General features: G+C 46.9%; 1 protein-coding gene across 36 annotated transcripts; it reads left to right on the forward strand.

The window, feature by feature from the left end:
- The first annotated feature begins 14717 nt into the window (after positions 1-14717).
- On the forward strand, positions 14718-117762 carry FGFR2 (fibroblast growth factor receptor 2). Of its 36 annotated transcripts, NM_001163863.2 has the most exon segments (19): positions 14963-15213; positions 19098-19112; positions 19144-19387; positions 40960-41226; positions 42092-42169; positions 52688-52857; positions 63558-63681; positions 78797-78987; positions 80119-80266; positions 83622-83824; positions 92631-92782; positions 95676-95797; positions 98102-98212; positions 99601-99791; positions 108609-108731; positions 109303-109373; positions 111071-111208; positions 112770-112875; positions 116105-117552. In NM_001163863.2, coding segments are annotated over 17 exon segments (2457 nt in total). In that variant the 5' UTR covers positions 14963-15213; positions 19098-19112; positions 19144-19278; the 3' UTR covers positions 116258-117552.
- The last annotated feature ends 25496 nt before the right edge of the window (positions 117763-143258 follow it).

Below are 143258 nucleotides of genomic sequence, written 5' to 3' on the forward strand. Positions count from 1 at the left end.
TGGGTAAGTTAAATGAAGAGCTATAGCATGCCCAGACATCTTCCTGGGACTTGGGGGCCTGATGGCCCCTTCCATCTGGGTGTGGATGGAGGGGTGGGGGTTAGGGTCTAGGTTAGCGCTGAAGGCAAAAAGCTCTTTTAGTCAAGATTACCCTTGGAAATCCCTGGAGAAGGGTTCCTCAGTCAGTCCTCCACCACTGGCTTTTCCTCTGGGGCTGGAGCTGATCCCTAGTTCTTTGGGCACCAGAGGCAGTGGTCAGTTTGCATTTTGGGGTGATATTGTCAAAAAAATCCCTGAGACTCACCTCAGGGCCGTGAGGAGCCGACACTATGACAGACCCTCAGGAGCCTGACGGAGGGAACAGTGTTTCTCGTTTCCCACCTCAGGCCCATTGCCTAGAATGGGGGGGAACAGGGCCTGCGCCGTTTAAGCTATCTCCCCCTCCTATTGTTCCTCCCATCTCTTCCCATCTCCTCTCTTCTTTTTTTCTCTCTTCTTTCTTCTCTCCCCTCCCCTTTCCTCACACAAACCCGTGATCTCTAAGTTAATGGGTACATGGGCTGCAACTGCACTGCATGGTAGGAAGACCTCCAACCAGGAATCAGACCCCGGCTCTGAGGCTCTTTCTGCCCCCCTCCAAGACTTCTCTGGGTTTCTGTTTTCTAAACCTGGCTTCCGTGTCCCCTGGACTGTAAGCCCCTTGGAAGCAGCCACTGTCTTGCTCACCATTGTGTGATGGGCACCAAGAGAAGAGCCAGGTCCCGAGGGTGTCCTCAAGAACCTGATGCACCAATGAATGAATGAATGAATGAATGAATGAGTGGCCACCTTATAGTGCTCCCAGGGGCCTGCTGTGGGAATGTGCTTTGTGAACTGGCACCGGCAGGAATAAATGCATGGTCTTCGTGATGGCTCAGATCAAGGGAGGGGGTACCTTCTTCTGGCCCGAGATTGAGAAGGGGTGAAGCCCAGAACCAAATCTTCTCCCTTCCCCTCCTCTTGTCTGCATGTCCCTGAGGGGACAGAGGCAGGGGCGGTAGGCAGATGCCTGTCTAAGGTGCCTCAGAGTTACAACAAAGAGGCGGACGCAGCTTAAAAATCTCGGGTCGCCTCTCGCCTGGTTTACTTGACCGCACCTGCTTTTGGCTGAGCTGAGGTCAGCCGCAGCGAATGCCTGTGGTCACCTGGATCATTTGAAGAGTCACCTGACTTGCGCGCGGGCCTGCCTGATGGAATTGGAAGATGTACTGGAAGGATCTGCCACTTGGCCTCTCCCTCCCCCACATTCTAACAGGGAGCATTTCCTCTGAGCGGAAGTTTTACACACAGGCCCCTAGAAGGGGCTCCATAAACTAGGTTTATTAACCAGCTGAAAGGCGAGCAGCTCGAGACTCGGGGCTTTGACGCTAGGAAGATTCAAACATCACCACATTTGTTTATTTTTTTTAAGTTTCTGAGTGAATGTATATTGCTGCATGTTTGGAGATTGGCAGCCCTGGAAAATGAAGTTTATTTATTCACCAGATACACATCATATAAACAGCTGCAGACAGCTCTCCCCACCCCATGGGGCCGTGGCTCTCAGCTCTGACCTGCGGGACTGCACCCTCTGAAGCTGAAAGGTGTTTGCATTTTCTTTCATGCCCTGCCCTTGGCCAGGCCTTGGGGTGCTGTCTGTAGGAGGTGGAGAGTCTGTATTCTGGGACCCAGGTGGGGCTGAGACCAGGTCTCGACTGCAAGGAGGGTGGCTTCCAGAATCTTCTCTGGTGGCCTCGAATCACTTCTAGGTCTTCATTTATTTGTTCATTCAACAAACCAATATTGATCTTTCCCAGGCTGTGTGCTAGACCCTGGCGATGCAAAGATGATCAGCCCAGCCCTGGGAGACCCTCGCCCCGAAGGTGAGAGTCTCAAGGGGCAGTGTCTTGAGGGGGAATGGTGACTTCCCTCTGGGGCATCTTTCAACCCCAAATGAGCCTGCCTGTCTCTTCCATTCCCCCAGCAGCGACAGCTGTCCCTCGTCCTCCCAGCTCTATTCCCATCCGTGCTGGGGGAAGTGAGCTTAAGGACGTTTCCGGAAATGAGGAGAGGTCAGGATGCTAAAGTGTTGGAAGTCATCCTAGAGAATGGCTGCTGAGGCCTTCACTCCCCACCAGACTCTGCCTGTGGCTAGGGACTGCTCTGGATTTGCACGTGTTCTAATTTATTAAATGTGGAGGTACTAAAAAAATGGAGTGAGATTCCTGGACTGCCGATGAAATCTATCAAGCCTTTCCTCCTTTGCATTTTAAGGCAGGCCAGCATAACAATAATAAATGTGCAAGGGGGGTAATCAGCCAATACCCAGAGTCTTGTGTGTAATGCAGACCCCAAAAGAATTATGGCCCCTGGAAGGCTAACTTGGCAAGAAGGTTTGGATGTTATTGTTTTTCTTTCTAGGAAGAGCAGTTCACATTTACAAGATGGATTATTATCAGACCAGGATGGACAGAGGGTGCAATTTCTTGCCTGATAATTACTCTTCTTCTGAACCTTTCAGCCACTGAGTCAGCATTGCTTTATCTTCCTTTCTCCCTGGCAGGGCTGAATTTTCTACCTGCGTTTCCTAATAGGAACTCCTTTTCCCGCCAGCTGAGCGGCAGGATTTCCAGGGTGGCACAGCCTCTCCATTCTCCATCGTTAATCGGCCCAATCTGCCAATGGGGGCAGCACCTGAGAGGCGGCCTTCCAGAACAGGTGGGGCTTGAAGGGTGGCCAAGATGTGGATTTGGACAGCCCAGAAGAAGGGAGAGGGAGTCATGGGCAAGGGGGCAGCCTGAGGAAAGGGCTGGAAGTGATGCTGAGCACGAGATGGGAGCGGGACAGTCAGAAGGCAGGATGAAGGAGGTATGACTTCTTGAACTCTCACCACACGTGCACCAGCCAGCCCTGTCCGTGCCCATGCTGACCCTGAGCATACGAGGCAAGACTTGCACAATGCCAACTGCGGCTGTTGGTTAAGCACCAGCCAGAGGTCAGGCCGTGCTAAGGGTTTTTCCAGCGTAACTTTGTGTTTTGGGTTGAATTGTGTCCCCTTGAAAATATGTTGAGGTCCTAACCCTTGTTATCTATGAGAGTGACCTTATTTGGTTTTTTTTTTTTTTTTTTGAGGAAGATTAGCCCTCAGCTAACTACTGCCAGTCCTCCTCTTTTTGCTGAGGAAGCCAGGCTCTGAGCTAACATGCGTGCCCATCTTCCTCTAGTTTATACGTGGGATGCCTACCACAGCATGGCTGCCAAGCAGTGCCATGTCCGCACCCGGGATCCGAACCAGCGAACCCCGGGCTGCCGAGAAGCGGAACGTGCGAACTTAACCGCTGCGCCACGGGGCCGGCCCCAAGAGAGAGTGACCTTATTTGGAAATGGGATCATTGCAGATGGAATCAAGTTAAGATGAGGTCGTTAGGGTAGAGCCTCATGCAATGTGACTCATGTCCTTATAAGAAGAGGGAAACTTGGACATAGACACACAGAGAGATGGCCGTGTGATGACAGAGGCAGAGACTGGAGGGATGCAGCTGCAAGCCAAGGAATGCTGGGGATGGCCAGCTACCACTAGAAGCTAGGAGAAAAGAGACAGGATTCTCCTCTAAGGTTTCAGAGGGAGCACGGTCCTGCTGACACATTGATTTGGGACTTCTAGACAACAGAACTGTGCGACAAGAAATTCCAATAAATAGCCATGTAGTTTGTGGCACATTTTTACAGCAGCTCTAGGATACTCATACACCTTGTTTACCCTACAGCATCATTACCCCATCTGTGGTAGGCAGACTAATGCCACCCTCCAAGACATCCATCCTCTAACGCCCAGAATCTGGTAAAGGACTTTGCAGATGGAACTAAAATTATGGACATTAAAATAGAGAGATTACCTGAGTGGACCCAAGCTAATCCAATAAGCCCTTAAAAGCAAAGAACTTTCTCTGGCTGGAGCAGAAGAGATGCAGCAGGGGGAGAAGTCAGAGAGATTGAGAGGGGCAGAGGGGCTTGATGTGTTGTTGTTGGCTTTGAAATGGAGGAAGGGGGTTGAGAGAGGCTCTTGGCTGAGGGCCAGGCAGGCAACAGGACCTGAGCTCTGGAGCCACAAGGAACCGAATTCTGCCAACAACCTGCGTGAGCCTGGAAGCAGATTCTTCCCGCGGAGTCTCCAGGAAGGAACGCAGCTCTGCCAAAACCTTGGTTTCAACTGTGCCCATGCAGACTTCTGAACGACAGAACTCTGACGTAATACATTTGTGTCATTTCAAGCCATTAAGCTTGTGGTGATTTGTTACAGCAGCCATAAGAAACCAATATACCACAAGACAATGTAGCAACAGAAGCACAGAGAGGTTGGGTAAACTTGCCCGAGTTCAGAGAGCTGCTCGCTCAGTGGAGAAGCTGGCGGGGGAATCCAGGTTTAACTGAAAATAATGTTCATAAATTACCTGCCAGCTGAGGGAGTCTGTGACAAAGGGGTGCAATAGGTAAAGTGACCCAGATATAGAGAATGTCACTTAACGTGATGTGACATGGGCTGGCAGAGGGGACAGGAAGGGTAGGCAGTGGGATCTGTGATCTTGCAGGCTGTTATAGGGGTGGGACTGACAGCAGGTGGCTGACACTGGTGGGGTCATGAGAAATGGCTGGGAACCCAGCAGGCTCGAGCAGAAAGCCAGCTCTGAGAACCGGAGCCAGGTAAAGTAGCAGGGGCTGGCACTGGAAAGCAGCCAGAAAAATAGGCCACGTGTGTGAGGGCACATTTATAGCAGGAGGTTTGTCTGCCTCCATCTTGGGCCAAAGTTCTGTTCTGCCCATCAACTGACTCCCCATAGGATGGCAGACATTGTGTGAGGAACCACAATGGCTGAGAGGGCCATTGTCACAGACTTTGTGGCCAATTCCTCCCAGATCCATGCTAACCCTGGGCAGGAAGACAGGACCCAGGAAGGCCAGTGAGAGACCATTCCTTGGTGACAGAGTCATTGGACTCTGAGGAATGGATGGCAGCCAGGATTCCTTTGGAGGACAGGCACCAGAGGGCAGCTGCCAAGGACCTACTTGTAATGACCGCTCTGTCTGGCACGTGTTGAAGCTGTCTGATGCCTTACATGGTTGGGGTCTCGTGGAGATTGTCTACTGTGGCAAGATTCTGCCCAGGGAACTGACCGCAGCCGCACACATTTCATACACACACTTGTTGACCAAACATCATATCATCCCCAGCAGCGTAGAGTCAACACTGTGGTTACTACTTCCTCATGGCTTTATAGTAGATTATTATCATTATCACCAAATCTTCAAATAGTCTGTAGACACATAAATTAATCACTTCAAAACAGCCCCAAGCCTGCCATACAGTGGCACTGGAAACCAAGCCCAGGAAAAGCATTACAGAACTTGTGGTCAGGCCCGCCCCCCTCACATTTAATGGGAACTTTCCCGGTGTAGGTCCAGGATGGAAGGAGAAGGCAGTTCGTTCCCAGAGATCTGTGGGAAGACTGTCCACCTCGCTTGGACTTACCCAACCAGTCAACGTGCAGGAGTGTTCACCAGTGTAGATTTACCATATAAAATGTAGGACAATCAGTTCAATCTGAATTTCAGATAAATAAGGAATAATTTTTTAATATAAACATGTCTCATGCAATATTTGTTCTCCAATATGGGGAATACTTATAATAAAAAGAATTATTTGTTGGGGCCGGCCCCGTGGCTGAGTGATTAAGTTCGTGTGCTCCATTTCGGCGGTCCAGGGTTTCACTGTTTCGGATCCTGGGTGCGGATGTGGCACTGCTCATCAGGCCATGCTGAGGCAGCGTCCCACATGCCACAACTAGAAGGACCCACAACTAAAATATATATACAACTCTGTACTGGGGGGCTTTGGGAAGAAAAAGGAAAAATAAAAAAATCTTAAAAAAAATTATTTGTTGTTTATCTGACATCCTCATTTAACTGGGTGTCCTGTATTTTTATTAGTTACATTTGGTGACCCTAACGCAGTGGTGTTTTGAAGTGGTGTCTTGTCTTATTTGGAGGAGACTAGACTAACAAATATCTTGATTCCTGTTTTGAAGCACACAGAGGATTTTTACAAAGAAAATGAATGGGTCCTTTTCTTGTGCCCAGAGGATGGGACAAAATGATGTCTCAGTTGGATAAAATGAAGACTCTGCTGATTGGCAAGATGAACCAACACTGGAATGAATTTCTATGTGATATTGAGAGGACCTTTAGGAGAAAGTGAGAAAATACTCTGCCCGAGACAGCTAAAGCTTCTACTGGAATCAACACTATCGGACATGAACCTTGAACATTATTAGATCCACTATTCACAGCCTGTAAATAAGGACATAGAGGCTCAGAAAGGTCAAGTAACTTGCCCACAGCCACAGAGCAAATAGAAGTAGGAGGAAAATAAGGCCAGGGTTAGGATAGGGCTACAAACAGAAGGCTTGAATGTCTCTAGTCTGGAAACGATAATACTGGTTAACATGTATCGATCATTTGCAATGAACCAAGCACTTACCTGATGCCTCTCATTCAATCTGCTCAAAAACTTTGAGCAGCTATTAGTATTACTCCTTTTAACAGATGAGGATATGGTAAGAAAGGGAAGGTGTGAGGCCCATTGCAGGCAGAGCTGGACTCCAGCTCCTGCGTTCTTAGCCACTACAGGACACACAGGATGCAATCTGCAGACCCACATGCCAACTAAAAAGCAGCCAGTGTCTAAAACTTGAGACAATTGTCACGATCTGGATGGGACGGCCAGCTTCTCTGGAAGGATCAGAAGAGCAGGCTCCATGGGCCTACATTTCTATGAATCAACTAAAGCTTCTGCCCCACCCTGGACCTTACCCTGCCCCTCACCTGCTCAGGGAACACCGACAGCAAGGGAAAAGCCCAGGCTCCAAATTTAGGCTCCCTCCCTCATGACCTATGACCTTGAGCAAGCTCTCAATGTTTCCTCTGCTGGATTTGCAGAATGGGGGTCATACTGGTACCTACCTCAGAGGGTCCGGATAATCGATATGTGATAATCTACTAGAGACCACGATCACAGTTGCTTAGAACATGGCAAACACCTAATAAACGTCAGCCACCAAGCACCCACTCTGTGCTGAGAGCAGTTGCCATGGTTCCCGCAAAGGGGGAGAAATCAGGGCTCTGAGTGACCTGATGAAAGAGCAGGGTAGCAGTCCCCTCTCTGGCCAGGGGCCCTGGCAGAGAAGAGAGACTAGAGGCAGAAGCTGCCCCAGAATCCTAAAGTTCCCTAGCAGTCCTGGGCAGCTGCAGACATCTACTAGGAAAAAACAAACCAAAAAGAAAGCATGTGCACATCTTTCAAGAGACTACTGGACGTGGACTGGCCTTGGTGAGAGGGGCGCAGGAATCTTCCAGCCTGGAGGCAGTCGGCTCAGGTGGACACTGGGGCCAGAAGCCCCAGGAGGCGGCCGGAAGTGGAAGCTGGTGTCAGGGTGAGGCTGCAGCGTGGTTCCCAGGCCTATTCTTAAACTAGGTGGAGAGAGGCCGCCACAAGCTGGAAATGTGGGGCCGCAATCCCAGGGCAGGCCACGGTGCGGACAGAGAGGAAGGCTGAGGTAGCTGCTGCCACGCCAAGGCCCTGCAGTATCCCGAGCCCCAGCCGTCGGAGCAAGACATTCCGTCCCAGTCGCCCTTCAGCAAGCACCGGGGGTCCTGCTGCGGACACGCCTAGATATTGATCACTCATCACCTGCACAGCCCGAAGGGCTTTGGCGGCCTGAGGCTGGATGCAGGCGGGATCTCCTCTCCTCCAGGCCCGGCCGCCCCCTCATTCACCCGGCAGGCCACGAGGCGCCCTGAACGCCGCCCGCCCTGTGCGCGCCTGGGACGCCCGAGGCCACACGAGGGCGCTGGCGCCCGCCGCGCGCCTCCCTGCGCAGAGCCCGGGGAACAAAGGGAGCCCAGGGGACCCGGCCCCTCACCTGGAGCCACCTGCTCCCCGTGCGGCGGGCCCGAGCGCCACGCCGGCATCCGGCCCCCGCGAAGGAGTTAATTTTTGCTCAGCGCTGCTCTTAGAAATCTGTTAAAGAAATCGCTTCCCCCTTGATGGCCTTTCTCTCCAGCCTGGGGACAAAATACAAGAGCTCTGGGACTCTAAAAGGGTTACTGGGTTTGTGGTTTTACGATGCGTCCTGCTCTGTATTCTCCGTCTCCTTCCCCAAGTTTACCAGGATCCTGGCAGCATCATTTTTCTCCCCCTTGGTTTATTAAAGTGAACTTCTTTTCACGTTGGTCCAAGTAACCACACACCCTCGGGAATAGCGTAACAAACCAAATACAGAAATCAAGAGAAAAGGGAGGCATGCACCGTGGAAATCGGGTCATTGCAAAAGAAAAAAAACGTAATTCTCACTGCACTGCTAGGTCCACTTTGCCCTAAAATGGCTTTTACTGCCTAATATTAAATATACTTCATCATTAGGTGCAAAACCCTATGTAAATGTACCCAGGCGCCTTAATTAGGAAACCCCCAAAGAGGCTAGGTTCCAATCACCATCCATCAACAAGTATCTATTGAGGGCCAGTTAGGCACAGAGGCTACTCAGTAAACTGCCCACGGCTAGCCAGGCAGAGTGCCAGGCCCTGGAGTCCAGAGATGGGAGACACAGGCCACGCTTTTCTGGGTGTTATAATTTAGTGGTTCCCAATCAACCCCTCTCTCTCAAACTTGATGTCCGAGGTCAATTTCCACTGGGCTTTCTGCAAGGGCATTGCCATCTTGGTTCAGCCCTCTGGGTTCAGGGCTCTTAGCACACAGCTGTGAATTCTTGAGGATTGGAGGGAGCTACAATCCTTGCACAGAGGAACTCAGGGCCTACAGAAACTCCCGCTGAGACCAGGGGCTGCTTCAAGCAGGCCCCAGAATCTGGAGTTGATGCTGCAGGCACAAACTCACTTTCATTCAGTCAATGGTAATGTTACATTTGTCCAACAAAGACCTATCCTGGGTTTCTCTGGCACTCTTCTCATTCCGAGGAGTACGGTGGGGCCAGTCCCGAAACCCTGCTGGTAGCACAAGACACATGAGAGTGTGTGGGAGCTGGGGGACAGGGCCAGGAACAGTTCCTAGGGACTCCCCTGGCTAAGGAGATCTTCTTGCAGGAGGAACCGGAACGCAGGGGACACACTCCAGTGAAGTCCGACACCATGTTCTGCCAAGGCGACAATTTCCTATAATAGCTGTGCTGTCCAATTTGGTGGCCCTGGCCACATGTGGCTACTGAGCCACTTGAAGAGTGGTTGGTGTACTGAAGAGCTGAACTTTAAGTTTTACTTAATTTTAATTAATTTAACTTGGAATAATCACATTGGCTGTCCTATTGGACAGCTCAGCTCTAGATGGCAATGGGGGGAATGGGTGTGGAGGGAGCAGAAGTGGCAACAGGACATCATGGTTAGTCTCTTCCTGATTTGCCCCACGTCAGCTAAAACCACCTGCGTGTTTTTTCTCCACTAGGCTAGGAGGCGTTGTGGTGGTGGAAGCGGTGGTTGAGTGGAGGGTGGGGATGGAGGGAGGGCGCGGAGTCTTGCAGCCAAGCAATGACACGCCATAAATTGCCCTTAAGCAGCACTGGGCCAGGGATTAGAGGACTTTTCTGGCGGGTACCGTTACCAGTAGACAGGGGTCAACGGCGGTGTTCCTTGACTGTGGTTTCAAAATACTTTAAAGTGGCCGTTGACTTGCCGTAAACTGGTCCCTCTTCGGTGATGGGTAAATGACAACTTCTCAGTTTCTCTGGAGGCAGGGAATGTTCAGAGATGGGAGGGGCTGGAGATCATAGACAAATCTACCTTTTAATCTAAAAGGGGGAGGCCTCACTTATGCAAAAGAGGGTGAGGCCAGGGGAGGGACGTGTTCAATGACTGTCCCAGAATCACATCGTTCTTGACAAGGTTGGGATGAAACCCAGGCCTTGGGCCCCCTGGCCTGGTGCTGTTTCCACTGCAAAACGTTGCTTGTCAAACACCTTGCGACTCTGGGCATTGTAGACATTACACCTGGCTGATTTCGCCAACCAGTAATTGACCAGTTTTCCTTCACATGTTCAGACTGCCAGATGCCAGGTAGGAACTTGCAGCCTGGGTGTGGGGATGGCACTAGGGGACAGTGTTGGGGCCAGAGTAAAACTTCCCCAATTATTCCCCTCCCACTATCTTTTATAGCAATTTTTGCTTTTCTTGAACCAGCATGCAGTCAAAGTTCCCAAACTGCCCTTCCATTGCGTTTTCAGTAACAGACCCGATTGCCCAGTTGTAAATAGCAAATGTGTGGCAGATTTTTAAGCCTTAATTTATCAAATGCAAGCCTTAACAATTACTCAAAATCTTCCATTTCCATTTGTTTTTATAATGTCACTGATAAGAATCATTTTATGAACCACAAATGTCGACCCTTAATTATTCTGTTTTGAATATGCAAATTCAGCTGATGAAACTGTAGGTGTGCAAAAGAGATGTCTAACCATCTCATGCACCTGAACTTCAAGGTTCTTTGAAACATTAAGAGCAACAATAACCCAAACACAAATTCTTCTTGGAGCTACTTGAAGAAACAGAAGTGGGCTGACCCCATGGTGAGTGGGTAATTGTTCTCTGGAAATACTAACATTTTGGGAGGCAATGAATCTACTCAAAATATCTCAGTTCTGTACTGAGCTGAATCACCCAGAAAGAGCCGAATCACCTGGCACGGACAGTGAAAGTGGTTCACTTGCTCTGGTGGCCACTGGAATGAACTCCAGCCTGACTAGGAGACCATTTGGGTGGCCTTGAGCCCATCACTTGCCCTCTCTGCATCTCTGCTTTCCTCTCCCGTAAAATGCGGGGTCAACATGATGGTTTAACATACACTTCCTCACCTTTGGGCCCAGTCCCCTTAGTAAGAGCCACCTTTGTCACTCAAGCCCCTTGGAAATCCAATAAACTGTTAGCGCAGGGCTAGTGGCAATTTTTTTCCAGATGCCCCTCATGATTTTAAAGAAGGTCTTTGGGGCTCAGTTGTTCACCAGTGTTAAAAATGTCTTCTACCTGGCACTACCCGCAGGGACTGCTTCTGGGGAGCAGTGGGTACCAACGAGCATTGCAACGCCTTCCATGCGGATGCCATTTGCGTGACTCAGGCTGCCTTCTCCCGCCTCCTTCCATCTCAGAAAGGTCTCAGGTAGGCACGGCCAGGCCTTTCAGCTGGCGCAGAGGCAGGATGGGGAATGCAGCAGTGACGGCTCCAGACTGTTCAAACCAGGTCCATAATAATATCCAGGTGGTGCCAGTGGGTTCTAGGCTCTTCTCTGAATCACTTTAATCCTTTCAATAGTCCCAGGAGGTGGGAATAATAACAAAGGCTAATAATAATCACAGGAAATCATTGCATTTCCCACGAGTCCAAAGACTTTCTCTAGAACCATGGGGAGCATCTGAATAAGAAGGTCTAAATGCTTGTCACATGTTAACTCACTTAATCCTCTTAGTGACCCTATTAAATAGCTACAAGATAGGTACCATTATTATCCTCCTTTTACACCTGAGAAAGACTTAGAGAACTTCGGTAGCTTGCCCAAGGTCACATAGCCACCCAGTGAAGAGAGCCGCACCTTGCCTTTTGGAACCAAAGCCGCTTTGCCTCAAAGTGAGGCAGGACTTCTAGAAGGACTTTGTCTCCAGGGAAGTCTGCTTTGAGATTCAGGCCCAGTTCTAAGTTTAGAATCATTGATGATGTTCCATGTGGGCATCCGTGATTTTGCTTGAGTGAAATGCCATGAACTCCCTGAGGATGGATTCAGCTGCGGGGCTCAGGCCCCTCCCCTCATCCCAGGAGTGACTGCTCTCACCACAGTCCTTGGAGTCGTCTGTATTTCTCCCTTGGGATGATTCTTTTATGCCACAGACATTATTGAGATGCAGCTTAAAGGATGAGATTCATAGTTTTGCAGGGGGTTCAGAACCACATTAGGAGGGCTCCTTAGCACTTATATGTCAGTAGCCTTTACTCGTCTAACTTTTCTGTAGGCTGAAGGAACAGCCACCCATTAAAAAACAAATTATTAAAAGAGAAACTCCAAATTTTTAAAGGAGAGAGGCCCGTGGCAGCGAGGGTTCCCATTTCTCTTCCCGGAACCATGGGGCCAGCAGCTCCATTTGTTTCTTGAAACTTGCAGGGCATCAGAGTTCTGGTGTCCTCATTTTTCTTCCTTCCATTGATGTATCATTACCAGTGCCAAAAAAAAGGAGGGCGTCTCGAGGGCTTTTGGAAAAAAAAAAAAAGGGTGACTACTCAAGACATTTTGTAAAGGGGGGAAAATTGTGAAGAAAAGGGACCCCAGTAGGGGGTGGAGGGGTTGTGAATGTGGCCTTGTCTGGCCGTTCTTTCAGCTGAAACCTGGTGCTGGCGCTCGTCGTTCAGTTCAAACTGTCACCTTTAGTTCTTGCTGGCTTTTCTGCCCTCGGCCCTGAACCTCAACAGATTGGGGCTTATTTACCTATTCACACTCGGCCGTGGAAGCTCATTAATAGGCTTATTAGCAACACCATTCACAGGAGGCCATTGACAAAAGGGGTTCCAGCCACTTGAAGAGGGAAGAGAAAAAAACTGCAAAGAGATTATTTTCCCATTCAGAAGGCTCGCTGGTGTGAAAGCTTCCCTAGACTCTCTGAGGTCACTTGAAGCCTAAATATGATGACAGAATTGGTTTAAAAAAAAAATTCCAAACATGCTTTTGCTTCACTCAAAACTGAAGAGTTTGCTGTTGTGGGCTTCGCTCACTTAAAAATGAACACTCTTCAGGGAATAAGGGGCTTTTGATGGATTGGTGTCTTTTCATCCCTATGAGGAATAAATTCTGCAAACTGCATCTGGACATTAAAGTAGGTGTTCTTATTTGTCATTTTCAGTGGAAGGCGTCCTTTTTATTCAGCGTCCATAAAGCTATTGATGAATGGGGATGGGGACGACGGCTTCCTCGGCAGTAATTTATGTGAGAATGTGTTAAAGCGTTTTCAATGGCTGATGGATACACTGCAGGATGGGAAAGAAATCTGTCCTGAGACGAAGTTCCCATTGGTGGGGAATATAAAGATGTAAGTGCCAGCCTCCCAGCAGGCAGACATCCAGACACATCTTTCTGTGACCCCAGGTCTGAGAACTTGAAAAGGTACTGCTGTGTCCAGATCAACCCAGGTGGGAGTGAGTGGCTGAGGTCACTGGCTGGTGTCAGTTACTTTAAAGGTTCTGGGACTGATCCAGGTAAGACTTGACCAAGAACATACGCCTGCCCCCAGCACATGGACTGATAATTTGGCTTGAGAATCAGACTGTTACTTTTACTGTCTGATTTCCAAAATATAATTTCATAGCTATTGGCCTGAAGCATGCCAATGGATTTGTTACTCCTGGCTTTTAAGTAATTTACATAGAAGTTTTCTATGATGTATTGTGAAGAAAAATGATTTTCTAAGGATGTGGCACCTTGCAAAAATATTTTCGTAAATGTTATGAAGTGTGCGATGTCAGTGACCCATGAGCAACTGCATTTCTAAATGCAGGAAAAGTCGATTTTCCAGGTCAGTTTTGTCCTCACTGCTCCATCTATCTTCAGGCTTCTAAAGCATTCTAAAGCACTTCTGAGTTTACTGACCTTTTCCAAGGAAAAATAATTAAGGTTTTTATCTATATTGTCTTGGACTTCAACATAACTGCTTAGGAGCTGGATGAGTGAGGAGCGCGAGAGAGTATTATCAAAAAATAAACTATCCCGGAGACACAGCCTAGTGAAACAGGTAAATGGAAAACATGAACTTTAACTAGTTACAGCTTGGCATTCGGGTGAATCTGATTTTGCAGTCCAAGAATCTAAGACTCAGAGAGAGGAATTGATTTGCTCAAGGTCATACAGCTATTTATAGCTGAGCTGAGTCTTCCAGAATCTTCCGAATTTCTTTTTAAGAGCCCAAATATATATTACCAAACCACACACTTTTTTGTTGCAGTTTTTGATGTTTTCTAAGAGAGACAGACTCAAAGTCAGCCATTGCCAGTAACCAGCTGTGTGGCCCTGGACAAATTACTTAACCTTTCTCATCCTCATTTTCCTTATCAGAAACTGGGCATAGGACTCTGCAGGGTGGTTGTGCCGATTAAAAAGAATAACCTAGTCAGTGTGCCCTACCCGTAGTAGGGCCGCCATAAATGCTCGTCTCTTCTCTCATTGCTATTGTCTTGAAAGACAGAAAAGCGCCAAGTCCTGCAAACATTTCCAAGTTGCCGCCTCTCCTCCAGAAGTTTCGGTTGCGTTACAGTCCTCCCCAATCGCATGCAGACGCATCTGAAAGTCTTTGAGGGGCAGGGCAGGCATTCTGTCATTTGTTTTCTGACTTGAAATAAAACAACGTAACGCAATCACCCGCCGAACCGGCGGTCTAACTCCCAGGGGCGGGCAGGGGGAGGGGGCGCGGGACCACGCCTCATTCACAGAGGATGTGTGCATCCCTGCATCCCGAGGGTGGCCGGGCCCCTCGCCTGCCCGGCCGGTGTCTCGGGGCCGCTCGCAGGCGTCGGGAGCCGCGCGGGGCGCGGGCCGGCCCGGGCGCGCGGCGCTGATTGGCAGAGCGGGCGCCGCCGTCCAGGAAACGGCTCGGGTTTCAGCGGGGGCGTGACCCGCCGGGAGGGGGCGGCGGCGGCGGCGGCTGCGAGCGCCGCGGAGAGCCGAGCGGGCGGGCGGCGGGTGCGGAGCGGGCAGCGCGGCCGCCACAAAGCTCGGGCGCCGCGGGGTCTGCGCGCGGCGTAGCTGGCCCGGCGCGGCGACTGCTTTCCAGGCTGGCGGGGCCGGGCCGCGAGCCCCGCGCGCCCCGAGGCCGCCGCTTTCCTGCGCTTTCTGAGCCTTCGCAAGTTGCGAGCAAAGTTTGGTGGAGGAAACGCCAAGCCTGAGTCTTTTCTTCCTCTCGCTCCCCAAATCCGAGGGCAGCCCGCGGGCGTCATGCCCGCGCTCTTCCGCAGCCTGGGGTGCGCGTGAAGCCTCGGAGCCTCCGCGCCGGCGAGGACCCCGGGACCATTTTTTGTTGGTTTCCTGCGATCTCGTCGCTTGCTCCATCCCGACCCACGCCGGGCACGGGGACAGAACCGGTCGCCGAGGAGCGTTGCCATTCAAGGTAATCGTCGTGTCGGGCGCCTCGGGGAGCCTCGCCAGCCGGGAAAGTGGGCGCCGTGGGAGCCCTGGACGCCGGGTGCGCCGTCCCCAGAGAGGAGGGCTCGGGGCACTTGGCACTGTGGCGGCTGCTCCCTGTCCTCCCTCTTTGGCTGTGTAGGTGATGGGGGAGGTGGGTGCGAGCTGAAGGCTGGCGTTTGGGAAGTTCTGCTTCAGCCACCCCCATCCAGATGCTGACCTCTGCCTCTAGCGCTGACATTCCCCCTCCCTGTCAAACTCCGGTCGGCTCAGTCCCGCCGGCCAGGCGCGATCCTGCGACCCCAGAGCTGGCGGGCGAGCGGCGAGGCTGCCCCGCTGGTGGCACAGCCCTGCAGGTCCGGGGCTCGGAGGGGCATCTTTGGGGTGCCTCATTCCGGGGTTCAGGGAAGAGCCCGCCCTCACTCATCCAGGCCCTAGCGGGGGACCCTTCCGAGGAGGGAGCCGCTGAGGTGGGGCCGGCGACATCTCCGTAGGGTTGGCGATGCTCGGAGATGGCACCTGTGGGGAGGTGGCGGCTCAGGTGCCCCGGTTTCAGTGCTGGGCACCCCTCGACCGCAGCCGCCGTCGGCGCTGGAGGGAGCGCAGCGCGCCTGGGGCTAGGGGGCGGACTGGACCGACTTTTCCTAGTTCGCCGCCTGCTCTGCCGGCAGCAGCTCCGAGATGTCGAAAGCGCAGGCGAGTTCTAACTTGCGCGCTCATTCCTTCAGCGACGGGACCGCGCCGGGGAATCTGCCGAGGCCCCCGCGAGGCGCTGGCTCCGACCCTCGCGGCCGGAGAGCCAGGCACAGGGTCCGGCCCGGGGCGCTGAGCCTCCGCCGCTCCCCTTGCAACCCGCTCCTTTGCACACTCTTCTCCCGGCCTGCCTTCCTCTCCCCCAGTTCAATAAAACCCACCCTTAAAGGCAAACCTGCTTTCACACTCGGGGCACCCATTATGTGTTTGGTGTGAAACGCTATCAACATTTAAAACCCCATTGTCCCCCTGGTCCCAAATCCCTCTAAATCTTCCACGGGCCTCGACTCATTTTCATCTGAAAAGCCTGTTTAGCTTGAATAGAAAAGCAATCAGCCGCCCCTCTCCCACTCCCTGGAATGTCAATTAAAATGCAGATTTCTCTGAGCTCTTTAGCGCCCCGAGAAGGGGAGAAAAACAGGATATTCCTGGCAAACCAATGTTAGAAATGCTACAGTGAACCGGGGTTGGTGGTGGTGAGGAGCTCCCCTCAAGCTACAGCAAGTTCTCTTTGGCTTGGAAGCGTTAGCCGGAGGGGGATTGTGGTCCTGGGTCAGCCTGTGTTTTGTGTTTTTTGAGGTTTCAGTCTGTTGAGGAATTCTCTGCCTAGGTTTGACCCTTTGATAGCTCCCTCCTCTGCTCAGCTCTGCGGAGAAGGAAAGGAAGTAGGGAGGCTGTGAATGGGGAGATAGGTGTGCCCCTTGGGGGTACCTGGGCATCCCCGACCTTGCCTGGCGCTGTTGACTTTCCTGATGTGAAATCTACCCAGGAACAAAGCTGGAAGCGCTCAGCATGGTGAGCCAACAGAGGACAGATAACCTCTTAGAGGTGGAAGCCCATTAAGGCTGGCGCTGATGGGCTTGCCTTCCTCCAGCGTGGGGGTTTGGGAATGTTCTGGTGAGTTGAGGAGCCCAGGTTGGCCTGGCCTGGGGACCACTCCCCAGCCAGGCTCTTTCCCTCATCACTTTGGCTATCTTTGGGGGCAGGCCAGTGCCGAGGTGAAAATGGACCAGAGGAGCGGGTGGCCATGAAGAGCCATCCATCATAGGGAGGGTGACGACTCCTCCCGCGCCCAGGCTGAGAAGAGAGTTCCCTTTCAAGGGGAAAAATAAACACGCTGGGGCTTTCACTGAGGCTCAGACTCCAGGAAGGATTATGGTATTGAAAGCAGGAAGCTGGGATTGTGGCCGCCAGCGGCATGCTGGGCCTGTGTTCCCAACACCGCGCCTCGGGGCCTAATTATCCTGCCTAGGAGGTCCCTTCATATTTTTGTCCACTCTGGTGAGGAGTCGTGCAGACCTGCCACCTTAGGCCTCCGCCTTCCAGAGATTTGGGGAGGGGACTGCCGTGGGCCCTGGACCTGGAGATGGTATAATTCAAGTTTCTGGCGCAAGCTGATGGGATCAATGAATGGCTTGAGATGGAGTAGAAGTCACTGTCCACCTTTCTCTGCCTGGAGCAAAGGAGGCTGCTAGGGACGCAGCCTGGGGAGAAATCTCCTGGTAGGACTTAAGATTGTTCCTGAAGTTGTGTTAGAGGCAGAAGGTTCCCATACATGCTGGAAGTGCTTAGTAAGTCAAGGAGAGTGTATCCTTCCCTCCCATGCGCAGTAGAAATAGATACAGAATTATCTTTTGAGGCTATTAACTTTAAGAGGAAAGAAAAGTTGGGGAAAAAAATCCTTCATGCAGTCTGAAAACACAAGGTGCTGTGTGCAGACACACACACACTTTTGCTGTGAATCACACCCGTTCACCTGTGCTTTCTTTGAAGCAGAGATTTTCTTTATTCCTCCTGTAGAAATGGTGCACCTTCCCTCACCTATTTTAACCCTTAGTCAAGGCTAAAAGGAGCAGTTTTTCTGATGTGGTTTTGGGATGGCTTAGGCGGTGTTGAAATCCTGTGTCATAATTTGAAACAAGTAGCCTGCGAAAAGCACAGGGTTTAGAGATTTTTATATTAAAGGTCCCACTCTCACCCCCAATCTTATAAAACGTGATTCACTCATATAGTTCATGGAATCTGTGATTGTTTTAATCAAATTCTCTGAAGCTTATGCATTTAGGCTCTACACTTTGAGGATACTGAACACGTTTAAAGTTATTTAAATATTTTAAGCTTGGAAAATTCTCTTTGCCTTTGGATCAAATGGGTGAACAGAATAGTAAGTTTGAGCGCCCCCTTGTAAAATTTCTACTCTGAAATTTTAGCCAATAAGTTAGCTTATTGAGAGTTGCTGGCCCAATCATGTACCAGGACGGTAATTTACATATCATCACCGTTAATAAACTCCCGCGTTACTCATCAGAGTTTGCATCTGCTCGGTTTCTTAACCCGCTCTGTATAGGTTGAAGATATTTAGTAGGCCCGCACTGCCATTTAGTCACAGTAGGAGGGAATTCAGGCTTCGGACTCTCTTTTTGGATCAGCTGTTTTGAATGGATCACACATCCGTGCGTTCTTCGTAAGTGGCTGATGGGTGAAAGACTGAAATTCGTTTCTGCACTAAAAGTGAATCTTGACAGGTGTAAATGGGTGGGGATTTTTGGTAGCCTTCCTGGGATTCTTTTTCTTTTGCTAGTCTCTTTTCTTCCTGAGAACTACAGTGAGGGTGGAGCCCAGCCACTCAGCTCCAGCCCCGCAGAAGTCAGTCTGTAAGCAGCCGGCTCCACCGTTCAGCTTTCTAAAGCCCGGTTGGCCTCACAGAAGTTAACGAGGCTGGTTATGCCAACCCGAACATTGTTAACTGGCTTTTGTAGTTGCCCTTGAAACTAAGGGCGTGTTGCTTCTGCCTTTTGAGGTGGTAGAGGTGACAGTGGATAGGAGAGTACACTTTGCCTTACTGAAGTGGCTGCGTGTGTCTGTGTCCTGTAGCTTCTCTTTTTATCTCTATTTTGTAAAAGTATGCTCTCTAAAAGATCAGCCTAACACGTTTTGTGGACCGGTCTGGTGGAAACACCTGGGACTCTGAGGCGCGGACGGAAAGCATTTGCAGATAATGAAAAAGAACTGCTTGCGTATATTTGAGAGGCTGAAAAGCTGTTCTTAGCCCACTTGGGTTTCAGTGAATTGACATTGGGGAAGATTTCACCGACTTGCCGAATCTCTTTCCTCCAGAGGCTGCAGCAGCAGCAGAAGCAGCAGCAGGACCAGCAGCGGCTGCCGCAGCACCTTGCGTCCTGAGCCCACCGCAGGCTTGAAGGCATTGCTGGCAGTCCATGCTCGTAGAGGAAGTGTGCAGATGGGAGTAACGTCCACATGGAGATATGGAAGAGGACGGGGCGTTGGCACCGTAACCATGGTCAGCTGGGGTCGCTTCATCTGCCTGGTTGTGGTCACCATGGCAACCTTGTCCCTGGCCCGGCCCTCCTTCAATTTAGTTGAGGATACCACATTAGAGCCGGAAGGTAAGTTATTCGTTCTCACTTTCAGGGTACCAAGTTTGTTTTGGGATTTGTCTGGGGAAGTGTCACTGAGGTCAAGGCCTGTTTTAGAATCAGCTGCCCTTGCTATCAGCATTGTAAATGAGTCTTCTAAGAGCAAGGGAGGGCGGTCTCTCTGCTCCCCCCAGGTCAGGGATCACGAGAGTGTCCGCTGTAACATGCAGGCAGAGTGGTATGTAGTGCTGTGGTTTCTTGGTGTGTGCGTTTCTCTGTGCTGGGTGAGGGTGGCGGCTGGCAGTTTGCCTCTATCCAGTGCCCAGGAGGGCTGGAGGTGCGTGCCACCTAGAGCTTCCCGAAGCAGTATTCTTACTGGAGGGAGAGTCTTGCTTACAACGCAAAGAATTGCTGTTTTCTGACAAAGGGAAATTGCCAACATCCGAAATGCTGACGTTTTATTTTCATTGTCTAAGGAGAAAAAGAAGCTTCTGAAGTTCAGCATGGAGATGCGTTGGCCATTGTAATTGATGATACTTAAGCAGTATGTCACCCAGCAGCAGATTCTATTTTAGGTAAATTTGAAAATGAACGTACCTGGGTGTCTCCCACATCTTTGAGAACTTCCAGATCTAACAGAGCATGCATCGGTGTTCAGCTTTGGAAATGTAATTTTCGAGACTTCAGGCCAGTTGTGAGCACTACACGGGGCTGAATTACTCAGCTGGGTAGATTTGGAACCTCCTTCCCAGGTCCTTCTGAGACCACGGTAGCCAAGCCACCAGTCGGTGCAGCACTGAAATCTGTCATCAGGAGGGAATATTGGTAGCTGAGTTATTTTTCGAGTGGTAATCCGAGAATAAAACGGCAGATCCCAGCACTCATCGCCACTTAATGAACCTGTTTGCTGAGAGCCCACCTGGTGCCTGCTTAGCTTTGGGGGCCTGCGTGGTCCTGAGTGGCCTGGGGTCAGCTCAGCTGTTCTGGAAAAGCATGCTGCACCCTGAGCTGGAGGAGGACAGAAGGCCCGTCCAGGACAAGATGGGATGGAGGACTGTGTTCCCGGCTGGGATGAGAATGCTGGGAGAGGGGCTCCCACGGAGACCCAGTGGAGGAGTCAGGAAGGCACAGGCCAGAGCTTTTTCTGGACAGTGGCAGTTATTACCTGAAGCAGTCAGGTAATCGTGTGAGGGAGTCTGGTGCTTATTCATACACAGAGGTATGGAGCCTTTATCATGAACAGGTGTGGTGACATGCGGCGTGGGGTCTGGGTGGGGGGCCCCTTCCACGCCTCTGGGAAGGGAATCTGGTAGGACTTTGTGTCTGAGGCTTTCCCGGGCTCTCGCTGCGATGATTATGGGACTCCCTCCTTGTGACATGTGCTATGACATCAGTGGGAATGTATTTGCAGTGGTGATGCATTTTTAAAGGGCTTAATGTGAGGGAAAAGGTTCCCAGTTTCTGAAAGTCATGCCTGTACTTCTTTAATTTTGCTAATAATTAAAATGGATGTTTCCCTAATAGCTGGTTTTTCCCTTGAGTGTGGGGCTCAGCACAAACCGAGGCGGCTGAGCTGGATTTCCTACAGTGTGAGCTCGGGAGCGGCCCAGGTTAGGAGAAAACTGTCATTTTTCGTTTAGACTTTTGGGGCAGCATTCTTGGCAGGTTATTTCAACATAAAGTGTAAAATGGTCCTGGAGGATTTCTTTTATCGTATTTAATTATTGAAGAAAGTTTAGAATACGTGTGTACGTGCAGGAAGAAAGGGGGGAGACAGAAGGAGGGAAAAAGTGGACAGGAATGAAGTCCCCCCAGTTCTTTGTGTGAAAATTCGTGTCTAACAATATAAGTATTGTTGAGACTGGGTCTTCCCTGCCTGGATCTGGGGATGCACTTGGGGGCTGGGATCAAGGAATTCCGTGCAATTGCAGGTAATATTTTGTGAATGTCCTTTTATGCATTTTTCTGGATCCATAGCTTCTATGATCCAGGGTTATGAGATGCTAAAAAAAAAAGGTTTAGAGGAGGTGCAAAACCCTGCAAAAAGGAGGTTTGCAAAAGAATACAAATCCCTCGACCTCAGTTTCCCTTTCTGTTATCTGAGGGTTTTTTTTTTTTTTTTTTAAAGATTTTATTTTTCCGGTTTCTCCCCAAAGCCCCCTAGTACATAGTTGCACATTTTTAGTTGTGGGTCCTTCTAGTTGTGGCATGTGGGATGCCACCTCAGCATGGCTTGATGAGCGGTGCTATATTTACACCCAGGATTCGAACCGTTGAACCCTGGGCCGCCGAAGCAGAGTGCACAAACTTAACCACTTGGCCACGGGGCCGACCCTAATCTGAGGGTTTGATAAGATGATCTTTAAGGTCTCTTTATTAATGTGAAGTGACTATTAATATGTTCAGAAGCCTTCGGATTATCTGAACGTTGTTAGGAGGCTTAATTTGATCTGGGCGTAAAGAGCAAATAGCACAGGGCCTGGCATCTAATAAGCACCCACTTCATGTTGTTGTCATTGTTCCTAATGAGCTGGCCACGTGGGTCTCCCTGGACCTGTGGGCTGGCCACGGCACTGGCCACAATGTTAGGAAACATCTAGGTTTTTGGAGACAGTTGCTCTCTGGTGGAGGAGGAGTGGCCGCTTCGTGTTTTCAGGCAGCTGTGTTTGCTTTCTGTAGGGTCTGCACTTACCTTGTCCAATATTGGCAACCGGTTTGAACCCTAAGAAGAGTTCTTCCATTGCAGGAGTTTTGCATCGGTGTCAGAGTTTATTAGAAAGGTAATCTAATTATAGATAAGAAAGGAGTTTTTAACAACTGGAAGCACGCTAACTAGGGCAGCTCCAGTTTAGGCCGTGGTCCTCTTGAATTGGAGAGGTGAGTGTGTGTCTGTCCATTCCTTCTGTCCTCGTGGGTGGTATTACTATACCTTTGGTGAACAGTAAGTTCAACCTTGACTTTCTGTTGCACAGGGTCTTATTATGGACGACTTTTTGGCTTGCTAATTTGGTAGCTCAGTTTAATGTCTACTGGGCTGGACCAGAGGAATATATGTCTAGAGAAAAATGTGACTACGTTCCCGAAAGGAGCCTGAGCCTTAATACTAGAGGATCCTTTTCCAATTGTCTTGGCTTTGTATACTATTATGTCATATATCATATCACATCGTCCATCGTATATTACTTGTCTTCTAGACACTTTCTCAAGTGGTAACAGCGGGGTTGGGGCTACTCAACTGACCTAAAAGGAAAACAATTTCCAGGAGATTTGAGTTGTTAAATATTCCGGTTTAAAAATGAGTATTTTTAAATGGTCATTCATTGTTGTGGGGTCCAGCTGAGGAGTGTAAACTCAGTTATTGACTCCAAGGGGGGCAGGCCTCAATGCCAAGTTCTGTTGATTAATATTCTAATTATTTACAGTATAGTCAAGCTTGATTACCCTGGGGAGGAGCTGACTCTTACTTTCAAGTTCCTCCTGACTTGTCACCTACTCTGTTTAATTAAGTCATTGTTGACATTAACTGACATCTTTGTTTACACTAGCCCAGTAGGAGCTAAAATAAAAGGGCTTTTCCAACCCCAAACCCTTAATTACTTTCCCACCCTCTGCAAAGTGTGATTCTGAAAAGTAACAACCTGGGGAAAAAAGTAGTTGCATGTTTTTTTTTTTAAAACTAGTTTTTTGGCAACCTTCTGAGGGGCGATGCTGTCTTGGACCAGTTTGGGTTGGTCCAAAGTTCAACAGCAGAGGGGTTGAGTGAGGGATCCACGCGGAGACCTCCCTAAGTCAGATTTTTTTCAGGATGGTCTAAGTCCTTTGTTAGAAGTCTTGTAAATGCCATAATATCAGCCATACGTATTTAATTGCAAGTTAAAAGAAAAGAAAAAAGGAAGAATATATCCGCATACCAAGAGTGAATGATTTAAAATAATCTTCTGTTTTGTATTATCTGCATCTTTTTTCCTCAATATGAGTGTTAATATTTAAGAGTTGATTGTAACTCGATAGTTAGCTTAGGAACAAGGACTTATTCTTGGTCAATTAAACCAAATGCAGGCTTGTGCAGTTAAATACACAATGAAGTACACATTCTTTATTAGTATATAAAGCATTTCACAATTCATAGACAAAGAGCTGTGTTTAATATTACTTCTAGAGCAAAAATCTGGCAAGCCCGGAGAATTGGTATTTGTATACTTTCTATACTGGCTCCCTGTGATCCAAATTGTGTGCGTGTGTGTGTGTGTTTTGCCTGTTTATTTTAACCAGTTAAAACACTGAGCACCTTCTATGTGACAAGCCCCCCCAGTAGGCCACATAGCTGAAGACTTGTTCCTTTCAAGTCTTCCCTACCCCGTTTCAGAGAACCAGAGCAATCCAATGTGAGATGTTTCCAATATCAGTCTTAATGAATAATTACATGGTTATGAACTAACTGGGATTGTGTTTAAACAGGAAGAGTTTTGTTTAATGGTTACATTCTCAATAAAATGTGTGCAGTGACCCTCCCTCCTGCCGTCTGTAGTTTGGGTGTTTCCTTATCCAGGGTAATTGTTAAAAGGCTACCAACCCCCTTTCATCAGAGTCCGGCTTAATTTTACACTTCCATTGAAGCTGTCAAATTTTAGTCCTTAAAGGGAAACGTGGGAAATTGATTTTGGGTGCCAGCGGGTTCAGCTAGCTAGGAAATGGAGCAGGTGCGCTACTTTCCACTGAACCGGCTGATTCTGAGCAGGGTGACTTGTCTTCGTAGGCCATTTGGAAATTATTTTCGAAAGGTTTTCAGGCTGTCCCACAAATGATTCTGACCCAGGAGTTTTTACGCAGCTGTGCAGAAATGTCCATGGTCTTTATGATTTTGTTTTCCTTGAAGGAAGACGTTAGTCTTAGGTTTTGCGTACTTTTTATCCTTTTGCTATATCCAAGTGAGATTTATATATGCCTCTGCTTTTCCGGCTTTCCTGGCATTGGAGTGCTTGATGTTGCTAACCATACCACACCCATACCCCACATCCATCTCTCCGGCTTGCCTTCTTAACTGATGGTAATGATGTTGAAGGCTCTATATGGCTGAACAATGAGCCTGATTTGTAAGGGCAGAGAGTTTGGGTTTAGCTGAAGAGGTGGGTTTCTGAGCAGTTACGCTTCAGCGTCGTTATATCCAAGATGAGTAAACCCCTACCAACTGGTTAGAGGCTCTTGAACTTAGAGCTATGTGCAACTTGTGTTCCATTTTAGGAAAAACGTTTATCTTCACGGGAAGCCTTAAGGCTTTCTGGCAGCCTGAGAGTGTCCACAAACCGGCCACCTCTTCTTACTTACCCAGGTAGACCTGGAGCACACAGCCAGATGCAGCTCTGGCCTTCTTAGGCTGGGAATGTGAGGAAGTAGGGAAGGGAGGCTGAGACCAAGTTCTTTAAAGATGTCTGGCTGAACAAGCTGCTGGCCACTTCACATGGTCCAGCAGGTCTTGGAAATGTCTCCTGAAATTCACAAAGGTCACACTTTTACCAAGTTTTTTTCCTCCTTGCTCTGATCCCTTACCTACCCCTTTATAGGGCATGATCGAAAATACAAAATGGTAGCCACATCGGTGGTATGTGGTGGTTGTAGGCTTTCACTGGCCTCCATTGATGTGACTTTAAGCTTTTGCCATTTATATATTCACATAAAAGGATATTTACTTACCGGGATGGGCCACAGTCGTCCTTTGAAGAGGACGGATGAAATGGAATAGGCATACGTTAGGTTTTTAGTGATTTTGGCTTTGGGAAACTCGCACCATGATGAAGTTTTAAGATGTTGGGTGTGAGCTGTTGTCATTTATTCCACTTTGGAATACCGTTGGTAACTCCACCCTCTTCTGGACTTTTGCCACTTGGTGTGAATATTACAAATTTCAGGTTCTTTTCACTGTGGCGAGTCCGGGAGCTAAGCTGTGGCGTACTGTTCCTTTAACCCCTTGTCCAACTAAAGAATAGTAAATTCCAAGTCATTTCTGGATGGAAGGCACATATATAGAATTTCAGGTTCAGTGAACATGTTTTATGAGGAGGTCAAAGAATAGCTTATAAGGAAAGTGTAGATTCAGGAATGAGGACAAGGGATGTATTTATTTGTATGATTTATATAGGACCTTTCCATGAAAGAAATAACTCAATTCTGAGCTCTTACGTTAATAAAGTAAACTCTTAAGTTGTCATGATTATTTTCCAACACTAGAACTCCTTCTGTGTTACTATATGTGACCTCTTTTTACGAGGCAGTTTACTGTTAAGGTTTTCCATACATGACCAATGGCAATATTTTAAAAATATTAAGACATTGAAAAGGGCAGCTTTGTGTGTGTGTGTGGAGGGGGTGGGATGGGGAGGCGTTATGAAAAGAATATAGAGATCTTTGCAGTGGATGAGTTTACAGTTTAAACCCTGTGAAAACCCTAAACTTAAGATTGTTAGTTGCCCCAGCAGAGTGTGGCTGCCTTCAAGGCACCACCTTCCGGTCCCTCTTGCGTCCTGGATTTCCACCAAAACTGCGTTCTTTGCCCACTGAGGTAGCCACACAATCGAATATATGTCCTAAATATTATGTTCCAAATTTAAAATCACCAAATCTTTAAAAGATCAAGAATTCCGTCTACAATTAACCTAAATTTGGCATCTGCCATCTTTTTTTCATATAAATGAATAAAATCATTTTAAATGGCACGTGATGTACTTTCTGGGGACGCACACTCACAGAAGGAACTTGGCCTCGCGGGAGCTTGGCAAGTTGGCTTGGAATCTCTCCACTCTGTGCTGGTGCTGGGACCTTGACAAGTTAGATAACCTCTCTGGGCCTTGCTTTCTTTATCTGAAACGGGGCTGATAATATCGATTTCAAAGGGAGGATATGAAGATTAAATGCAAATGGGATGTGAAGCCCCTGCTGCAGTCCTGGCCTGTGACGGGGCTTGGGGTGTGGGGTGGGGTCTTCCGTAAATGCTGTTTCCTCCCTGCCCCGCCCACTTCCTTGTCAAAGTGAAAACCTGATATGGGATTCGAAATCAACGTTTCGGGGATGTTTACCCAACAGCATACAATGATGTTTTCTGATGAGCGGTATCTACATTAATTAAAATAGAAAGGAGCTCTGGGCCCTGAGTTGCTCCGATCTTTTTTGTTGCTGGACTTTAGATAATGTGATCATCTTGCTGCTTGCAGTCCAAATGGTTTAGGCTTGACGTTTTTTTTTCCCTGTTGATAAAAGTCATTTGCAGCTACGCAATAACCCGCAGGACGTGGACTTCACGAGGAACAACGTATTTTGGCAAGGAAAGAGTTTTCTGCGTGAGGCTTCCAAAAGATTGTCAGTAGGCCCTGTGAAGGATAGTGGAGAGAAAGTTACGGGATTGGCTGGGGGGAGAGGGATGTAGCACACTTTGCTTTTTGCTGTTTTGAGGGAACTCCCCAGCATGTGATGGTCATTCTTGCCAGGTTTGCCTGTAGGGACTGCGCCTGGTCAGCCTGTTAGGCTTTCCTAGTGCACAGGCCGCCGGGCTGCAAGTCTGCGTGGAAGGGCGCTCAAGGAAATTGATATGGGACCTATGGTCCTGAAGAGGGTGGGGCTGAGCAGTCATTTTCATGTTATACCCAGTGGGGGTTACTTGATAGGAGGGGAGGGGAGGTGTTAGTGGATGGGGTCCTGTTCCTTTAGCCCCTTCCCTGAGAAAGAGGATGATGAGGATGAGGAAAGTGGTGGTAATGGTAACCCTCACTACCGTTTAAGTGTCTGCCACGTGCAGACACAGTGCTAGTACTTTGACATATGTGATCTCTAATCTTAATCCAGCTGACCCCAGGTATTCCTCTTCCTGTTTTATGGATGAAGTAACTAAGACTTTTGGAGATGAAATGATTCCTCCAAGACCCCCACAGTTAGTGAGCGTGGGCCCAGGGTTTTGGGTGAATGTATTGGTGCGACAAAGATTTCCCAGTTGACTCCTCTTTCCTGAGCAGAAGGATCTTTTGTGGAATGCTATGGTGGCCCTCTCATGCTTTCCTAAATCTGTCATTCTTTCCCGCATATTTACAACTGTTCCCTTAAAACTATTTGAAGAAAAATCACATGCAATAAAAATGGCCCAATAATTACCACTTTGTGGTTCTAGAATGACCTCCAGTGGAACGTAGCTTATTGGTAAGAAGCTAACCGTCTCTGCCGCCCAGGAGACGGAGGGAGACTGCCCTGAGTCCCAGTTGGTGACCCAGGCTGTCCCATGGCAGGAGTTCAGGACAGGAAGGGCTGGCCCTGTATTTGCCCGTTGGCTCGTAAGAGCAGGAGTGAGCCATCCCCGGTTTTTCATTGTCCCATATGGCTCCTGGTGGTTTGCCTTCAGTCCTACTAAATGTTAGCCATTCCGGTTGTCACTTTGATAGTGTGTCAACTTTTCTTCCCAGCATTTCTGATTGGTGATTGTGTCAAGGCCCACCAGCGCAAACCCATGGACCTGAGGCTCCTGCAACCGGAGATCATGGAGGTGACAAATGACAGGGCTCACTTGGCTCTTCTCATGTTAGAGAGTAGGAAAGCAAAAAAAAAAAATCCAAGAGCAAAGGGCAGAAGCAGCAACATCTACGCTTCCTCAAGCCTTGGCCAGGAAGGGTGTCCCCAGGGGAAAAATAGGGAGGGAGTGGAGCCCCCCCCTTTTTTTTTTTTAGAGATTGGCACCTGAGCTAACAACGGTTGATGATCTTCTTTTTTTTTTTTTCTTTTTCTCTCCAAATGCCCCCAGTACATAGTTGTATATTTTAGTTGTGGGTCCTTCTAGTTGTGGCATGTGGGACGCCGCCTCAACATGGCCTGATGAGTGGTGCCATGTCTGCACCCAGGATCTGAACCGGCAAAACCCTGGGCTGCCGAAGAAGCCGTGTGTGAACTTAACCACTCTGCCACGGGCTGACCCCTGGAGCCCATTTATAAAGCCAACAAAGTTCAGTTTGGTGGTTAAAAAAATAAAGTGAACTCTGAGGGATTCTAGTTAGATGTGGCAGTGAACCGAGGCTGGTTTGTTGAGCTCAACTTTGTGCTGGTCACCTGCACAGCGAGTCCAGGACACCTGGGGTCGCTGACGTTCAGAAGGGGCTTTGGTGTGGGAGAGAAGTTGTGACCTGCTCACCTGGATGGAGACGCTGCAGCTGCCCTCTCAACCTTGCAGCCCAGGGTGATGGCACCTTCCAGAGCTGGGCAGAGACCCCGAGGTCATTCGTATAGCACGCTTTTCAGATTGCAGGATGATTGCTATGGCTTCTTTGATTTGTTCCCCTGAATAAGTTTTTTGAGACCTTACTGTGTCTGTGCCAGGTTCTGTGGGGATAGAAGGGCGAGGAAAAACCAGCCTCAGGGACTGTCCAGTTGGGAGATAGGCATTTTTCAAATAACCGCAGAAATGAAGGGCCAGTTCCAATCCCAGGTGCTCTGCAGGAAAACCAGAGTGTGTCGCAGCTGGATTCGGGAGCCCTAACAGAGGGGTGGGCACTGAGACTGGAGGTGGAGGCCGGGCCAGGCTAGTGGGCCCTGCGCCCCCGATGCTGGTCTTCAAGGAGGTGGGCACCCATTGTGATTCTTCAGCACACCCGCTGCATCGGCCCTGGTCAGTACCAGCCGAATGTGTCGGCGAGGTTGCTCCCTGCCCCGTTGGAGAATCGTCCAGGGCCTGGTCTCTCTGCTGTCCGCTGTCAGGTTTCACCTGTTACTGAGAGGTGCCTACCCTTAAAGGTATGGCAGGTGAGGAGGTAGTCCAGGCAGCCCCCTGCCTGATCTGGAGTCAGTCATTTCAGCCCGCTCCTTGACGGTCTCTGTTTTGGAGCGGCAGTTTCCTGGCAGGCCACTGTGGAGGTGGGGAGCTGGCCCGAGGGCTGGGTGGCCGGGGCAGCCAGGAGGACCTGGGCTGGGTAAGCGAACACCAGCTCTGCTCCCCTCTTGGGGGCCTTGCCCTGGGACTTGGAGATTCAAATAAGGCTCCTTCCTCTCCTTGGAGAGGGTTGCACAGTCTTGGTTTAAGAAAGGACCGGTACGCCCTGTCAACAGGAAGCCAAGATGCTTGGGAGCGGAGCACAGCCCTTCCAAGATGAAATGCTTTGGCGAGTTTTGAAAGGGGCTCTGCTGAGAGGTGGGAACGCTTCACAGCTTGTTTGTTTTCTAGAAGCTTTTACCTCTATGCAAATATGCGGCTTCGGGCAGGGGAGAAAGGTTAACCCTGGTGGCGCCTATCTTAATTTGGAATTTCCTGAATTAATGTGGCTTCAGTCCTTTGGCGCAGGATCCCCCAAGGGAGAATTTTTCTTTTCTCTGCAAATTGAGGGGAGAAAAGTGATCCCTGTAGCTTCGATCTGCCTCTCTGGGTCCTTTGGGACAAAACCAGCTGGGAATGTGCCCCGCCCCCCTCGGTCTCCCTGCCCCCACTCCCGAAGCTCCACTTTAGGGAGACCTCTCCAAGAGGTCATTCCGATCCAGCTGCTTGCTAAAGACCCCTCAGGCTACGAATGTGTGCCTTTAGCCTGGACACATTTCAGTGCTGGCCAGGCCCTAACTTGCTGAGGCCCTAGCTGCCAGATCAAACCCATTCAAATGAGGAGGGCCATCTGTTTCTTAGTATCCAGCTGCTGTCCCTTCATTTGCAAATGGCTGGGGTGCTGCTGGCAGGACCAGTCCGGGGACACATCTGCAGGCTCCCAACGAGTGTTGGAACTGCAGTCCTGCTGAGAGGAGAAAGGCCGAGCCCTTTAAGTAAACTTGCTGGACAATACTCCCAAAAGGTCCTCAGTTGAAAAAGCAGGAGGCACCCTTGCCCTCGTGGAATACCACTTAACACCCGCTCCTGCCTTTTCACCTTTTCTTTCATCTGGGACCACTTGAAAAACATTCATGTAGTCAGAAAGTTCTTACTGAGGGAGGGGATTGGGGGAAAATGTCAAATAGGATTTGAACATCCATGTGACCTTTAAGGGACTTATAAGGTAATAGTCATAGCCACTTGACTATGCACCATTTATTGACTGTGTTAGGGAGGTGAGCTGGTCCCAGCTTCTGGGAGCTACAGGTAACATCAAGTGTGGAAAGGTCACCGTCCCTGAAAACTCAGTTCTGGGAAGTAGTCAGACTGCTGGCTTTGGGGCATGCCCTCTGGAAAGCAGGCTAATTAACCCGCTTGCTATAACCCAGGTCCCTAAGCTTGTGAGCTGTGCGAGGCACAGTCAGGCCCCTTGCCTGGGAGTTTAGTGTTCAGGGTTATTCCCAGCATGCTGTGGGCTGTGGTCAGTCATCCCTGAGCCCTGCTGGGATCCTCTTAAGGGAATTTTGAGGGGGGATTACCGTGTCCCACATGTAAATATCAGGTATCTCAAATTTGTCAGATGGATGAATAGTAGGTGGTATTCCACTAAGCCACGCGCCTCGTCCCTTACAAACTGATCCAACAGGTATTGTACATGGGTGTTGATAATGATGACTCTCACAAGATCCTTGGATGTTTAGTTCCATTTGGGAACATTCCAGAAATCTCCAATTAGGTAACTTATGATGTGACAGATTCGTTCATTTGAAAGAGAACCTTGTTTTAAAGTCAGAAGAATGCAAATTGAGGTTCCCACCTGATGGAAAAAAACAACCTGCCCGTCAGTTATATCAAGCCACAATCCACAAACAAGGACCCAGGCTCACCCTGGCCCATGTGGGGTTGCAGGCAGGCCAGGACCCCCACCGAGGTGGGGGGTGCTTTCTCTCAGATATGCCTCCCACTTTAGTTTACAGAGGGCTTCCCACGCAGCGTCTGGTTTTGTCCTTGTGGTGACCTTGGTTGTCGGCAGGCTAGCCTGGAGGTATTCTCCCGTTCTCTAAATCGAGACCTGGGGGCTCAGTGACGGGAAGGGGCCACCCGAATTGATATGATTCCTCACTGCAGAAGGAGGTCTCAAACCCTTGTCCTTGGACACTGGAGCTGAACTTCTCAAACCTGACCCTTGGCCCAGCAGCATTAGCATGACCTGGGAACTTGCAGAAAATCCAGAGTCTCGGATCCCATCGCACTCCTACTGACCCAGGAACTTGGGAAGAGGAGCCAGGAGGCTGCCCAGGTGGTCTTCATGATAAAGTCTGGGATACCCTCCTCAAGAAGCTCTCAGTTGGAATGGGTGGAGGAGCAGACTGTCTTTGGTTGTGTGTGTTTACTAGGTGGATAACCAAAGGCTGTGGGGTCTTGGAGATGGGAGCAATGTGGTCTGTCTTCATGAGAATCAAAGGAATGTTCACAGAGGAGGTGATATGGGAGCGGGCTTTGAAGCCTGAATAGGAGCTTGCCACGCAGAGTAGCAGGACAGGGGGTGCAGGCAGAGGGAACAGTACCCATGTGGACAGACAAGCCTGGGGAGTGAGGGAGAGGGTGGAGAGAGATCTGGGACCAGGAGCAACCAAGGCCTTAGTGCAGGCAATGTTCTTTGGTTTTATGCTGTCAGAGTGTGCAGTGGTCTGTGCCGCCTTTTTGTTTTAGTGGAGGTCAGATTTGCTTTTCAGAAGATGTCTGGTGGGCCATGGTGGATACATGGGGTGGGCCAGGGGTGATGGGGTAGGGGGCATGCAGAGGTCTTTTGGGGAGGTGCTAGAGGCCTGGAGTGGACCCTCGGGAGTGAAATCTTGCCCTTACTTTCTCTTCCGCTGCCTCAGAGGCAGAATGAATAGGGGTGGGGATGTGGGGACTGATGGATGAGGTGGGAGGAGAGCCAATGGGAGCTTGGGTTGACGTTGCAGGGCCCCATTCAGCAAGAGGCGAGTGGTGGGAGGAGGAGTTTGAAGGCTGGTGGTTGTGGGTGGGACCTCTGTAGACATCCAGGTAATGTGTTCCCTCGGGCGGGCAGAAATAGGAACCTGCAAGTAGGGACTTGAGTGGCATTGGCTTGGAGTGGGTGGGAAAAGCTGCAGAGATGGAGGAGATCAGAGTGTGGGGAAGGGACGGGAAGAGCCAGGGCTGGGACTCTGAGCATATCCACAGATAGAGGAGTGTGGGGAAGGAGGAGGCTCCCAGGAGGGGAAGAAGACCTCCATGACACGCTCCTGTTCTGCACACGTTCCTGTTCACACGTGTGCATGCACACAAGCAGAAAACAGAATGATGCCGTAGATAATTAACCTCTAAACTGTGTGTTAGGGGCTCTGGACATCTCATAGAATGTTCCCTCTCTTCTCTAACATCCGCATCCTTCCATGTTGAGAAGACCTGGTGAGTGGCTTTTCCAAACTCGTTCGTGCTTAACTTGCTGCAGGTGAGGAATGATGGCTTCAGCCGGCAGGGCTTTGTGATGGCTGGTGCGTTTGAGTTCTTACTTGGGTCTGGCTGTTGTGCAGGTGGCTCCTGTGCACTGTCTCATTCATTGTTGTTTCTGGTTGGCAGGTGGAGAAACGTGAAGTGACTTGAAAGCCAGGGTCAGTGTGTAAGTGGCAGAGTTGGGCCTCAGGTCTGTTCCAAGTCTGTTCTTTTAACCTCCCCAGCTTGTCCTTGCCTTCTCTGAAGAGTCACCGGGAAGGGGAGAGAAATGAGACTGGAGCCTTGATGCTGAGGTCCCATGAAGGGCTCAGGCAGCTCTGGGAATTGAAGGAGCATCTGATTTGAAAGGTGGCCTCTCCCTTCATACAGTCAAGAGGCTGCCTCTGGCCGAGAGCTGCCATCAGGACTTGGGGCACGAACACATTTTTGGGGCAGGGGGTTAGGTTTTCAGAACTGGAGATGATGTATATTCATTTTACAGATGACAACTCTGCAGGGCCACTGTTGACCTTAAAAGGCTGTGTCTATAAGAGTCAGGCAAGTCCTGTTCGTTCCTCATTCCTTCATTCCTTTACCTCCTCGTGAGGCTGCTGACACCACCCCCCCACCCCCCGCCCCCAATTCTCTTTCTTCTGGTGGTGATACAGGGAGTACAAACCCTTCCTTCAGAGAAGGAGAGATCTCCCAGTGGTCTCACTGGGTCAGCAGGGCCAGTTTTTTGATGACACGGTTTTCCTTAGAAGATCTTGAGAAGCACCAGCTTCCTTCGCCTTGTCTGGCAAGTGTGTTTCCAGAAGGCAGGGGCCTGGATGACCAGATGGCCAAGTGCATAGGCTCCTCGTGGTACATCCGACCAAGGGATGGGGGCCACTTTGACATAACTTGTAGTGCCAGTTTCTCCTTCCTGGACACTAGAACCTAAGGGCCTGTCTCTTTGGCAAATGCATTTTGAACAAAGCTCAATTTTGAAATTCTTGCTCCAGCAAAGCTGCCAGTATCTATGGCTTTTATGCAGGCGGCTCTGGTTCAACCTCTGGGTCCTGGTGGTCCGGTGGGGATTTTGCTCTCGTGAATGCAAGAGTTTGATGTAAGTATTGTGACCATGGAGGAAACCATGACTTTTGTGCCCCTCTCTCTCTCTTTGAGAGAACACTATACTTAACAGCCTAAAACATCCAGATCCAAAGGAGAAGGGATGCTGACAAAATAGGGAGTGAATATTTCCACTTTGGGTCCAAATATCGGACGATAACGGTGACTCACTCTTAGATGGGTCCATTCTTAAGGATTTTACTATTTCTACATTTTTATTTTGTCATGGGCAACAGCATAATTTTTTTTCAGACTTGGAGAGCTGTTCACCATGTTTCTCAAAGACAGACCTAAATGATATGAGAGACGTGCCTAAATAGATAATTTTTAATGGTTACCATATTGGAAACATTAGCCATCATCTCATCTGATCATGAGGAATGTGAGCCAGACTAGAGTTTCTGGAACAGTCAAGCTACTGGGGCCGAGGTAGCTATTAGTGGTTGCTGCGGCCCCCTTGATACCAACAAGGAGAGTTTTAAGTCCTGACGTGTGTCTACAAGACACCTGACAATTGGTCGGAAAGAGAGAACTGCAGCCTTCCAGCCTGTTTATTTGTCTGTGTTTCATCGCCTTGGCTTCTCCTGGTCCCCCGTTTTTGTGTTGGCAGTGTTTCTGGAGGTGGAGGACTCCTGCCTTTATACTGTGCAGAGTATTTGTCTCTGCCTCTCCCCCTTAAAGAACAAGTAGTCCCTCGGCCTTATAAGGCCTCTGTTTGATGTCAGGATTTTTGTCTTCTGCAAGTCTGTTCTTGTACAGGGGGAGCTTTGAGGCTGTCTGAGCTGAAGCGGCCAGCTCTGCCACTGCCGTCTTCTTCGTGTGTGTGTGTGCGTGTCTGCAGAGCCCTCAGGGAGGGCATGCGAGGGCCGTCATGTCTGACTTCCTTGTGGGGACCGCAGTGCCTTTGTATTTTACTGTTGGTAAGTTTTGATGCCAAGTAGACTAAAACTGTGCCGTAGAAAAGTGGGCACTTGGCTCTTTAAAGCCCCTGGGCTGAACATCATGGGTCGCTAAAAAGCTGTGTTGAATGCCAGGTGTCTGTCTGTCCAGACTCACTCCCTCCATTTAAGCTTATAAGAAATACTTGAGGAGCGCTCTGTATTCCCTTCCTGTGGACAGAAAGTTGGGCATCGGCCCGTTGAAACTTCTTAGCAGGTCCATGAGGTGGCCGCTACGGGCCAGCTTCAAGACCAGGCCGGCGAGCCGAGGCTAACCAGAGCAGACAGGATCGGCCGCTGCTTGCTCGCCATGTGTGTCATGTACTGTGACATTGCAGTGACATTTGCACCTTTGTTCTGTGTGTTTTTTCTGTCAAAACATTGGCAGCCCAGACCAGTGATATTTATTCCTCTTCTTCAGGTGGCGGGATATCTGGGGGTGCACCTGGAGACCAAGGCTGTTTTACCAGTTTGGCCCCGAATGCTGGTATTCTGGTTCCCGCAGGAGCCCTGAGCTGGGCCAGGAGGGCCAGGTTTCTGCCTGCAGCGCAGAGCACCCAATGGATGGAGGTGCCTCCCCTGCACTGACACGCGGCGCACCTGGGCGCGCTGCCTCTCCTCTTTTCCTCCTCCCTCTCTTTCTTCCCTCCTTCTCTTCCAGATGAATCTGTTTAGGGATTTCTTTCTCCTTTCTTCCTTTTTTCTGAGGAATATGTTTAGGGCTTGGACACCCCTGACTTTCTGAGAGGCGACAGCCTCGGGGATGTGTTCCATGGGTGACCCCTGCATCCTTGAAGCTGGGGTTCCTGTGTTAACTGTGATAGTCTTGGCTTTTGAAAAGACGGCGTCCTGAGGAAACCCAGAAGAGGCTTCATTTGTGTTATGTGACGTGGATAGGTGTCCCATTGGCATAAACTGCTTTTTTTCTTCCTTAACAGTTTAAATCTGTCGTCCGTTCTCCGTGAAACAATTGGACAGGGCAAGACGCGGGTTTCCCATCTGTTCTCTGTTTGCATTTGGGCGCCATTTCAAAAACCACATGGGAAAAGTTTATAGGCAAACATTATAAAAAGTGACAGTCTGAAGTGCTGCTATCGCTGGTTTGGCAGCATAAAGTGTTACCTGAAATAGCTTACTGTTCCGAACTCTCCCGAGCTGCTTCAATTGTCTCAAGACATCTTCCTGATGACACTGGCGAAGAATTCAGCTGGATGTGTCCAATGGAGGCACGTGAACCACAGCTTTTCTCACTTTTACAAGACTTTCCCCTCCCAGGGCTCTCTTCACTACGAAGATATGTTTCCCTGTGTTTATTTACCCAGGGGTAAACACATGCAGCTTGTAGCTAGTGACATCAGCATGATGTCACACTGAGAGGTCATGACCTCTACTCTGATCTGCTGAGGGACTTGAGGAGTCAGGTAGCCCCTGCCTCAGTTTCTTTTCCCGTTGGCTCTTGAGGAGTTTCTCCGGGGAGGGAAAGAGACCCAGCTTGGGGCAGGATTGACACACAGACTCTGGATGGCTGCTGTTACTTTCACCTTTCACTTTCTGACTAGCTGTAGAGGTGCCCATCTCTTCCATGTTTTTAATATCAGAGTAGTTGATTGAAGAGAAGCTGCCTGATAACATGCTGCTGGCACTTCTCAAGTGTTTGAAACTTCTGGGAGAAAGTTCAGGCTGACGCAACTAAGCAGCCACTCGGCCGAGCTTTCCCGCCAGTCCTGTGCTTGCAGCAAGTCGAAACAAGCGTGCCCAGCCCTCCCAGAAAGTAAACTTGTCACCTTGTTTGTGTAGCAATTTTAGGTAACAGTGACAAAAAAGGTCCAACACGAGTGTGTTTCTTCCAGCTTTCTCTTTTCTGTTTGAATTTTATTTATATTCTGGAAGATAAGTGGAAATGTCTTCTGTCTGTGGAAGCTTCTGAAAGAGCATTTGGTGTGTAGCAAAGTGACTTCTGGAACCTTCCTCCCAATGTGTTTTGGCAGAAACAGATGAGGGACATGCGCTCTGCATGGATTTCCACCCCCCACTCACATAGGGAAGGTTAAAAAGTATGCTATAGAAGCAGAAAAAATAAATCCAGGAAATGTTAATATTGCTATAAAAGGTATTGTTTAAATCTCCTTGGGAATACCTTGCCCTGTGTCAACCGTCATATTTTACAGAGCAGGCCGTGCAGCATGGTGGAGTCAAGGGGAGGCACTGCCTGTGTCAGGGGAAGCTGATCAAAGTGAGGCAGGCAGTGAGGGTATCCGCATGCAGCCTGGCTGATGTCAGAGGGAACTGGTGGGTTGTCTTGGCTCCCGCAGGACAGTGTTAGGTGGATGCCCCCAGGGAGATGTATACAGAGCAGTGGAGAAGCATGTTTGCAGAGAATGGGCAGGGAAGTCAGCTGAAGGGTTCACACACAGGAGAGAAACCAAAGCCCCAGATGGCCTCACGGGAGGGGAAGGGACAGACCTGCCTCTGCTGAGCCAGCTTTTTGGGTTCCAGGCCAAGTGCCTGTATTCTTGACACCTTGGCCTGAGATGTCTTTGATGCAGGAACCTGGGCGGTGCGAGCCTTTGGCGGGCCTGGGAGGGGATCATGTGGCATTCCGCCCCTCGTCGCTGTGTGCCCCACTCGCCCTCCCCCTGACTCACCCTCTTCCTTCTCTCCTTGGTATTGTTTCTCCCTGAACTGTTCCTCCTGTTTTTCCCCTTTCTATTGCTTTCATTTACCCACTCCCCCTTCTTCCTAAGATGGCGCTTGAGGTCCTCCTGGCATACGCAGGGGGACTGCTGGGTTCTGCTGGAGTTCACCACCACGGACGCCCCCCACCCCGAGATGAGCCTTTTGTGGAGTGACCACTCAGAGGAGGGAGGAACACACGCTTTCTGAATTTACCATGGCAGTAGTTACTGACTTTAGACTTGGAGGTCAGATGGCTTAATTTTATGGATGAACATCGTTATCTTATTGATGTATTTTGGGGAGTTATTTTACTGTCCTTGAAGCTTATCATCTAATTGGAAAACTGGGTGACGGTTTTGACCTGGTTTTACTGGCAATAAACACCGCTCTTAGTACACTGTCCTCTCACCAGCCCGTTGAGATCGGAGCCCATCATCAGTAAAATTGTTTTGTATCTATGGAGATACAAATCCACATATTGTCCGATTATCTTCTGAAAATGGGGGGGCTTGAGATCATGGTGAGTGTCTTGAGCCTTGAAGAATGACAACAGTAGTGACTGTCATGGGCTCAACAAGATATGTTTGGAAAGCCAGGTTCATATTGCTTGGCTCGTTGGGTCCTCACAAATAATACCCCGTTGTGGGGGCGTCCTTGCTCTTCTAGTAGCGGAGGACCCTGAGACGGAGAGGATAAGCAGGAACAGAGTGGCGTTGGAACTCGAGGCTTCGTCCTCTTCCCATGCAGGGCAGTGCCCGGTTATCGAGCATCTTCTGTGTGTCCAACCTGAACTAATCACGGTCCTCACTGTGCTGTGTTCCTCCTCCTGCCACTGGCAGGTGGTAGTGTCTTTTTGGTGACATTGGTCCAGCATCCCAGACACCCCTGGTTTCAGCAAGACTTTGTGATTTACCTATTTCAGGTGAAGGAAAGGATTCTCCATGAAAGTGTTTTTCTTTAAAAACGGAGAAATCATAACTCCACCTTTGTCAGGAGAGAGATTTTTCTGTATCATCATTGCAAGTGTCTTGCTTATCATTTTTAACAGTCATAGAGCATCCACGGCCTCTATGGCTTCTCCTTATCTGAGGGCCAAGACAGAAGCAGGTTGGCTGCACAGCCCGAGTCTCTCCTTTAATGGAGGGAAGCGTTGCTTGTGTCCAGCTGCTCCCCTGCTCAGCAGTCTCTTGGTAACCAGTTCTGGCTCAGAGGAAAGCAAATTCCGTAACATTCTTGATGACTTGCTCATCACATGATGTGGTCCTAATAAATATTATTTCATGTAAATTCATTCTAACATCGTGGGTGCTATTTCGGTAATTATTGTTGGTTACAAGGGACCCGAAAGACTTCTGATTCCTGCTGTAAGGGGTTGGACCAGGTGGCCTTTGGGGCCCTCATCCATTCTTATGTTGTGGCGGTAGGTTGCTGGAAGTGGAATATGGTCTGAGATTTGGGGCCAAACTGAGTTCTTTTTTCTCCTTCTCGCTCTTACCCTCTTTCCCACATTTCTCTTTCTCTCCCTTGTCTGCTCAGGATCCAGAGTTAAAAATATTTTTATTGGTCACTCAATTCAGCTGCGTTGGGTAGAGCTTAGCTTTGGGAGGCATGGCCTGAAGACCTTCCAGCTAAGTTCTTAACAATATCTTTCAACTATCGCTTTGCCCTTCACTTCTCTTTAGGGAAGTCTTCTCCGAACATCCTGTACTACAGGAGTTGGCAGCCTTTCTGTAAAGGATAAGACTAAATATTTTAGGCTTTGCAGGCCCTTGGGTCTCTGCTGTAAGCGACTGCTCAGCTCTGCCATTGTAACACAACAGCAGCCCTAGACAATACGCAAACGAATGAGCATGGCTGTGTGCCAGTAAAACCTTGTTTACAAAGACGAGCGATGGCTGGGTTTGGCCTGGGGGCCGGAGTTTGCCAACTCCTGCTCTAGAACGGGTCCCAACTCGCCATCTCTGGGTATGCTGCTATCTTGCTGTATTCCTCTTCCTGACGCTTAAGACCACTTTGCATATATCATGCCCTCGCCCTCCTGTGTGGGCCGGTGGTGGTGGTGGTGGTGGTGGTGGTGGTGGTGAGGAGGATTTCTGGAACCACATGCCTGCGGCCCTCGCTACTCTTTCAACAGCGGGACTGAAACACGAAGCGGTTTTATTTCAGTCTTATGTGGGAGATTTGTCCAGAACACGCTCAAAAGGATAAAACAATTGCCTTGTGATGCTGCCCAGATTTGCAGTCGTCCCAGAGCCAGGAAGCTTTGTGTTTTCCGGGCCTGGGACTCCGGGTACCATTCACAGCTCTCACTGTGAGGGATGAAAGCCGATTCATGGACCCTTGTGAGTCCCAGCCAGCGGCTCTGGCTGTTCTCCTTAAAGGCTCAAGGTTCTTTCTTGCCTGCATTTGCAGAGGTTGCATGGATTGGGTCCTCTTGGGTCCCATCCTGCCCTGCCTGTTTGGGGACTGGGATCATGTTCAACATGGGCCACCTTCTTTGTGTATGCCTCGGGGATGGGGGGAGGCACAAGGAGCCCTGAAATCTCAGTCCTTGGGAGACAGGACATGTTCATCAGAAATGTGGTGCATCCCCAGGAGCTGACGTATGAGGAGAGAGAGACCCACTTCACTTGGGGCCAGGGGGACTGATGGCTCTTGTTCAGGAGGAGACTGCGTGATTTGGGCCTTGAAGGAAGAATTGGGTTTAGCAAGGAGGAGAGGGAGGGAGGAGCCCTAAAGGAGACGCAGGCAGAGGCCTGAGGAGGCTGGAACCCGGGGTATGTGGTGGGGGCTGGCGGCCAGGGAGGGATCCAGCTTCACACGGAGCGTCCGGCACGCAGTGCCCAGCGGCTTCGTTTCAGGATCTGTTTAAATGGACCTCCTCTCGGCTGTCTGGAGCATTTTACTCCTTGTTTTTGGTGCTCAGGCCTCGAGGCTTTTGTCGTTTTAAGGAAAACAACATGTCCCAGCTCAGAATTAAGTCTCTAGATGAGCAAAATTCTAATCTGAGCCTGAGAGCTCATGAAAACTCAGATGGCAAACAATTTTGTGGAAGGACCCACTAGCTTCCCTTGAGTTGGAGGCATTTCATTTTAAGGAGCTTGGATTTGTATCAACAAAGTCTAGCACAAATAAATATGGGGGGGTGTGTGTGTGTATGTATGTGTTAGACATACAACCATGCAGTTATATTGAATAAAAAATTGGAAATCATCCTTAAAAATAGTCACAAAAATAGAATTTCTTGGATGTTACAGCGCAAGCAGGCGTTGGACTGGCAATTGATTTAAGAGTTCTCTTGTACACTGTCCTTCTATGCTGGGTTTTGGGTTTATGTTTAAAGCCCTTCGGTTTGTGGAAACTCTGGGGGCAGCTTTGGCTGGGTGCTTCCTCTGGTTGTTGTTTCAGATCCTGGGTCTGCTCTGTGCCGAGGGCCCCTTCCTGGGGTGCAGGGAGAGGTGGATGCCTGCTGGGGCCATTTGCAAAACGAGAACTGCCTCTCCTGGGAATGAACGGGCCTCCACTGACCTCTGTTGGACGTTCTCTCCTTCTCCTCTTCCCATCTGTCTCCATCTTCTCTCTCCCACTTTCTGCAGAGCCACCAACCAAATACCAAATCTCCCAACCAGAAGTGTACGTGGCTGCGCCCGGGGAATCGCTAGAGTTGCGCTGCCTGTTGAGAGATGCCGCCATGATCAGTTGGACTAAGGATGGGGTACACTTGGGGCCCAGCAATAGGACAGTGCTTATTGGGGAGTACTTGCAGATAAAAGGTGCCACGCCTAGAGACTCCGGCCTCTATGCTTGTACTGCTGCTAGGACCGTAGACAGTGAGACTGTCTACTTCATGGTCAATGTCACAGGTGAGTCGGCCTGCGAGCCCTCTGCTCTCTTTTCTCTGTAGCTGTTTTCTGGGTAAAATTTTATCGGACAGGTGAAATCATAGTGGGATCTGCTAAATGGACGCCTGGCACAGAGCTTCACAGTTTCTTCTTGATCTGTTTTTGAAGTTCTTGCACAGGACCTGGTGTACTACAGAGGCTGGTCATTAAAAATGAGAGGATTTTTGGGTGTAAAGTAACATTTTTCATTTGAGACAGCACACTTTTATTTAAGTAAAAATGTCTTTTTCCCATACCACTGGCATCCTTGGCATTTAGAATATAGGATTGCAGTTTGGATGCTGAAGATTTCTGATTACTTTTATTAAAATTAGAGTTTCTTGCCTTGATTTTTTCTTCCATGCAGTGAGGGGAACTGCTCAGGCCCCATTTGTGGCCGAGTTAAAAATTTTGTTTTCAGAACGTTAGTAAATGGTCAGAAGGCCACACAGGGGCTAAGTTTTGCTAGGGACTAATTCCTTTCTTGAAGGGAACCCTGAGCGCTGAAAGGTTGTGTTGGAAAGAATTTTGGATATTACACAATCAGTAAATTAGTTGGGGACTTGAGTACTGTTTGAAACTTAAAGTCCAGTTCCAGTATATCCAATTTTATAGCATGTTTAAATAATGTGAAAGCAGAAAACATTGAGAATCGTAATATAGACCAACTGTCATCATGGAGAGAAAATTTAAGCCATTAAAACCATCTTAACTAAACACAGTTCTCGGACTTGTTGCATTGGGTTCCTGGGTTGTTGAGTTTCCTGTCCAGAAGGACTGAGTTGTAGATGATTGCGACCTTTTGCTTTGCGAAAACACAACCGTGGATATGTTCTTTTGAATACAGATGCCATCTCATCCGGAGATGACGAGGACGACACAGATGGCTCCGAGGATTTTGTCAGTGAGAGCAGTAACAACAAGAGTAAGTAATGGCCGTCTCTGAAGGTCCCCGAGAGAGCAGAGCCTGGTGGGAGTGGCGACTCTAACCTGTCTTCTCCGTCGGCTCTTTGGGATGCTGCGTCCTGTGGCCCTCGCCTTTCTCTGCTGTATCTCTTCTCCTGACTCTCAAATCAGAGAATAAACCAGCGTTACTGTACACCCTTCTCTACTGTTTGTCCTTCTTGTGTCAGTAGTCACTCACTTTTGAAAGCAGTTCTGACTCGTCTTTCTTTAGTTTTCTCTTTCCCTTTTGGTTTCTTACTATTTGGAGGTTGAAGCTAGTGGAACCGCATGACATCCTGGTTTTCTTCATAACTGTTGACGGTGCTTGGCTTAGCCCAGGGGTTCTCAACTGGGGGTGTTTCTCCTCCTTCCCCCTCCCCTGGGGGGACATTCGGCAATGACTGATTGTCTCAACATGGGGAGAGGGGATGCTGGTAGCATCTAGTACGTAGAGGTCAGAGGTGCTGCTAATAAACATCCTACACTGAGGTCAGCCCCATAACAAAGCGTGATCTGGCCCAAAATGTCAGTCGCTGAGGTTGAGAAACCCGGGCCTTTAAAAATAGTATTGCATGCTAAGCAGAAATAAGGGAAATGTGCCCGACTTTGCAGATATAAAAGGGGGCCAGTGAGTACTGTTTTCTTCTTTAAAGGCAGTTAACAACCGAGTGCTGACACCCGGGAGGCCTCTGTTCGGTGGCCTCTCGGAGCTGGGCAGCCTGGGTTCAAATCCTCCACCATTTCTGACTTGGGTGAAATTGGGCAAGTAATTTAACTTCTGTGCCTCAGTTTCTTCCACTGTAAAATGGGAATAATAACAGTATCTGATGGGGTTGTTAGGATTAGGTGAGCTCATATTTGTACAGTGTTCAAAAAAGTGCTTGTGTTTGTTCAATAAATAGAGAAAATATAACATTGGTTTTATTTCTCCATAACATGGCTGGAATGTTCCCAAAGTGATTTTATGTTGGTCACTGGCGTTCTTAGATGTTATATTCTAACATTTTCTTGAGAGGATTTTAGTTTAATAAATTTAAATAAGGCCTAAATAATAAGACAATTATTTACTAAAATAGGCTCAGGGCTTTTTAGAGGAAGAAGAGAAAATCGATGTTGTCAGGCACCTGTGATACTGTGGATAATGTGTTGCTTAAGTGGGGAAATGGATTTGTCCCTCAGTCTCCTAGCAGCTTGGGCAAAAAGGGAAATATTTTGGTTTATGTAGTTTTCTCTTTTTGGCAAGGGAAAGCTTGGGGCCTGGGCCGCTACCCTCAGCATCACCTGAGAACTTGTTAGAAATGAAAATTCTCAGGCCCCACCCCAGACCCACTGAATTAGAAGCTGGGGGTGATTCTGAATCACACTAAAGTGTGAGAACCGCTGGCCTAGGAATTCACACGTGCAGCTCTGCCTTGAACAGGAGTTTACTGTTAGAGATCTAGTTCATAAAACAGTGGAAAATAAGGTGAATGAATGTGTTTTCTGCTGTCATTTGTACCAACCCTCTAATGAAGTTATTATTATTTAGTAATAAAACACTGGTACATCAGAAGACATCACTCACTTCTTAGTTCTTTGGCCCCGGCAGGGGAGGCAATGACCCTGGCCATGATGTTGAGAGCCTGCTCTGGGCGGCTTCTGTGCTGGCTGCTGTCTCAGTCAGTGTCCCTAACGACCCAATAAGGTCGAGAGAGGAGTTGTTTCTGTTTTATTGATTGGAAATTCGTGATTCAGGGAGCAAACCGCAGAGTTGGAGTTCACCCGAAAGCCTGTTGCGTGTTGAATCGCAGCGCCCCTCTGCCAGCACCCGGGGTGATGGTTGGGGCGGAGGGAGGATGCTTGTACAATTGTTTACAGCTCTAAAGTGATACCTGCACGTGGGTGCCGTTGGTATTGATTGAGGCATCAGGTTCCATGAGCTGCGTTGTGTTGGCACGCCTGGGAGTACACTGTCCTGGGGCTCAGTGCCCTGCCTCATAGCATGTTAACACGAATACACAGGAAGTAATAAAATGTCACAGCAAGGTATAGGTTACATAACAAACAGGCCGAGGGAACCGAATCTCCCTGTTGATTGACTGCCGCGGACCTCCGCGTTTCCACCCTGAGCAATTGGCCTGGCCACCTGTGCAGGAGGGCCAAGTTGTAGAGCGCTCCATTTGATGAATGCTGGCCCACGCCGAACGGGTTGCCATGCGTTCACCTTGCAACCGGGGTTCTTTGTAATTAGCTCTCGGATGACACCCGCTCTGCCCCGAGATGGGCGCTCTGCGGTGATTAAGGGCTGGTGTTAGCTGTGCCAGGGAGACGCTGTGTCGGACACTGCCTCTCTTTGGAACCTGGGAAATATTAGACGCGATTTAGAGTGAGAGCGGTTCTTAGCTGGCTACTTGGCCTCTGCCATCTGTTAGTGTGATTAGGCTGGTCTGATTCACAGCTGCAGCCTGGGGCGGCTGAGATTAAGCAGCTGTGGCCTGTGTGGACAGAGGAATGCCATGGCCAGGGTAACTGGCAAGGTGGGGAAGGGGATGCTGCCATTAAAACAATTTTTCGCCACCTCAAGTGTCAAATGCCTGACCCGATTAATAGGGAAAATTGTAGAAGCATCGAATTCTTTGCATTTTCAGCCACCTGGCAAACACTCATGTGTCCAGATTGATTCCTTGGCTGCCTTCTGATTGTCTGGACATGCCACTGGGGTGTGTTTGAAAGTTCCGCTTCAGTGAGGTTAACACATGATGCTCCGGTGACCCTGTGCTGACAGTGATGTTTCTGAGCTTTTCTGAGAAGCATTTTTCTCTTTTTGGGTGGGTAGATCTATATCTTCCGACTTAAAAAGTATATTACAAGTTGTTCCCTCTGCTGCTCTGCTAGATTATTGTTTATCTAATTTTAGTGGTTAACTGTAAGAGGTCAAGTTTATCTGCCTAGTGGAGTTCTTCTTAGATTCCGTGCAGGATGCAAAAAGCATGGTAGCCAAAGACAGCGGCAAAAATAATAGTCAAAAGTTAACGCAGGATTGTTGAATTTTGGCCATGAAACTAGCATCCGTTAACATCAAGGCCTGATTTGATTTTTATGGAAATGTTCTACAATATTATTATATATGTATATTATATATATATAATATAAGGTTGCCTTAACTCTTATGTCGTCATACGAGACCCAGCTCAAAAGTGGGCTCCTTTCTAGAGCATTTCCTCGTTTACACAGGCAGATCGAACGGCTCGATTTGGAGCATTCATGTGTTCTGTTGCATCACAGGTAGTACCACATAGTATGTCAGACCTTCCTTTCCCAGTAGACTGCTTCTGGAGGGCAAGACTCACCTGGATGTTGAGTGACTATTTTGTGGAATTATAGTCCTCATACATATCTTTTATGGATCTCATTAAAAACAGAGCAATGTTCAGGTTTGGTCCGTACATTAAGAGAATAAACTGGTGTTTCTCAAAGAGTATCCCTCGGAACCCTAGTCCAGAATAATTGCCTGCCAAAAATGAGTTATATTTTGAAATGAATTTGGAAAATACCTCATACTGTGACCCTTTCTTGGAGACTTACAGCATAATGCAAGCTCTGAGAAGTTCTGTAGTGAAACATCTGTTCAATTTTGTCTTTTCCCAGGATTTTCCAAAGTTACTGACCATAAGACCGTTTTTAAAATATAGCATCTATTAACATCCTGTCGCACATGCTTTGAAAATCCCTGCAATGGGGCCGATTTGATTGATCTGACCCCCCCCACCCCACCCCCGGCTTTTAAGTCAAGTTCTTCCATCACAGATGTGAAGGGCGTTCTCCGGTCATATTTTAGCAGCTGACTACTTGATGACCTCACACCTTACCAGCGCTAGATGTTTCCCTGAGCAGAACAGTGCCGTGATGTCATTACAAGCCTGGCTGCCAGGAAATAATGCTGCTACATATGCCCTTTCATGAAACAGACTTTCTCCGGACGGAAAGTTGCAATTTCAAATGCTAATTTTTGAAATGCATCCAGGTTGAGGGTTTTCTAAGGTGCAGAATTTATATGTTAGCATAGGAAATCATAACTGGTCCTTGCCTTCCCCACTTAGTAGGTATCTTAATGGGTTATCAGGCAGCAAATAAGGAGCCATGTATGTCCATTTTCTCAAGGTATACTTTTTATTACCTCCTTCTTGTGTTTAAGTCATTAATGTTTCTGAAGCGCTCGAGACTTGGTTCTTGGGAAGATCATTGATTGACAAAAGAATTGATTGAATTGTTAGTGAGACAGCTGTATTGAGATTCTTGCTGCTGGAGTGGTTCTTTCTGTTGAGTGAGGAGAGAGACAAGGTAGTTTTCTATTTTGGTTTTGTTCTTGTTGAGACCTGCAGGTGCCCATGATCCATGTCAGGGAGAAGGCGACTTCTTTTGAAAGGACCTAGGCAAAATGAAGGTACTTGGCCCGAGACTGCAAACTCCTTTTGTTGATTAACCTGCTGATAATAAGTTTGCAGTCACCCTTGCTCTCCTGGGACTTTTACATGGTAGAGATGGTATCTGAGTTGGTAAATGTTGGTTTCTTAGTTGTGTTGAAGTTTCTAGAAATTGGGAAAGAAGAAAAAACAAATGAAAAAAAGGATACAAGCTTCCTAAATTTTTTTTTTCTGCTTTTTCTCCCCAAGTCCCCCCAGTACATAGTTGTGAATCTTAGTTGCAGGTCCTTCTAGTTGTGACAGTTGTGATATGTGGGGTGCCGCCTCAGCGTGGCCTGATGAGTGGTGCCATGTCCGCACCCGAGATTCCGAACCGGTGAAACCCTGGGCTGCCGAAGCAGAGCGCACGAACTTAACCACTCGGCCACGGGGCCGACCTGCTTCCTAAATTTTTTGAAATGGCTTTGTCACGAACACCTCATCATAAATTAGTTTGGCAGTTTTCTCACAAGGGCAGGGATGGTGTGCCATCCAGTAGACCGGTTGAATCTCTTCTTTCTTGGCCTCCTGTCTGGTCAAAGCATAACCAAGGACTGGACTTTTGAAGGCAGATCCTGGGAACTCCCAGGGGCCTCAGGCATTTCACATGTGGGTAACTTGCCTGGTTTGTTTTAATGTATTTCTTATTGAATGCCTCGCTGGTCAGCAAGTTGTTGTTTTCATGAGATTTCTCAAATAAAGCCCCCCGCCCCCTAGAATCTCAGCTTCACTTGCATCTTCATATTTTGTTAGATTCATTTTCTCTCAGTTTATGCGAAACCGAAAACATGAACTGTAGTCTGCTGGTAAGGGTGGGGGTAGTGCTCTTAGAGATACCCCCCCATCAGGGGTCAAAGCATTCAAATGTCCTGATTAGTGATATTTTTAAAGGTCCTAATTATAGACTTAAGACAGAGGCCTTAGTGGGGCTTTAGGGAGTTTGTGAGACTTAATCTAGGATCTGAAATAGGCTGTGTTTTTAAAAAATTTTTGCATCAATAAAAATACAGTTGGCAGTCATCAGTGTCCACAACTCACATAAATCTTGAACTTTTGACTTAATTACCATGGGAGAGTTCAAAGGGCAGCCTGGAGCGGTTGAGAGAGCACTGCTCAGGGAGCTGGAGACTTGAGTCTAGCCTCAGCCCGGCCTCTGGCCGTGTGACCTTGATCAAATCACTTAACCTTTCTGGATGACATTGATCACATCAGCCGTTGGGCCAGATGGTCACTGAGGTCCCTTTTGGTACAGTGGTAATATGATGCCATGTTTTTCCTTTAAACCACCAGGCTGTATTCTCTTTTTGGTTTCAGAGAGAGAGGAGACCATAAACCTTAGATGTCAGTATTGGGATATGCAAGTGTTTCTGCTGGGGCAGGCTCAACAGCCTATGTTTTCTCATTAAGTTTAAATTGCAGGGTCAAAATAAATCCTCTAATCCTACCATTTATTGACGGAATCAATATCTGCCTAGCATATAGGTACCTGGAAAGAATGTTAGGACTGGGAGGGACTTTATCAGAACATTCAGGTTAACGCCCTCATTTTATAGCTCAAGCTTTTATCGATTGTTCCTCTGGCCTGTCCATCCATCCATCCAATTGAGTACCTACTCTGTAGTCGGAAGCCAGCTCAAGCTGTACCCTCCGGGTCTTGAACTCTTGTTGGTCATCAGACATCGAAAGGAATATATTTCAGGACAGAAACACTGTGGTGATGGAAACACACATAAATAACAGAGAGGTGACCCAGAGAATGAGTGGTGAATCTTCGCTGTGGGATGGAGTTGGTAAAGAAAGGCTATGTTGAGGGAACTTTGAGGGAGGTCTCTGTGGGGTTATAAATCTGTTTAACTAGCCACATCTTAAGAGACTTCTGCTGTATTAAATTAAAATCCTACTTAGCATTACTACTAGTGTGCAATAACTGTTTCAGTGTAGAAAATGATAATGAGTGGGTATACTTAACCTTGATGATGGGATTTTATGTATTTATTTTGGCTAGGTCTTAGTGTTCCTTTAACTTGCTCATTAGTTAATGGCGGAGCATTGTTCTTTTGCTACATACACCATCAGAAGATCTCCGAATGCCGGAGCAGAAGGGGCCATCCACACCTGCCATCTCGGTCAACTTGTTTATTCCTGATTTGGTATAATTCATTTTTTATACCATGGGAGGTTTATACCACAACTTCTCCTCTATTAATTGACTTTAAACCCACTCCTCACATGTCTCTAAGATTATGCCAGGGAAGATTTACAGAGTGGATGCCATACACTTCTTTCAAGCGACATGATGTGATCTTGGCTTGCAGATTCATTTTAAAGTTGTTGAGTGAACATCTGCACTGAGCACCTACTGTGTGCAATGGTCATCTCCGCTTTTGTAGATCATTAATGTAAGTGAGTTTCTTCTCCAAATGAAAGTTGTTAATGCTCTTTGGAGCCTTGGAATGAAAGGCTTTCCTAGGTAGAGGAGCTTGTCAGGAGCCTGGTCCTTGTTTCTTGCCAGCTGTGTTGTAGTTCTTGAGGGGCGCTGGCATTTCCATATGTCCAGAATGCAAAAATGGCAGGAAGTATTGAAAACATGAAGAGTTTGCAGAGGACATGAGGCCACTGATGGAGGGAACACAGTACGGCTCTTTCTACAGTGTACAATCTGGTTGGTTGACTCCGTGGATGTGGAACCCACGGATACAGAGGGCTGGCCAAGGGACTTTGAGCAACTGTGGATTTTGGTATCTGTGGGGGTCCTGGAACCAATTCCCTTCGGATACCAAGGGAAGACTGTATAATTATTTTTCTAGACTTTCCAGGGTTTTCATGCTTCACATAAAACTAATTTATTTCAGGAAGAGCCATTGTAAAATAGTAAAATAATTCCTCCCCTCCAGCAGCATCCTCATTAAAAAAATTCGTGAGCTTGACATCTTAAAGGAAGGCCTAAGTCACCGAAGTATGGTGGTGTCTTGTGTGATGTTAGCACTCACCCAGGGTGGGGTCGAGCAGGGGGTTGAGGGTCGTCCATCACTGTCACACAGGGAACCGCAAAAACTTGGCTCCACGACCCTTTCTGGTGAGTCATGATTTACAGTTATTCAGGAAGAGAATGTTGTGAATTCAGGTTTCAAGAGCTAGCCAGGTAAGTGCTCAGTTTCTACTGTGTTGATTAGACTGGACGAAGCCCCACCCACCTCGGATCTCTGAGACTTTAGATGAGAAGCGTGGTGCCCATACCCTGCCGCATGGCTGTGCATCTGTTTTGCATGAGCAGATTTTATGGGTGCAGTTTTGATGATTGAAATTTCACCCCAGGGAAGTGGCTACCTGCCAGAAATTCCAGCAGAATTCTTTCAACCTTGTTCTTAAATCATTCCTTAGGTGCCAAGACTAAGGTGCTGGATGCCAGTGTGCTCTTGCCACAGACTAGGACCGTGCGGGCCCACGTGGTCTGGGGTGATCCCTGCCTGGGTTGCAGCCTCACTGATGGCTCAGCCCAGTGAGAGAGGAACAGAGCAACATTCCTCCTTCCTTAAGCTAAATCCTACTTTTTGACATTTTAGGGAACATAAAAATCATGACTCATGGTATATAAGCACATATCTGTTGATTTCTTTTATGTAAAAAAGACAAGACATTCCAAAGGATCAGCTAGCCATAATTGATGCTGAGAGAGTTACTGCATTAATATTTAGCTAATTCACATGAATAGGCTATTGTGTTTACTTAAACAAATGACATGAGTACGGACACCTGACAGCACGAGGTATGCTTTTCATTTAGGTCAGATTTATAAAACTCTTTCTGTAGCAACGAAGCTCATTATTTATTTTGTGCTCTTAATAGTTTCTTTTTTAGTGGCTGTGGCCGTGGATGGATTTTTCTAAGTAGAAGCTTTTAAAATGAAAGATTATTGAAATTGTTTCAGTATATGCCAGGCCCTGGGAGTCTTGGGATAAATAGGCACCAAGTACTCCCTGGTGAGCCCTCAAAAGAAGAGGTGTGTCTCTGGGCATTTGACATTCAAAGCCTGATGGCTACCAGTTGTCTACTCATTGCCGATGCAACTAGATTGAGAGGGAAGAATGCAGCCACATTCCTTCTCCCTCTGGCCTTTCTCTCTGTGGTGTACCCAACTGACCCGTTTTGCCTCACTTTGCTCTGTCCTGGCATCATGTAGACACCACCTATATCCCACCACCTTGATGCTTACCTAAGCAGAAGGATAAAGAAGCTACAGCGTATCCTGTTAAGAAATCCCAGCTGCACCTTTTACAGCAGGTTTCAAGAGCAAGAGTGAGGCAAATAGGGGTAGGTGTCTTGGACGTAGTTATTCCAGTTCCTAATTCTGCCGTGGACATCTGGCTGTTAAGTGAAGGGGATCATTACCCCCCAGGAACGAGCTGTGCTAGCTATAGTATAGAGGAGCAGACTTCTAAATCCGTGTCGGAGACAAACCCCTGCCTAGGCCTGTTTTGCTTCTGGTTTGCCGAGTGTGAGTGCTGTTGCTCAGTCTGACTTTCATCAGAAATAGGGAGATAGGAATTGGTCTTCTGGAATTTCAATATTGTAGAATGTTCTAGAATGTTCTAGTCCCCATGGATGGATGCTTTTAAGGGAACACAGGGATTTTGGTTACTTGTTTGCTAAGGCAGAAACATACCAGTGAAAAGTTAATTGCTGTGCTAGATTTCAGAGAAAGTTCTGGGTAGTAATAAAGGAGGGTGGGTACCTTTGGTCCAGGCTGTCTGTCCTGGACCTTTTATAGCTATGCTGTAAATGACGGAGCTGGGATTTCTTATCAGGACACGCTGCATCTTCTTGATCCTTCCGCTCGTGTGAGTGTCAAGGTGGTGGGACATAGGCGATGTCTACATGAGGCCACACACGCATCAGTCTTATAAATCAGAGTGGTTGAGGGTGTGGATTCCCACCCCTTGGAGAAGCTGGTTCTCACTTGCAGTGGGCTGGAGCAGAGTGAACACAGTGGGCTCTGGAACCAAACTGCCTTGGCTCACATTCTGGCTGTGCCTCTTCCTGGCTTCTCATAGTGGTGGGCAGGTTACTTAACTTCTCTGTGCCTCAATTTCTCCATTTATAAGCAGGGAATATAATGGTGCTTTTCTCATCGGATTGCTGTCAGGGTTAATGTGTTAAGTGTATAAGAGTTTTTAAAGCTGTGTTTGGCAAATAAGCAGCACTCAGTCAATAGTGGTCATTAGCCATTATGATCAGGCATGAAGAATTTGCTGCCATGTTCCGGATTGATGCTATGGCTCTTATTTAGATAAAATGTCCTTCACTTGGCAATTTAAAAACTTATCTCTTTTGAGGTTAAAAATCACTAGTATCTATGACTTTGAGAGCCATATAGAGGGCACAACTTTCCATAAAATTTAATTGGTAGCCTCTTAAGTGATCCGCTTAGGCATGTGGTAGAAATATGGCAATGACAATGGAGAGAGAAAAGTTTTTTCCATTTTAAAATTTAAGATATGTTTAGTGATGTGGTTTGCTGGCTTGTCATATAATGTGCTAGGAAATTAGTAATGCCTCCCTGAAATATTTTATCCTATTAGGGTAATAAGTTATACCGTTGATTCCTCTTTAAAGTAAAGCTCCAGTGGATAAGTTCATATGGCCTTTGAGCACTTGTTTGTATGTGTGGTCACTTGATAGGTGTGGCGATCTAAAATGGTATGTTTTGGGAGGACTCAGCTGTTGTTATTGTCTGTGTAGTCACTGTGTATATAAAGTAGCATTTTAAAACATGATTCAACGTGAACTTATATCCTGGCGCTAAGAACAGGGGGAGAAGGTGCCTGAAACACTTTTTGCCTGTTAATGGACGTAATCTAGCAAGCAGTCCATCTCCAGGGACCTTCTGCTAGGCCAGCTGGATTAGACTGCAGAAATTTTTTCCCGATACAAATATTACCAGAGATTTTGAAACTGATGTTTCACATATAAAATAAAATGATCTTACCTGTTAGGAGTTTAATAATAGAGATGAAGCGATCCATCTGTATACATTATACTGTTGTTTTCCAAAACAGGAGCACCATACTGGACCAACACAGAAAAGATGGAAAAACGGCTGCATGCCGTCCCCGCAGCCAATACTGTCAAGTTTCGCTGTCCAGCTGGGGGGAATCCAACACCAACTATGAGGTGGCTGAAAAACGGGAAAGAATTTAAGCAGGAGCATCGCATCGGAGGATATAAGGTAGAATTAAGCTTTTGAAATAATCCGTTTCTTAAATTTTTATTCGTTTTTTTAAGTAGTCAAAAGTTAGCAGAAACTAGAAGGAATATTTCTTTTAAAATGGGTAATTACCATAATGGATCATTCCATGTTTGATGTTTTAAAAAAGTTATCCTGGACTTGCATGTAATTTTCAAGTACAATCCCCATTTGCATTGTTCTTTATATGAGGAGAGTTTAATACCAGAAGGGTCGAAAGTTGAAAATCTGTTTTCTATATGCTTTATAGTCTGTAAAACTGGAATTGGAGCAGCATTTGAGAAGCGTAAGTACAGTTGCCCTGGTTCAGCAGGATTGTATGAAGAGTGGATGGACGTGGATTAGAGACTCGGGTATGAAATATTACTTATTAAGGGAGAACACTTATGAGATGACAAAGGCAGTCTCCCTGTCCTGCCTCTTTAAGGATTCTGAAGAGCCCGTTACAGACCGTGGTGACATGTAGACTCTTCACTCACGGGGAAGGTTGGAATTGACAGCCGTCTCCCTGAAGATGCCTGTAAATGCCTGTCCCGGCCTTTGTTCAGCCATTTGGCAGACGTTGATTGAGCACCCTCTGTGGCAGGCACCGTCCTAGCCTCTGGAAAACGCATCCCTAGAGGCCCCTCTTCCAGCAGAGAAGGCAGACAGAAGAGCTGGCTATCAGGATGCTGATGTGTGAGGTCAGAGAAGCGTGTTGTCCTGTGGGTGTGCTGGGAGAGGTGTTGTTGGCTCTTTGGGAGACTAAGGGTAAGGGACATCAGGAGAGGATTCTGGGCTGAGTTTGAAGGAAGGTGTCTCAGAAAGAGAGAGATGGACTCTCCAAATTATTTAGTGCAGAAAGGGAGAACTTTAAGAATTTAGTATATGAGGAAGACTTCAGGGACCTTGCTGTGAAATTCTTCGGTGCATTTGGAACATGAATGGATGTATTTGTTACCTACTGCTGCATAACAAGTTACCCCAAGATGCAGTGGCTTTAAACAACATTTATAATGTCATAGTTTCTGTGGGTTAGGAATCCAGGTGTGGCCTAGCTGGGCCTTGTGTCTCAAGGTCTCTCACAGTGCTGTAATTAAGGTTGCAGTTACAGCTGGGGTCTCATCTGAAGGGTCAACTGAGGAAGGATCTGCTTCCAGACTCACTCATGTGGTTGTTGTCAGGATCCACTTCCTTGCAGGTTGTTGGACTGAGGGCCTCAGGTCCTCACTGGCTGTTGGCCACCCTCCGTTCCTTGCCATGTGGGCCTCTTCATATGGCAGCTCACAACATGGCGGCTGGCTTTCTGAGGGTGAGGGGACAAGAAGAGGCAGAGAGAGAGTGTGAGGAAGACAGAAGTCACAGCCTATTGTAACCTAATCATGGAAGTGCCAATCCCACCGCTTTTACTATTTTCTGTTATTAAGCAAGTCACTAGGAGGAGATTACCCCAGGGCATGAATGTCAGGAGACCTGGGGATTGCTGGGAGCCATCTGAGAAACATGCCCGTGCGTAAAAGAGAGGATGCTTTGGCTCAGATGCCAGGTCCTTAAGAACCAAATGGGAGAGGATTTCTGGGGGCAGCAGTGAGATCCTGGGAAGGACATTCCTGGGTGCACCTCTCCTGTGTTTAACACGCCAGCATCACTTGAGATGGCACTTGAGCCCCTCCCCTGTCACTGCCATGCTTCAATGGGCCTTCTCTCCACGTGAGGTACCCTGGAGCCCTTTCCTGAAATACTGCACACAATTACTCATCTTTAAAAGATTATTTTCTTCTTCAAAAATTTTTGACTTCTTTTCACATTGAAAAATTAATATCTAAAACCCAGAGGATGAAAGGGGAACGCCTATGAGTACATTTCTGAAAGCATGTGTTGGGTAGTTGATGTGTGAAACAGATGTGAGGCACATCTGCTGGAAGGTGGGTGCCTTGGAAGCTGTGGAGGTAGAAGGACTCAGTTGTCTTCCACGACTCCTGCCTGGTGCTGGAAGCAGTAGGCGGAGGGGGTTGGGCTCTTTGTTCTTAGTTCGTTCCTTAGACAGACCAGGTCCAATGAGATTGGAAGGTTGGCTTTTTTTTTTTTTTTTTTAAGAGTGAATAGACAAAGATTTTGTTAGGTGATGCTGCTTGAGAAGGAAGAGTTAAACCACTAAAATGTGTGGCCCCTGGGATTCTTCTAACCACCAAACGCTCTCTGAAAACATAATTGATGGAGTTTCAATGATTTGTTTAAATACAACTTAAGTATAAGGAGGGTGGTTAAAATCCTGGTGGTGAACTAATTTCCTTCCTTAAGACAGCCCTGGAAATGAGCACAGAGGTTGCTGAGCCTCCAGGAACTCCTGGTCTCAAAATCAGTGGGACCAGCATCATGATTACTGCTAAGGAGGTTTTTGCAAATCTGAATTAGTGATTACAGATATGATGGAAGACTAAGGGAGCCTAATGAGAAAATGCTGCTTGATTTTTAACAGGTGCAGTTCAGTTTGAATTACTGATGACAAGATTCCGCTAAATGAAGGCACCTATGTTCTGAAAGCAAAATGAGGAACCTTTGGCCTACCCCCGGGGAGGCACAGATGACCAAAGTGTTTTTGTTGTTTCATGTTTGAGCCATTTCTGGAGTGAAAGAAAAGTGGAATTTGAGTGCGTGGGAACAAAAAATCTAAAATATATTTTGCTTTTTAAAAAAAAGGGCAAAAGGGAGAGTACCACACCTTTGGAATGTGGTACGCAGGTTGGCAGTGACGACGGTGCGTTTCTGGCCCTGCTGGGCTTTCTCTGTGGAGAAGAGGCTGTGGAAGTGGGGCTGAGTGGCGTGGGGGTTGGGGGGGTGATGGGCCACCCCGTCAAATGCAAAGGTAGTCAACCTGGATTCAGTAAGAGGTTTTCACGACAGTTATGGCATTGGACACTCATTGTGGGGATACCGAAAGCTCTTAGAAATTCCATTGAGCACTAGAGGCTGCTGGGACTTAAAAGGGAAGGACAGATATCTCTTATCTCCTGGGAAAATGTAGTTCCCTAAAGCATAAGCCTCACTAATGATGTGTTAGACCCACCCCAGGTCCCCAGGTGGTGAAGTCACTGGAGGTCGAAGAGGCCATACCAAGCTGTGGGCTTCCCTCCCTGGTCCAAGCTGCCTGGCTGGTATGGGCCTGGTCCGACGCACAGGGCCCTCCTCAGGGCCTGGACAGGGCAGAGTCAAAAGCATGGTCATCCACGCTGGGTTTTCTCTCTGAAGTTTTCTTTGTTGCCTACATAAACTTTTAAAGACCTGCACCTCTGAATGGACGTTTGACCTGAGGGAACCGTATTGTACAATCTGTAGTTTCCCTTCCTCGGCCTTTCCCCCAAAAGCCAAGAGAGACCCAAGTGACGTGTGGAGGGCCTGGCATCTAAATGTCCCTCTCTTCTGACTCCCGTCCCTTTGCCACTTTAACAAGAAACAGTGTCAAGTTTTCCAAGATGTATTTTTCCAGAAAGCAAGACCTGAAAGTTTCCACAAACAAATGCGTTATTTCTGTGATTTATTTTTTTTCTGCATAAATCTCCTTCCATAAACCATGGCTGTGCCCTGGCCGCCCAGCTGTCTCCCTCTTGATGGGTCGGGCACCTTGGCCCCGGCCCACTGCGACACAGCTCGTTCTGAAATGGTATGCATATGGGGCCAGTGAAGGGAGAAGGGGACACACAAAACCAAAACAAAGTCAAAGAGAATTATGAAACAGGACAGAAAGCTCGTTTTAATTAAAATGACCAATAGAGGTATTTAATATTCTACGGTCCAGTCTTATTTATCAAAGAAGTCATGCTGAGCCATCCTTAGGTGATTAAGAGTCAAATTATTGTTTTTCTTAGTATGTGGGAAAGGCCGGCTGGATGTTACTAATTTATTTATGAAGATAAAGCTTGACTTGAAGCATAACCACGTCTCTAATTGTACTTACGCCTGGGCTTTCAACATCAGTCTTCACTGTGGGCGAGTTGTTTAAGTGCTCTCTGCTTCAGTCAGGTCACCTGTCCTTAAAATGATGCGATTGGATAGATAATCGCGAATGTCATGCTCCCTTCCAGCTCTAAAAACTATGACTTAGTAGCCCAACCATAATGCAGCATCAAGCAGTTTTCATCTTAAACAACAGCATGGATTTTTTTTCTTGTAAAGAGGTTCCCTTTAAGGCGAGATAGTTCATGGGGCTCTGAACAGTTATTACAGTTTAATGCAGAAAAATAAGATGACTGAGATAATTAATAGACCACAATTCCCACCTCATTCCTAGGTAATGACTTAGGCATAGAGGGGAGAGTCTTCTTAGAACCATCTTTCATGCCACTTTCTAACTGCATAAGAACCGAGAGAGATCACAGGATAAAGAGCTCCCTCGCTGTGGCCGTGGAGTTGGCGCGAGAGCCCACGGCTCCAGGCGTCCTGGAGGTTCGAATTCCCACGGAGTCTCTTGGCAGAGTGAAGCATTGTAGAGTACGGACTGTTAGTTTCCAAGTACATTTCAGGTCCAAGAAAAGACAACTTCAAAAACGGTTTTCTTATAATCACGACTGAACTGGTTGTTTTGATGGGTAAGTTAATTAGGTTTACATTTTCTAGGTTACTTAGATGTCATTTTAAAGACGTTTGATTAAATATTATGTTTAACCCCAAAATATGTTTATTTGAAAAAATCAGTACTAATGTACTTAGTCATATATTTATAGTTTGTTGACCTTTTTCTCAGCCAAGACACTTCAGCTTTAATCTCAGAACGAGAGTCTGTGCTGAGGGAGCAGGTATATGTTGGTATCAGCCAACGTGTATTGACTGCTCAGTCCCCTGCTCAGCCCGAAGGGGTGGGTGCTGTTATCTTGTCCCTTTCATAGATAAGGCTTGTCACGTGGCTCCTAGGTGGTGTAGCTGCCATTTGGACCCAGGTGGTTTTGCTCCAAAGTTCATCCTATTATTAAACTGCTTTCTTCACCCGTGGTTCCATGTTTTATAAAAACATCGTTATGATGAAGGAGAAACACAGAGAAAGTAATGGCTTGCCAAGAGCCTGTAAATATCAGCTGGCCCCAGGTGTGCTGTCGAGAGCAAGGTTGGGAGCACGATGCTGTTCTCCCAACTTCCATGACCTGTGTGAGACTTTTTCTTGTGTGTGGTAAAATGGGTATAACATAAAACTTGTCATTTATTTCCGAAACTTTTTCATCACTCAAAACAGAAACTCTCAATCATTTCCCTTTCCTCCTCCCCACAGGTCCTCGTAACCTCTAATCTACTTTCTGTGTCTATGAATTTGCTTGACGTAGGTATTGCATGTAAGTGGTATCATAGGATATTGGTCCTTTTGTATCTGGCTTATATCACTTAATATATCTAAGATTCATCTGTGTTGTAGCATGAATCAGAACTTCATTCCTTTTATGGCTGGATAATATTCCATTATATGGATATACCACATTTTTGTCTATCCAGTCATCTGTTGACGGACCCTTGGGCTCTTTCCACCTTTGGGCTCTTGGGAATAATGCTTCTGTGAACATTGGTGTACAAGCATCTGTTTGAGTGCTTGTCTTCAATTCCTTTGGGTACGTACCTAGGAGTGGAATTGCTGGGCCGTATGGTGATACTATGTTTAGCCTTTTGAGGAAGGTCATGAGACTTTTAAAGAGTTAAATTAAAAGGTGGTGGATGCCCTGCTGGCAATCTGCCCCCAGAGCACCTCTTTGAGCACCTTCAGGAACAGGCACCAAGCGAATGGCTTTGCATTTTGTGATTCGCTTCCTACTTCGTCTAGAGAGCTCCATTGATTGTTAACTGAGCAAGGGGGAGAGTTTCTGCCACTGGTCCTAGAAGATCAGAGCTCGCCCAGCCCTGTTCTCTGGACACCTCCTGAAAAGCAGACTTCTTGGAGTTTAAGCCTTAGACCGGTGTTGGCCTCCACATCTGTGTGGTGATAAGCAGCAGCAGGGGCTGTGGCACAGGTAAGCTCAGTTCCTGCATACACGTCCAGAAGGGATGGTTTGGCGATCCCAGGAATCTGCTGAAGATGGGGATCTGGCATGGGACAGTAAGATTTTATGCATCCTGATGACAACTGGTCAATGTTGAATTGTAGTTTATGGGATGCCTTTATGAATGAAGGCCAGGGATAAAAGGGATTGCTGTCTTTCTCCATGAATTGCGCCCTGATACTGGTGGAAGGAAGTCTTGGGAGTATTTACTATCACATGGACATAGCATCCATTGTCTTGGCACAGAGTAAAACTTTCCATCCAGCTTTTAGATATTTATTCCGCTTGTTATATAACCCCTGGGTATTTGGAAATGTTCAGATTTTTTTGCAAAATGGAGACCAAACATCCAGGTGACAGCCTGGGTCTTTGACCTTTCACCTAGGTGGTTGGGTGTCATCCAAACTAAATCTGCATTCCCACTTGTCACCTGAAGGTAGCTGAGGGTTTAACGTGCACCTCAGAAGATTTAGGTAGCAGAGGAATTCTGAAAAAACCTGTCTGGGCCACCTTTTGTCTTTGCAATGACAGGGTGTGGAATGTTTGTGGAATCTACTTACTGTATTACAAGTAAGAGAATTTAGGCCATTAGCTTCAATCTGCTTTGTTTCAGTATTGAAATGTTATTTTTAAAAGTCTTTAGTGAACATAGTTTTGAAGCCTCATGCTCTCTCATTCTGTGCCTTGGCAGATGAAAAATAATAATGAATTCCACAAAGATTTGGCCGTGGGCAGGAATGAAAAGAAGGAATTGTGCATGTGTCGGCTGGTGCAGGATTTCTCTTCTCCCTGGCTTTTGTGTCTGGTCTGCCAGCGTTACAGAGGCCAGGGTTCTGCCACAGGGCAGCTGCTCCAAAAGGGAGTCACAGGGAGCTGTTTGGTTTTACTTTTGTGGTGTGTGTGTGTGTGTGTGTGTGTGTGATTTCTGTTTAAATTTCAAAAGTGAAAATGAGAAAAGAGTAAACAACATTCATAACCCCACCCCTTAATTATATGAAGTATATTGCTAACCGTGTGGTCCGTTTTCTTTCTGATTTGAGCTGATCCAGTCATGCTTATAGATTCAGGCCTACGTGCACCTATAGGGTTGTGCATGTGTGTGTGTATTTTTTACAAAATGGAATCACGAGTATGCCTATTTGTATTCAACCTGCTTTTTTCATTTATCAATAACTATTAATGGTATCTTAGGCCTGAATGTCAGAACACCTCATTCTCTTTAATGACTGGATGCTATTCTGTTGAAATACTCTATTCATATAGGATGAACTACACGTTATTCATGACTCTCTTTTTCATGGATTCCAGTTTTTTGCTGTTACCAACAGTGCTTGAAGCAATGATCTTGTTATGTGCCTTGAAGTAGTCCTTCTGTTTTCTTTGTAGGCTAGATATCTAGAAGTGGAATTAATTGATTAAAAGGAAAAAAAACGTGTTGCTAATTTTAATAGGTACTACCAAATTATTTTCCTAAAAGGTTTTTCTCAATTTATGCTCCTCTTCTCAGTTTGTCTCTATTTCCCTACACCCTCACCAAATACTCAGTGACATTGATCTTTCTAATTTTTGTTAATCAGCTGGTGAATAACAGTGTCTCATTATTTTAATTTGCATTTCCCTGATCCTTAATGAGGTTAAGCCTCTTTTCATCTGTTTATTGGGTATTTACGTTCCTTCTTCTGGGAAAGCAAAGATGGTTTATGTGCATTTGACCCAACTGGCAGAAAACTTACAGCACGAAAAAGCTGAGGAATTTAGAAAAACATGTTGAAGAGGACATCATACATTTTTGTTGGAAGGATAATTTCTTTAGGTTTACACCGAATCTTGGTGTGGAAACGGAATGTTAAAAAAAAAAAAAAAACACGAAAATCTCTGTTCCTGTGTTCCCCATCTTCATGGAGCTACTGTTTGTAGTTTCTTAGCTTGTCGTTAAGCAACCACTAATTAATGGTGGGATGTCCCCTACCAAAGTGTCAAAAAGTCCCACTGTTGGTGGCTTCTAAGGGCATCCATTTGGAAAATGCCACAGCTCATAAAGTTTGGGATTGGTGGTATGTCCAGGAACCAAATACTGGAGCAGTGGTGTGAAAAAATAAATATTAACAGCACTGCATGGGGCAGTATTGATTGAGTACCAAGGTCTGTAGAAGGGTGGAAACACCTTGTTTGGTAAATGTGTTTCTCGTTGTGAAAGCGTTTTATAAATATTAACTTATTGATATTTGTGGTGCATCTCCAGGAAATAAATATTCAGGGAGCACATGCCCTTGAAAGGGGGATCTTCGTGGAATGCCATAGCCCCAACAGGAGCCTGGAGCTGACCATATGCCCTAGGGTTAAAAACAGCAGTGGTATGCCGAGCTGCATATGCCAAGATTTAATGTCTTGGGCAGAGGCAGACGATGCCCTCCCTGTGCGGTTAGGTTTAGCTCCATTTGGAATATGCCGTGTGCCAAATCTGGATCCAGGCACAAGAAAGACATTGACAGTTTGGATGGGGTCCAGAGACAGGCACTAGCTGTGATTAAGGGCTTATGGGCATGACATTTGAGCGGGGGCTCAAAGAACTGAATATTTACAGCAGGGCTAAATGCTGGATTACGTGGCTTGGTGACGTTAGGGCCTGTGGCTTCATCCCTGAGTTACCCTCCGCGTGACTGGTTCCTCAGAGGTCAGGAGAGTCCCATTCCTGACACCGCTGAGACCTTGGGGAGAAGGTGGGTCTCATTGTGGGCCCATCTGCCTCGAGTTAAATCAAGGAGCTGGGACCTGCGTCTCCCATGCTCCGAGCATACAGCTCCAGGGTAGCGCCCAGGGGGTCAGGATTTAGAGAATTCTCATTGCCCTGGAAAATTTAGCATCCACATCTTCTTGTTCACAACACACCTTTTATATACATTCTTCATAGCAGGTGCTTATCCCTCCTAAGAGGAGACCTATGCTCTGGTTTGAGTTCTCCTACAAGCCTATGCCTCATCCAAGAGCAGAAAGCAAGTCTCTCCAACATAGAGTACAGACTCTCCATTGTAGATCTGAAGCCTTCAGATTTATTTTACTGCCAGACATTTCACCTGTGACCGTGAGAATGAATTTCCTATCATCTGCTCCGTGATGTTAGACTCTGAGACAACCTCCAAGGTTGTGGGGGGGAGTCGGTGACAGGCAGGAGTTGAAGCAAAGTGACTGTCTGCCCAAACTCAGTCTTAACTCAGTGCTTGAATTCTGAGTCCTGCCTTCACCCCCGTGCTCCTTCATAAGACTGTCACTGATGAGCAGTGCTCTTGCTTTTGAACTCGGCATCAATAACTCCACTCTACAGTAATGGCTTGAGTAGAACTGATTGCCTGACATGAAAACGCCCATAAGAACGCCTATAGCTACGTTGTGCTATAGCATGGTCTTATAATCTCTTACCTCTGCTGGCTCTGCTCTTCAAAGTGGACAGCTGCTCTGCCCTCCTGTTTTATAATGGAACATTTACGAGCTCATGTTCTTTATTCTCTAGTTCAGTTCCTTGAATCACTCAAGTGCTTGTGAAGGCTCTACTGGTATTATCAGTTTTTATGTGATTAAGGCAGAAAACACTTGGAGCACTCAGGGCATCATTCAGAGGGTCAGTTAAAATTCCTGAAATGATAGTTAAGATTAGCAGGCCCTGGCTTTTTATTTTTTCTTTCCATTTCTCTGGAGTGCCTTGTCCAAAATACCTTTAAAGAATGATTTGGATTCAGAGAGAAATATTAAAGCCTTGAACCCAAAAGATGAAATCTGCGTTTGGGTTGTAGTAAGGAAAAATCATGCTTGCTTGAAAATTTGAGCCTGTTAAAATATTTTCACAGCAACGTGTGTCCATTAGAATCTAGTCTGTCTGTATGGGGACAGAAATGTGAGGAGGAATCACAATAACTTATTTCCACGTGTGTTGCTTATCTTTGGCAAGTCTCAAGGAGTTTTTAAATAGATGGATATACAACTTAAGTTTCCTAAGGATTCATTGCTCCCATATTTGGAATTCTGAGTATATCTCTCAGCAACATGTAGCATCTATTCAGCCACCACCTGAGTGGGAGGGGCAGACCTACAGTCCCCGCTGAAACTTGTTGAGACTTCCAGACAGCATCTGAGGGCCGTGGGGAAAGAAATGAGAGGGTTTCAAACCAGAGGCTCCAGGAGCAAGAACAGCACCTACGTTGTGGGCTCCTCGGGAGAATTAAATTAGCTCAGGCAGGAAGCGGGGTGCTCAGAGCAGTGCCTGGCATTCACTTGGCTGTTGGCTCTAGATGGTTCCTCGGTGCTCTAGGGGCTGAGGGTTCCCAGTGGATGAGCGACCTGGCCGCTCACCTACCCTGGGTCACTGATACTGTGCAGGCTCATGTCAGGGATTCCCCAGCCACTTGGCTGCTCCTGGAGGAAGCCTCAAACCCGTGACAATGACAGACTCACGCCACATACTCTTGTGTATCTGAACATGTCACTAGCCTCTTGCTAGATGGTCACCGTGATGATAATTATTGATTTCATTTGTCACCATTCTGAGTGCTAATTCTGAGGAAAATTTAGAGTTCAGATGTCTCTTCTTTACCTTCCTTGCCTCCCCAACTTCTTTTTAAATCAAGGAAGCACAGTACCCGGTATTCGGTGCTAAGTTTGTTAAATAACTGCCTTTAACTCTGATCTTTTCAGGTACGAAACCAGCACTGGAGCCTTATTATGGAAAGCGTGGTCCCATCCGACAAAGGCAATTACACCTGTGTGGTGGAGAATGAGTACGGGTCCATCAATCACACGTACCACCTCGATGTTGTTGGTGAGTTTGTGTCTCCCTGGGCGGCAGCCGTGCGCCGGCCTGCTGTAGTTTGACTCATTTGAAATCAGGAAAGTGAGACTTGTTTCTCCCCACGGTTTGAGGAGAGTTGGTTCGTTTTCATTTTTTCTAAATACAAGCTGTCATTCAAGAAGAAGAATTCTGTCATTTGACAATGTTCTGCTTCCTGATTAGCCGTGTTTTATGTGTTTTGCGTGATCCTTTTCGTTCCCAAGCGTCATCTTGTGTAAAATGGTATGAAATGTGCAGACAGTCTGGAAGCTGAGATTACTCTGAAGAATGTTAGTGTGTGCAGGGAAAGGACACACATATGCTGTTGGAGAACTTGGTTGTTAAAAGAGAGGCAGTATTATCTAAGGAAGGGCAACTGCATAAGGCTGGCTGAAAAGGACATGATGACGACTGAGCTTAGAGCGGGCTGGGGAAGGGTAACGTCAAGGAGCCCTTTACTTCCGTTAGAAGAAAGTCATTAGACGCTACAAGCTCACTGTCTGTTGCTGGAAGCTATTTCTTCTGTAGAAAGGGAACTGTGTTAATGGGCTTATGGATACCTTTTAATCAAGTACTCAGATAAAGGCTATTTTAATTAAATATCTTAAGACCACAAAGCCTCTTGTCCTGGAAACTCAGATTTCTTCCCAGGTTGGTCTGTTAGATGGGCTTTGTCGGAAGTGATGAAGAAAGAGTGTTTCTCTGTCTTGCTGGAGGATTGATAACATGTGGAGCTACACTTAGGACATGTCTGTTGTAGGGATGATGGGCTAAGATCTTTCCTTTGTAGAAGCCATCTTTTCTCTATCTTGTCATCTACCCTGACTCTCAGTATGGTCACCTGTCCTTGAGTCCATGCTGGGGTTACCTAATCAGTTTGCCCATCTCCACCTGCAGATTGCTGACTTCTGCTAAAATCTCAACTCAAAGCTCACCTCAATTCATTTTGCCTTGATGTGACCCTTTGGAACTCCACAAACTCATGCCCACTCACTGTGCATCTATCAACAAAGGCTTTCCTCCTTCATTTCTTATGCATGTGTCCCGAGTATTATTTCACATGTGGACATTTCTTCTTCTTCAATAAAATATAAACTCTTTGAAGAGGGAGACCCCGTAGACATTTGAATTGCCCAAAGAGCCATTAAAAAACTTTCCAAAAGCTTGATTAACCAAATTACATAGATTTGGTTAATTGAAGTCTTGGGTTAACTGAAAATTAAACATAAAACCATTTTGAGTTTGTATCAAGTTAAATTAAATTGAATCCATAAGAAACTCTGCCTTAGAAAGCATGATATAGTTGTTATTTCCATTTGTATGTAAGTATTCAGTGAAAGAAGTATTTGTAACATTTTATTTTTGTTGTTCAGAAGCCTTACTGTGAAATTTGATAGGTTTTTGCATAAGGTGGATTCTATGGATATTTATAAAAGACTGAGTTTTAGAGCCCACTTTTCTCACAGAGATATTTATGGAATGTTTCTTAGTGGGAATTACTATGTACAGATATTTTACAAAACAAGCACAAAGAGAAGTAACACTCAAATATGAGAAGAAAATGGTTAACATTTATTTTGGCATTGATGTACCATAAATCCGTGGATCAAAGAACACGTGACTTGAATTCACTTTGGGCCTCACATATCCTGAATTTGACATGAAAGTGTTTCTATTTAAGGAAAGAGATTTCGGGCTACACGTTCTAAATACCTAATTTCGAAAATAAATAATTTATTGTGGGAATAAAATGATTGTGCTCCAGCAGTCTTTGGGGGTTTTGGCTTTGCACAGGTCCACAAATCGTTCGTTAAGGTTGGTTGGGGCCATTCCAGGAATCAGGAGTCATATCGCGGCCACTTCAGCTGTGGGCTCTTGCTTATGGCTGGGTTTAGGTTGAGTTGTTATGTAAAACATTCGAAAGCCCCTCACCCCACCGCCCCTTTGAGCTTTCTGGCAGCTCATCTCTGTGAAGCCCTGAAATCTCTCTTAGAGTTTAGAGTTGGATTTGAATTGGGCTGCTGAATAATGGAATTGTGCTGTCTAATGTTAATCCCCTGGCAATCAGTCTTGTTGAAAAGAGCGTATGATTCAGTGGTGTAATGTAGAGGGAGCGTGGAGTGTATGGAGTAATGCAGAGAAAGGCCTGATTATGTCACAAATTTGGGAGATCGCCCAGCTAAACGTGGGCCAATAATGACACAATGCTGGTTGGGAATATCCATTAAAGCTCAACCCCAATAATTTTCCAAGCCTTGAACCTACTTTATAAATAGAAGCCAAAAGTCAGTGGAGTATAAGACATTTTCAGGAAAGATGGAGGTGTGAAATACTCTCATCTTTGCTCAAAACCCTCGTAATTGCTTTGAGAAGCACCAATAAAATAAGAATTGAGTCAGCTAAAGAGTCTCATGCAGACTTACAGTGTTGGCAGGCAGTCATTCTGAACATCTCAGCAAGCGGAGACAAAAGGGATTCAGGCTTGAACAACGAATTTCTGGTGGCCCTCAGGTCCAGGTTTCATAGATTGCTGCATGATAACAGCTTCTCCGCGACATCTCTGTTTCACAGAAAATCGGAGACTCTTTCCCAGCTAAAGTGAAGTGCTGTTCCTGTTCACATTCTCTGAGGTCTTATTTTTGTTGCTATGATACAAAGGTTTGTAGTGCAGATATTATGAAGCATCAAACTGGGTGAGATCTTTTTATTGAAATTCTTCCTCGGAAAGGCATTCCCATAAGCACTTTAGTGTAAAAGCCATGTAATTTAAGTGACATTCTCGTGTTCTGGAATTAAACAGCAAGCCATTGTTGTGTGCGAGGGAAATGCTTTCATTTATGCGAGCCCTTTGAGGAGCTTGCTTGATCCTCATTAAAATTGACACCATTACTTTTCAGCCATTTACTTGCGAGGGAAAATTAGTGTGAAGCTCCACATTTGGGTAATTGTGGCGACAATAAAACGGGTTCCCCTAAAATAGTTGGCTCTGGGAGGTGGTAAGTCTTTCTGTGGTTGATCAGTGAATGAGGCAGAAGCGCCGCTGCCTTCTGACAGAGACCCTGCCACCAAGAAGCCGCAACCTGGGATAAGTCATTTAACTTGGTTTCACTCTCCTTGTCTCAGGAAATGAGGGAGCTGTGACTCATTAATGTTAAAGGCCGCCTGGTATGGTGGACAGAGTGGCAGGTCTGTCACCCTCACCCTGGGCACTGAGAGAATTGGGACAAATAATTTAGCTTTTCTGAGCCTCTCTTTCCTCATCAGTAAAATTGAATGATGATACTTACCTTGTTCCTGTGATGGTTCTGTCAGTTTCCTAGGGACTGCTGTACCAAATCACCACAAACTGGATGGCTTCAAACAACAGAAGTTTATTCTCTGTCAGTTCTAGAAGCCACAAGTGAGACGTCAGGATGTTGGCATGGTTGGTTCCTTCTGGAGACTCAGAATCCGTTTCATGCCTCTCTCCCAGCTTCTGGTGGCCGTCTGCAGTCCTTGGCTGGTAGATGCATCACTCCAGTCTCTGGCTCTGTCTTTCCATGGCCTTCCTCTCTGTGTATGTCTCCAATCTCCCTCTGCCTCTCTCTGAGAAGGACACCTGTCATGGATTTAGGGCCCACCCTAAATCCAGGCTGATCTCATCTTGAGATCTTTAACTTAATTACAAAGACCTTGTTTCCAAATAGAGTCACATTCCAAGGTTCCAGGGGTTGGGATGTGGACTTACTCGTTTGGGGGAGCCACAACTGAACCCTCCGTAGCAGTTATGAGGAATTAGTTGGGTTAACAGATGGAAACACTGATGGCACCTAGGTGGCCGGCAACAAATGCTGGTTTCCTCCCTTCCAAACCTGATTCTTTTGAGAATTAGAAGGTATCTTTCATAGCTTTGATTAGACTCAATCAGAAGTTTCATTAAACAAACTGAATGCCCTGTTGGGACCAACAGAACTGGCCAATGTCTGACATTCACATGTCCTGCTGAGGTTTCCACCTTTGGTTGATGCTGTCATCAAGTCTGTCCCAGACTGATCTGGTTGCTTGACTTACAGAAGAGGAGCGTGGAGTTTGAGGGCTCCAAGTCCATCCGGTTGGCCTCCCCCGCCCCTCTCGTCCAATCTTACTGTTGAGGAAATTCAGATTCCGTGGGCTTAGTGATTTTCTAAGGACTTGGAGGAACTTCGGAGCTGGGACCTCCATCTGGATCCGCTCGAATCCTAGAGTAATGCTTTGTGCACCACAGACTGACATCCCTGCTTTACTGTGGTGTGGACCAGCAGCGACTGCTGCAGCAAGACTCTAGAAAGGGCTGCTGTTACCCCCACTCCATGTCTAGCTCTTTGTTGTAAGAAACAAAAAAGGGAGGGGGAGAGACAGAAGTATTCAAAAGATCAGTTGCTCCTTTTTACTCATCTAGATCCTTTCTTTTTCTCCTTGTGGATGTCCAGTTCTGCATTCCCAGGGACCATCAGATAACTTTTGAGCTTTTCACCTGGCATTGGATAGTTTGAGGGGCAGAGGGCAGTGGAGGTGGAAACAATGCCTCTGGATTTGCTGAGGCTGGCCATGCCTTCGCATCTATCAATCTAACTTTACAGAAATTTCTCCTCCCTGGGGACAAGAGCTGTACGTGGCAGACAGTGTCAGTGCATGGTTGGGAGCCGCTCAGGGCCAAGAATCTCTTCTGGCTGGGTGGAGATCACTCAGGCTTCCTCACCAGCCCCGACTTGCTCGGCGTAGACCAGAATGGTCCTGTGGTCTAGCCCTTGACATAAATCTGCTGTAACTCGGCTCTGGACATGATAGGACGCAGCCTGAAAGCACGAAGGAATCCGTCACAGTGTGAACTCCCCCTCAGGTGTGTATTGAGGTGGAATGAAGTCTTTTATTCCAAGCACTGACTGATAGCCTGACTGTGGGGTTGACACCTGGCAATGAGCTTTTGGCAGCTCGTCCCCAGTGGGAGAAGGAGAAATTGCGTAAATTGTTTACTGCTTGGGGCAGCCTCTGTCCTGAGAAGAAGACAAAGGCTCCAGTGTGATCCCTGAGCAGAAGGAAGGGACTGAGGCAAGTTAGAGTCCCTCACACCACACTTCTCCAGTGTGAATTTTGGACTCTTTGGGTTTGCAACAAAGTAGCATTTAAGTAAATGAAGAAAGGGGTGGCCTCGTTAATTAATTAACCGGTTGGTTTATTACTGAAGCTGTCAAAATTAGGATCATTCCTGCTCACTTGCACCTTATGGAAGACCTTTCTCTGTCTTCGTTTCCATTATGTCATGGCTTCTAGACAAAGCTTTTGATTCTCTGCGGGATGAGGGGTGGCTGTGTGGTCAGTAGCATTTAAACTACGCAACAGCACGTATCCGGAGATTTTCACACATTGAACACCTGACTCTCGGGTTCTGAGTTGCAGCGCTTGTGCACTTCCCTGGTCCTCACCAGGCCTCAGCTCCACAGAGCCCCTTTGCATCCCGAATTTGAACGATCTTGACCTAGAGACTTCCTGGCCAGTCTCATTTGATTTTCCATGGTCATGATCTTGCTGCCAACGAAATCTTTTCCATTTCTTGCTCTAAGTTTAAGACTTGGTGTTATCTTGATACTGGTTCTTCATGCTAGCTCTAGAGTTGTGAAATCTAGCCAGAGGGGAGGCAGAAAGCCCCACAACTGAAAATGGATCAAGGTGCCAGGCCAGGTAATCAGTCACAGCGAGTGCCTTTGTAAGTGGGCTTGTCTAGCTCACATAGAATCATGGAACTGGAACAGAATTGAGTAGGAAGCAAAGTCCTTTTGCTGATTTTGTGGTTCTAGCCCTGGTACCCCATCAACCCTCTAGGGTCTCCACTCCTTGCCGGGTGGCACCCATGGAGGTTCTGGTGGGAATTACATGGGAGGGCAGTTCAAATTATGTTTCTATCCTTTGCTAGCTCTGTGACCTTGGAAGTCATGGGACCTCTGAGCCTCACTTCACTCGTCTCTAAAATAGGGGTGATGACACATTTTCCTTGTAGCGCCTTTGGGAGGATGAGGCAGGAGGGCATTGCTTTTAAATAATAGTACCATGAGATTGTTCGTTGCTCTTATTTGGTGGTCTCACGCCTCCTCTCGTATCTTTAGTCTGAGACAGGCACATTCAGCTCAGCCCTGGTTAACAGAGTGGTCAATCTTTTCCTTTCCTCGGGACAGAGATTTCAAAACTTCCTTTGGTAGCTACTGTTTAATGAGATTTTGGTTGCTACAGAATGGCTTTTCATACCTGTTTCACAAGAGGGATCCCAGGGGGCAAAAGCTGGTCAGCGAGTGACTGCATCACCCCATGTGTACTGACCAGCGAATAAGTGCTCTCCTGCAGGACTGATACCAGCAAGAAGTTACTCCTTCCAGGCATTGGTGTCTGTGGGTGCCAACTCGGGGGTTGGAGCAGGCACACGCCAGCATGGATGGGGCACGTTAGATCTTTGCAATATCAGCATTTTTGCCGTGTTCTCTACAAGCTATCAATTGCCCTCTGCCCCATAGTTGAGGAAGGAAGCCTTATTGATTGCTTTAGATTCTGGCAGGGGGCCTGGCTGAGGTGGCTGGGGAGAGGGCTAATATTTGATCTCTTATCTAATCTTTGGCATCAAGTCTATGGTGTGGGCAAAGAGGATGTAGAAGTGTTACAGACTGGTTAATGTCTTACAGCGTTTTGTAAGAAGGAGGTCTCTTCACCATACCTGGAGATAATTCGGGTCGGGGCACAGGGCAGAGAGAAAGCTGCTGTTCTCTAAGCATGGGCAAGTAAGCTTGGCATGAAGATACGGATTCGCTCATGGCAGTTACAGCGCCCAGTAATGGGCTAGAACTTAGTGAGATTTCTATCAGCATGTGCTGACTTGAAATAGTAGAAAAACAGTTTAATGATTTACTTATATTTGGAGTTTTGTGGTTCTTAACCTATTGCAAATTCTGAAGCAGGCAGTCTTCAGAGTTTCTCTCTAAACTCACTTATTCATAGAACATCAATTAATGAACACCTTTATAAATCGAAAGACCCAGATTGGGAAGTGTTATGCCAACTCTCGTTAAGATGTGAGCATAGAAATGGGATCATATTTTTGCCTTTTTATGATGCATCCACCAGCTGGCTTTTATGGATTCCCCCTCCCTTAGCACACCCCACTGCTGTATTCATCGTCTTTGTGTTTGGTTATTTTCACAGTTGAGGAGAAGGTAGGGCAGAAATGATCTAGTGTTGTAGCAGGGATGTGCTCCCAACTTAGAGGACAGATTTGAGTTAGAAAAGTGGCTTTTGGAGTTACTGTCACGTCTTTCACCATAGTGGGTCGAATGCTGGTTGGTGGGTAGGGAGGAGATGGCTGAGGGTGGGGTATTGGTGTTGCTGTGGGAAATTTTCTGTTTCTTTCTGAGAAGAGAGAGGTGAGGAGGTAAAAGCGTCATTGCCTTGGTCTGGAGGGAGGATACAGAGCAGAGCCCTCCGGCAGGGATGACCTCTATTTATTGTATGGTAGTGATGAATCCTCCGTCTGTGGAGCAGCCTGTTCTTGGCCTGGAGGAGACATGACAATCGGTTGAATGACACACGGGCTTTGCCCTCTTGGGGTTCTCATGTCACAGCACAAAAGACCCCAGACTGTCACAGTGAGATGATAGTAAATAGGGATGGAGATTCCTGGATCTTGATAGAACTTCTACTTTTCCTTTCTCTCACTCAGAGCCTCCCCTTATGGGATTCTCTCAAACAAGGCCTGTAGCAATTCTGTCCATCCCGAATAAGTGTACAAATCAGCAGGTCAGATCGTGCCCCAGACGTACTCCCCACCATGTCACGATGAAAGTGATCTTTTGCGAGACAGGCATTAGATAGGCTTCCAGAAGGATCTTTCAGAAGTTGTGCTCTATTTGAAAAAGGAAGTCTTCGTTTTGTTTGGTTCAGTATACACTCTGGATTGGGACTGAAAAGTGACAGATGTAGTCCTTTAAATTTTACATTTTGTCCAAAAGAAAACCATTCTGTGTGTGAAACCACCGCTGAATGTTCAATAGGGAATGGGCTGGGCCACACACTCAAGTCATCCCATCCAGCTTGGACAGGGAGAAGAGAAGTGGAAGTCGAATTGGTGCCTTTTGTGAGCCGGGTGACTATTCTGAAGCTTCTCTTTAGATGATGTGAATAGCAAGGAGAATCTGAATCACTTTTATTTTCAGTGTCTGAGTTTGCCTCTAAGAAAACAAATGAGGATTTATAGTTCGACTTCTCATGTGGTTCGTTACCAAAGGGAGGCATTTCTTGTTTGCTCAGATGGGCTGAAAGCTTTGGCTTCTGCTCCAGCCACCCCAGGAGCAAAATAAGGCATCTGAGAGATTAGTGTGATAGATTTTTCTAGACTTCCTCTAGAAGTAAGGCTTTTTAATGGTGAAAGTTGATGAAACCTGTCAACATTATTACTGTGGACATCTTTCCGTGTCTATACATATTGCTCTCATTCATTCTTATTAGTGGCCCATGTGCTATTCTGTCACGGCCATGGTATAATTTATTTAATCGTTCCCCCGTCGGTGGATATTTAGGTTGTGTAGGTCTTTTGTTTTCCAGTTACAGAAAAGGCTACAGTGACAAGCTTTGTAGACTCCTATTTGTTGGGCACCTGGGTGAATTACTTTTCTAGGACAAATTTCTAGAGGTGGCCTAAGTGGATCCTTTTTGGTAGATTCCAGCAAAACATTTTCAACCAAGAGAGCCTCATTTGGAGTGCCGCTGTCTTTGGGGACTCCCGAAGAAGCTCCCTTTTAGCCTCTTTGCAAGTCATTTGGAAGAAGGTATTCTAATTCAGAGTTCAGCCTTTGTAATAAGAGGCTATGTTTAATTCCTGGACTATTTCTTTCTTTCTTTTTTTGTTTTTTTGCGTTTCTAGCATACTCTTCTCATGAAGGGAACCCAGCTATGCAGACAGCAGCTGATAATCTGGCATTCCTGAAAGATGTTGCACCCCCTGTGGCAAGTGGCAGGGTGCTGGGGCTCTGTGGCGTAGCTCCCCAGCGTGACTGCTCAGCTGTGTTTACCCCAGCTCCTCAGGAGGGAGCCTGAGCAGACTGACGTCTGAGTTTTACATCAGTGTGAAAACCATGCACAATACAGGGAGGGACCTTGTGCAGAGTCTGTGTGTCAGGAGAGAGAAAAGCTCTCCTTTTGTAAACTGGACAAGATGAATATACTTAACTAACGGAAAAGGCGGGTTTTCTGTGACCCTATATCTTGTTCACTCTGTGAAATATCCTTTTTTTAATTGTTTTAATATACATATAACATAAAATGCACCATTGTAACCATTTTTGAGCGTACAATTCAGTGGCATTAAGTATAACCACATTGTTGTGCAACCATCACCACTATCCATTCGCAGAACTTTGCATCATCCCAAAGCTGTGTCTTCTTTTCACGAAAGGAAAGGCGTTTTTGAACCTAAATTTGACCTAACTTTGTGATCCCCAAGGGGTCATAGTTCTGGTTTAACTTTTTGAAGGCACAGAGAGAGCTCAGGGTATTGTAAACATTTGGGGTGTAAATAACACACAGGCCTGCTGCTGTAATTTGCCCAAGAAGACCTAAATTGACACCCAGCTGGTAGAAGCCACTCATCCCCCAGCCAAATAATACCGTCTCTGACATTAATTAGGGAAGGCACTTTGCCTCCACCTGCTCTGGTCTTCCCAGGCCGCTGGCCTCAGCTAGCACTTACTCGGCTTCTCCAGCTCATCGAGCAGGCACAAAGGAATTAGTGGTGTTTTGCTTCTAGCATTTCACATGGTGCAGCCTCCGTAAGTCACTGAGGGACCCCAGAGCTGGAGGGATGACACTTAGGCCTGCCCCAAAGAAGCTTGCTCTGCAGACTTTGCGCTCTCTGTTGAGAAACATGTATGTTTTGGAGGAAGCTGGATCCCCAGCCCCATTCTGTAAGACTTTCCAGAGTCGGATGTCCAGGCAGGAGGAAAATGAGGCTCAGCTAAGCCTAGGACAGAGAAAGAGCAGCAAACCAGTCACTTCCTACAAAAACGCATTTTTCCTTTTCTTTTTTTTTAAAGAAAAATAATTCCAGGTGCCCAGCATCCCAGGCCCCACTAGTCTGTTCTAGAAGATGTCAGGCCAAAATAGTGGCCATGGGTACCTTGATTCTTTCTGAAAGGATACTGCTTCTTCTCAACCTATATCCTAACCTTACCTTTTCCCACTGGTCATTTTTAGTTCTGACTTCCTTTTGTGCCAGTCTCCAGAGGCTGGAGCAAGCTTCGGGAAAACTCAACTCAGAAGCCAACTGGATTGAGCCTGTCTGGTTTGAGTGCATTAGGCGGAGTCCTGACAAGGCAATGAACTCATTCCACTAATGGTAATTAGCGTGAGGTCTTTAGCAGGTTGTTGGGCTCCTCAGACTTCAGAAAGGCTTTGATCGGCCTCCCCTAATAACCATGCCCCATGCTAACTGGTTTAGTGCGTTTTTATGCAACAAAAGCAACCACCGCCTCCTCTTTAGAAAAAAGCTAGGCTGGGCTTTAGAAACAAGACTTCTCGGTTGTTTTCCCTTGTCTTCCCAATCGCAGAATGTTCTTTCCCTATTCAGCCCCTTGGAGTTGCTAAGAAACTCCATTTTAGAGGAAAGGTAATTAAATTTTGATTTTAATTTAAAGACAGGCAGGCAGGGTTCTCTCGGCTCCTGACGTGAATGTGCGTCCGGGAGCAGGGGACTGGCCGCGTCCAGATCACTCCCAGGCACTCAGCGTGATTCGAGTCTCTTGGTGTTTTGCTGCCAGAGAGCGGTTTTGAAATGGTTCTTTGCGGCAGGCACTGCTTAACTTTTGGGGAGAAATACTTAGAAAACCAGTGGGTGCTGGGAAACCAGCTACTCTGGGCTTGATTAATTTATAGGTGTAATTTAAGAAGCTGGTTCTCCTTCTGATCCCGAGATGCGTATTTACTGAGCCTGTCGACATGAGGCCTCTCTGCTTGGTGGACCTTTTTTTATAGCTTTTGCTGTGTCGGAGCAAAAGTTGTAGATCTCTTATGAGCAAACATATTATTATGTCCAGAGGAGGACTGGCATGTTATAAGGTTTCAATGGTCAATTAACAGAGATTTATTCTTTGTCACTCAGGTATTTTCTCTCTCTCTCTCTGGTTCTCAATAATTACCCCTTGGAATGGAGCAGGCTGTTTTCCCCCTGCCCTCGTGCTTGTGGCTCCCAGCTTCAGGCCAGGGTTTGGGGGGAGTCAGTCCTGATATTTAGAGTCCTAGCAGCCGGGCCTTCTGCTTTAGTAAAGTGGACTCATGTGGAGCACTTGACAAAAGGGAGGGAGAGAGAGACAGAGAAAACATGGGGGAGAGAATGTCTTTTTTAGAGCACTTCAGCCTGTGTTTACTACGCATTTATTTGGTGGAAGCTCATTCCAGCAGTGCAGCCAACTGTCCCGTCGGCAGCTGCCGCACCCTTTGGACTCCTTTCCACTCTGTCTTAATTTGGAATTCACACAGGGACCTTAGAATTGCTGTTTTAAAGGTTCTCATCCTGTTTCAGGTCTGTGTACTGTACATCTGCAACCTGCTGCATTGAGAATATATATTTTAAAAAATTGCAGTAAAGACGCAGAGGTGAACTGCTTGTCAGTTGTTCTGTTTTCTGTGTATTTGTTTTACTCCCTCTATAAAGAGGAAGATCTGTTTTGTATAATATCTGCAAGTTAATCATGCTGTAAGAGAACGTGGCCTAAAACTGTAAATCTTCCCTGGTGGAGAAGATGTGAGTTTTGTTGTCACCTAGAAGAACAAGAGATGGGCCAAGCTCGGGTTTTATTCTCTCATCCAGAGATAATTCATTGACCAATTCAGTTTATATTAGCTTGCTGCCCAAAACGTTGCAAACCGAGGGGTTTGGTTTGCCCAGGTCCTGGAGGGGTTCCGGGGAGAGCACATTAGCCATTGGAGGGTCTTGGTCATCACTGTGCCCACCATCTTCCTGCAGTGCTTCCCAAGTGGACCCTGGGCCCGGCCACCTGCTCTGCCTGTCTCTGCAGGAGTGCCACCCAGCCTGCTCCCCCGGCTGCTGTCTGCGCCCTGCTTTCACCCCAACTTTTCAGAAGTTACAAGAGGAGTCCAAGTGCTGTCGTCCCCCTTACCTACTGATCACTGTTCTTAAGGGTCTGACGGACACTAAGGGCAGAGTGATGGCTGAAGGGTGTGACGGGGGAGCGCCATGCTCTGCAGATGCTGGCATCCCGGGACCTCTTCCAAGATGTTTCAGGCCTCGTTCTCCAACTTGTTTAAGGGCAGAGAATAAGGTTGCAAAGGAAATCAAAGCCTGATGTGGAGAAACGAAACATGAGGCCTACTGACTTTTTAAAAACATTTTAAATAACATTCTCTAAGGTTTCATTTTATACTGAAGGCAGCTGTAATAAGTTTTGGAAGACGGTGTAAGGTTTCGATTACAGAGCGATCTCGCCTGCAGTTTTTGTACCCAAAGTGAGAGAGGGCCGAGGGGGAGTCGGGGAGGTTAAGAGGTTTTTTTGTATAAGGTGAGAAAATTTGAAAGGATGAATTCAAGAGTGCAAGCGGGTAACGTTTGGTATGCCGTAATTTGCAAATGCAATAACATTAAACCATTGCAAAGATTTTTGTGCCTGTGTGTGAAAATAGTCCGGATAGCCGTGGAATAACTTAATAACTGGAGCTCAGCAGCACGTTGACCACAAGTGAAACAGGACTGCAGCTCCGCAGCGGGTCTTGCCAGTGTTGCCCCAGTGACTAAATTCTCTGCTGAAGGCTGGCGCAGGCCAGAGATGTGGGGCTGTATGAAAGCACTCATTGTTCACGGGGCATCGTTATTTGGTATTACATGCACAATGTTTGCTTGTGAAACGATTTATAGAAACAAGTATGTTTAAGAAAGAAGACTTGGTTTGAAATTCCGTTGATCTGGCTTATGACATTTAAGATTTTATAGTACCTTTGTTTCTAAGAATAAATATTTAGGTCCACTCTAAATATTTATCTTTGAACACACAAACGCTTGAGCGTAAAACTGGAAAACTGAGCCAGAGAATGAATTGATACCTAAAATTCACTTTTCTATGGGCAGGAGTAAACCACTTCAATATTTGATCAGTACAAAGGGGCGTATTTTGTGTGCTTGGCTGGCAGTATCCAGCCCAGAGGACAGCTCCCCTCACACTCGATCTCTTGAGAGGAGGCCTGGTGAGGAGAGTGTGTGGACTTAACTCTGTTCTTCTCATGTGGATGGGGCCAGCTGGGGTTAAACCAGATCTCCATCCCTGCCAGCTGCAAGCGGGTCCCTGTAGCATCCAGCTGGCTGCCAGGCCTGCCCAGGAGGCTTGCTGCGGCCCATCGCTGGGATGATGTATCAGCCAAAGAGTGAGGATTTCTGGTGATGTTTGAAGGGATCCCAGCTTTGAGATTTTCTGCCCACAAAAAGTAGCAGTCTTGACTTCTGGGTTTTTTGCTCAGCCTATGTAGATGATATTGGGACAAATGAATGACTTCTTTGGGGGCTCTGAAATCCACATCTTTTTGCTATGTAAATCTAGGTGTCTGTGAAGTGATGGGAGATTCTGGAATGAAATGTGCTAAGAGTAACCACTAGCACTTTTTCTTTGTTTTTTTAAAAATGTTTTTAAAGACCAGCAACAGGCTTATGCAGTAAAATCAATTTGCACATGGTCTGGCTCTTGACCAACAAATTCCACATAATGACATTTTAATCTGCAAGGCCCAAATATGGAAAGACGTAGGTATCTATCCTTCTGGTTTGCTGTTTCCAGCCCAGTGCACGGGCTACGCAGGTGCAGTGTGGAGACATCCTTGGTGTGTTGGGCTGGTTGGGATCTTGTTATTTCCCTTGGCAACTTTTTAAGCTGGAGGTTAAAGGCAGTGGTCTCCACAGTCTGCTGAGGGAGACGGGGAGGATGGCTGGTACATGTGGGGATGGGGCGATAACCGAATGGACAGGTGTCTGGATATGGGTGGCTTTTGACTGAGCTGCCATGTAGGAAGGTTCTGGTCCGTTTGTTTTTATAGTGCCTTTGTGGACAAAATCACACAGTAGGCTGGTCTGTTACTTGATTCTTGAGGACCCTTGTGTGTAGATTCCACACACTTTGACATAGTTGCCTCTAAAGATTTCTGCAGAGACCGCCTCTGAACTGGAGAGGAACCTTTCCAGGGATGAGACAAGAGGGGGTGTCGTTTGTTGAGAACTTTTTCCCGAGAGAGAAAGGCAAGACAAGTGAGAGCGGGGAGTAATTGCAAGCATACCCTCTGTGGGGCCTCCCTAAGACAGTCTACACCATGACTAGGGTTTGCGAAGCAGTGGCACTTTGTTTCTTTCAGTGCCACATCTGAATAAGCTAAGGAATGTCTACTTGTGCATCTCCCGTGTGGCACACAGTAACACAATATTTATCAAGGAAATGAATGGATGAATGGAACGATGAATGAATGGAGTAAATCCATGCTAAAGAGATGAAACTAGTTGTTCATTTGATCTATTCATAACTTTGGGCTTTAGCTTTTAGTTTATTTTCTTTTTAAAACAAGAGATGGAAGTCTTCTTAGAGCATCTTAGAAGTGTATCGGGAGGCACTGTGTGTAGGAGGATTTTGGTATTCAGGGTGACCTTAAAGTTAGTCTTGTCACTTACCTGTGATGTTAAGCTATGGGCAAGGTGAGTTTCCGATATGATCCCAAATGGAATAATTGAAGGAGCACCCATTCCCCTGACATTTGTCTTTGAGATTGTCAAAATAAAATCTCTTCCTTTGTTCATTAGGTGGCCATGGGCAACCAATAACTTGAGATATAATAAGTTCTTTTCCCAGTTTTCTAAATAAGTATTCTTTTTACAAGGGTCGCACTCCAGCAGTCTCTTTGAAGTTGTTTTTGTTATGCATTGGGCCTCGGTGTTATTTCAAAGGAGTCAGCCAGCAGACTTGAGGCCTTTTTGGCTTGAGTTCATGAACAGCCTTCTGGACAACACAACTTATTTATTCCTTTCTCCTCCTCGCATCCCCGATCCCCCTTTCTCCCCTCTCTCCATCAGAGCGATCACCACACCGGCCCATCCTCCAAGCTGGACTGCCAGCAAATGCCTCCACCGTGGTGGGAGGCGATGTGGAGTTTGTCTGCAAAGTTTACAGCGATGCCCAGCCCCACATCCAGTGGATCAAACATGTGGAAAAGAACGGCAGTAAATACGGGCCCGACGGGCTGCCCTACCTCAAAGTTCTGAAGGTGAGGACTTTCTGAATCTGAAGGTACCCACAACTGGGGTCTCCCTGATGGGTCTGGCCACAGGTGCTTTGATTTCCTGTTGAATTTGAGAGAAGGTGATTCTCCCATTTGACTGGTCAGTACAGAGTGCGTTTGGAGAATCAGTAGATCATTAGGCTTGCTAATAAAATTTCAGAAGGGAGCTTTGAGGCAGTGGAAGGACCCCTAAAGTTAGAGTCAGAATAGTTCAGCTGTTTATCAGCTCTGAGATCTTAGAGGAGACGTTCAGGCATAGCCGCACATCTGTAAAAGTGGGAACCAGATGATATCTCCCCTACGGGGCGGTTGGGCAGAATAAATGGGATGGAGTAGATGGAAGGAGCTGTGTAAGCTCCAGGCATTGTGCCAGTGTTGACTGTTACGCTGCTGCTGTTTTCTCTTACTATGACGTTGGGGTCGAATTTTAGTAGCCACTTTTTAGAAACAGTTTAAATTTTCCTTTTAAGAGAAATTCCTTAATCTTTGAGATTCACTCACACGCAGTTTAGACAATAAACTTTAGAAAATGCTTCTGTGCTAGTGAAGTGTTGAACCGGAAACTTTCTTCTTATATTTCTTATTTGGTTTCTTGCAAGTCCCTGTTTTAATAGCATCAGCCTCTTTATTTTTTAGATTTGTCTTGCTCTTCAGGATGGTGATAGCAAGTGGCAGCTAAGTCTGTGCACTTCTTAACCACTCGCTGCCTACCATGCCTGCCCCATTTAGTTGCCGGTAGAGAATGTCCTTAATAACAGCAGCCTTTCTGTAGAACCATAGGCGGCTGAACCAAGAACTCTTAACCAGCGAGGTGTTCTCTCCAGCTGAGAATACCAAGGATCAAAACAGCTGGACGAAGGTGACCATCCTGGGGTACTGCTAACCCATTCGGCTAGATATTGATCACACACTTCCACCCTCTCAAGAGCACCGGGTCACTTCTACTGTGCACCAGTTGACTTATTTTGTTCTTTCTAAACCCACAGCCCTTTAATGCTGCTGTTTAGATGTGATGGAGGTTGTTTTTTTGTGGGTGTGTTGGTGGTGGGACCCTAGACAGTGCAAAGTCCTTCCCGGTTGGTTGGCTGTTACATTGTTCTCCTGTGTCTGTTCCAGCACTCGGGGATAAATAGTTCCAATGCAGAAGTGCTGGCTCTGTTCAATGTGACTGAGGCGGATGCTGGGGAGTATATATGTAAGGTCTCCAATTATATAGGGCAGGCCAACCAGTCTGCCTGGCTCACTGTCCTGCCAAAACAGCAAGGTAACAACGTTTTTGTTTTTTTGTTTTTTTAAACGAAGGCTGGATATAGAAGCTGAAAGACTTGGTGCTTTGGGAGACTGCAGGCAGCTTATAGGATGACTCTGTGGCTTTGGTATATTCATAATCATCTTTCTTTGGTGATGCAGCTGGTAGGATGCCAGCAGCCATGGAAAAATGCCCACAATGTTCAAAGTGATTCCTCTAATTTCTTCTAAAGATTCCCCTCCACCCCCACCCAGTTTTTAAGTTGTTCCTTCTGGTTTATCTTGTTTGGGCTGCACATTTCCCATCATTACTGCCCTTAAACACCATTTTAGACACACACCTGCATGCCTAGTGAATTGGTGGCATTTGTATATCAACGGAATTCATACCTCCTTCTGCCCCAAATTTTTAGAGAAATGTTGGCATGATAGCATTTGTCCAACAAAGCGTCATTTCCTTGGTTGTAGAACTAAGAGTTAGGAGATACTGTCCTTGGCCTTGCCATCCCAAGTTTGAGGGTTGTCCATCTTACTGAATGAATGTACTGCTGGATGCTATTGAAGGCAGCAAGTTGACTTTCTTAGTTTATCCTGACTCACATTCAAATGTTTATATTGAAGAAGGAAAAAAAGCTCAGTTTCTTCGCTACCAAGATCATACTTTCTTCCATTTTCTTTCAATGCAATGTAAGCCAAGATGGTTATGCAGGGGTAAAAATAACCAGAGCCTGGTAACCAACATGACCTTCCATCCCACTTGGTTCCCACAGAGCTGGAAGGAGATGCCGGGGATCCACTTGGGCTTATCTGCAAGGTTTTCTTTTACAACACAACAATTTAGGCAGTACCATCCTTGGCTCAAGATGGGACTCTGCAGCCAACAGAACCAGAACCCAACATAGCTTCTTGGGTGCTATCCTTTTGGAAAACCACCCCTTAAATCCAAAGCAAAGGCCAAAAGACTGGATCCCTGTGGGTTGATTTTTCCATGTGTTTGATTGCATGCATGTCTAGGTGGTGAAGCCGGTGTGGTGACGGGCCTGTGGAGGTGAGCTGCTCAGTGTCGCTCGATGTCTCGGTTGTGGGCTTTGTGGATGGGTTGCAATCGGAATCTTCTGGTGGCCAGCCCCTGCTGGAGCGCCTGGTGTGACGCCTCGTGGTTCCATGGCCCCCTCCACAATCATTCCTTGTTGTCTAGCCTTCTCTCTTGCTTCCCTTGTTTTCTAGGCCGCCGGTGTTAATACCACGGACAAAGAGATTGAGGTTCTCTATATTCGGAATGTAACTTTTGAGGATGCTGGGGAATATACGTGCTTGGCGGGTAATTCTATTGGGATCTCCTTTCACTCTGCATGGTTGACAGTTCTGCCAGGTATATACTGCTCTTTCTCTCCATGGTTTTTTTCCTTTTCTTGGTTGATTGCTATAAAATTAACACAGCTTCTGTTCTCAGAAATGGCCCCTTTTATCCTTGCATAAAGATTTTTTAAAAATGTTTGAAATTATCCCCCAGGGATAAGAAAGTTGCCTTGGAAATTCACTTACAATGAGATCCCACACCTGCATTTATGATCCAGTGAAATTTCACCCTAAAAACCCAAAGGGATCTTATATTTTTAGTGAGGCGCATTGAGTCAATATATAAATTTGCCCATCCCCACTTCTCTTAAGGAAGAAGTTGAAATTACTTTGGAAAATTCAAAGTAATTTTTTTTCATTTCAAATGCCATTTTGCTAAAATCCCATATGTACTTTTGTTCCACTTTCTGTTTTCAACGAGATGTAAATAGATGAATGAATGTCGAGGTGCCTGGGGAGAAGCACCTCTGAACGTAGGACGTACAGAAGCAGTGTGTTACCTGCCTGGGAATCGGTGGCTTGCTGCATGGTGCAATAGGAGGGACTCAGTTTGCTTTTACTGCAAAGCATGCTCCTGCCGTCTTGGGCTTGATGTTATTTCTGCCCTGCAGAGAAATCAACATCCGTGAAGCCCTATTGCCTAAATATTGCTACTCTCTGAATCTTTAACTGACATCTCTATCCCGAACTTTCCTGATAATCACTCCCTACTGTGCCGTATCTGCCTCTTGGTCATTTCCTTTGTGAAACTGCATAGACAATGGTTTGCTAGCTCACGATGTTCCACTCCAGTTATTAATGCCTTATTTTTAGAGTATGGTGCCTACCTGCATGCTTATTTTATACCTAGTAAAAATAAATTGATCATTTCATCGTGTGCTGTGCTGCTGAGAGTTTTGACTATCTTGCAAGTATTTTTCTGATTAAAATGTATAAGCTTTAAATAATAGCATTGCATCCATTTTTCCTTTTGTTGTGAATCTGCTCTGTGAATATTTGCTTTGAAACAATGAGATGCCTCTTATGTTGAGCTTGCTTTTACTTACAGTACTGCATTCTGCAGGTGCCTAGTTGGCACTTCTTAACCAGTTTGCCTGAAGGAATAGCACGTTAACTAAGGATGCAGTTTGAGAAAAATACTACTTGGAAATACACTGCTTGTAAATTGACCATTGAGGACTAAGGGGGGAGCAGACATTATTGGGAGTTGATATAAGAATGTGCTAAATTAAGTAATTATATGTATACTCACATTCAATACCATTTCTATATTTTCTTTAAGAGGAAATTTGTAACATCACTGTAACCGGATACACAAAAATTGACATGGCTATTGATTAAGGAATATTGCAAACTTTTTGTAGTGTGGACATAATGATTCTATATTATCAGCAATTCAGTTTTTCTATTAAATGAATTTGTTTAGTTGAATAATATGCTGGACTTTATTAAGGAATTTGAAACTTTTTCACAACAGCCTACTAGATGAATATTTATTTCCTATCGAATGGAACTGTCTTCATCTGGGGAATCACCGTATCACATCTTCCTTTGCAAGAGCCTCCTCAGATAAGACTGAGGCATTGTCACTGTCCCTCCAGAAACAAAAGTGGCCATCGTTCATATTTTAGAATTTTTAGAGACCATCATGGAAGACAGTTTTTTTGTTGTGTGTACAGTTGACTGTCCTATTCTGCCCAAATGTCTAACAGAATGTGGCCTGATAGCCTGAGCTGATCTATCACTGGGTTGCAGAGGCCCACTGAGGCCAGAGATAGTGACCCCCCAGGCCCTGGTGCTAAAGCGAGGAGCCTTTGGTTATTCACCTGTTCTCAGGAGAGGTGCGTGGCAGGGCCGTGGACCATGCCATTCTGCAGCATTGAGTTCCCAGGAAGCCCATCCTTGGGAACGGTTGTCTCCTTTTGATTCCTTTAGTTATGCCAGGATGCATCAATCCAGTTTCCTAACTCTGTGGCCTGCTTATCTGTTCCTCCTTGTGATCTGCAATCTAGCTCCCGTAAGAGAAAAGGAGATTACAGCTTCCCCAGACTACCTGGAGATAGCCATTTACTGCATAGGGGTCTTCTTAATTGCCTGTATGGTGGTGACGGTCATCCTGTGCCGAATGAAGACCACGACCAAGAAGCCAGACTTCAGCAGCCAGCCGGCTGTGCACAAGCTGACCAAGCGCATCCCCTTGCGGAGACAGGTAACAGAAAGTAGATAAAGAGTTTGAAGAAATTTACTCCTCCCCTTGCCCCAGCCAGCTCTTGGGTCTTTTCCTCTGCTTCGAGGCCATTACTTCTGAGAGCTTCCCATGTGCCTCTTGGTCGCTGTCCAATTAGTGTTTAGAATTTGGAGAGTCAAGTCCTGGTGTGTCAATGGGGGCAACTGAATCAAATTCCAAGGGCATGAAAGCATGGTGGTGTGAGGATCAGAGAGCTGATCAGCAGGACTGGAAATAACACAGGGAGGCGATACCCTTGTGTGTTTGAGACTCAAGTGCAGCAGTCTCTTCGAGGCACAGGCCACTTTTCTTCCTTGTGATCTCATGCTTTTTTGAGATAGACTTATGCCACTATTTGGAAAGGAAAAGACTCTGGTTCTCTGACTTATTTTTTTTAATTCAAGGTCAGAAACCTTTGTCCCAGAGGTGAATCTGAACTACTACTTGATTTAAAACTGGCCCGTGGTGTCTTTCTAAGTTGAATTTTGGCTCCACCTCTCTGATTCTGAAGGTAGAGTTGTATGCACATATTACGTTATTGTTAGCAGTTCACAAGTGTGGCTGTGGGTTCTGTGGTGGGATGATTTTCATGCTGAATAAGCAATAGCTTGTTTTTAACCTCGTGCTTGGTCTTTGGTGGTAACTTTTTGCTTGTCTGTGGTTAATTTTGCTTTGGGGAGATAAGAGAAGGTAGAGCCTACACATCTGCCTTCAACCGAAGTCCTGCACAGCTGAGTGGGCCAGGAAACGCTTCGACTCTTTCCTTTATGTTCACGAAGATGGAAAGGGAAGGCAGGTGTGAATGCAAAGTGTTTACAGAAGTATTTGGAACTTGGTTCTGATAAAGGCATTTTTTGAAACAGCAAGTACAATGGCTAACTCAGTGGCTCTATTGCAGTGTGTATTTTAGTAGAATTTATGGGGTGCTTGTTAAAATTGCAGATTTCTTGGTCTCTGCCCCAGAGACTCTGGTTCAGTCTGTCTTGAATGGGGCCAGGAATCTGCATTGTAAGTAAGACTTTGGGTGATTCTGAAATGCACTTGGAGAAACCCTGGGTTAATCTCAGCCCTGCCCCTCCTGGGACTTTAGGTGGTGATGACTCTTTCTGGACAAGGCATTAGGAAGGATTAGGAACCAGTTGGTCAGCGGCAGTTTTGGCATAGATCTTGCTGTTCTCAACCCAGCTCCAAACTCTGGGCTGATTGGGTCCTTGTTGACGTGTTTGAAGCCAGGTTTCCAGCAGGTATTTCTTCATGGAGTCTGAGGATACCACTTGGAGTGTGTGTTAAGCACAGGCGAACACCTGCACTGTGTTAAGAGCAAGGGAAAAAAGCTGCCCATTGGGTCAGTCGTGCCACCAAGAATGCTGCTGTTTTTAAAATGACACCACTGTCATTCTTGGGGCCAGGGAAGCCACTTGCCTGACATAGCCAGATGATGCCTTCAGTGACCTTCAGATGGCATAGCCACCCCTCCCCCACCCTCCCTCCTTACCAGTTACCTCTGGGCCATTCTTACAGCCACCACCCGAGGACCTGACCTCAGGGAGTTGAAAAAGGGACTGATGTTTCCATCTCTATTATTATTTTTTTAAATAGGGAAAAATGCTACCTTCTGGGGGAAACCTGTAATTTGATGTAGCTAGACCATTGTTCCGTCATTATTTTGTCATCTTTTTTTCTGCAACTGTGGCAGTGCTCTTCTTTTATTTAGAGTCGTTTCTCCTTTTTTCTCCCTCTCTCCTTCCTTCCTTCATCGTGATTTTTCTGAGTGCTTGATCTAACCCAGGTTGCATGGCCTGTCTCCTTCACCAATGGCTCCAAGGTTTTTGGGGGACCTTCATTTGAAATGTGATTGCCTTGTGTTTCAGGAGGGTCAAGTAGCCTAACAGAAGCAGGGAAAGTGGGCAAATGCTAGTCCCCTGGAAAAAATAAAACTATTTGGGGGCATGTCGACACTCCTCAGCTCCTCTTATATGTCAAAATGGGATGCATTTCACAGATGCTCATTTCGCAAAGAGCACTTCGTCAGCAAGCATGCCCCTTCGGTGGAGGAGATGCCTATCAGGTATCTGGATAAAAGGGAGTTACTGGACTGTAGCTAGAATGAAAAGTCCCAGAAAGGCCGGCAGATAGGTTGATGACAGAGAAAATACCACAGGGATGCCAAGCATGCCTTTACCTGGCGACAGGTGAGCCTGTAATCAGTTGTCTTAAGGATGGGTTGTTCCTCGGCATTTGTGAGGCCACTTTTCGTGCTGCGTTTGCCCAGCCTCCTCTGTCGCACAGGTAGCACTCAGTGTCTTCAGGATGGAGTCCGAATTCTATCGTCTTGGCCCTGACCCTCGCCCCTCCCCCAACACACATACACACATAGCATTTCACTCAACTCAGTCATTGTTCTCTTTTTAGAACAAGAAAAGCTTTTTTTTTGTTTTTTTTCAGCCTATTGTGAGTTTTTCCTTCTTGACATTTATTAATCTGTACTAGACTTACCAGTGTAAGACAGACATTTCAGTTTATTTTTTTTGAGACAAAAAGGTTTTTCTCCAGCACCTAAGAAGAAATTCTTTGTGAGTGATCATTTCTCAGTAACCTTGAATTTTTTGAGACTCTGTATATGTTGTGATGCTTGAGAAAAGAGAAACAACTTTTTGGTGGGGGAAGGTGGGTGGCACATGGCGTCTCTCTGTTGCCCTTGACGGCTCACCCCACATTCAGTTTCCGGGCAGGACACTGGCCCAGACACTGCTCACCTGCTCCTGCTCCTTGGGCATCCACCATGTTAAAGGGGACCAGCAAGAACCAGCCCAGCCTAGCAAGAGTCAGAAGTTTCTCTGGCTGGATGTGGTCCTGGGGTGTTGGTCGGTCAAGCGTCTTTGTGAGCTTGTCCGCTCTCATACAGGTCTCCAGGGTTGCCAGTGGACAGCGTGGCCATTGTGAAGTGGCCTTTGCACATCCACGAGTTAATGAGAGGGCTTCACTTTCTGGGTTTTGCACAAATCACTTGAGTGGTGAGGGTGAGGGGTGCATAGGAAACCGAGGATGTCTGTTCAGGAGGCTTGTGGTGTAGCTCGGTTTATTGAATCGGTTTTTCAGAAAGTGAATGCATCAGGTTCTTTCTCCGGAGCCAGAAGTTTCCATAGGGCAGCATGAAGATTTAACCGTCTCCATAAACAGATAGGGTGGGGAGACTCACATGGGTGTGCAGCGCCCACTCTTTCCCACCACCATCGGCATCTCAGAAGGGGCTGTGGGCTATTTTTTTTTTTCGGTCTTTAGTTTCACTCGCTTGGTTGCTGATACAGGTAGATTGAAAACTAGAGAAAAATGAGGGGCAGTCAAGGTCGTGTTGTGTAACAGTATCTTGGGACAAATGGCATGTTCCCAGGGATGTGATGAACAGGACGGAGATGGGGGTGGGATGGGATTCAGGAGCCAGCTCTGGGGGCCATGTGTTAATGGTTATTGAACACACCAAATTCTGGGAAGGGAAGTTCTGCTTCTAGACGCTCATTTACTACCTAGCAGCTAAACAGCATGATCTCGGAACATTCTCTGTATTTTGGTCAATCAAGTGGTCTAATGAAACCTCACTGGTTCCCGAAAACATTTGGGTAATTAGAGTGGTCATGGTTGGCTTAACTGGAATCTGCCCTTTCGTGTGGGTGCCCCTCCCTCCGCAGCCTCCATCTAGCCGTCCTCTCTTTTCAGCCTCCAAAGGACGGGCAGTGTGACTAAGATCTGACTTGCATTTGGCTGATGCGATCTTGTAAGAAGAACCAGCCCGTCCGGGACTGGTGAGCTGTTCCTGTTATAGGTTTACTCATCGAGTCCTGGGGAGAGGATACAGGGGGGCGGAGACTTGGTAAGAGAGAAGAGCGAGTGCTGGATAAACCGTCTCGTGGAATTACCTAAATTTTGTTATGGAAGGAAAAAAAAAGTCCAACCCCTGGAACCTTTTATCTCAGCCACCTGGGTTGAGGTGGTGAAAGGCTTTTGTTCGGCCATCAGGGGGTGGTGGGCAGGGCTTACAGCGAAAGTATATGAACTCCGGAACCTTCTGTCCTGGTTTGGGAGCATGGATCCACAGCCTGAGAGTCAGAGGGTTTCTCTGGCGGGCCGTGGTCCCAGGGGTGTTTGTGAGTCCTCAGGAGTAAACACTCAAATATTCACCACTCTCCCCTGGCATCTTTGCTTTTGCCTGCTTTTCTGAGTTCCCCTGGTTGTTCAGTCTAATCTGGTATAAAGAGAGAACACCATTTCTTGGTGGCCCTTTAAAAAGAAAGGAAGTAAAACCACGTCCGTGATTAATCTCCCGTATGTATTGTGGAAATATACAGAAGGCACAGTTAGTTAAAAGCTTGATTTATGATGCTCGGTAAAGAGATTCTGGAAAGTGAGGAAGCTGAATTGGAGACTGAAAAGACACACTAAAAAGTGCCCACCAGGGTTTGGGAGTGGAAGACAGTTTATTTAGAGCGTTAGCATTTATTTTATAAATAACGAACATAATCACCACTATCAGTGGAATATTTTTGAATTAGATAAAAAAAGAAACCTCAGAATTGAAAAAGAATATCTGATAGGGAAGATTATGATTTTGTTGTGTGGGGTGGGGGGGTGGTAATTTGATAGTGCTGAATTAGTGCAAGGACTCGAAGGTGGGCAGTGGCAGTTGCTGGAGGGGTGGGATCTGGGCGAAGGAAGACCCAGGGAAACTTGGTGTTCAGGAGGAATCGCCTGGGGGGGATCGTGTCAAGCCCTGGAAACATGTTAGCTCTTGGAGTAAAGCGGAGTGAAGGGAAAGCCAGTCGCATTTTACAGTCCCAGAGGGGGTGTTAAAAGCATAGTAAAAATGCGTGGAGGTAAAATTAAGATATACCTCTGTAGACAGAGCAATGGACCTTTGTAGTTCTTATACTTTTGGCATTTTCTTACCTTTTTTTCCTCTGTGGTCTTTACAGAAGTATTTTCCAGATCTGTACATTGACTCTAAACCTCTATACTAATCTCAACAAAATTTCCATAAGCAATCCTTTTTGTAAAGACAATTTTTTGATTTTACTAGTAATGACAGCAACCAAGTTTGTAAAGGTTTTCCATTTTAAAAGCTTTTGCTTTGAAACCTTGTTGAAACAATGGTTTGGAGGGGGAGGCGTGTATGAATGTGAACTTTTGCCAGAGGTTTGTGGGCGAAGGTTCCTTTTGGTCCTAGGTCCGCTGCAGAACAGTTAACTTCTGTCTAACGTTGTTCTGTTCCTCAGCAGCCTCTAAGCCATATTTGTCATGAGGACGCTTTTATGTTCCAGCTTTCCTCCTGCCCTGGGAACGCCCCTGACTCCTGGATCCTTTATTTCTTGAGTTTGCTCTTCTGCTCCCTGGAGCCCCAGCCCTGCTGGCTGGAAGCAGAGGGTCTCACCTTCCAGACCAGTAAAGCAGATGCTGTTCTGCAGTCAGCCCCTAATGCCAGCGGGCTTGCTTTCTTCCCATTGCACACAGTGTGACAGCATCTCACACACAGAAAAACGGGAGGCTCCAAATGCTTTGGGTTCCCCAGAGAAGGTGCCAATCATAAGCTCCCTTGGATCTGGGCAGCAAATGATTCTAAAAAGAGGCGCTAAGAGAAACGATGGTGGTGTGGGTAGCAGATGATACCTGAGCTCTTAGCAGGTTTCCGGCTGAGCAGTGAATGCTTTACCGGTTCACCCTCCCAGTAGCTCAGTAGGGTGGGAACTGTTGCTGTCTCCTTTTAACTCAAGTTTGGGAAGGTTAGGTGACTTCCTGAAGCTCTCACAGTTAGCCGGTGCCTGAACTGGGCCATGGACCCCGAAAGTCAGATCACACAGCCTCACACTGGTGCCGTTGGTCAGGATGCCGCCGCCCAATGAGGGGTCCCGTGTCATAAACAGTTGGCAAAGGAAGGGCACTCACTAGGGTTGGCTGCATGGCTGGGGGCAGTTACTGGGGTACCCACATGGAAGGATGCAGAGATGCTGCAATACTCAGCCTGGTAGCACAGGGAAGGGGCGAAAGCCATGATTTCATCATTGAGCTCATTTTAGAAGAGAGTGTATTTGAAGCCTATGCCCTTTGTTTTCTTTTCCTTCTGAGATATGCACAGTTCAGATCCTTATGATTCTAAAAAATATTTTTATTGTCAGAGAAAGTGCTTTTTCTAGAGCGTAAAAGAGATACATTTTCATGATGATGAAATGCAAATGGTTTGGAAAATTCTGAAATCAGATTTTTTTCTGCCTCCTCCCTCAACTCCTAATCGCACTCCCCAAAGGTGACCCCTGCTAAGGCGCTTATGTTCCTTCCCAAAACTTTTTTTAAATCCTGGTTCTCACACCTCACCGTGGGAAGGCTGCTTTCGCACATCGAATTCTGTCAGCTCACTGATGAGAGCAGTGATTTGTGAGGACAAGGCAGGGATGAGGGGCGTGCCTCCTCACCCAGAACTGTGCCCCTGTTGGTTCCCTGTGGGTGCCTCCTCCTCTCCCTGTGGGGTCCTCCACGCACGGATCGTGGGATTCCGGGAGCCCTGAGAGGCCAGTGGAGGTGGTCTCCGCTGCTGGCCTTACAGGGGGTGTTCTGACTGCGGAATCTGCCGCATCTTGGCCCCTGGGGCCTTATATGTCTCGCTGGGATGCTGGCTTTCACTGGTTTCCTAAATCTCACCAGTGATCTTCGAGCACAATTTCTCATTGCAATGAGTGGTGACTTTTGCCTCCTCCTGTGGGAGAACCTTCCAGGTTTTTGTCTTTGTAAATACCAGCCTCCTTTTGCATCCATAGCATAGGGCCCTGATGCCAGACATTAGGATTTGGGGAAGTATCTTTGGCCAGACCCATTCTTGAATCTTCTTGAGCCCTTCTCTGTGGATGGAGCTCATGGTGTTCATGTGGTTCGTGGAGACCTGGATAATGTTCTGAAAGATCCTGGTTTCTGATGGGTCCCTGCGGTCAGCACACTACAGTGAATTGGGCCCCACGTGGAGTCTATGCAGAGGTCTTTGAAGTTGTTGCTGTTTGGCCAGGGTGGGGTCCCTCCTAGTCCGTGTCATCAGTCGGGTACAGAGGTGAATTCCATAGGAGTTCACGCATTTACGTTCTCGTCTCTTCCTCCGTGTTTCTGCCATTTGCCTGTGCGGCCGGACACTTGGCTGTGAGGCGTCAGCCTCTTGGAGCCTAACATGTCCATGATACCTCTCTCAGCTCCAAAATTATCTTCAGTTTCTTTTTAAAAAATTTTTTGTTTGATGTTCACAATGAATAAACATTGCTCATACTATCTGCATAGTAAAAGTTAGGAATAACTCCTTCTGGCAAAGACTGCTCAGAAGGCTCAGAAATGTACTCATGTACATTTGAAAAGATAATAGAAATTCTGTTAAAAATTGCCTATTTCTTGATTTAATACAGAAACCAACCTCCTATTCCCAAAATGATTTTTTCCCAGCTTCCTATTCCTAAAGTGATTTTTTCCCCCCTCAGTCTATTCCTGGGCATCTTCTCGGGTTTCCCAGAAACTGCATTGAGGGCAATCTGGATTTACGAAGGAAAGAATCAAGGCTTATTGAACAGGACGTCCCCTGGGAAGTATAGGTCTCTGGTTCCCTGTGGGAATGATCCAAGCTCCCCACTGTAAAAGTTCATCCCCGTGAAATTTGTTCGTCTATGCTCGGTCTTCGCCTCCCTGATTGAAAAGATGTTTGTAAGCACAGCCGGGGAGTATGGTTAACCTGGGCAGTCGTGCAGGGGGCAGAACGGAGGTGGTGGGTGGGCTGCTTCGATGGGTCCTGTTTAACCCCATATTCCTACTCTCTCGGGCCAAAGTCTTGTTTATGGTTTAGAAGAAGGTGGTATCCAGCAGCCCGTGACTGAGCAGTAATCCTCAGCAGTGCCCTTCAAGTGGGCTCTGCACACGTTTTCATTCACAGACACCAGCAAAGAGAAGACGTTATAGTTAAGAAATAACCGTTTTATCAGACGCAGACTAAAATGGGCAAGGGAAAATAAGGAAACGTGGTGAAGCCTTGCGCCCTCCTAGGTGGGAGAGGAGCTCCCCCTGTGATTAGGAAGAAAGATGTATTTGACTCTTTGGTCCCACATGTTCAGTCCACTGGTTTCTGAAGCTGAAGTTGACGAGAGGCAGTCAATTTTCACCGAATGGCCCGGACATCAGCCAATTTCCAGTAGGGCTGGGGAGAAGCAGAGAATGGCCCCAGGTGCCTGGGTCTCAGGCTCCTTTGAATAAAGGCACTTGCTGCTCTCACATTCAAATCCTAAAGCAAGTTCCTTGGGATATTCTGGTTTACATTTCAAAAGACAGAAAAAATATTGAAGAGCTGATTGTCCATACGTTTTTATGGAATTTCATAAGCACAGTGTTAATACATGATCTGAGCTGGTCAACGGGAAGATGGATCATCTGGGGCTCTGGTACAGGTACAGGAAAAAGGCAATAATGAAGCCTGTCTCCGTGTCCTCAAGCAACTGTCTTGAGGAATTAGGACAGAAAGAAGACTTACGTTTTGATAAGGCACTGTCTGAGACTGTTGTTTGAAAACCTGGTTTTAGGAACATACAATTTAGATGAAATCTAGTACTGCATAGATTGGAAGACGGAGGAGTTGGCATCCAGTGGATTTGGTCCTAAATTCATGGGTTTGGTCGACCTCCACCTTTCTTTCTTTTTAAGAGTTGACCCTCTGGCTGGGCTCTGGCCGGCTCCCAGTCTTCTCAGGTGGAGCCAGGATTACATCTGTGTCTTTGCATTTTGTATCCAGGTTTCTGCCGAGTCCAGCTCCTCCATGAACTCCAACACCCCACTGGTGAGGATAACAACGCGCCTCTCCTCGACAGCAGACACCCCCATGCTGGCGGGGGTCTCCGAGTATGAACTGCCAGAAGATCCCAAATGGGAGTTTCCGAGAGATAAGTGAGTACTTCCTGTTGGGCACATCCCTGGGTGGAGGCTTAGGTCTAAATAGGAATATTGGATTGACATTTTCTTTTTATGACCCTTAACTGCAGAGCTCTTGCTTGGATGATGTCAATAGGAGTGAGTGAGATTGTATTTCTAAATAACCAGCTCTTGGAAAAGAAAAGAATTGATTGTCTTTCTCTCTCTCTCTCTTTTTATAGTTGTTTTAAAACAGAACTCCTAAGCCATAGGTGGTCCCCAAACAAGATGGTACCTCGTCAGCTTCCCCCCCCCCCCCACCCCCAGACAATTCAAACCCAGTCAAATGGAATACAAGTGGAATTATCCCATTTGAAAAACAGATCTGACATTCCTACTTCTGGTTATTAGAACATGACTGTTGAGTGGTTCATTTCTTTGGAGAAATTAGGATAGAATATAAATTACCTTAAGAATCTCCACTCAGTGTTGCTGTTTTTAATGGTTATTCATGTAATATTGGGCAGAAAAGCTTTGAATATGGTCCTGACATCGAATTTCGTGTGGCCCATAATATTTTCCTTATTGGGTGACGTAGAGGTGTCTGATCAGATGTCCAGTCAAAGTGTGGCCACCTGGGCTCTGGTGAGGGCGTTGCTGGGAGCTATTTATTTCTTGGTCTGGCTTCAAGCCCATGTACTTTGGTCTCGGTTGGGCTGGATTTGAATCCTGGCTTTGCCAGCCGGTGGCTGGGAAACCTTGCGTGAGTTTCCTGATGCTCTGAACTTCATTACTGTAAAATGAAAGTCACGGTACAAACCTCCCAGGACTGAGCACAATTCTTGGCTCGTGTGAGTTTCCCTCCCTTTTGTTTCCCTTCATGTATTGGTAACCTGGGAGCCCTGAACCATGGGCCTCAGCAAGATAGTGGTGCCCAGGCATAGACAGGGGGATGGATCTTGGGCTACCAGCCCTCCGTCTTCTAGGCAGGGACCAACCCCCAGACCCACCTTCAGAACTGAAGGATGGTGGTTACTGAAGGGCCGTCAGCCCACTTCTGCAAACCTCTTGTAGTAATTAGAGTCCGAACAGCTTGAGAGTAATGGAGGGTAGAAGTCCCTGACTATACATCTGTGTCAAATCAACTGAAATAAACTCTTGACTTGCTTATATACAGCTAGCCTATTTGCCTTGACATCTGCAGTATCTCCCAGAGATTCTGTTGAGAAGTGTTTAGTTGCTATAGAAGGAACTGTCCTCAAATTTGGAAATACAAAGATGAGTGCTTCTGAAGGCTGACTATGAAGAGCTCTACTGGGAAGGGGAGACAGCTTACACGGCACTTGGAATTTTGATTCGCACAACTCCAGTTTTGTTTTCCAACGGCCGATTTAGAGCTATTAATATGCGTCGTAAGTTAGAACCAAATAATTGGACAGATATCATTCTTTTAGAGTGTTAATGGAAGTAATTTCCAGCTTATTTGTATAGTTAAAAGGCCGTTCATTCATTCATTCAGGACTTGTTTACTGAACATTCATTGGAGAGGCACAAGGGAAAGCACAAAGAATGGTTTCTTTACCTGGAGAATGTAGAGAGAGAAAGTGGGTGTTTCTCATGAGCCCTCCCAGCTCCCAGGTTTGATTATATAAGTACGTGGGTTCCAGTGCACGTTCCTATGTATATAGGACTGAGTGGGGGAGCTGTGATCATATTTTAAGAAATTGCGGCTCTCAGGTTCAGTCCGTAGTTTTTACCACCTGTGACACCCGCAGTCAACAGTCAACAGTGGGAGTCTGTCTGTGCCGAACTGTTAGCTCCCACCCGGGGGTACCCTGAGTGCGGAAAATCTGAGTACTAAGCATTTCAAAACAGGGTTTTTAGCACAAACGTAGGTGGAGCAGATTTCCAGTGAATGAAGGCTATTTAGAAGCAGTTTATTAGATCGGAGGCAGAAGTTATACAAAGAAAGGATTGTTATGCTTGTAGTAGCGGGGCAATAGGACATCAATTAACCTTTTTCCCAATGCAAATGTTTATTTTCTGCCAAGATATTAAATTTAATTTTAGTTCAGGATAGAAGTGGAATGACCTCAGCATAGCATACACTGACCACAATCTTTGCTTAGCTTTTGCACACCATTGTGTACTTACCATAAATACTGTTTACTAATGGCAGCTCCATACTTTGCTGTATTATGCTTAAGTGAAAAAAACACATTCATAAGTATCCCAAAGACTTCTCCATTCTGTTGGTTTCTGGAATGCTCAAGGACAATATGTGACTATTCATATAATGCACTTAGAGCTTCTAGGTTTAGAAATTTAATTTATGTTCACTCTGGAGTTTCTTCATTATTAATTCTGGATAGTTATAAGGATTTCTAAACTGTTATGTCAAAAAAATTCCCCGCAATTTCTAGAATTTTCTTTTTCCTTTACTCAAAAATTAGAGATTTCTTGAAACGTGTTTACAGTTTATATCATGTAACTTGGTCAGGAATGTGACCATAAAATCCATTGGTATTTGAATAGCAGTGGTTTTTAAAGACAAAAATACGAACAGCTTTAATGTTTTCTTTGAGACATTCTCAATTACGAATATTCGATTGGCTCAAGATCAAAAGCCCCTCGTTGTTAGCACTTGGGAAAGCCCACCACCTCACCAGCAAGGATACCTTCCATAAAGAAAATAAATTGAGAATACAAATGTGAAATTTAATAGCTGTTCCACCAGTAATTGACATTCTCTAAGACGTCACTAAGAAAATACTCAAGCGCGTGTGTGCCCCGAGTCTCATTAGTTCCATATGATAAATGCTCCATGCTTATGCAAGCCGCTGAAAGATTTTTATATTTAGTTCTGGAATTTCCCTCGCTACACCCCTTCACCAGATGCCGTGTGCTAATCCCCTATTTACACATTTAGGCTGACGCTGGGCAAACCCCTGGGGGAAGGTTGCTTTGGGCAAGTGGTCATGGCTGAAGCAGTGGGAATCGACAAAGAGAAGCCCAAGGAAGCAGTCACTGTGGCCGTGAAGATGTTGAAAGGTGAGTGGGGTGGGGGGATACGGCAGGCTGGGGGGAGGGTGGAAAGTCTTATCAAGAATGTTCCTTTTGTGGCATGTGAACTCTATCATGGCAGGGGGTCAGAGATCACATAGTTGACCCAGGGGTTGAGAAGTTTTCAGTATAAATCAGCATCTTGGACAGACTATTTATCTTGAGCTGTGTGCACTTATAAAAAAGAAAAGCTGGTTTTGTTAGGAAGCGGCAGCCTTCTAGACCTAGTCTTCGACTCCGTGTGGGTCACTGTGATTCTTCCTTTTCTTTATATTTGTCTGTGCTTAGAAGGTATCAAGTCGCAGATCACTGATTGATTTAGATGAGTGTTGGTGCAATGGATTCCAGACCCAGACCTTAATTTAAAAATAAAGGAAAATTGGCATTTTGGAGGGAGCAAGGCGGCATAGGGAGAGGAAGCCGCACCTTCTCTTTGCAAGAGGGACAAAGCAGAAATGACACTGGTCTGGGAGAGTCAGCTAAAAGGGATCTACCAGGATTGGCGCTGGGGCAGAACCTTCTGGAACATGTAAACAATTACCCCAAGATATAAACGTTGAGTGGCATTTGTGGGAGTCGGAACATTTATTTCTGCATTAACCTTCCAGCCCTGCTTCATGCCTGTGTCCAGGGAGCTTGAAGAACTTTTAACCATTAACTTCTTTTTCTCGCAGTATTCTTTTATGAGAAGAGTTACAGGGAACGGTCACATTATAAATCCTGTTGTAGGGATCGGAGAAAGGACATCCCAAGCTGAGTTTTTCCCACGTGTCGGAACAGAGTGGTCTGTTCCTGGGACGTGGGGTGCCTGACACGTTGCAGGTGCTCTGGGAGTTACGCTTTTTCTTTATTTCATGCATTCTCGTGGGGGCGGTCATCATGTCCATCCTGGAGGGGAAGTCGCGGGTGGAAATAGTCAAAAAGATGTTGATTGTTTTTAGCTATTGATCTGAATGACTCCCAGGGAAAGCTAGGGTGTTTTGAGCTGCTCCCCACCTAGAGGTTTGATGCCAGGGAGGACTGTGGGCTCTCTCCCCATGCATCTCAGCTCCCCCAACAGGGACAGCCACCTGGCTCGTGTCCTGCGTGGCCTGGGCCTGCCGCGTGTGCCCTCCTGTTGGCAGATGTGCTGGGCCGTGTGAGGAAGGCCCAGACTTTGGAGTCTCATGGTGGACCTTCTGATTTGGGCTATGAGCTCAGGGTTACCTGCGGATATTGCAGAAAGGGAGGTCTCGCGATCTGTCTCTGTGGTTATGCCCAGGCTGGCCTTCCCTCAGAACAGAGAAGGACATTAGCCCCAGAGCCCTTGTGAAGTGTCCTTTTTAAAGCCAGCAGGGGGCTCAGAGCCTGGGGGAGAACACCCTGAGCGGTGAGACCACTCATGTGCCCCCTCTCCCACACAGTAGGAACTCGGTCCTCCAAGTGCCTCAGTATAGACTTTACACTCCAGTCCATTGTACTGCTCTTCCTTTTGTGAAACTAAAGAGCGTTTTGCAACATGGCTTGTATCCATACCCTTATTCCCTTTTTTTGGTAAGTCCAGATTTTTCTGTATGGAGATAGCTTGAAGGGGGCACATGGGGAAGAGTCTTCTCCCTTTTTAGAAGCTAACTGTGAGCCCATGTTTGCAGGACCAAAGCCATTCTTGCTTGAAATTTTAGAGTAGAAGTTTATAAAACTTGTATTTTTTGGGGATGAGAATCACAGCCCACTTTGAGAAGCCTATAGAAGGCATGGAACCTTGCCTGCTCAAAATGCATGTGCACACACAGTTTTGTGCACAGTTACAGGTGCCCCCTGAACCCATCTGGGAATGCTCTAAGGGCTACAAGGGCTGGGGTTTGCGGCCCTGGGTCTGGAGAATTCTGTGCTGATATGATGCCCACAGCCGCCACCTCCTCTCCGGATATCCCCACCATTGCTTTTGGGCGCCATGAAGTTTGATGTGGTTTTCTCAGGCACCTTAGATCTGCCAGAGGATGGAATAATTTCACAATACCCCCACGTTGGTGAGATTTGCTGGAAAAGAAGTGGGCTTAGCATCAGAGGCCTATGTTCTAGTCCTGACTGTTGACCCTGTTGACCCCAAATTAGCTGTTTGACACGGACCAGGGCAATTCCCTGTCTGGGCCTTTGCCCCGTCACCAATAAAATGAGGGAGATGATTTGGGAAGTCTTTTCTGGTTCTAAAATTCAATTTCATGCTGTTTCAACGAAGTTTTCAGCAACTAACAGTGGCAGCTGATGGGTTAGAGGAAACGAACTGATTTTTAATTTACCTAATGCTCGTAGATGATGCCACGGAGAAGGACCTTTCTGATCTGGTGTCAGAGATGGAGATGATGAAAATGATTGGAAAACACAAAAACATCATAAATCTCCTTGGAGCCTGTACTCAGGATGGTGAGTAGGAGGGAAAAATGCTTTCATTCAAATAATCCATGGCTCAATGTTAGCAGCATTTTAGAGATGGTGGGACTTTCGGATCTTGCTCCTAGGGCGCCTGAAGTGCGTGTTGAAAGTTCTCTTTAAAATTCCCTTAGGAGGATGTTCCCAGCCATGAACACAAAAGGTACTTTGTAACTATACATAGGGGACTGGGCCAAAGTGAGCACTGGGTGACTTTGGATGAGGGTCTCTTAGAGTCCCGCTGGTTTTAGGTCATAGCCTGGAGGGTGTCTGGAAAAACCAGTCTCCTTATGTTTTTGTTTTATAAGTGTTAAGAGAGATTTCTCAAAATAGGGTACTATGTTTTGGTTGACAAAATAGAGGTTGAGGAAGCCGTGTCCTGCTGTGGACAGCACGTGGCTGGGCTCCTGAGAGTAGCTTAAAAAAGGAGAAAGTGGTACGAAGGGACGCCTTATCTTCCTTAGGGGAGAGAGACCCCTGGGTTCTCTCACTGAAGAGCTCACTGGCCCTTTGGGAATCAGCTTGACGATAATTAATAAACTTGAAAATGCCTATATTTCTGCCTCAGCAATTTCTCTTTTAGGTCTATACCAGCAGTCTGGAGCCTTTTTTCTGTCAAGGGTGATGGTGAATGTTTTCGGTTTTGTGGGCCTTATGGTCTTGGTGGTAACCATGCATCTCTGCTGTCGTAGTGAGAAAGTAGCCACAGACAATACGGACCTGGCCGTGTGCCAGTGAAACTAATGACAAAGACAGGCAGAGGGCAGGACTTGGCCCGAGGGCTGTGCTTCTCCAGCCCCTGGTCTGTACCACAGAGAAGTGGTTGCATGTGTGGCTAAGGAGACGTGCGCAGGAATGTTCATTGCACACTGTTTTGACTCAAACCTGGAAGCAACATAAATGCCCATGAGTATACGGGCTAGATCAATAAACTGTGGTGTATTTGTATGATAGAATATAGGTAGCTGTTAAAAATGAATGCTCTAGGTTTATTTTTATCAGTCTGACTGGCTTCCACAAGGATAATATGTAGGGGAAAAATGATTCAGGGCTATATCTTTATTATTTGTTTATGTGACTAAAAATAATATATTGTTTATTGATACATATGTTTTGGTAAAATAGTTAAAATGGGAGTGACGGGAAGGATGCTCCCTGTGTCTCTGTTCTATTTCTTAGACTTTTGAGACTATCTTGACCAAGTGTTGGTTATCATTTTGAGGAGATTAGAATGTAGGTGTTTTATTTTTGTGTATGATTTTCTGTATGTTTAAATAACAGGAAAAAATACTAGGTTGTAATAACTAACACTTCTTTGTTGAACTGGCTGAAGGCAGATCCTGGGTTTGCTGCCTTAGTGAGCTTGTCTTCTCCATCCACAGGACCACTCTACGTCATAGTTGAGTATGCCTCGAAGGGTAACCTCCGTGAGTACCTCCGAGCCCGGAGGCCGCCTGGGATGGAGTACTCCTATGACATTAACCGCGTTCCCGAGGAGCAGATGACTTTCAAAGACTTGGTGTCATGCACCTACCAGCTGGCCAGAGGCATGGAGTACCTGGCTTCCCAAAAAGTGAGTCCTTCACATTCTCCTCGGTTGGGTGGCTTCCAGTTAAAAATGGCTTTGGAGACAACAGGCAGTTTGGACATGCTCATTTGCTAAATCAAGTCCTTGCGTGTCTTTGACAACTTGGAAAATATTTACTGCATTCTTCACATTAGGGTTTAACGAACTCTTTAAAAGCCAAAGTGGCCTCATAAACCTACAGTGACACTGCAGAGAGCAGAAAAGATACCTCTTTGCTGAGACAGGGCTGGGTGTGACCCTCCTGGGTTTCAGTTCTCCAGGTAGAGAAGAGCTTAGCAGGTCGTTAAGGGGGCGCTGCCTTTAATTTTGGTGATTTTTTGGCTTTCTTCGTTTCGTGGTTATTGAATTTTTGGACATAGACTTTGAGTGTTGTGTTTACATTTTGAGTTTGAAATGGCTTCAAATAGTCGAAAGATCAGGCAAAAGGATATTTTAGTAACATGGAGTCCTGGGTGTTATCTGAGTTTATTTTGTCTCCTTTGGCGGGGTAACCCACTGCGGTTACAAGTTGGCCAGGGCCCCTGAGGTGAAGCGCCTGCATTCCAAGCATGCCACGTGCAATGGAACTTTAAGCATCTGAGTTATTCTGAAAGCAGTTAGACAGGTGCCCAGATGTCCTCTGGGGCTTTTTGGATGACCCAGGACACCTTTCCTTAGCCCACACTCGGGGAGGGGGAGGTGTCGACCTACCTCCTCGGGTGGAGGTGTGGTCTGTTTCTACCTGTGGTGGAGCTTGATGGAGCACCAGGAATTCCTCAGGTCCCCAAAGAAGTGAGTGCCTCCGGTGCGTGTGGACCCTCTGTCACCTGTGGGCCTGGGCTGGGTTGTGACCATGCCAGTGCCTCGATGAGTGAGGCAGCCCCTGTCACATCACACAGTGTGTAGGGATGTGGGGGTGGGGACGAGGGGGCGTGGTTACGCCTCAGCCCCTGTTGTCTGTGGTCACCCACATAGGAACGTGGCCAGAGCGACCACATGTTCTGTTTTTGTTTTCTTTTGTTTTTCATTTTCAAGAGAGTCCAGAGTTTAAGCCTTTTTCAGATATTTTTCCTCCAAAATCTCCCTGCAAACCTTTGCAAAAAAAAGGGTATAGATTTTAGGAAACTAAAACACAGTTTAGAGTTCTGCGGTGATGGGCATGTGCACGCACACAGGGGAGTTTGCCAATTGAAAAGTGTTTGGCATGAGGAAACAATCAGATCCAGAATGTGGGACATTTGACAAGACATTGCTTCAAAATGTCAACGTTATGAGAGACAAAAATGCTGGCAAGACAGTTCCAGATTAAAGGAGGCTTAAGAGATATGGCAATGAAACGTGCATGTGTGATCCTGGATTGCGTCCTGCTTGGGCTGGGAGGTGGGGGGACGGCTTCCATAAAGGACATCTATGAACAATTGAAGTTTGAATATGGACTGTATACAGGCACATCTCGGAGATATTACGGGTTCAGATCCGGACCACCACAATAAAGCAAATACTGCAATAAAGCAAGTCACACGAAGTTTTTTGTTTCCCGGTGTGTGTAAAAGTTATGTTTATGCTATACTGTAGTCTATTAAGTGCGATAGCATTATGTCTAAAAAAATGTACATACCTTAATTAAAAAGTACTTTATGGCTAAAAAATGCTAACCGTCATCTGAGCCTTCAGCGAGTCATAACCTTTTTGCTGGTGGAGGATCTCGCCTCGATGTTGATGGCTGCTCACTGATCAGGGTGGCGGCTGCTGAAGATTGGGGTGGCTGTGGCAATTTCTTAAACTAAGACAACAATGAAATTTGCCACATCAATTGACTCTTCCTTTCATGAACCATTTTTCTGTAGCGATGCTGTTTGATCACATTGTATCCGCAATGGAATTTCTTTCAAAATTGGAGTTAAGCTCCTCAAACCCTGCCACTGCTTTGTCAACTAAGTTTATGTAATATTCTAAATTCTTTGTTGTCATTTCAGTAATTTTCACAGCATCTTCACCGAAAGTAGATTCTATCTCAAGAAACCCCTTTCTTTGCTCCTCCGTAAGAAGCAGCTCCTCATCTAAGTTTGATGATGAGATGGCAGTGGCTCAGTCACATCTTCGGGCTCCACTTCTAATGCTAGTTCTCTTGCTGTTTCTACCACATCTCCAGTTACTTCCTCCACTGAAGTCTTGAACCCTCAAAGTCATCCATGAGGGTTGGAATCAGCTTCTTCCAAATGCCCGTCAGTGTTGGTATTTTGGCCTGTTCCCATGAACTATGAATGTTCTTGTCCTTTCCAGAAGGTTTTCAATTGACTTTGCCCAGATCCATCAGAGGAATCACTATCTATGGCAGCTATAGCCTTCTGAAATGTCTTTCTTACATAATAGGACTTGAAAGTACAAATTACTCCTTGATCCATGGACTGCAGAATGGTGGTTGTGTTAGCAGGCATGAAAACATTAATCTCATTGTACATCTCCATCAGATCTTTTGAGTGACCAGGTGCATTGTCAATAAGTGTAATATTTTGAAAGGAATCTTTTTTTCTAAGCACTAGGTCTCAACAGTGGGCTTAAAATGTTTAGTAAACCATGTTGTAGACAGATGTGCTGTCATCCAGGCTTTGTTGTTCCCTTTACAGAGCACAGGCAGAGTAGATTTAGCATCATTCTTAAGGGCCCTGGGATTTTCGGAATGCTCAATGAGAAGTGGCTTCAATTTAAAGTCACCAGCTACGTTAGCCCCTAACAAGAGAGTCAGCCCGTCCTTTGAAGCTTTGGACCCAGGCATTGACTTCTCCTCTCTAGCTGGGAAAGTCCTAGATGGCTGCTTCTCCCAAAAGAAGGCTGCTTCCTCTATACTGAAAATCTGTTGTTTGGTGTAGCTGCCTTCATGAGTTATCTTAGCTGGCTCTTCCGGAGAACTTGCCGCAGCTTCTGCATCAGCACCTGCTGCTTCACTTTGCTCTTTTATCTTATGGAGACGGCTTCTTTCCTTACACCTCATGAGCCAACCTCTTCTAGCATCACACTTCTCTTCTGCAGCCTCCTCTCCTCTCTCAGCCTTCATAGAATTGAAGAGAGTTAGGGCCTTGCTCTGGATTAGGCTTTGGCTTCAGGGAACGTTGTGGCTGGTTTGATTTCTATCCAGACCCTAAATAAAACTTTCTCCATGTCAGCAGTAAGGCTGTTTCACTGTCTTATCATTCGTGTGTTCAATGGAGTAGCACTTTTAATTTCCTTCAAGAACTTTTCTTTTGCAGTCACAACTTGACTAACTGTTTGGCACGAGAGGCCTAGCTTTTGGCCTGTCTTGGCTTTTGACGTGCCTTCCTCACTAAGCTTAGTCGTTTCTAGCTTTTGATTTAAAGTGAGAGCCATGTGACTCTTGCTTTCGCTTGAACACTTAGAAACCACTGTAGGGTTATTAATTGGCCTAATTTCAATACTGTTGTGTCTCAGGGAAGAGGGGAGGCCAAGCGGAGGGAGAGAGATGGAGGAGCAGTGAGAACACAGAACACTTAGAGATTGAGTTCGCTGTCTTATAAGGGCACGGTTCTTGGTGCCCCATAACAACGATAATAGTAACATCAAAGATTGCTTATCACAAGTCACCATAACATACATAATAATGATGAAAAAGTTTGAAATGCTGTTGGAAAAATAGTGCCAATAGACTTTGCTCAGTACAGGATTGCCACAAACTGTCAGTCTGTTTAAAGAAAAAAAAGCACAATAAAATGAGGTATGTGTGTATTAGATAATATGACTGTATCAGTGTTAAATTTGGGGAGTGATGATAGTGGTATTGTGTTAAGGTAGGCGATATGTGCTCAAGTATTTAGATGTGAAGTGTCACTGAGGTCTGCAACTCACTCTTAAATGATTTAGGCATAGACAGTATGTGCACGCATTTGTCTTTATGGGGAGGTTAGGTGTGGAGAAAAGAGCAAATAAGCATAACCTGTGAATCTGGCAAATAGGGACATCCATTGTCCTATTTCACCTTTCCTGTAACTGAAATGTTCTTAAATAAAACACTGCAGAGTGTGGCCTGTCTGCAGGCCACCTGTTGTGACCCTCTGGTCTCGGTCGCTCTGCCCTCCCTCTGTGAGAGAGGGGGAAGCATCTTTTGGACTCGGCAGGGTGCTGCTACTAATACAAAAGTGGTAGGAGGCTGGCCTGGTCATTTTATTAATCCTTTAATGAAGATTCCTGAGCATTCCTTATTCCAATGCCCCTGCCCTAAGTTGAGGTGGCCGGGATGGACATAGTCTTTGACCTCTTGGAGCAGGAACCATGGGTGACAGCAGAAGAGATCAACAGTAAATGTGGAAATAAAAATAAGTATGTGAGAAGCTGAGAAGCATGCTGTGGAGGAAATAGTATGGGTCAGGAGCAGTGGTGATTGGGGCGCTTAGGGAGGGGAGGTGGCAGGTGGGCACAGGGACCAGCTGTGCAGAGATTCTAGGGAGGGAAACGGCATGTGGAGAGGAGAGAGTGAGATGTGGCCGGAGACAGGCAAGCCCTGCTTCTTCAGGGCCCTGCAGGCCCAGCAAGGACTCTGGACCACACCCTCGGCATGTTGGGAAGCCACGGAGGGGAGTCAGGTGATCAGGTTTGTGCTCCAGGGATCGCTCTTGCAGCCGATCACACGATGGGTTGGAAGCGCTGAGCCCTGTGAAGGGCAGTGGTGGTTTGGGCCAGAGTTATTGGCTGCAGAGAGACTCGAGAGGTAGATTGATCTTGGATATATTTTGCTGTCGGGATAGTTAATGGATTGATTAGATATGGGAGGAAGAGAAAGAAGGATCAAGGATTTCCAGCTTGAGAAGTTGGCTGATGATGTGGTTTACCAGAATGAGTAAGACTTTGGGAGGAGGTTGGGGGAGAAGATGAAGGGAACAGATTTTGGTGGCAAATCAAGGGGCACTTTGAATATGTCTGAGAGTCATTCAGGGGCAGGCGTGGACCAGGAAGCTGCAGGCTGCAGCTCAGCTCTGAGAGCTGGGCTCCACCCTGGGCGCCTGCAAAGGAAGGTGTAATTTCAAGCCATGGATGAGGACATGGTGGGGGAGTAGGCAGAGAAGAGGGGAAATAGAAGCAGGCAGTCAAACCCCAAGAAAACTCTCACATCTGGAGATTGGCCAAAAGCGCAGGAAGTGGCAGTAGAGGCTGACACACGCTCAGAGAGACAGGAGGAAACCCAGGATGCGGTTCACGGAGAAGCTTCGGGAAGACGGGAGTGCTCGGCTGTGTGTCATTCTGCTCAGAATGAGGAGACAAGAGAGGGCGGTGGATCTGGCTCCTGGAGCCAGTGATGGTCCCCTCAGTGTGCCCCAGCCCTGAGGGCACTGAGAGCCTGCCTGTCTTGGAGCTGCTCCACATGGTGGAGAAAGAACTAAGAATCAGATGAACTTTGCGAAACAGGGTGAATGAATACGTTTTAGAATGACAGACTGAAAATACTTTTATTAATAGTTGTGATGACGGTTTTCGTTATTACTAATCACTACCACTTTTTGAGAGCTTAAGGTCTGCCAGGCACGGGGCAAGCATTTTACATACAGTATTGTCCGTAACCTCAGCACAACTCTGAAATAGGTGTGATTATATCCCTGTCTCATGGATAAGGATGCTGAGGACTGTTAGGAAGTGCCAGGAAAGCTTTGAGCCCAGATGTGTCTGAGTCACCGTCCTCGTTTCCGAGGTGGGGACTTACAGGTCTACAGAGTGAAGTGGCTGGTCCAAGATGTGGCCTTTTGGTTTTCCATCCACTCGTCCCACTCCCAGCGTCTCCTGCTCTCAGGTAATCCCTCCTCTCCCTGGACCAAGAGGAGGACCGCTGAGATGCCCTGTGTCTCTGACGCAGGATGGGGCAGCCTGAGTGTGTTTCCTTCGGGCATTGCAGGGCTCCATTACCCCAGCTGACAGCCACCTGCAATTAAGGACCTAAAACAAGTTTGAAGTGGTAGATGAAGATCTTAAGAATGGTCCCCTTGGGAGGAATCTGCTTCCAAAAATGGAGGGCTTGTTCCTGAGGGTGGAGAATAAAGTAGGGAAAGGATCAGATCCTGGCCTCCCCCACCCGCTCCCTCAGTGGGTAGTGATGAGCTTGTTAGAGACCCACTAAAGGAGCTGTCGAGTGACATCTCTAGCTCCTTGCTGATGGCATGTGATGATGACTTCAGCTCAATAAACATTTGCTGGGTCGGGCTGTACTCTGTGCTGGGAATGTAGAGAGGAACACACAGACCCTGTCCTCAGCAGCTTGCACCTGTGTGTGCATGGGGCCGACAAGTAAACGCCCTGGTGTATACAGTAATACAATTAGATATTGGGGTATTTGAGCCTTATACAAGTTTTTAAAGCCTTGCTATTTTTGGTTCAAAGTACACTCATTTTTCTTTTTATCAGTTAAACCTCCAGGGTGTTAAACCTGAGCTGGTGTTTTTGGTTTTTTTAAAGCAAGCCCCAGCTCCCTCATCTGTAAAATGGGTACAATAATACCCATCTCATAGGTTGCCATGGGAATTTAATGCGATCAGCTGTGCACAGGCCCCCTGCACACTGTCTGGGTCATAGGGGTGTTAGTCTTTCTTCCCTTGGTGACCCATTGCCCTTCAGCTATAAAGAAATGCCGTACCGAACAGTCCAGGACTGTAATGTCAAATGGCCAGCCGTCTGTGCTGGAGAAGAACTCAGATTTCTGCTGATGATGGGAATTTGGCTTGACTTTAATTATTTTCTTTTTCTTGGGTGTTGGTTCCAAGTCACTTCTTGTTCAGCCCAGAGGGTGGGCTTCGGTCTTTCCTGGCACCCTGGGATGTGGGATGGGGGTGCTAGAGTCTGGCTTTCGCTGAGAAGGTGGTGGAGGTGGCTGTTGTGTATCTGTCCGAGCTGAGCCCTGATGTGTGGTCGGAGCACAGCGCGTGAGAAGCCAGATTCTTCTGACCACACGGCTTGCCAGACACAGAGCTCGCGTCAGCAGGGAGCACACACCGCCGAAGAGTTTGGCCCGGGGCTTGGAAGTTCAATTTGAAAAGGCCTCCAAAACCGGGGAACGCGGCTCCCGCCCCGGCCGGTCCCTGGGCGGTTTCTGGGAGCTCTCGAATTTCCTGCTTCCAGTTTGGCCAGGCACAGGCCTGCTGTGGGGCTTTCCTGCTTTCCCACTTCTGTTCTTGGCCCATCCAGGGGGCCGCAGGAGCATAGGAAAACAAGGAATAGTTGGGGGGTGGGCAGGAAAAAAATTACTAACTTATTCTTCTGCGAGTGTTTGGCTCCCCTCTCATTTTGTGGAGGGCCTCTCTAAAATCAGCCACGCGTCTCCTTGTCGATGGATGCCTAGGACTCTCTCCATGTGATAGTGACCTTTGCCAGGAACCTGTGTACCAGTGTGTGCCTAGGGATGTTTGCTTGCTTCTTTATACCTTACCTCTTTCAAAAACAGGGGGTGATGATTTGGGACACTAATTACGATGGAGCATGATAAAATCTTGGTATATTAAAATGCAACGAAAATACTTAGACTGGCTTACAAAAGCATATCCTTTGTGAAGAGGAAAGACAGAAGTGATAATAACTAGACCTTTCTGAGACCAAAGAGTTGGTGTTAGGACTACAGATGAGCTGTCCTGTGGGGGGCATCTGAGCCTCTAGCCCCCGTGTGTGTGGCAGACACAGGGCGAGGCAAGCCTTCTGTGGGCCAGGTGTCGTGCTAGGACTGGCCTGAGACTGTGGATGGACAGGCATTGGCTGTGATATAAGCCAGGAAAGGACATGGTTGGTTCTCAGATACACAGTTCATGGCAAGTGTAGAAGACAAAGTGGGGCTGAGTCTGGAAGCCTGGAGACCTGTTAGGCAGGGAGTGTGGCCGTCTGCAGGACTGGCTGGGTGGGGACAGTGATGACATCCTGGACTAAGCAGTTAGCAGTGGGAACAGAGCAGCGTGGACAGTTGGAGGGGGTTTTTGGGGGTTGAAATCAACAGAACTTGGGAGGAGTATGTAAAGAATTCTGGTGTATACTTCTGCCTGAGAGAGACCAAGAGGATAAAAATTAGGGAAGTAAAGACCTTGAATTTGAGGTGCCAAAGGGATGCCAATGTGGAAATGTCCCATAGCCTGTTGAAAATGAGAACATGGGTCCCAGGAGAGAGGTCAGCATAGAGAGAGGACTTTGCAAATCTTTTGTATGTATCTAAGAATTGAAGCTATGAGGGTGAATGGAAATATATGAAATTAATGGGACAATTCCTCTATTTTGAGGGATAGAGGAAGAGAAGAGCTAGCCAAGGAATCTGAGAGGGTGGGGAGAGAGGGAGAGAGTGAGCCAAGAGAAGGGATGCGGTAGAACTCAGTGGTGGGACAGTTTTCAAAAATGAGCAAGAAATTAACAGTGTTCAGAACTGCAGAGAGGAAAAAATGAGGTGTTAGGAAAGGTCGTTTGGGTCTGACAGAAGGTTCTTGATGAACTTTAGGAGAGGGAGGGGTAGATACAGGTTGCAGCGTTTGAGGAGTCACCAGGAGGTGAAGGAGTGATGCTGGAGTTCAACCAGCTCTTCTGAAAGTTGGGCTGTAGAGGGCAGGAGAACAAGTGTTGAGATAAAAGATTTTAGGATTATCCAACACAGACCTCGTATGAAGGATGCCAGTGGTGTTGGTCAACTGCAAATAAAGAAGAATATGGAATGACTGGAGCTCTGGTTTTTTAATTTATTTGTAATTAGAAAAGAAGTACCAGTTTTCGACTTAAGATGTATTTTCTGATGGCATTATAAGAAGTATGTTTCCTTTTGATTCTTGAAGCATTTTGAAATGTGTTCTTTCTCCATTTCAGTGTATTCATCGAGATTTAGCAGCCAGAAATGTTTTGGTAACAGAAAACAATGTGATGAAAATAGCAGACTTTGGACTGGCCAGAGATATCAACAATATAGACTATTACAAAAAGACCACAAATGTAAGTCTATGGCAGGAAGAGGGGTGGAGTGGGGTGGTGTGGAATGTTCTAGATGAAAGACAATAGATGCTTAGAGCTGGAAGGACTGATGAGGGCTCATTCCTCTGCCTTGCATTCCTGTTCTTTTGCCTTGTTCTGTGCAAACTTCTCAATAAGCAAATTTAGGCTATGTTTGAGATACTTTTAGTAAATGTGAAATAGTCTTACATATAGAATAATCAGCAGCCTCTAGGATCTTTATAAAACTCTTTGTCAGAACTTTCCTAGTAAGGATTAGAACTTGGGAGTTTCTGGGTTAACTTTTGCCTGGAAGTTGGTTGGAGTGTGTCTGTGTGCTAGGGAGATGGATGATAATGAGAATCCAAGGAAATAGCATTTTATTAATGTCCCCAGATCTGTGCTCCCCCATTGTGTAGAGTCTCAGTTGGGGCTTATTTCTCCTCTAATGACTGACCAGTGAAAACCATTTGTGTCAGCTCATAAAATAAGCAAGCAGGTCACAACCGTGTTGAGCCTGCTAAAGTAAACTGGTTTTAATATATTGGTTTTTGCATTTCTTCCACACTTGCAGGGGCGACTTCCGGTCAAGTGGATGGCTCCAGAAGCCCTTTTTGATAGAGTATACACCCATCAGAGTGATGTGTAAGTAACTCCCTTGTCTCTGGCTTCTCCATCGGGTTGAGTTGCAAAAATATTGTACATTCTTCCCCTTCCTTCCTTCTTTGGTGCCTGCTGCATTTCACACATTCATAGAAGGTTCAGGAGCCGGCCTTAGAAAGAACGGATTTTATGGTAGGCTGGTAACCAATGCTCTGTTACTAATCTGCCTGGCTTCAAAGCGCACGGGAGGTGGAACCACTAACCTCCTCCTGCCAGAGCGGAAGTCCCCTCTTGGACTTATTCACGAGACACAGCTACAAAGCTGCTATCTACTTTGCCAAGCTGTTGGCATGTTCTTTGCTGCCTTAAAACAGGAATCCTGAACCTTTCCCTAATAGAGGGTGGTTTAGTCCTATTTCCCCCATCCCAGGTTTGTCCTCGTGGGGGAGGGCGAGTGTGACATGGTCTGCTCAGAGGATCTCGCAGGGGCTGCTTGCTCTGTTTGTTGAAAAAATTCTGACCTTGTCCTAACATCCTTGATAACGTTATAGAAATACAGTGAAAACTATATAATATTTACATAATGATATACTTATATAAAAGAGATAAAAATACTCTCAGGGTCAGGCTTCAACTGGTATTTTAGAATTTTAGATTTAGAAATTTGGTTGAAAGATGTTACCACTGTGGGAAGCTGGGTAAAAGGTAGAGAGGATATTTCTGTACTGTTTTTGTAAGTTCCTGTGTGTCTATAATTATTCCAAAATAAAAAGTTAAAAAAAAAAAATCAGTTGAGCTATTTTTCTTTGCATGAGCGGGAGGATTTCTAGGGTGGGCATTGATTCCATGCTCTCTCAGTGGTCCTCTTCAGCAATCCTAGAAGGAAGGCGTTATGAGTCCCATTTTTGCAACGAGCAAACTTCCTCTGCATGCTGCTGCCTTTCCTCTGCACAAAAGTGGGGACAGTTTCATTTCTGAAACTCGCCCTAATAGAGTCAGGAAGGGCGTTTTCCCAAAGCCACAGCGACATAGGTCAGTGCAGGATCCTCTGCTTGACTATCCCAAGAACTGTGGGTCTCCTGCACGAGGCTCAGAAAGTCCACCTGTGGGTCTCTGCAAAGTCAGGGATAATAGTTGTATGAAACTGTCTGGGACACAGAATTCTTCCATCCTGACTGATCCCAGCCTGGTGCTGATTCCCTTCTTGACCTTAGTGAGTCACTCACCTTTTGTGCCCTCAGATGCTCCACTGGCCGCATTGGGCAGCTGTACCTCGCAGAGTTAGCTTGCTGGCCTTATTCTGTCCCCTGCCCATACTGGTCGTTCACAGCGCTGGGGTCAGGCACGTAGGCCAGTGGAAGAGTTGGACAGGAACATAAAGAGCTTTGAAGCTTAGGAGTTGAGATCTTCATGTTGCTAATACTGTATTTAAGATGAACAACTTTGAGAGTGATGGAGAGACAGCAACCACCCAAATCTCCACCAAAAAGAGAAAAAGAGTGATGATGGTTTACCTTTTTGTCGGTTGATAGAAAATTCCATCGGGACATCCCCACTTTGTCCTCATTTTGGGATGCTCCCTGGGGCAGGAAGGGGCATGTAGGTGACCTGCAGGAGAGCTCAGCTCATTTGTCTTTGAACCTAAGAAGTGAGGGGGCGTTTATTTTCTTAACCGGGTCTGTTTAGGTTTCCGTGGTTCAGACGGGTGAGTGATGCTGTGCTTTCTCCCTTCTTTGCAGCTGGTCCTTCGGGGTGTTGATGTGGGAGATCTTCACTTTAGGGGGCTCGCCTTACCCAGGGATTCCCGTGGAGGAACTTTTTAAGCTGCTTAAGGAAGGACACAGGATGGATAAGCCGGCAAACTGCACCAACGAACTGTAAGGGCCGTTGTCTCTCCTGATACCGCAGTAGACCCACCGCCCCGGTGACGCTTCTGCCTTCTGTCGCTTTTCTGAGGCCCCTGATCTTCCAAACATGCTCTAAGAAGAATTGCTGAAACTTTCAGGGCTCAGTCACAGAACTGAGATAGACAGCTGCACTGACAGCCATGACTGTCCAAAAGAGAGATCATTCTGAGGTGTATGGTGTGAGCAGGGCTCACAGAGGACGTCGGGCTGCCCGGCCCAGGGCTTCCGACGTCGCAGAGCAAGCAGGGTGGTCTTCCTGGACCACTGTGTGGTGCCTTGCTGTTGTCTCCTCGGAGTAACAGGAAGACACCTCTGGCCTTCCCTCACCCGCAGGCTAGAAGGCCGGGGGGCTGCCCTCGCAGAGTGTAGGATTAAAGCACCACCATGGCCTTTCCTCACTGGTTGTGCCTGGCTCCAGCAGACCGAGTGCAGTGTGGGTGCTTCTGCAGCTTCTGTGACCATTGATAATTGCTGTCACAGATTGCCCTCAACCACATTTCCTCGGAGTGAATGAGTCAGTGTCTGGTTCCCTATATTTTACCCATATTTTAGCGCAGAGATTAAAAATTTGTCCAGGTGCCGTCCTTAGAGCACCAGATCTACCTATAAAACCATGAGCTGGTTTCTAGAAAAACCAACCCCGCACTTTAAGTGGAATTATGTTGTGTTTGTGACACGCGTCTTGTGCAGTAAAATCAGTTCTTTGAAGAGGAGCCTCTCCTCCCAGCCCCCCAGGATTAACTAAGGAGAGTGATTGTCCCGGAGACTACAGTCTATTGTGTGTCACTTCATGGGGATTATATAGCAATAATCCCATGAGTGCTTTTCGGTGTACAGTGGACCTCTGATGAATGGCCACATTTTATAGTATATTATATAAAGGCATTTATTGTGTTCCTTGTCATTCCTATTGCTTTTCCTAATACAGAGGGTCTGTCGAAACCCATTGTCAAGATAAGGCCTGGGAACCTGGACCCATCCAAGAGTTAATCAGGAAGTTAATGTGCTGCCCAGGGATGGAGGATTAATTCATAAAACCCTTACCTTAAACTTGTGGTTTTCAAACTTCATTTTTTTAAACTAAGGAACCTTTGTCCACTGGAATCATTCAAACAAAACCCAAAGTGTCAGGCAGATAAAAATAGAGCTGCCCTGGTCTAGGCTGGGCTGTGTGGGAAGACCAGAGACCTGCCTGCTCGTATGTGGCTCTTTGTGCAGCATCCAAAAGTGCCATAAAGTGTGATACCACTTGATAATGACGCTGCTGAGGGGCTCCCAGAAGTCATCAGGGAAAGCATAAAGAAGTGTCTTTCCTGGTGGCATAGATACCTTCCTAAGACATTTTGCGTAAAGTGATTTGTAAATTAAAGTGCCCTTCAGAGGAGCCAAGCAGTGAATCTTTTGGGAAAGTGAGTAACCACCTCCTAATTTAGTTGCTTGGAAAGTTCTAATACGTTTTTGTAATTTAGGATGTATCTCCACATTGCCTGTTAAAACTGGCTTACTCACCGGAGGAATCCATTTCTTCCAGGTACATGATGATGAGGGACTGTTGGCACGCAGTGCCCTCCCAGAGGCCGACGTTCAAGCAGTTGGTGGAAGACTTGGACCGAATTCTCACTCTCACGACCAATGAGGTAAGACCTCCTTCCCGGAGCTCGTGGTCCTTGCTCGGGAGACCAGTGCGGCTTTGTAAATGCAGCCTCCCCTGCTGGAGTCTGTGGTCTAGTTTATCATTTTTCCACAGGGGTCAGACAGAGTTAAACTATGTGTTCCTCCCAAATCTTGATTTTTCTCAGAACTGTATTTTGAGAGTTCTGACTCATGAAACCGAAGACTGAGGGCCCTACTTGAGGCCACCCCTCACTGTGGCTTTTGGGTGGCGGGTCCAGGGTGTGTGTGTGGGGGGGGGAGTGTGGGGAGAGGAAAGAATTGTCCAACTGCAGCGTTTGGGTTTGCCTCGGGAGGAGCTTGGGTTTACGTGCTGGTGGGCTTGTGGGCCTGGTGGTCACTGTGAGAGCTGCTAGTGTCCCGTAGCTGATGGGCTGGTTTGCATGCTGTGAAGTTCTCCAGTTCTAGCTTCCGATAACACAGAACACAGTCATACGTGGGCCTGTCTGGTAATGGCGTGTGGCTTGTGGTCTCCATCTGTGTGTATGTAAACGTACACACAGTTTCCTATAATGAATGACTTATATGATTTTCAAGTGAAAACCTGTACTTTTCGTTAAAATGCTTATTTTCTATAAAATGTTTATAATCTATACCAACCAAAGAAACACTCTCTGTCACTCACTTTCCGAATTCACTTTAAGATGCAGACAGAGTGGTCTCTGTGGTCATGGAAAGAGTCTGATCTGAGCAGGAGAGGTGATAAACCCATCAAGGCCAGAAAAAACCCACGATAGAGAGAAACTGTTAGTGAATGAATTTGTGATATTTAATGAAGTTGCAGTGCAGCGTTCCTTCAAACAGAAAAAAAACCCCACAATTGTCTTAACAACAACAAAAAAGGTTGAAAACACCCAAATATTCTAGAAGGAAAGTAATGCATTTATTTTTAGATAATACATTTAATAGTTTTTAGAGTGATTTTTTAAAAAAAATAGTGAAATGCTGGGATGTGAAGCCTTCAGCCAGCAACATGATCTTGTGCGTCTGACTGCGGCTGATAAGGGAGCAATCGCATTTAAATGAATACAGCTGACCTTCAGAAGTTGAAAGGAAAAGGAACAGTTTAAGGGAAAAAAAACAACTTTCTTCTCCTGCCAAAATTGTTGTTTCCAGTATAAGTTCTTTTAACCCTAGACTTGGAATTCACTGACATCCCTACTTTTTCCCTATCAGATCTGAACATTTATGGCTTCGTTTAGGAACTGGGAAAAGCACTAAAGTCCCATTTTAATGATCCTCTGTCTGTGCTCGCTGCTATTTATTTATATATTTACATTTAAAGTGCGCCCGTTCAGACTGAAATTTACATCCAGTATCCTAAAATGAAAAAGCAGAATGCCATATTGTCTAACGGATATAAAAATCGAAGTTTCTTTCCTTCTGAAAATCATTACCATATGCTCGAGAAAAATGGTTCCATTTAGGACAAAATTTCATTTTTATCATTGTAAGCAAAAAGTTCTCTTTTGATGTGGTGGGCGTGTTTGTCTCCAGTTGTGTGGTTAATGCCGATGTTGTTGAAACTGACACATCCCCCATTCTCGGGTAGGGACTCTTTCTCTTGCCAACCCTGGTGATGAATTATAGTGGGTTTTTTTTTTTTTTTTTTCTGTCTTTTAAAATGTATACTTGCCAACGTTCTGTGGGCTCTTTTCTGATAACGCTGAGGCTGGTTGTGCTGTGGTCTGCAGTTTTTGGCCCCTCTCAGCAAAACCACGTGTCATAGAATAGTTATTGGCTTCTGGGCCTGTGAGCAAGGCTGCCCCAGTGTGCCAGCTCAGTCGAACCATTGAGACTCAGAAGTCCCCCCGTTTAGAAACGTTGCATCATTTCAGAGCAGGGGTCTGCAAACCTTTTGCGTAAAGGATCAGTCAGTAAATATTTAGCTTTGCGGGCCATCCTGTTTCTGTTGCAACAACTCAACTCTGCCGTTAGGTCAGAAAGCAGCCACAGATAGCATGCGAATGACTATGTCTGTGTTCTGGATAAAACTTGATGGACCCTAAAATTTTAATTTTATGTAAATTTTATATAATTTTAATGCCATGAGATATTATTCTTCCTTAGATTTTTTTCCGACCATTTAAAAATGTTAAAAACCATTCTTAGGGGCTGGCCCGGTGGCATAGTGTTTAAGTTCATGCACGCCATGTGGGTGGCCTGGGGTTCGCTGGTTCCAATCTCGGGTGCAGACCTAGCACTGCTCGTCAAGCCACACTGTGGTGGCATCCCACATAAAATGGAGGAAGATTGGCACAGCTGTTAGCTGAGTGACAATCTTCCTCACAAAAAACAAACAAAACAAACAAAAAACCAAAAACCATTCTTAGCTCCTGGGCCATACAAGAACAGGCAGTGGGTTCTTGCCCTGTCATAAGTCTGAGGAAATGGATGGAAATGGGCCGTCTCTTCTCTGACAGCAACACCAACAGTTGCTTTAGGAAGCAGAATAGCCCTTTTTGAATTTCAAACTTTCAAAACTTTGAAACTTAACCTCTCTTTTCCTAGACTTTTCTTTAACAGCCCATTATGGATTTAACATACACGAGCACATCCAAGCCTTTTTTGAACCTTGTTTATATTTTCAACTCAGAGAGCTTCTGAGAGTAATGAATCACATTTGTGAAATTACCTGCTGAATGAAGACGTATTCCCCTTAAATTATCCTGGAAACTACAATAGTCAAATGTCATTCGTAAAACAAATATTCGTGGTCTCAGTTATTTAAAGGGGTCTTGGGAATTCACAACACGTTAGGTTTTTTTCTTTTGCTGGGGCTCAGATTGGAACCCTGTGCTCTAGTGAGAAGGCGCATAGCAAGCAGGTCATTTGTGCAAGTGGAGTTGACCACCCAGCGCCTACTGTCCACCTAGGTTTTAGCATTCCCTACCTGCCAATCATTTGTTCGTGACGGGTTGTGAAAGAAAACTTAAGGGCAGCCTCGAATTAATAGAGTTGGAATCTCAAGGAGGTCTTTGTGGGAGCCGGGGTGGGCTGGGTCTCTGAACCTTGAAGGGGTTCCCCCGTGCCATCCCAACTCCAAAATCAACATCTCAAGAGCCTGTGTTTGAAATAAAAGTCTTCTCTTCCCTTCTTTCAGGAATACTTGGACCTCAGTCAGCCTCTCGAACCGTATTCACCTTGTTATCCTGACCCAAGATGAAATAAAACGTCTCTCTTCCCTTCTTTCAGGAATACTTGGACCTCAGTCAGCCTCTCGAACAGTATTCTCCTAGTTACCCTGACACAAGGAGTTCATGTTCTTCAGGAGATGATTCTGTTTTCTTGTGTTACGACCCATGCCTTCCTCAGTATCCACATATAAACGGCAGTGTTAAAACATGAATGCGCTTGTCTGCCTGTCCCCAGATAGGACAGCACCAGGAACCTAGCTACACTGAGCAAGGAGGCATGCCTCCTTGTATATATGGATGTCTCCGCTTGTATATATGGATCAGAGGAGTAAATAATTGGAAAAGTAATCGGCACACATGTAAAGAATTTATACAGTTGGAAACTTGTAATCTTCACCAGGAGAAGAAGAATGTTTCTGGGGCAATGGACTTCCATGGGCCACCACGTGCCCGTGACCCCCTGTGGGTACTGGCTGTGGACCAGCCGGACTCAAGGCGAACATATGTTCTGCCTTTCTTGTGAATTTTGTAATAATTGGAGAAAATATATGTCAGCACACACTTACAGAGCACAATTGCAGTATATAGGTGCTGGATGTATGTAAATATATTCAAATTATGTATAAATATATATTATATATTTACGAGGAATTATTTTTTGTATTGATTTTAATGGATGTCTCAATGCACCTAGAAAATTGGTCTCTCTTTTTTTAATAGCTATTTGCTAAATGCTGTTCTTACACAGAATCTCTTAATTTTCACCAAGCAGAGGTGGAAAAATACTTTTGCTTTCAGGGAAAATGGTATAACATTAATTTATTAATGAATTGGTAATATACAAAACAATTAATCATTTATAGTTTTTTTTTTGTAATTTAAGTGGCATTTCTATGCAGGCAGTGCATCAGACTAGTTAATCTATTGCTCGGACTTAACTAGTTGTCAGATCCATTGAAAAGAGAAATATTTACAGGATATGACTAATTTGGTTAAAGGAAATTTTGATATATTTGTGTTTAAACTCTGCTGTCAGATAATTCTTCTTAAAACCCGTAAATGCCCATATTTGAAGAACCCATTTATAAGAAGGTGTTTTGTTTGGATGCATAGCTCTGTCATTGGGCCCATGTAACAGTTAACTGGACTCTCCAAGACAAATGGTACCAGCATCCTCTTAAAAAGATGCCTTAATCCATTCCTTGAGGATGGACCTTAGTTGAGATGATAGCAGAATGTACTTCTCTCTGGCAGCTGGCCTTCTGCCTCTGAGTTGAACATTAATCAGATTAGCCTGTATTCTCTTCATTGAATTTTGATAATGGCTTCCAGATTCGTTGGCAATAGAGGAGCCTTTTAGGATCTTCACGTCTCATCATAGAAAATTGAAACACTGAGTTGTTCTGCTGATAGTTTTGGGGATCCTTCCATCTTTTTAAGGGATTGCTTCCGTCTGATTCTGGCAGGACCTCACCAAAAGATCTGGCCTAATACCAACGTCAGACAAAATGTCGTCATGTTGTCCGTTCTGTATTAAAGTATTGTGTTTTGCTTTCGGAACACCTATTCACTTTGTTATAGCCATGCAACATGAATGCAGATTACACTGATTTTACGTGTTACGAAATTGGAGAAAGTATTTAATAAAACCTGTTAATTTTTATACTGACAATAAAAATGTTTCTACAGATATTAATGTTAACAAGACAAAATAAATGTCATGCAGCTTATTTTTTTAATAATCGTGTCTTACCAAATGGTTTCATGTACTCCGAGGTGTTGACTCAGTGCTGTCTGGTGTGATGGCACAAAAGGAAGGTTTGTTGTTTGCTACAAACAGGTCACTTGCCAGAGGGGTTGGCCGGGACCAGCAGTCCCGGGGAAAGGTGGATCCAATGGAAAATCAGAAGAGGTTGGTTCAAGCCCTGGTTCAGTTCCTTCCTGGGCCCCAGGGGAGTCTGTCTCCTTTCTGGGTCCTAGCTGCTCCCAGAGGAGCAAATGAGGAATGGCGTGGGAGAGAGCTTTGGGAATGGGGCAGTGTTCTAAGGATGAGGGGTCCTGAGGGGAGATGTTCAGAAGATCTGGACACTGGGGACCTTGAAACCTTTTAGGCTGACTTTCTTGTGATGTACAGAGTAGACTTTCCTTCAAAATTTCAACAACACAGCGTGCACACGTTTAAAGTAATTTTACTTATTTCTATGCCTCCAAGAATTTGGGGAGGGAAATGGCATTTTGCCTGTTAGCAAGTGCAAATCTGTGACACTTAAGGTTTCATTACATCTGCTTGCTAGCCTCAGCACCAGGAAAGGCAGAAGAAACAGCGTGGTTTCTCCCAAATTTCAGCCATGCTCTCAGAGCCTCACGTGGCCATTGGTTACAAGGTGCCATCACGGGGCTTCGTTGTGTTTGACACCTTCAGTGGTGGAACAAGGGTCTCCCCAGGCATCAGGAGAGTGGCCTGCAGTCCTGGTTCTGCATTTGTCGACATCCTGTGCTACCATTTCTTATCAGTAGCACAGGGTTATAATCCCACAAAAGAGTGGGATTACAAGACGTGTGAAAGCAGCCTTCAACCTATGGTGGAGGATGATGATCCTGCAGCCCTCCGGGCGTCTCCACGAGTGGGATCCCCTCGGCCAGGTTGGAGGAAGGACTTGCTGGTGCTGCAGCTGTGTTTAAAGCAGGGCTCCACGTCCGTGCCAGTTCTTCTCTGAAGATCCAATGATGCATGTTCTATACTTTGGAGACTAAAGGGGTAGTTTATGGCTTTTTATTAGACAATGTAGATTATAATCCTATGCTAGCTGTTGGCCCTTTTAGAATTATTTTGTGAGATTTGTCATCAAGGGAAAGAAGGCAGGATACGGTCCATGAGAAGGATAGGAAATACTTCTATTTTGAGACCAGCCCCAATTAAACAGACACAGGCAGGGCTTGATAAGAATCCTGGAGCTTTTAAAGCCTTTCTTTCACCCCTAGACCTAAGGAAAGCAATGGCAATTAGTTGAACCACAATGTGATTGTTATTGAGACACGAGTTCAGTTCATTTGCTAAGAACCGAGAGTCGCAGGCGTCTTGGTGGAGAAGGGATAGTGCCTGGCCCTGCTGTCTCCGAGTGGGAAGGGCGGGTGCAAGAGGCTACCTCTCAGTCCAGCTCCTGGGGGCCTCAGGCAGGATGGGGAAGACAGAGGAGCAGGGTAGAGAGGTAGGGCTTCCAGAAGAGCTCAGTGGATTCCCTTGGGACAGGGTGCCCGTATCCACAGCTCGGCCTCTCCATCCTTCCTGACGTCAGGGATCTTGCCTCCACCAGATCTTATGGGAAGTTCCTTGATCCCACACACAGGGAACGAAAACGTGCAGTTACAGTAAAACATCTGGCAGACTTGAACAGCTGTGGATTGGGGACTCCACCACTATTCTGGAAACAAAGAGTTGGGCTGCTGGCTTGTACTGTATAGTTGAGGCTCTAGAAGGGTGGGGTGCAGAGGGCTCTGCTATTGCAGATCAGGAACTTGAGGCTTGGCTTGAGGTTCCTGAGGGTCACGTGACTGGGAAATAGACTGAAAAGATGAGACTGCAGCCTTACGCAGAACAGGAGAAAGATGATGGATGGTGGATTGGGATGGAATTGGCTTGGTTTGTTTCTGAGAGCTGAGAGATGTTGGGCAGGTCATGGATTCTGACTGGACCTTCATTTCCTCAATTGTAAAACTGGCTATCACCAGCCTCATGGTCTCACCATGAGGGCTCTAGGAGCTTAGCTCAGCTCTGGTAGACTATACTCAATAAATGTTAGTTTTCTTCTTCCTGAGAATTTCTTTTGTGTGTGTTTGTGATTTTTTTTTATGTATATTCACAAGGTTATGCAACCATCACCATCATCTAATTCCAGAACATTGTCATCGCTCCAAAAAGAAACCCTGTATCAATTAGCAGTCACTTCCTGTTTCCTCCGCCGCCCCCCCCCTGCCCCCGCACCCCAGACCTGGCACCCACCCGTCTGCTTTCTATCTATGGATTTGCCTATTCCAGCCATAAATGGAATCGTCAATATATGGCCTTTTGTGTCTGGCTGCTTTCACTTAGCATAATGTTTTCAAGATTCATCCATATTCTAGCGTGTCTCAGTACTCGTTCCTTTTTTATTGCCAAGTCATATTCAATTGTGTGGATATAGAACACAGTTTGTTTATCCATCTATCAGTTGATGGACATTTTAGTTGTTTCCACTTTTTGACTATTAAGAATAGGGCTGCTAGGAACATTCACATACAAGTTTTTGTGTAGTCATATATTTTCATTTCTCTTACGTATAAACCTAGCAGTGGAATTGTTGGGTCATGTGGTAACTCTGTGTTTAACCTTTTGAGGAACTGCCAGACTTTTTTCCAAAGCAGTTACACTATTTTACATTCCCACTAGCAATATATGAGCGTTCCAATTTCTCCATACCCTCACCAACACTTGTCATTATCCATATTTTTTATTATAGCCATTCTAGTGGATGTGGTGTGTTTTCCTAAGAAGTTAATAGCCAAGGAGATACCATTCAGATCATGAATCCATAACACCTTATGGATTTTCTAGAACAAGATAATGTCAATTAATTGGCCTGGCTATGGCACTTATAAAATGGCTGAGATAGCTAAGAGGCCTCCTTAGAGCCTCATGGTGTGGAGGGGCTGAGAAATTGATCAATTCCATCTCTTTCCTCTTGGCTGAGAAAGAAAGAAAGCGCTGCCACTTGATGCAAAGGGATGGAGATTCTTTCTGGCTGGAATCCTGGGTGCGTCTCTACCCCTGTGTCCCCACTGTTACGCCAAATGAAGTCTAGCGAGCTTGAGCCATCCAGTGGAACTGATTAATGCACCATTATTTATGTATGCACGCCATCCCTCCTCCAGCCTGCGTTTTGATGTTATTTATTTTCTGATGTTTTTAAAGATGAAAGCAAAGTTTATCTTCTCTCACATTTCATTCCCAGGAAGCCTTGAAGTGACTTGGCTGGCAGGGACTGCAGAAACCTTCCATGTCTTAAGTGACATTCTGGAAAGGGGCCCTTCATGTGTCCTCTTTTCCCCAGGGTTTCCGGGGTTTTGATGGGCTCTTCAAAATTGCCTCTGAGTCCTATCTCAGAGCCCACATGAGGTGCTAGAGAAGACAGTGGATGTGAGGACGGGCAGTGTCGATCATTTGGAAACTTCAGCAGGCCTTGCATCCCCTGGGGACCTTTGAAATAAAAGGCGGTGAATTTTTTCTCATTTGCGAAGCTGAACCCTAGGGTATGTAGCGGCTCAGTGACAGAATTAGGCTTAAAATACATATGCAGGCAAGTGATTTTTCCTCCTGTGGCTCAGACACTGCCTCCTTTTGGATTATGTCTTTTTAGGCTCACTCTCTTCCAATTCCTTAGTGGAGGACTCTTTTCCTGAATCCGGCCTGTATCCCTTGCAAGTCACAATCCTCAGCATGATGTACTTGGGAAGGGACAGAGAACCCTTGTGGATTTATAAATTAAGACTAGAGGAGGCAATGTTTTCTTGGTCTGTCAATGGGGTGACAAATGGTCCCTTTCTCAAATGATTCAGTGAGATTTTACCTGGGAAGAACTGAACACAGAGCCTGCTAAATAGCATTTAAACATTTGCTGCTATTTTATCTATTTATAGATGTAGACATAGACACAGATGTAGATAGAGACACAAAGAAAAATGTGTGTGCGTGTATATATATATAATATATATATAAAATGGTCATTATTTCTGAAGAAATTTATCCTGAAATTGCTAGTCAGTTGGGAATTTCACTACAGCGATGTCTCCCCCCACTTTTTAAACAAAAAACATTTGCTAAGTTTCAAGTCAGTGGAAATAATGATCACAATGTTTCAAAATCATGAAATTGTCTTTACAACATTCAACCTGTTCTGTTCCCCTTTCTAAACAAGCATTTGCTCTATAAACACTGCCAGGCCATGCCCTGTATGAGCTTTAAGGGACAATTCAAGGCTTTCAGGACTGCATAGACCAAGCTGGTGAATGGTTTAAGTCCTACGGTCAAAAAGGCAGACAGAACAGAAACGAAAGTTCGGGAAGGTTCTTGCAGGGGAAGCTCCTCTCTGGCTCCGCTGGTGATGTTGTTACAAGAAATCAGAATGGGTACCGTGACAAAAGGAAATATCACATGGAAAAAACAGAGGAGGCCTGATTCAGTGTTCTCCAAGGGTTACGATTGTGTATTGTTCAGCAGCCCTTCACGGAATCTTCGGGAATTGTGAAATTAGCGTCAGTTACCCAACAGTGTTGGAAAGGTTGAAATAAACTCTGTTCCGTGGGAAGTTCATCAGGGATTCTGGTGCACTGCAGAGGGTTGGAGGGGAGAAGGTGGCTGGAGCGTCGATGCAGACTGGGAGCTGCCCTTTAAATTGTTCTGTGAGTTGACTTGCTGCCTCTTCTGGAACGAGGTTAAGTATATCTTTGCATACACTAACTGCAGGAGAGGACGTTGGGACCTATTCTCCTTCCTGGCCTCATCTTTACTCCCCATGAGACTAGTCCTTTGGAAACTTCCTGCTGGATTTAGATTGAACCAAAATGCAGAAGCTCCTGGGTCATTGCTGGCCATCACCCAGTAGCAGCCAGAGCTGTGAATGAAACAGGCAGAGTCAAAACACTTAAACCACAATATGGGCAGTGATGTCAATTGGCAACAATATTGCTGGGGCGGGGAGTGTGGTCAGCCGGGGAGCCCGTCCTGCTCTTTCCACAGATCAGGGAGGAAGAACCTGGCCCACAGACCAAAGCCCGTCCGCCACCTGCTTTTGTCCTGCCTGCCGACTAAGAAAGGTTCTTACATTTTGAAATGGTTGAAACAAAAGATATATCTTGTGATATGTGAAAATTATATAAAATTCAAACCAGTGCCCATAAATAAAGTTTTATTGGGACACAGCTACGTTCATTCATTTGTGTGTTGTGTATGGCTGCTTTGCCGGTACAGCAGCGGAGTTGATTAGTTGCGACAAAGACTGCGTGGCCTGCAAGGCAGAAAATATTTACTGTCTGTTGCCCTTTACAGAAAAGTTTGCTGACCCTTGGCTTCGCTGATGATGTACCAGCTGGATGCCAAGCCCATGCAGGTGGCTTGTGGGCCAGGACAGTAGCAGATAATAAGGTCCTGAAATTGGGTAATGCTTTCAAGGGTCCACTGAAGAGAGAGGCCTAGGGGTAGGGATTAAAGTAATAAAAAACACCTTTTGGCCAAGGAGGATGCTTAAAGATCCTTTGGAGACAGTTAGTGGCCAACGTGATTGTCTAAACCAGCCTTCCTGGCGCCGTTTCTCCCCCGGAGCGCCAGGTAGCAACATGCCCAGTGCTCTTCCAAACAAGGTTGCCACAGAGATCAGCAAACCAAAGGCTAAATAAATAATGTGGTTCTTCCAGAAGGAGGGAAGGTGAGAGGTGACATTTGGATTTGAATGATGCTTGTTTGGCAGGAAGTAAATCTGATCTCTTCTAGCTAAGGAGCACCTTTGTACCTAACATTCTATTTCTCGGCGGGGCAGGAACACTGAGTTCAGGGGGCAGGATGGCCCTCTTCACCATCTTGTTGGCCAGATTTTATTTGTCATCACTCTGGTGTTCTTGCATGCGTTAAGATTTTCATGGAAGAGATGGTAGGAATACATCCTGTCCAAACTCTTCTCTGAACACACAGGCAATTCCAAGGCAGATCATGTTGGAGCTGCCTCAGTTCGCCTGGGCACATAACCGCGTGTGACTTCTATTTGCTTCCCCAAACTGGAGTTAAAATCATTTCTAAAGGTCAGATTGTGGAAGGCTTGAAATGACAGAGCCACTTGCCCCGTAAATCAGCATGCAACTCCCCCATGTAAAGAGATACGGGAAAAAATCTACATATGCAATCAATGTGTACAGGTAATGGAGACTGGTAATAAAAATGCTTGGATCTGGTTTCACCTTCTCCGTTGTCTTGTAAATGAGGTTTAAAGCAAATCAAGCTCTAAGCCCTTATTTTTCTGACCTGAAAGCAGGTGAGTTTAGTCAAGTGCAGGATCCATGAGAGGAGGGGGACCCCTGGGAAAGGAAACTTGGGCATGCGTGGCTGCTTTGGGGAAGCTGAGCCTCTGGCCAGTCCCAGGGGCGAAAGCCTAGATTCTTTTCAAAGACTGGGGCGGGTGCGAGGGAGAAGGCAGTGCGATGTAAGTGGTGTCCCTTAAAAGGTACACATTGTTGGCCTGACCTGATTTACATGGCACCTGTATACCCAAGGAGAACCTGAGAAGGGGCCTCTGGGCAGCCGCTGGGCGGGTATTTGTGGTTGCATGTGTGTCTGTGCACAAGCACCATGTAGTGTCTTTCACAGCTTTTCTGAACAATAAAAACGTTCAGAATTCCTCTGGTGGCCCCAGGACATGGGGCCTCCTGGTTCTTTAAGATCTCCAACATGACCCAAGTGCATCTTAGGAGAGTTTGGATCAGCTCCACGTCTACGAAAGAGCACACCAGCTACTCAAAAAGAAGGGGGGCATGGATAGTTCCAGAATTTCTTCTTAAGATGAGTGGAGGGTCTGAAGTTGGCCTGGAAGGAGGCTTGGGGAATTGGGGAATTGACTTGGAGCTGCTTTTGCGTAGCAAGCACGCTGCTTTTATGGAAATCAAGTGTTTTTGTTGTTGCCGTTGCTGCATTCGAGAGGTCGGAGATTGGACAGGGAGCATCAGAAGCCCCCCGCCACCCGCCAACCCTCCGGTCCAACACTACCAAAAGGTCTCATTAGCCTGAGCTGTTTCATTCCTAAGCCTTTCTCCCCAGTGGTCCACCAGACGAAATTTCTAACCACTCCTGCTCTCCCATATCCCCTACACTCGCAGGTAGGAAGGAACAAGGAGTATCCTTTCCCATCCTTTACGAAGTCGTACCTTGGGCCAGCCTGGTGGCCTGTAGTGGTTAAGTTTGCTTATTCTACTTGAGTGGCCCGGGGTTCGCAGGTTCGGATCCCAGGCACAGACCTATACACTGCTCATCAAGCCATGCTGTGGCGGCATCCCCCATACAAAATAGAGGAAGATGGCACACCTGTTAGCTTAGGGCCACTCTTCTTGACCAAAAAAAAAAAAAAAAGGAAGAAAAAGAAATCGTGCCTTCTGTGAGCTGCCTGCAGCCTTGGCTGCTGGACACAACTCCACGTGATGCACACAGAGCAGTCTGTCTTGCAAAGCTGAAATGCTATCACAGTTTGCGCAAAGGGAGGCTCAGGCAGAGTGTTTAACTTAGTTCCCATGAGGCAGGTGCTTTGACACTTGGCAGAGCCAAGGGTCATAGTGCATGCTAGAAATGTGTAGCCCTACCCTGTTTCCAGGGGAGGAAAGGCTATTTGGGTAGAGTTGGCATTGGGCGAGGAGAAAGGGGGATGCTGCCTTCAGAGATGGCTCTTGAAGCCTGTCCCATAGCAAGTTTGTGAAGTTGCTTTGTCAGGGGACCACCTCTGGGACAATTTCTAGGCTCATTCTACCACTCTCACCAAACCAGGCTGGCAGGAGTTATGTGCTGTGGGCTCAGCCCTGCTGGGGATTGGAGGGTGTCTGAATTGTTATTCATTGTTGAAATAGTCCTATAGGGTGTCATATTCTGTCACAGTTCTGGAGGCCAGAGTCCCAAATCAAGGTGTCTGCATGGCTGCCCCTCTAAAGGCTCCAGTGGAGAACCCATCTTTGCTGCTTCTAGCTTCTGGCAGCTCCAGGCATTCCCTGGCTTGTGGCTGTGTCACTTCAATCTGTCTCCACACGGCCTTGTCCTCTTTCCTGTGTGGGTCTCTCCTCTGTGTGTCTCTGACAAGGACACTTGTCTTTGGATTTAGGGCCCACCCATATAATCCGGATGATCTCATCTTGAGATCCTTAATTTACTGATACCGGCAAAGACCCTGTTTTCTAAAAAGTTCACATTCACAGGTTCCAGGGGTGAGGACATGGGCACATTTTTTGGGGGGAGGGGGCCTATTCAACCTGTTACATAAATGGAGGGTGTGCTGTTTGAGACTTGGTGGCCCCTTCAAATAATTTTACAATCAGGTTGATGGAGAATAAGACCAATACTCATGAAAGAACTTGCTGGGAGCTTCCATTTTACCCAAGAGCCTCTGGCATGCCAGGTGCTGACAACCTGAGCGGTAAGAGCCATCCCTGCCTGACCCTGATGAGAAGGGAACTCAGCTGGGTGGGCCTGCCCAGCAGCTTCACACCACTCTCACGCGAGAAGTGCAGGGACAGCAATGAACACACTCACAATTACACAGCGGCCATGTGTGAGAGCTGAGATGCAAACCCAAGCTGGTCTGATTCTAGATCTGGGGACCTTTTCCCAATCTCACTCTTTTGGCAACTGCCCAAGAGTCCCTCCCTGATGGGTGAGCTTTGGGGGAGGTGTGGACCCAAACTGGACCTTCTTGGAAGGTAGAACAGGCTGAGGAGGGTAAGTGACTCAGGTCAGAGGAAGGCTTGAGCGTCATTCTCTGATGGACAACAGCTACAGGAAGAATCCGTGTGTGGGAAGGAAACTGAGAAAATCTGCCCATGTAAGTTTTTAAGGAAAAGATGGTTTCCTGGGCTGACTAGGGTAGACCTCAGCCCCGTCTCTGTGGAATGTGAACAGGACCCCTTGTGGCCTTCCAAATGTGGGAGACATTTCAGGGGGAGGGTGGTAGGCATGGAAACTGAGGAGTGAGGGTGACGTGATGCACCCTGGGTGGTGCTCGGCCACAGTGAGGTGGTTCTTCGTCCTTGTTCTGAGTCTGTGCTTGTCTTAGTCAGCTCAGGCTGCCATAACAGGATATCGCAGACAGGGTGACTTAAGCAACAGAAATTTATTTCTCACAGTTCTGGAGGCTGGAAGTCCAAGATCAAAGTGCTGGCCAATTTGGTTTCTGCTAAGAACTCTCTTCCTGGCTTGCAGCTGGCTGCCTTCTCTGTCCTCACACGGCCTTGCCTCAGTGCCTGTGCAGAGACTGAGTGAGACAGAGAGAAATGGAGAGGGGGTTCTCTTTTCCCCTCTTCTTATAAGGCCACCAATCCTCTTGGATTAGGTCCTCACCCTTATGACTCCACTTAACTTTTTTTCCCCCCAAAGTCCCCTGGTACATAGTTGTATATGCTAGTTGTGGGTTCCTCCAGCTGTGGCATATGGGATGCCACCCCAACATGGCCTGATGAGTGGTGCCATGTCAACGCCCAAGATCCAAACTGGTGAAACCCTGGGCTGTGGCAGCAGAGTGAGCGAACCCAACCACTCGGCCATGGGGCCAGCCTCTCCATTTAACTTTAATCATCTCCTTCAAGGCCTTGTCTCCAAATACAGTCACATTAGGGACTGGGGCTTCAGCATAAGTTTGGGCAGGGACATAATTCAGTCCAAAGCGGCTCTTTTCTGTCCCTCCCTCTCGTTTTTGTCCTGGTGTCATTGTCCAGCCCTCAGACATTGTCCAACGAGATACAAGGACTGAATTTCTCTGCAGACCACAGCCAGGGGCTGTAGGCACTAACCCTTTTCTCTCCAGGCCAATGGAATGGCTTCTGAGTAACCATCAGCTTCAAAGCCAGGCCTGGCATTGCCTGCCCATCCTTAATGTATGGATCACAGGGAGCCCCCACGGCCTTCAAGTAGGGGTGAGAAGGGGCCACAGAGAGGCCAGATAGCCCAGCCCAGTGGAGTCCAGAAGCTGAACTTCAAATCCAGTTCAGCCAGATGGCCCTGGGCAAGTCACTTAGTCCCTTTGAGCCCCAGCTTTCTCATCTGTAACATAAGGGCAGTTGTAAACCCCAACACAGCTCTTGTCAGGGAACTTTGGGAAAGCCCTGGAAAGAGACTAACAAGTACACGTCTAAAGAGTAATTGTCAGTGTTATATGTAAATCAGAAACCACTGGGTCTGGGTCACTAGGAAGATGCCTCTGCCCAGGCCCAGGTTCACGGCTGAGCTTGGGCACCAGGGAGCCAAGTTTCGTGCCCCGGTCAGTGCATAGGCTGCGGGCAGTGGCTCTCTGCTGTGGACATGGCGTCAGAAGGCTCTCCAGCTTGTCTGGCTTTTGGGGTCCTGGGGGCATTTCATTTCTCTGGAGACAAAAGCACGCTTGCTGTCTCCTCTGATGTCGGGACACCCAGGATGAGGGGGCTCAGCAGGCCTGGCCCCTGCAGCTGTTAATTAGTTATAGACAATGTTCTGTCTTTCCCCACATCTTGTTTCTGAAAGAAAATACTATCAAGGAGGAGGGAGAAAAATCCATTTTTTTCCTAGGTAATGAATCTGATTTGTTTTTAAACTGAATCGTGTAGAAGGAGGGTGGCTACTTGGTTGAAGAAAGTCTTTGGGAAAAACAGAATTGTGGTCCGGAATGGAGTTGACTTTGCTGAGTCAGGCCTAAGGCAGAGCCACACCCAGCCGTCCCTACGTGGCTATGGGGAGCTGCAGAGGGGCAGAGGGCAAGACGCTCAGAACGGCCTGTTTCTAACTGAGACGCTCACTTTTCCTACAGTATTTGGGGTTTTATTGCCTCGAATTGTGGTCTTTTCTTTTATTGTGAAGAAGGCAGCCTTTCTTCAGAGAGAGCAGCCCCAGGTTACCATGATCTTCTCCGGGCCTCCTACGTGAGACCTTGGGTGAGATGCTTAATGGGGCTGAGCCTCCGTCTCCCCATCTTCAAACCACACCCGGAGAAATGGACGGGATACCTATCTTACAGGCTTCCTGTGAGGAGTAACGAGAGAGCTGAGAGTCTCAACAGGTCTCCTTGTCACTGAAGCCTCAGCGTGACTTCAGTTTATCAGTTCTCTTTCCTTCCAGAAGGTAGGGAGATTCCTCATGAGAAATCACCTGAAACCTGTGAGGGGAGTGCAGAGTGCTTCGCCTACCTGAATTCCTGAATTCACCATTAGTTCAAGGTTGCCTCTGCTTTCCAGGAAACACCTCATATGCATTGAATGGTTTCTATCAGCTGAGGGCATAGAAGCCTAGGCTGTGGGTGGATGAGCCCTTGGAGTTCACCTTGTCCTACCTTCTCTTTTCACAGAATGGGGAATCAAGTCCCAGAGACGGGGGGCGGGCAGTTGGCCCAATGACACACAGAGGAGTTGGTCAAAGAGCTGGAACAGGAACGAAAGTGTCCTCACTCCCGGTATGAAGAGAGAACATAACAAATGAGTCCTCTTTTTTTCTCTCCCCTGGACATATTGAACCTCTGCCTTGATAATGGTTAGGCACAGTAGAGCACCGATCTCGAATGGTGCCAGTGAGCTGTGCTGTGCTTGTCTTATTTTGTGTTTAAATTTGTTTTGGAATTGGTTCTCAGTGTTAAAATTCGGAAGACTTCACATAAACATGCATATTCCAAGCTTCTCTTAGAAGTTCAGATGTTGGTGATATTGGTGCCACATGGCCACCGCAGTAGAGTGGATTAGCCTCTGTTCCCTGTTGACCGGCCCATGAGCTCCACCTAGTCAGCCCCACCTGGCCGGCCTCCCTCCCTGATGCGTCTGCCTGGGCTCAGCGGGTGCCTGAGCCTCTGACGCCCGCATAGAGCTGCCTCGTCCAGGATGGTTCATTCTCCCCAGCTCGTCAGGCAACGCGTCTGGACAACAGGTGGTTCCTGTTTTTCTGCCTCTTCATTCCCTCAACCAGTTAACCTGGCTTCAGGTAAAAGTGAAGTTAATAAGACATCCCGTTCCATAATGGAGTTATTTTCCTAATGTCCATTTGAAAACTGCAAACTTTCCAGAAGAAACTCTTGCTTTCTTTCCCAGTTGACCTAGTTGCAAAGGAAAGTCTTATTTTCTTAAAGAGCCAAGATCTTGCTGGTGTGGTGTGTGGACAGGCCGGTCAGCATTTCCATTAGGAACACTTTCCTGGGCTTTAAAACCCAGCCATAAAGATAGGTTTTGAACCAAAATTGGTCCTCCCCCAGTGGAACCTGGGAATCTTTATTTCAAGGACTCTTTCAAAAGATCTTTCACTCTTGAAGTGCAAATATGTGTGGTTTGCGGCTCACTAGACCACATTTGGGGTTTGGGATTTTGCTGCATGACATTTTTCCCACCTTCAATTTTAAAGCCGTCATGTCCTATATTTATGTCCGTGGTTAAAATTGGTATTTCCTTTTATTTCTATTAGAAGAGGGTTGCATAAAAGGGGACTTTGTCCATCATTCCCAGTTGGCGTACACACTGACAAGGGGCCTTGGCGGAATCCTAGAGTGGATGACTCTTAAATGCATTAACTGATGTTAACAGGATAAAGTCAGTGGACGTGATTCCATTATGAACAGAGGCGGTTGCGTTCCCAGCAGGGCCCTGCTTGTGACTCTCCTTTTGCTCCTCATCTGGCCTTTGCAGGTATTTACGATCATCTTGATTGTTTTAATTACAAGGAGATAGAGCTCCAGGCTTGATATGATTGTTCTCAGGGAAAATTCTGAAAAGCCACTCTGTATCACCCATGCACTTTCTTTGTTCAGCAATTACTTGACATTTTAAGTATGAAGCGGCCTACAGAAAATGCAAACTTAACTTGCCCACTGTGTACCTATTCGCTCCATTTATGCCAACCTGCTCAAGTCTGCCCCCCCGTCCTGTGTTCCCTACCTTGGTCCAGACCATCAACCTGGTCTCCCAAGCTGGAGACTCGATGCAGCCTCGACTCCCGCCTCTCCTCTCCAGTATCCAGTTAGCCGCCCCTTCCTGTCCATTGACCTGATGAAGATACCCCAACTCTGTCTCCCTCCTTCCCATCTCCATGGCCATGACTTTGCCTGTGTCCTCACCATCTCTGGCCTGGGCTCAGCCTCCTGACCAGCCTGGCTGTACCAGTCTCTCCCTGGCCAGGCCACCCTCCACCCTGCTACCAGTTTTAGTTCTAAAAAAGTCACATCTCATCCCATTCCATTCTCTTGCTTAAAAACATTTGTTGGCTCCTGCTGTCTCAGGATAAAGTCCAAACTCTGCAGCATGATGTCCTAACCAACTTTCCAGGCCTGTCATACACCACTCCTCCCCTAGGAACCTTATGTTCCTGTCACTCTGAACCCATCATTCCATGGACAGCCAGGCCTCTTCCTAAAATCAACATTCTGTTCTCTATATCTACAGTGGCTTCTCCCAGACAACTTTCTTTGGCAAACTCATTCAAGGCCGAGGTCAAATGTCACCTCCCTTGGAGGGCTTTCTTGGTCTCTACCAGGTAGAGTTAGTACTTTATTCGAAGCTCAGTGATAGTATTTGTCATGACGTATTGTGGTTTATGTTTCTTTGAGTCTTATCTTCCCCTAAACTGTAAATGCTTTGAAGATAATGTTCCAAATCTTTACTGATCTCTGAATTTCTGTCACCTAATACAGTGTCTGATGCATAAGAGGTGTTCCATCAATGTCTTGTGAATTGAATAATCATAGTTAATATTTATAAAGTGCTTGGCATGTACCAGGTACCATTTCAAGTGCTTTACGTATTTTAATTTTCACAACCACCTTTGAGGTATAAGTGCTCTTAGAATTCCATTTGCTGATGAGAAGACTGAAGCACGGAGAGGTTATGTGATTTTCCCAAGGCCACACAGCCTAGATTGAATTCAGGCTGCCTGAGCACAGAGCCTGCCTGCTGGCTGAATCCTGACATTATTCTGTTTTCCTGTAAATGAATCTCAAGTCAAGTGCTCTGATCGACTGATCTGGATAGATTTGAGGTGAAGGTCATAGAAGGGACTCAAACCCAGCATCCATTCCTGGCCCTGAGATTTTCATCTCAGACCGTGGACCAAAAGCTTAGTCTCTGTGCTCTTCACCTTGTCGGCTCCTAGACCTGGTGAGCCACGGGCCACAGGAGGCTTGAAGAGGAAGGTTGATAAATTGCTTGTCTGCCTTTAGAAGCAAATCATGTAAAACCTAAAATCCTGATCTGTACAAACACCTCCTAGGGAGTGTCGAACCTCAGGAACAAAGGCGGGGACATGCTGACCCCTTCCTCGTCATCTTCATCATCACCTTGGTTATTTGGGAGCCTCTCTGAGGCCAGAAAATAGACTTTGTGTAAGTTTGCAAGCCCAAGTGTGAATGATAGTTTTCTGTGCATTTGCCCAGGGCATGGGTTTATACATGAGTGACCCAGCGTGACTCTCCCCTGTGGCTGAGTTTCCCCGGGAACATAGTCAGGAGAACCAAGGTAATGCCCTCCTTCTGGAAAGATCTGGATGGAACTCATCTGCCTGGAATATTTGGGGACTGTCTTCCCTGGAGGTGGGGACCTGAACTAGGACTCTTCCCAGATCTATTCTACCAGGAGCCTGGGTTGGGCAAACAGTGACACGAGTTGACCTGGTAAATAGAGGGTGTAAAGGGAAATAGCCAGGCGTGCTGGAAAGGACAGAGGCTGAGGAGTGGCCTCACCTGGGTCTGGTGCTGGCCCTGACACCAAGGTAGGTATTTGTGTTCTCGTCTCTCCAGCAGAGTTCCCTGTTTTGACTCTTCCCAACAATTCCACTCTGTTTGGATCCGTGTGGTTGTGGGGACATAGGTTCACCTCCTGGCCCTAGAGATGGAGTCTGTGACCCAGGCCAGGCTACTCCGCCCGGTCTGGCTCCCCCAGCTGCCGTCACCGGTCAGTCCAATCAGAGGACTCCTGCTGGGAAAGCAGGACCCTGAGACTCTTCCTTCTGAATACACTCGAGGAATCCTGGAACCCCGGAGCTTGTTAGAGCAGATTCTTAGGCTCCACCCCAGGCCTACTGAATCCCAATCTCTGAGCCAGAGCTCGAGAAACAAGGCCTCCAGAAAATTCTGATGAACACTCCAGTTTGAGAACCACTTTTCTACTTCCTTCAACTTGCAGATGATTAAACAAACAAGCCAACAAACAAACAGGCACAAAGAAGTAAGGTGGCTTGCCGAAGTCACACAGCTGGTGAGGAGCCACGCCAGGACTAGAACTCGGCTTTGCTTCCCCTCGTGCCATTGAAGAGGAATCTCCATGTTTTCATTAAGTTGTAAAACTGTTTTAGCAACAGAAATTGCTTCTTACCTTTAGAAGAGCCTGCCCTGCCGGTCCTTTTCTCCAGGGTTGAAAATAAATTTCGTATGCTCTGAGGTTATGTGGGGTGAAGATTCCCTCTTACTCACATGTCTACGTGCCATGTCACAGACTCTATGTCGGCCGCACCTGGGAGACCTTAGAGTCAGCAAGGACCACATCCTGCCTGAAGAGACAGGTCCACGTTGGTCCAGGACTTGGGGCATGCTGGGAGAAAGGTGATTGCCATCATTTCTGGGGCCAAGCTACTCCTCTCTTGGCTGGCTCCTTCCAACTTGGTCTGGGCTCCCAGTTCCTGTTTGCCACCCCAAGGCTCTGCTCCATGTATATGTAAGGGTAGGTGGCGGGGGTGGGGGGGGCACAGCTGGTTCCTGGCCAGAGTCGTGGCTCCAGTCTGAGAGTCCAGGCATACCTAAGTCGTCTCTCGTGGCTCCCCAATGCCATATTAGGCTGCCCCCTCTGAAGGGTGGAATCTCTGACTCATCCCTCCCCTCCCCCACCCCCTCACTCCTGCCAGTTTGGGCCAAGATTAGAATTCACTCAAATCTGCGGGTTCTAAGGTTTATGTGCTGTTTCAGTTTGGCAAACGATTCCTTCTTGTTTCAAGTCAGAAAAAGAAGTCTTTTCCCGAAAGGGCCTTGGGAAGGCTTTTCTTGGTGACCCAATGTTTTGTGCAACTGAAAAGGTGGTGATTTCAGGGCACGTGTATCAAAAAGAAGCTGGCTGTGTTTCTCCATCCATCCTGGGGTTAGTGGAGGAGAAGCAAGGAGAGTTTCTCATCAGAATGACAACAATAACAGCAGTCTCCCTCCTAGAATGTCCTGCAGATTTCCAGCAGGTGCTGGGCTCTCTATGCATTTTATTAACCCACACCCCAGTCCCACCAGGTAGGCAAACTTTCCCATTTTAGAGATGAGGAAACTAAGGTTCAGAGAACTCAAGCCCCGAGCCTGAGGCCACACAGCAGAGAGATGGCATCAGACCTGAGCTCTGGTCTTCCCTGTGGTTTTGCCCGTGGGTGTTCCTGGTCCTCGGGAACAGGCAGAGGTCTTGCTTTGCTGCCCCACGATAACTGGAGGTGTGTGGTCTCTATCACTTTGCCCTGGGATTTGAGTGGTGAATCAGATGGGGCTTTTTGGGTGTGGGCAACAGAAAAGGAAAGGGGAAATGAGGGGCAGAGTCAGAGAGAAGGGAGAAGCACGAGGGCAGGAGGGCTGGGGCCTGCGCTGCTCCAAAGGTCTGGGCAGAGCTAATAGGGGTCTCCCCATGGCGTTGCCACAGGAACGAGGGCACCAACCATCTCCTGCTTTGTTGTCTCTCTGCTCATAATTCAGATTCCAAGGGAAACCTGTGCAGTGGGCTCTGCTGGGATCAGGTAGAGAGTGGACGTTGGGTTGGAGGCCAGAAAGCCAGAGACACGCACATGCTAGGCATGGGAACCCAGAAGGCCCCCGAACCGCTGGCTGTGGGTGAGTCTCTTTCCTTCTCTCACTGACGTCTGTGTGGTAGACCTGAAGACGCTGGTCTGTCCCAGGCTGACTTTGAAAGACGGGCCAGTGGTCATAATGAGGCTGAGAGGTGACAGCCTCACCGTGCTCAGGCTCCTCCCCGAGAGCATCCTGCTCAGCTACAGCCTGTGGGATCTGCAGGGGTGCCATTCACTCTCTGCCCAGGCTCCAAACTTTGAAGCTCTGGAGCAGAAAAGGGCAGGAGAAGATGAGTGGGAGCGGAACCAAACTGCTCTCTCTCAGCTTGCCAAGGAACGCTCTTGGGATGGAGAGGGGCGAAGAGAACTGAGAGGGCTCAAGGGGCTGAGTGGAGTCTCAGAGATGAGCCAAGCCAACCTTGTTACTTTGGAGAGGGAAACTGAGGCCAGAGACGGGAAGGCAGCACCAAGGTGGTACCATCAACTGACTCAGGGCCACCGCCAAGCCGCTGCTCTTTCCTTCAGTCTACTAGCCACCATTTAGTAAGCACTTATTGTGTGCACAGCCCTATGGGCACACCAGGACTCAGGAACCTATTCTAACGGAAGAAACGGAGAAACAAACAATCACAATAGAAGGCTGCAGGTGAAGGGTTTTCCCTCAGGGACCCAGGCAGGACCTCTCTGGCCTCTGATGGACCCAAGGGCTTACATCTTCGTCTTGAGAAAAAGCATCAGCTAGAATATTCAAAAGAGACAGAAGCAGCAGAAGAGGGCTGAGGGAAGTTGGTGTGTGTGTGTGCACGTGTGTGTGTGTGCACGTGTAGGCACACGTGTCACTGAGGTCTTGAGGCATTTCTCTTCCTCTTTCTCCCTGGCGGGTGCTGCTGGAACCTTGGGTTCTTAGTAGAGTGCCTGCTTCTGGAGGGGGAGGTGGTACTTTCTGGGGTCACGTGTGTTCTCATGTTCTTGGCTTGGCTAAAGTTCTTAAGAATGAAGAATTTAGAAATTCCCTGGCAACGGCTTGCCTTCCTGGGCCTTGGCTGCCTCTCTGCCCAGCAGCTCAGTCGCCGCCTTCTACGCCTGTCCTAACCCTCGTCCTGGTCCTCTGCGTCCTGGCTCAAAAGGCTGGTCCACCCCTCTCCGCTGGAAGCCTTTCCTGCATCTCTGTCCCAGGAGCCTTCTCTCTGCGGATCCAGAGGAAAGTGCCCAGGGCCGGTTCAGGGCTTTGGCTCATATGTAGGGCCACCCTGTATAAAGGATAAATGAGGAATCACTGCCTCTCTCCATTGGACCCCTGCTGTTTGCCCACCCACTCGCCCTTCCTAGGCTCACTCTCAAATAGCACCTACCCAGAAATGCTTTATATACTCGCCGAGCAAACATCTTGGTTCCATTTTAGGGTCACAAAATCATCAGAAGTGGAAATTAATGTTCGCTGGAGGAGAATTTGGTAAGAATATGGTGGCAATGGTGGCACGGTAGGTTTGAACTTGAAGTTGAAGCCCTAGCTCTCCCGTTTAAAGGCTCAGTGACGCTGGGCCAGAAACTGAACTTCCCGAAGCCTTAGCTTGCTGATCTGTAAAACGGATAGAATTCTGATGCCTTTCTCACTAGAAGCATGTGAGAATCAAATAAAAGAGTGTAAATATAAAAGTGCTAGGTAGGAGCCGGCCCGGTAGTGTAGCAGTTGGGGTCGCACACTCCGATTTTGGCGACCTGGGGTTCACCAGTTCGGATCCCAGGAGCGGACCTGTGCACCACTTATCAAGCCATATGAGGCATCCCACATATAAAGTAAAGGAAGATGAGCATGGATGTTAGCTCAGGGCCAGTCTTCCTCAGCAAGAAGAGGAGGATTGGTGGCAGATGTTAGCTCAGGGCTAATCTTCCTCAAAAAATAAAAATTAAAAAAAATAAAATAAATAAAAGTGCTGGGTAAGCCTTAGGGTACTGAGCAAATGCTGGCTATTGTGACTATGTGACCCACTGATATGGTCCATGTGAGAAAAGATAGAATAATTAAAACCTTTGTGCCTGGGCCTAATCTTTATGATGAAAACAGGAAAAAAAGAGAAAAGAAAAGAAAGAAAATTAGCAACCTGTGGTCCTTGGCTGTTTTCTCTTAAAAATGAAGTTACAATCCAACAAGAAAGGCCTGGGAAACTTGAACTGATTAGATAATTCTCAGAGGGGGTCCACAATCCTTTTCCAGGAGGGTGGGCAGACCTTATCACAGGGCCCAAACAAAGCGTGTGCTGACCTTTCTGAGTAAGGGTTCCTCCCCCCGACTGCAGAGCCTGGCTGGGAGGGGTTGCCGGGCTGATGTTACCTTCAGGGTGTGCCTGCTGCAGAGGAAAGAAGCGGGGTGAGGCCCACATCCAGAACAGCAGAGGCAGGAACTGTGTGAAGGCAGCCACGGGAGGCCAGGCCAGGAAAGGCCGGGAACTTGGCCTTTCTTTAAAGAAACTTGCTCCTTCCAGGAGCAGGATGAGACTCCTTGAAGGATGAGTTAAAGCATTGTTCCCTGACCTGATTTCTTCTCTAGAGAACGTGGTAAGACTTTTTAGTACGTGAGAGGGGAATGCTACAAGCAAGGGGGTCTCTCTACCTCTCTCTTGCCAAGGGATGGAGAAGCCAAGGACTGGAGGCTGAGAAGCAGTTGTGGTGAGCTGAGCTGTCCCCAGAGAGAAAAGAAACATTGACACAGAGGCTGCAAGGCCCACCCAGGGCGTGGCTGCAGAGAGAATCTCCCTATTAAGTGGGATGAAGTTGGGCTACAGGGGCACTTAAGCTTGGGTTCTTCAGTTTTTCCAGCTTTGAGATCTGAGGTTAAAATCCTAACAGTGCCATACAGAGATGGAATCCCCAGAAGGCATGCTCCTCTGCACTGTAGGTCCACCAGTGCAGGGACTTTGGCCTCCCCATCGTGTCCTCAAGTCCTCTCATAGGCCCTGCGCAAATAATTATTAGTTGAATGATCAGTAAGTGATGAGAGTCCAGTGGTTAAGTGTGTTGGACTACTTGGATTCAAATCACGGCCCTCTTTCCTGCTACCTGTGTGACCTTGGCAAATTATTCAACCTCTCTGTGCTTTATAGTCCTCATTTGTGAAGAGGGGCTATAAATACGCTCTACCTCATAGACTGTCCTGGGGTTCAAATGAGATGATAGGCGCAAACCGCTCAGCGTGATGCCCAGCACGTCATAAGAGCCCGAAGAAAGTGAGCGTGGAGGCCGCTAGGACATGGTACCTGGGAGCAGAGCGCCTGCCCGCCGCTGTGAGGTTTGGCAGGGCCGTGTGACTGGCTCTGGACCACAAAATATGTGTAGAAGTGATGTGTGGAGCTTCGTAGGTAAGAAACCTTTACTCGGCTGTGTTCCCTTCCTCTAGTACAGCAACTGCGGAGATGGGTCCACGCGTCCCCACTGACAACAACGAGCAGAGTCCCCTGGCCCCCCTGCACTGGACGTGTGATGGGGGTGAGAAACAAACTTTCCTGGGGTTCAGCATCTAAACGACTTGGGCAGTTTGTTACGATGTCATAGCCCAGCTCCTCCTGACTGACACGATCACTCACAGTTGTGTGAGTTGCAGGAGGCAGGTGCCCAGGGATAACTCTCCTTGTTCCGGACTCTCACACCTTCTTTTCTGGGAAGAGGCGGGGGGCAGAAGGGCCAGAGCCCAAGCTCCCGTATGAAGGACCTGGGTTTGAATCCTGCCTGGTCATTGTCTGGCTCTGCCGTGGCAGACGGATTATCTAATTTCTCGGAACTTCAGCATCCACACGTCACGATCTCTACTTACCTGGTTTGTGGGGCTCCCGGGGCTGTAGGAGAAGTGCCCGGCACAGGCTGGCAAGTCTCGTGTGTTCAGCACGCTCAGGCCGTGGTCAGGGTGGCTCACGTGGCCTCCTGGTGCGGACAGCGGCATCCCCTCCCCCAGGGCTAGGTGGACATGCATAATTGCTCAGAACCCTCCTCCGACTGTCTTAGCGAGGTTGATGTCTCCCATTTGGCCCTGTGGAGCCACTGTCCACCCTCCCCACCTCTCTCTGCCCCAGAGGCTGACACGTATGGACACACAAGCAGGCCACTGGCTTCCATTGTGTTTGGGATCAGAGGAAGGGAAGAGAGAGTTTGGGATATTTATTCCTTTCATAGCTATCCCCAGCTTCCTCCCTGTGAGGTCACCTCAGCTTGGCATTGCCACTTGACCCCAGGTCCCTGTTCCTCTCAAGGTGGCCTCACCACACGAGGATCCCCTGGGGTACAGTAACCGTGCCCTCCCTTGCCCCATTGGGTCTGGGGGGGCCTGGCGGTGCTGTCCCCATGTCCCCGCACTCTCCCTGTGGCTCCCCTCACACCACCCACAACTATCCTAAATGTGCTGTCCAGTTTCTGCTGAGGTCTGGAGGATGCCTCAGTCCACGGTGCTCTCTCCTGCCCTCTCTCGCCACCCATGATGCCTCTTGCTGATCTTGCTTCTCTTGGCTCTCAGCCTTGTCAACTCACAGCAGAGTGGCTTGACCACCTCCTATGGCTCGTCTTTCCAGTTATGTTACAGATGCCCTCCTGAAGGCAGAAACGCTCTGGTCTTTCTTGGGTGCCTGCCCACAGTGGACTGGAGGGCTCTCCTCTGGTTGCACATTTGGTGCTTTTATAAAAATATGGATGCCTGGGTTCTGCCCCAGATCTCTGGGTGGGGCCTGGGATTACGATGGGCAGACGAGGGTTGGAAAGCAACAGAGGAGATGGTGGTAACTGTGTATTCATGAGGCTGTGATGCATGAAGGTCCTGTTAATTATGACTGTATGTGAAGCTCGACTTTAGAAATGGTCGCTTTCATGTCTCTATACTCATTCAGTGTGGACATGTGTGCGTGGGTGTGCATGAGTGTGTGCATGAGCAGGACAGCTGGTCTGTTCAAGGTCCCATGGACAGGCTTTGCTCACTGCTCTTTCCAAGCCTTCAGTCATGCTATTTTTCTGCAAGAGCAGAAGAGAAATATTCTTCCCTTCTGTTCATGTAAATTCCCTCGTCTTTCAAGGCCCGCCAACTTCAGTCCTAAACCATTGCTTGTAGTACAGAGATGGGGAGAAGACCCCTTTTGTAATTTACTGTTGTTTCATGCACAACAGAACAACCTCGCTATTTATGCATTTTAAGAATGAGAACGAAGTTTTAAACTTTCTTACCCTCCTTCTTTCACTGTCTGTTGACTGCCTCATCTACACCAGGGACCACGCAGGGGGCTTTTTATAAGCCAGATCATTAATCTTTGCAACCACCCCATGGAGTTATTATTATATGATTCTATAATATAATGATTATAAACGTCATTATCACCATTTTATGGACAAAGAAATGAAGGCTGTAAGGAGGGGGGCAAATAACTCGTTCAAATGGCAGAATTGTGTTTTCAACCCAGGTCTGTCTGACTCCAAACCCTTTGCTATAAATCAGTGGTTCTCAAACTCTTTGGTCTCAGGACTCCTTTACATTCTTAAAAATTCTCGATGATTCCAAAAGCTTGTGTTAATGTGGATTATATTTATCAATCTTTATCACATTAGAAATCAAAACTGGGAAAAACATAAAAGTGTTTATTTCACATAAAATAATAGTAATAAACCTATCACATATAACACACATGACTTTTAAAATGAAAATTGACTATATTTTCCAGAACAAAAAACAGGGAAAAGTGGCATTATTTTACATTTTGCAAAACTCTTTATTATCTGGCTTAAGAGAAGATAGCTGGATTCTTGTATCCGCTTAGGCATTCCATCTATTGTGATACCACAAATCACGTAGGCTCTGGAAAACTCCACTATACACTTTTCAGACAATGAGAGTGAAAAAAGCAGATAACTTCTTAATATTGTTATCAAAATAGCTTAAACCCATGAATCCCTGAGAAGGTCTCGGGGACCACCAGGGGTGCCTGGGTGATACTTTGAGAACCACTGCTCTGAGCTGACGAGCTCTGTCTTTTCTCTGTATTCTCACAGTTTCTGGGTGCTACTCGTCTGTCGTGTTCAGCACAGTTGGGACTTCCTGTGTGCCCATCTGTTGTGGGGTAACATGAGGGTTAGAACATGGGCAGGCACCGAGCTTGGCTCTGCCACTGGGCTCCCGGAGAGAGGCTGCTGTGGTCCAGGGACTAGCTTACGCTCCCCAAACGGTACAGCGGATGAGGGAGGTACTGTGTGTTCTTGACCAGGCTCCATGAGAATTCGAGAGCTCAGCTTTATGACGATCCCATGACCGGAAGGAATCACCAGCATTTACTTTCAAGGAAAAAAAAGAGACAAATACACAAATTTCTCTAGCAAATTTGGGTTCAAAATACATCTCTGTCAGTTTGGAGGGAGAGAGGGATGAACAGGTGGCTCCCAGGGGATGTTTAGGGCAGTAAAACTACTCTGTATGATTCTATAATGTGGATACATGTCATTATACATTTCCCAAAATCCACAGAAAGCAACACCAAGAGTGAGTCTTCAGGTGAACTAGAACTTTAGTTAATAACAATGTATCACATCAGTGCATCAATTGTGACAAATGCACCAAGCTCATGGGAGATGTTAATAACGGGGGAAAGGAGAGGGAGAGGCGAGAGGTTATACAGAACTCTCTGGACTTTCTGATCATTTTTCTGTAAAGTTAAAACTGCTCTTAAAAAAACAAAACAAAGCAAAACATCCCTGCCAGTCTGGGTCTCAGCCAGAGGCTCTTCGTGGTTTGGGGGCTGAGCCGGTCCACTGGAAACCCCTGAAACCGCTGTCCAGATTGTGCCACCACGCTGGGAAACTGTACCCCCTCACACGTCTCAACCCCAGACGAGACGCTCTCCTGGGACCTTTCTCCCATCGTCTGTCGCTCCCAAAAGTCTTCAGCAGCATCAACTAGGATTTGGAGGGTGTAATTCTGGTGGTGAGACTAGTAATTAGGGGATTGTTTAAAAGACTCCTGGCATTGTTTAATTACTTGAGAACCATCAGCCCATCATCACAGGATAATAGGCCCTCTAAAGCACAGTGAAGCAAGAACACCGCCCGTCTGCAGCTGGGGACTCTCCTGGAGTGAGATCTGGGGCAGAGCCCTCACTCCCTGTCCAGGCTACTCGGGACTTTCCTGGGTTGGGAATCAATGGGAGAGTGTTTGTGATTGTGGGATGGGTCAGAAGACATGGCTGGCCAAGGTGTGTGAACTGTTAACTGGATCGCCAACTCGGGCAGACAAGCTTCAGCTTGCTATAACCCGCACGCCCCCTCACTAAGTCAGATTTTAAACAAGCCAAGACGAGAGACCAGAAGCGGTTATTGCCATCCTTAGGGATCTGCGGAGCACAGGGCTGGGACTAAGGTGAGGCAAGAGAGGCACCGAGTGCACCGATTTTAAGGAGGCACAGGGAGGGCACCTGAGAGTGGGGGACCTCTGCATCCTAGGTGCGCCGCGCGCCGTACCCTCGTCCTGGCCATGTCGCACAGCAATGCCTTACCTTGATAGCTATTTTAGTCTTCAGAGGTGTTACCTGTCTTCACCACCCCTGAGTCATATGCACTATAAATAATTCTCCGCGTGGTCTCCTCGGTTTCTCCTCCCAGTGCACATCTTCCTCCCCAGCTCCTCCAGGGCTGGCAATCTCCGGAAAACCGCTTGACTCCGCAAGGTTTCTTCCACAACCCAGCGAGCACACAGGCTCTCAGATAAAAATGTGCTTCGGAGACAATAAGTAGTTGTTCTGAGATTGAAAGCGGAGACCCTAGTGACAAGGCCTGCGGGGGAGACTTCTCAAATGCTTTCATGAGACTTTCTGCTTTTGGGCAGGGGTGGCACGTGGTGGGGGGGTTGTTGTTTGAGAGGACAGGTATGGTGGTGACACTCTCAAAGAATGTGTTTGGGGTTTTTTTTTTTGTTCTTTCTTTGCTCAAACTTAATTGGTAATATTATAACTTTCAATTTAATCATTGACCTAAATGAGGTGTATTTTTATCTCAGCAGGAGTCTGGCTGGGCTGAAAGAGGCAGCTGTGGCAGCTGAGTGAGAGGGAAAACTCTTACTAGAATATTTGGGCTGGCAAGTGACACCACTTCTGCTCCGAGATAAGATGGAGACTTTTTCAAGCTATGTTTTAAAATCATAAAAAACAGAGTCTCCTGCCGGAGATAAGATATCTGTTGGTTTGGAGCATCTGGGAGCTGTAAAAGAGGAGGGCTATAGCAGCATTGCTGAGATTATTGCTGGAACCAAGATTATAAGTAATTAAGGCTTGAAAGTTTTCTCCAGGTGCACAAAGACGACTCAACATCTTGGATTCTTGAGCTGGGGTCAGGTTAACTATTAAAGGAGGACAAAAAGTGTTTCTAACAAAACCTCAAGTTTAGTTAAAGCCTGCACTGTTCCTGCGGCTTTAGCAGGTCTTGCGTTAATCCTTAGCCCTCTTCCTGCCTCTCAGGAGATCTGTGTTGATTCACTCCCATGCCTAGATGATGGAATTTTCCTTCAGTGTGATGATAAATTAGCCTGCTCATTTTCCACCCTGGGATGGATGTCCCTCACCACAATGTCCATCGTGATCAAACAGACTCACAGCCGTAGGATAAATCTGGACTGGCCGTCGTTGCATTTCTTCTCCAGCTTGTAACTCCCTCTGCTGCAACTAAATGCTGGGCCTGCGCTGGAGAG

Source organism: Equus caballus, chromosome 1 (assembly GCF_041296265.1).
Source record: "Equus caballus isolate H_3958 breed thoroughbred chromosome 1, TB-T2T, whole genome shotgun sequence".
Classification (NCBI taxonomy): domain Eukaryota; kingdom Metazoa; phylum Chordata; class Mammalia; order Perissodactyla; family Equidae; genus Equus; species Equus caballus.

Coding starts and splice junctions, on each gene's coding strand:
- FGFR2 (XM_014732943.3), top strand. CDS start 18,419: ATGGATCACACATCCGTGCGTTCTTC. Junction 18,445..19,097: donor CACACATCCGTGCGTTCTTC/GTAAGTGGCTGA, acceptor TCTTTCCTCCAG/AGGCTGCAGCAGCAGCAGAA. Junction 42,170..52,687: donor TGAGAGCAGTAACAACAAGA/GTAAGTAATGGC, acceptor TTTCCAAAACAG/GAGCACCATACTGGACCAAC.